We start from the raw sequence: 144,179 nt of genomic DNA on the forward strand, positions 1-144,179 counted from the left end.
AAGGGGACTTGATCAAATAGGAATATAATTATCTTTTAAATAACGAAAGGGAACAATCTATTTGACACAGCTGAAGCTCTGGCCTTCCTTAAAAACTAACTCATTTAATAAAAATCACAGTTGTATTACACACAATGCACTGTTTTTTGAGAACAAACATTGGTGAATAATGCACCATAACACATTCTGACAATTTTTTTTTTATTATGAATACAAATAAAATAAAAGAAGCCTCTCGTGAGTTACAAGCTATAAAGTAGATTTTAAAAACGTTTTATAGAATACAAGCTCAATGCTGGATAGTGATGGGAATTATGGCTCTTTGAAGGGAGCCGGATCTTATGGCTCCGTTCCTTTCAAAGAGCCGTTCAAAAGAGCCGTTCAAAAGAGCCGTTTTTTTAAGGTTACTAGGTTTATCTGCAAAATAATCACCAGGATAATGATTGCCAGACCTAATGTCAATAATCGGCATTGTAAACATGACACAAGGTGGCGCCATATCCATGTCATTCATGTCAGTGAATGTACTTTGAATTTACCCTCTGTATGTGTTAAGTAAATAAAGTTGCCTTGCCTTGAATGAAATTCATGCAACTCTTAATATTAGATACTGTGTTTTTAAGTGGCGATGGAGATTATTTGTTGACCCTGCTTTAAAGGATATTTTGCCTTTACAAATGGTGCGCTTTATCACTGCCTGGGTTTTGGTTGAAGTGCATCCAAATGCTGCTGCGTTTTCGCGTTTGGCTCATTTTCCATCCGAAAAACACGTCGTCTACCTGTCCTGTACCACTTGTTATGACTTCTCTCTCGCGCGTATTCCGTTAAGACCCACCCCATCTCACTCCTCGTGCTGAAACCTACCAATCAGAGTAGTGGCGGATCTTCACAGAATACGTTTGGGGAACAAAATCAAGCTTTTTAAAAGGCGAGTGGATTTTGGCAGGCAGTGAGTGCGGACCGTGCGGACCAACGATTGAACGATAACAAGAACGGCTCTCACCAAGTAGGACTCGGTTCCCCTCGTTCGTACCAAAGAGCCGTTCAAAAGAATCGGCTCGTTCGCGACCGACACATCACTAATGCTGGACGTTGTAGAAATGCGTGTGTGCACCACGACAAAGGAGCCTCATTCACTTTACATTGGGGTTGTTTGCGTGGTGCAGACACGTAAATGTAGCAAAGTTTGTGACTCCACCACGCAATGCGGTGTTAAGGAGTCGTGGAGGAGTCACGCATTCTGGTGAGACCTGAGGCCTGTACTACGAAGCTGGTTCAACCTAACCTGGATATGTTGGAGTTAGCCGGTTGGCCTAAGCCAAAACATACGCGCTGGCGCTAAGCTGTACTACGACGCCGGTTATCAAGTGGATCGCTCAAGCCAGCCGTGTCCTATCTAGTTAGGTGCGCGTTCACATAAAAGGGGTGGTATTTGGAGCATTCGACCAATCTCAAACACGGACAAGTGTACTGACAGCGCAGCGTCATACTTCCTGAATGAAAAGTGAACTTTAATATTAGTCAAATATGAAGAAGTTAAACTTTAAACATCCATGACTTAAACACTTTATCCAGGATAAAAGCCACATAGCTGCACCTGCAAGGTGAATACAGCTGGTAAAAGAAAAAGTGTTTGAATGCGTACATTAACAGGTTTATGAAATCACTGCCCCGTCTAAGACACGATCTGACTTTAATTACATTTGACTCGAGTGTTTCGTCAACTTAATGTGTTGCTTAAAATAATACTTCTGCATACAGTATGTGACACTGTGAGTGTTGCACGGCCAGATATGGCTCAAGAAGCTGACTCAGATAAGGAAATATATGATACATTATGATGTGATATGATATGAATGATAATGAGACACATCGACGTCTGCACTCACAGTGCCGCGGACTGTACTTAATGTTACTCTGATCCGGTTACTTATGTCGTGGCAGATATTTAAGTAAGCTTTCTTAACGCTAATATTATAATAGTCAGATTGCTCTGAAGATGGGAGGGGATATTCTATTAATTTTCACGGCCGTCTTTCCTGCAACGGCAGTTTTTCTGTATTTCCTCTTTCCTGTAATATGAATTGATAGCTTTAAACTCCGCACACGGAGCTCTGATTGGTCAGCAGGCGGTGCTTTCACTGAGTTGATCTCTTAGCCTGCCACCTAACCTGCTCCGGAGCAGGTTTGCCGCTCAGCATAAGTTACCATGGAAATCTAGCCTGTTAAAAAGAGAACCAGCGTCGTAGGACCGGAAAGCCTGAGATTTCCCTGAATTTAGCCGGCTAAGCGAAAATCCAGCTTCGTAGTACAGGCCTCAGGTTGCTCATTGCTCTGGTCCTCTGGATGCTAATACATGCACAGCAGGGAAAACATTGAGTCCTGAGGCCTGTACTACGAATCCAGTTCAACATACCCTGGATATGTTTGAGTTACCTGGCTTACCCAAAACAAACGTGCTCTCGCTAAGCGGTCCTACTACGCTGGTTATCAACTCGGTAACTCAAGCCAGGTTTGCCCTATCTAGTTATGAGCGCGTTCACATAAAAGGGGCGGTATTTGGGGCATTCGACCAACTAAGGAGTCGTGGTGGAGTCACGCATTCTGGTGGGACCAGGTTGCCCAAATACCGCCCCTTTTATGTGAACGCGCTCATAACTAGATAGGGCAAACCTGGCTTGAGTTACCGAGTTGATAACCAGCGTAGTAGGACCGCTTAGCGAGAGCACGTTTGTTTTGGGTAAGCCAGGTAACTCAAACATATCCAGGGTATGTTGCACTGGATTCGTAGTACAGGCCTCAGGACTCAATGTTTTCCCTGCTGTGCATGTATTAGCATCCAGAGGACCAGAGCAATGAGACCTTTAACTAACAGAAAACATCTCTAACATTTTGCTAAACTATTTGTTTGTAAAGAAAGGTAGGCTATTTTTCTTCAGAATTGTCTTTTTCATTTGAAGTTATATTACTAATTTACATAGGCAAATTAAGATATAATGCATCTAAATGAATGTCACTTCTTAATATGTCCTAAAAACACACAATCATGAAATGAATCACCTTTTCATTTGTTCAGACGTGGACTCCATCTTGTGCATGCTCAAAGGGGAAGCACACCTCCAAACCACTTCCTATATATGGGCTGTATGAGTAGGCGGAGTCTTGGATGTCATTGGTTGGAAAATGTGTGATGTAATGTATGCCAATTAACTTAAAAACTATCAGTTTTGAGCAGATCTGGTTTATTTTGAATGTGCAATATTTTTGTAAAATAAATTATGAATTTGCTTAGACCTTGAGGATTTTGTTACATGTAGAAAACAATGTTATTTTTGTATTTAACTGTACAGTCTATTTTCAGAGTCATGACTTGATTGGCCAGGTTGAATTGGGAAGGCGGGCAATCAGCTATAAATGTGATGTTGTGTCCTTGTTGGTGAAAGAGCAGCACCAGCAGTTTATCTTTCTGAAAAATACATGTTTTTGTTGAAGGCTATAAATAAAATGCTTGTTTTTTTTTCAAATAAAACCCTCTCTCCTTGTGATGTTGTATCACCTGCACTTCACATTACAACAGATAGAGAATAACATGTATCTCATTTTAAGTTTTGAACAGACATCTGAGAGGGAGAGAGATGATCTGCAGGGCGTACTGTGTTTTGTTTTCACTGTCGTGCTTTTGTAAACTCTCACTACTGCTACAAGGGTTTACTTTTACTAAAATGCTCTGAAAGAGTAACCAGGATAATCCTCTGACACGGGACACAAAGGCTCTTTTTGTGTGCCGAAGTGTTCTTTTCAAGTCTTTAAAAGAACATGAGGTAAAGATGAGACAGAATTACTCTTTATATTTTATGTGAGTTGAACACCTTCGTATTTAAAGTTAATTACTCCTCGGCCCATCCACACAGCGGCGTGCGTTGAAGCTTGCCGGCGGGCGTGTCTGAAACTCGACCAACATCCAATCACATGAATCTCCCGCCCCTGACACACAAGCAGCGGTTTGATTGGCTAGAGCTTGTACTGGCATATGATTCGATTGGCTGACGCTTCTGCCGAGGCTTCAAAAGTTGAACATTGCTCAACTTTTGCAGCAAGCCACGCGAGCAAAGCTCCGCTTCGCTTCCCACAATGCAGTTTGGCGGAAAGTGACGTCACCCCATTCAAAGTGAATGGTGAAGCTTTCAACGCACGCCGCTGTGTGGACGGGCCGTAGAGCCGTAAAAGAGGCATTCGCTTTAATGTCTATATTAAAAAGACAATTAAAAAAAACAGAGAGGGATGGAGGGGAGCTTCCATCACGCCATACAGAGAGAACAGATTCAAGGGAGTTTTGTGGGGGTATAGGGGGAGTGCTGGAAGTGGGAAAAGGAGAGTGGATGAGAAGTGTGGGGGAGGGAAAGGGCAGATGCACCCGTGATGAGGACAGTAGGGTGCCGAGAGGAGACCCCCCCCCTTAGACACACATCACATACACCTGCACACACCTGTACACACACACACACACACACACACACACACACACACACACACACACACACACACACACACACACACACACACACACACACACACACACACACACACACACGCTTCACCCACGCTTCACACACTCATGTGCGAGATCTGTCCTAAATGAAGGAGAGGAGACAGAAGTAATGTAATGAGTGCGTTCTCGACAGCCCCAGCACGTCTGTTCTGCTTCACTGGGCATCCCGTGGAGAAACAAGAGTGTTTGCTTTTATCCACCGATGCTCCCTCCTCCTCCTCCTCCACTCAGCTGGTTGCCATGACAACATCAAAGCTCCACCCATGACCGCGAGATGTGTGTGTGTGCTGGTAGAAAGAGGATTATTGGGGTCATCGGTCCCTGCGTGTGGGCATCTCGCGCACAAACACACGTTTTGTTTTTGTTTTGTTTGTTCACGTAACAGCACAGTCACTGGTTTACTTTGACATGAATGGAGACAGACAATTATTGTGTTTTGTTATTGATAATTTATTGGATTCTCTCCCCCTGGGAAGTTAAAAATAAATAAATAATTTTCCACTGAATGATAAGACATTTTAAATGTTTAATGGGTGTGTATTTATACTTTGTTTGGGCTTTGTATTATTTAAATGTAATTATTGTTTTTTCCAGGTCCTTTAGGGCTCTTCATTAATTACTATTGAATTTCCTTAAAGTTGGTGGACTTTCAAGCGTGAGATTAAACAATGAAGCAAAACAGAAAGAGCAGAGGCTGAGATATGCGGACATCCATTCACACAACGCTGAATCCTATTTCCCTAATGTCAGGGTTGAGCAGAGCAGGTATAGGACCCAATTGCAGGACAGACAATGGTTTAAACTGAAAATACCTTTATGTCAAGACTCAAGAACTAATCAAAGGACAAGACACAGCTGGGCAGGGCGGGGAAAACACACAGGTGAACAGAATCAGGTAATCAAACAGGAGGGAAAACACAGAGACAGGAAGCAACCACAGACAAAAGACAGGGGGTGAACACCTTTCAAAATAAAACAGGAAAACTGATTGTGACAGAAAAACACAGGCAGATTGTGACACATTCCCTGTATATACCCAGGTCTTCATACAACCAAGCCTACTATATAAATACATAACATTGCTTACTTTATGAAACATGTTGCATTTAAAATAACCATGTTTTCAGCTTTGTGTCTACACATTTTAAAACGTTTACAATGACCTTTAAGTGTGTTACACAGCATATTTTTTTAACCCATGAAAACACATCCTTTGCATTATCTGAACATTTTAAAATCACCAGCTTGTTTTGATACAGCGACTAAGCATCATATCATTACTTAGAGATTTGCTTTGAAGTAAGACGTTTTTAAGTTATGTCAAACAAACTGAATAAACTGTCTTCATCTCCCTTTAAAACCTTGGCATGCAGAGGTAACAAACACAAATGATCCTTCCACAATTAAATAATTGATGCATCTCAGATTGACAGGTATTTTCTCCTGAGCTTTTTCGCCTAATGCTTCTGTTGTGACCGGGCTGCCTAAAAAAAGGTGCCTTTATTTCCCTCCAACAGCCCGAGGTATCTCTCTGTCTGCTCGGAATAACATTGAGTCAGACAGCTGTATTGGGTCCATGTTTATATCAGCTCCGGGTCTCTTTGTCTAGATTAAACATTTGATGGGGGGGGCTCAGAGCATTTTTCCCATGAATGGCTGGGCAGATTTCTCTCTTTCAGTAGCCTACGTGTAGACATATTAAAACAACGTTCTTCTTGTAAACCACCCCCTAATAATTTCTCAGACAGTTTACTTGACTTAAAGTGGACCTATCATGCTATATTTAAATGATATATTGTGGGGCCATACCTATATAAGGTATATTTATACGTTTCTGTTTTCAAAATACCAAACAGATCATGCATTTTAGCCATGCCTCATTTCGCTCTATGTGCTGTTTGCTGTCTACGGGTCTGATTCTGCTGACCACGCCCCCCTGCAGGAGAGGGGAGACGTGCTCTGATCAGCTGCTGGGCTGTCAGAAGAGGGGGAGAAAAAGAGATCTCCGTCCTCCGTGTTTTATTATATAGAGTCGTTATTCATTTGTTTTAAAGCTCAATAAATAACAAAGAAGACCTTTGACCGGCACTTTTCTAATTTTGTCCGGAAGATTTAAACTTTAACGGACATCTTCACCGGCGAAAGAAACTGAAACTGAAACTCTGCCGCACGGTCCCCTCGTTCCTTGGAAGAGGCGGAGAGGTGGGTGTTTGTCATCTGCTGGTGGACTAACCGGAGAGAATTACAGTGCTTGCCTCGACGGGGAGGGATTGCATTGCAGCGGGAGCAAACGCTTGCCTCGGGGAGGGAGAAAAAAAGCCACAGCGGAGAATAAACAGAAGGGTAACCATGGTAACTATGGGCGGGAAGTCTTCTTCGCTGCTTTTGTGGCAGACTGCAGCGCCACTTACAAGCCTGGCATATGTACTACAGCGTCTCCAGCGCTTTCGAGCGGCAATGGCCGGGCCGTGGCCCAACCCCACATTCCCCTGATAGGTGGAGAGTTGGCCCAATAGCCGTAGCGCCACTTCTGTGACGACATAGAAGTGTTCAAATCTGGATCAGTCTGTATCAGATCCGTTGCAGCCCCTTTTTTAGAGATTTGGGTATGGAGGAAAATAGAGAGGGTTGTGTTTTCTGACACTTGGTGAGTTCCCTGGAACACCGGGGACACATATTCATGTATAAAAGACGTACAAAAGTGCATTTTGCATGATAGGTCCCCTTTAATATTTGAGGTATTTAATGTTAGCATTTTGTCTGAGTGACATCAACTGGCATTTATAAACAGTCTTGTGCACACAGAATATCATAGCTTAATGAGTGATAGAAAACTATTTTGCTGTCAAACTATGGATTGCAATGACAATTTATGTGAGAACAAGTTTTATAAAGTATGGTGATAGCATATAAATAAGGTATGTGGACTTTCTTTCATTTTGAAATGTGTTTTTTTGGCTTTAAGGGCAGAAAATAGAATATTATCACTGTAAGACAGAGCAGGTAGAGGACATTTTGCTTTTAAATCATGAAAAGAACACTTGGCAGGTTTTTATACTAACTTTATGAATCAGCTTATTGATGCCTTTTCTTTCATTCATCCAGAATGATCCACTCAAATCATTTAAAGAGACTCCACATGTTCGTTTCTCCTCTTGTGTTGATCCACTGTTTTTAATTCTCAGAACCATCCTGTCCTCCTCCAGTATTCATGGGCTGTTGTATGCTGCCATCTTGTGGTGTTTGTGCAGTATTACAGACCCGCAGCCTCCCAAATGAAAGCTAATAACATCCTCTGAAGCAGAACACACCCTTTCCCACAGTGCTGCATTTGTGATTCCATACCATGAATAATACATTAATAAGTATGAAAGTCTTAATTTATTTAATGAAAAACATCTGGCGCTATTTCCAGAGTTAATTGGATCCACCAAGCATGAGATTAAGCAGCACATGAGTGGCTGCAAAGTGATTTGAATACCAACCACTGCTGGAGTTTGATATTTGGATACTTGGTTTTCTTCACATTATACCATTTCGCAGGGGGAAATTTGGCCACCGTTTCTCAAAATACGGTTTATTTTGTACTTTTAGATTTAGCAACAGTCCTTTTTTGAGAAATGCAAATGTTATGTCCTTAAATATTATTACAAAACCCTGTTCAAGAATATTTGAGTGGATGAGCATTTTTCTAAAAGGTTAGTTTATATATGATAACTGCAGGGCTGTTAGATTTAGATAATATGCTTAATATAATTTATGAATGACCCACTAAGTTTTACAACTGTCTATTAAAGTTTAACATGATAAATCAGTAATCTATTAGTCTGCTGTTTATTTGAAAATGTCCAACTTTGATGTCATCTTTGTGGCACTAACAAAAGAGACATCAGTATTAGTTATGATTGTAAAGAGGGTTTCATTGGGCTTAACATACTCTACCCTGCCAAAAGTATAGCTTGGGCAGCAAAAATGGACAGGAGATCATAAAGGAGCCTAAATAAATAAAATTGCCGTTATCCCCTAGGCACCTGATAAACAAGGCCACAGAGAGACCACCTGGGATCCTAAAAGAGGTCACTGCTTATATGCATACATACAGTATGTTCCTTTTCCTATTCTATTCTAAGTCTTTAATGCATAAATTGACAGTAATAAGTCATTACAATTCACTGGAATTGGACCTTATGATTACAAGTGCACTTAACAAAACCTGGTAACCCATAAGTTGTCTCACTAATGTTTAGTGTCATTCAAGCATTGGTGAATTAGTAATTAAAATAAAAGCCATTAGGTCCTTAGAAACCCCTTGACAAGTAGGTCACATTATGAAGTGGTTTTGATGTTTTTTTCAGTATTTTAATCATAACGCGATGATGCATTAGAGACAGGCCGAGGGGGCATGTTCACAATAGTCAGACAATTACAGCAGATGTTGAAGGTCAAAAGGTCAGCCTCCACTGGAAGCCCGGGAGGAAGAACAGTCGGTGGCTGCGTGGAGCCGTGACCCGGTCAGCAGAGTGCAGAGAGCGCAGTGAGACATCACAGACAGACTGTAGAGGTGGAGCGGAGGTATCAGGGTCCTGTTACTCTGTCAACCTCGTGTGAGACAACCAGAGTTTATTGACACGAGAGTGCAGCGCGCAGTCGGAGGAAGGAGGTGACACAGAGCTGTCAGACCGTACACTGGCCTGGAGAGATCATGAGTTTATCTCCATTGGATAGTTTCCACTACTGTACTGAAGCATTTACATTATTTAAAGGTCTCCAATGATGCTATTTTTAGGCATATATTATGGGTCTCAAATATATAAAAACATGTCTATGATGTGTTTTGCTCAAAATACCAAACAGATCATGCATTTTAGGCATCCCTAATACCCCTCTATTTCAGCCAGAACTGCAGGTTCGGCGTCCTTAGCTTGACAACAAACAAAAAAAGAGGGGGGGGGGCTAATGCCTGCTCAGAATTCTACTGGCAGATACAGCTAAATGCTGCCGTGATTAAACGCCATATCATGTTCCAAACCATCTCAAGGATTATTTCTGAAACAGTATGGAGCTCAAATGCTTTTTTCTCTTGCGGGTTTACCACAAGGGGAGTTCCTTTTATTATTTCCTGCTTTTTTACACATACTCTCTCCAGCACAGGTTAGCTCTGAGTGTTAGCGATGCTTGCTAATGTAAACACAGACCATATTACGTCCAAAACACGTCGGGAATTGTTTCTGATAGCAACGTTTCTGATAGTGCTGTGTGCCCACATTTCCGATATTACGTCATATCGGACGCAAATCTGGATCAGCTCCGTTGAACCCCCGTTTTTTTTTTAAGATATGGGTACGGAGGAAAAGAGAGGGTTTTGTCTTTTGACACTTTGTGAGTTCCCTGACACACCGGGGACACATAATGATCTATAAAATACATCAAAAAGTGCATTTTGCATGATAGGTCCCCTTTAAATCATCTTGCTGCACACTATCTGACGGATAACGGTGCATCCAGAGGGTTTTAAAAATGGAATTGATCAGACCATTTTGCATTAAATATCACTTTCATTACTGATTAGTCCAACAACTTTCTGAGAAAGCTAATTATTGTTGCATTTATAAACACACCATTCCCAAAAACAAAAATTAAAGAGACGTTCAAAGGCTTCAAAATATTTATCAATGACTTTTTACACCAACAATACCAGCTGCAGAAGTTTTATTGCAACCACATTACTGCCTAACGCTACAACTATTCATGACAGTCGAGAAATAATTGCACACAGACAGTCTCAATATTTTTTAGGAATAATTTATTGCCAGTAGGAAAGCGTGAGCTTGTGGCAGTATTCAATAAAAACCTTAACAAGACCATAGCATTGCTCACACACACATAGACACCTGAAAAAGTCACGTGTCCATGGATAACTCTGCACTATAAATATATTGGGTCCCATTTTCTTGGTGGAAAAATAAAGAGGTTCCAAAGTCAAAATGTACAGACAAACAAAATTAAAAAACAACAAGAATATGCAGTCGTTCATTGAAGACCCTTTTTGAAATGAGCAGGACACAATAAGATTTACGAGTACACTGTGTTCGGAAAAGCCACGCTCTTTTCTTCTCACTCTTTTTTTAACTTTTCCTTTTTTGTGAATGTAAGCACAGTAAGGCTGATAATGTCACACCATTTAACTCTTTTTTGTTGAAAATAAAAGCATAGAATATCTACAAAACCTAGTAAACTTTGAAATCAAAACTGTACATTTAAATTTACATTGAAAATGAGCACTTGTAGAAAAACATTTTGCTTGGTTGAATTTATAGAAACAGAGATATTGTGAATTATTCTTTTTTATTTTTTTCTCATGATGCATATCCGGACCCTTCAGCCAATCCACTTCCTGCATGATGAAAGTTACATAAAGCATGGCACCGCCAACGTAAAAGGGCAGGAGTTGGACTGATCCGACGTTAAGATGCTACAGAGTCTCTTCGATAGCTTCATGAGATCTTCTCAGCCGATTGGCCTCACAACCAGTCTCAACAACCCCCGTGTGTAGACTCAATTCATTGTGTGTTTGAATGTATGTATGTGTGTATGTTGCGTTTTCTGTGTACACATACTGTGCATGTTTGGTGTGTGAGGGGTTAACATGAGGTGTAGCTGTGGGTTCAGGCACTTTTGTTTGGATCCAGTGTCAGACTTCAGTGTGCTGCTGGGAGTCGAGCGCCGGGATGGCCAGCCGCTCAAAGTGGCCCTCATCGCCGCTCTCGTAGTCGCTTATCATCGCCTCGGACTCCTCGCAGCACGCCGACATGTCCGAGCAGGAGGCTGTGGACGTGTACAGGGACAGGGACATGTTGTCCAGAGCTGACGAGTCAAAGTCCCGACTACACCCTAAAGGGTAGCCCCCTCTGTAGCCGCCGGGGCCCATGGTGGAGGCCGGGGTGGTGTTGCCTGAGGTGGAGGTGGCACCGTGGCCCTCGCTGTCGCCCCCCTCGCCGGGGTAGGCGTGCTGCGGCAGGTACTGGTTAAGGCTGTACAGCTGGGGCAGGGCCGGGCGCTGACGGACCCCGGCCGGGCTGCCCGGACCGCTCCCAGACGGGTCTAACTCTCTTCCCATGGGCCTCAGCGTGTCGCTGTACTCTGGCAAAGGCGGCGGCGGCAGGTCGTCGTTGGCGTTGTAGTCCTCGGGCGGCGGAGGGAAGTCGCTCTCGATGTCGAAGCCGCCGGGATAGTAGTCGGTGTCCATGGCACTCGGGTCGCTGTACAGAGGGGCGGGCGACTCCACAACCTCATACTGTGGAAACTCCTGGATTCCAGGAAGTTGGACACTTGGCATCCAATCAGATGTGTCCCAGTGATATCCTGTTGGATAAGGAAAAGCCCAAACACATGTATTAGTATTCTGCACTAAAGCTCTCAAACAGTACAATTATCACCTTATGGCATTGTGTTAATGTTAACAACCCACACCATGCAACATTTACACAATACATCACACCAACACAATGAGCTGTTCATTAATAAACACTTAACTTCACACTTTGTGAGAGCATTTTAACACAGCGCAGGCACGTTCACAGACTTCAAGCACACTGACACTATTATTGTCTCCCTGTTATTTGTTCCATTATATCTTGTTAACAGCCAAAACGTCTTTTTAAAAAAAAAGTATTTTTATAACAAAATCTCCTTCTCCTATCCCTAAAATAAACAAATAAAATGTGTTTGATAAATAACATCTCATTGGAGTACACCTTAAATATATATTAACATTGTGTCCAATAGTCCTAACTTTCTATCTACAGTTCCATATGGCAACACAATATGAGCTAAGCCACGCCCACTTCCGAACTATCCAATCATATTTTTGGATCTTTCTATCATTGGATTTAGATTCAACTGGTTGTATTAAATACGTCAAATTATTGAAGATGAAGACGAAACATTTGTCTTCCCTTCACCAGAAAGATAATATTTACTGGGACTGATTATAACTAAACCACTTTCACATACAACAAATGTATAAGAAGTGTTAAAAAATAGTTACTGTAAATGCTGTGTCAAACCATTAAAATAACTTACAAAGACAAGCAGACACAAGCGACTCCTATCCAGTCGGTTACATTTCCAGTTAGTTACTGAGCAAAATGTTAAATCATATAATGCTCGGATTAACATTTTCTCTAACGTTGTCCCGGCATCAAAGCCATGCATGGGAATGATTTTAATACTCTTACAGCGGCAGACAGTAACACCTTAAGAGGACCGAAGCAGAAAGCACTGAGTGTCGCACAGAGCGGTTAACCCTTTCCTCACTAAGCTTTGGGGGTAGTGGTTAAGAGTTAGACGAGGGGATTGGGGCAACACCAGTGAACATCAGGCAAACAAAGATGTAAAAAGTCACCTCTTGGGTTCTTGAGATCATGAGCCAAAAAAGACTCTTTATATGAGGCAAGGAGGAGGAGAAAGAGAAAAAAGAACATTAAAACCTGAGAAGAAAGAACAATGGGCTAAGAACACGAATGAAATGAGAGACATGACAATGATAAAGAGAGTGACGGGTAATTCATGGACAACAGGTTTGCCATTTTCTCAAACCGACTTCTTGAGGTGTGCAATCAAAGGTTGGCAAAGTTATTTACTGAGACTTGAAGGCAACACTTCTGTGCCTGTTTAATTAGCAGCTGGATCTAAAAACAGAACGGGTTGGATTTGGTTTGTCAGTGTAAGATAATGGCAGCTCTTTCACCTGCACTTCACATCCCAACACCAAGAATAAACTGAAGGGAGGTGGAAGCAATAAAAGAGTACCTTCTCCTTCCACCGTGTCAACAGCACAGTTGACACGGTGGATTACCGTCACTAGGGAGGCTTGTGAGAGGCAGGAGAAAGGGGAGTGGATGGGAGAGATCAAGCATAAGTACAAATGGTTTCATCATTTAAAAACAAACACATACAAATGAAGTGCATGGTGGAATTGATGCCAACACGATCAACACTTCCCACAAACGTTGCTGTCCCTGCTGAACACACTTATTTGTACTTATCCGTGGTGAGGGGGGGGGGGGGTTGGCTAGGCACAAGACAATGGTGGAAGGCAGCACAGTATGGGCGAGGGTCTGGTTTTGTTTGTGCAAGCTAACACAACAACAACATACTGAGATGCTACGGGGTGCCATTCACAGTACAGATGGAAGAATCAGTGAAATTCCCCGGAGACATGAGCACATTTCCAACCCTAACACAGAGAAGAGCCAGTGTGTGTTTAGAAAACAAACTGAGGGAAATGAAGGAAACAGAAATGGCTTGTTTAGGAAATATTCAATTTCCAAATCAATTTAGGATTCATTCGTATTTTTGGAAGGTTTTGATGACTTATGGGCAGCACAATCCCCTCCGTGATATCCCGGTAATGACAGGGTAATAAGGTAGATGTGATGAGAAAAGAACAGGAGAACATAACATATGCGTGTATACCCTTGGGATATGTTCCTGGATGTTTGCGTTACACAGCACTTTGTAGCTACATGTTGAAAACAAAAAAGAAGAGACAAAGAAAAAGGCATGCATGTAAATAATAAAAAAGAACACAAATCAAATGCGGATAAATGTCAAAATAAATGATTTTCAAACCGGTTTCTAAGTCATCAAACTCCTTTTGAACACAGGTAAACTGAGAGCGGGCGGATTAGAAAAGGGTCAGAATGTCTTTTTTGTATGTATGTATGTATACATGTAATCCCGGGAGAATTACACTGCACATGTTTTTGTGAATGCTTCCGTCTGTACCGGCAGTGATTGAGGACTTACAGGCTGGACCCCCCTATTTAAAACCTTGTTCTGGATCTGTGGACTGATTTGATCCATATGGGAGCTGAAGCCCCGCAGCAGAAGGAAAGAGAGAGAACAACATGTGACCCCAGAGCCATTTGGGCCATCCATTGTGAGCATGCAAAGAAACAAGAGTTAGCAAGACAATCATCAAGGCTCTACAAAGACACAGGTAACCGTTGCAGAACCCTGCAGGCTGATCAAACAAAGGCAATAAGAGGTTAAACTCATCACAAATGCAAAATATCATCTCATACATGTACATGTTATAAAATATGCTGTTTTTATACTATGCTATGTGGTTAGTTTTCCTTAGATGACTAAGAGAGATAGATTTAACGCGCTGAGTGGCAGCTTACCGTTGTCATCGCAGGACTCTGACTGGAAGGAGCTGAGGGACTGGACCTCAGACATGCTGCCCCGGGTGTTGTAGGGGTGACAGGCGCTGTCCTCTGCAGGCTTCTTACTCAGGCACGGGTCCAAGTCCACCACTTTAGCTGGAAGAGAAAGCACAGCCTGAATATAGTGTATGGAAGCACTTGGAAGAGATAGGAAAACTTCCTGTGTAGGGCAAAGCAATGTGTTTGAAATAGTCTATAGATGGGCAACAATAAAAAAAAAGACATAGACAGAAGTATACGTTTGTAGGATGTTGCTTTTTTTCAATTTGTATGGGAATTTTCAAAGTTTAGTATAGTTTTTTTAGTCTCAAGTATAGTTTTCCTGGTCTCAATTTGTATTTCAATATGGGCAAAATAATAAAAAGTATAAGGAAATATTTTATGAAGTGTTATTTATAATGCATTATATATGATCATATGTAAAACCACTATTTGCTTTCAATTACATTTTGTATTTACTGAATTTTGTATCAAGTTTTGCAAGTTTAATCATCGTTTGGTACAAAGTATAAAGAAAATGGAGACAACGTAAAACGAGTAACTAACTGAAAATGATTTAACCTGAGGTGTACAAATGTAGCATTGCTTCTACTTTCCCTCTTATATGTACAAAAAGGTCATCAGGGTACTTTTAGGAACATTGAGAACTTACCATCATAGTCATAGTCCCAGTTTGGCTTCTGGATGGAGTCGCTGTCTGAGATGGAGTTGGAGCCAGGGGGTGGGGGGAGGTTGGGGGCGACGCTGCACACGGCCACGGTCTTGCGGTGCCCGTGCACAGTGTCCGGGTTGAAGGTGCTGAACTCCGGGTGCTCCGGGATGGCTGAGCCCTCGAATGAATTCCTGTCCAGGTTGTTCCTCGAGTCGCTTGGAATGCTGGGAGTGTAGGAGATGGGCCTCACGGGGACCTGGGGGGGGATGTCGGAGTAGATGTTCTTGTTGAGTTTGACGTCAAAGTACGGCCTCTGTAGAAAGGAGTGAGGCGTGTTGGGACTGGCCAGATGTTTGTTGTCGTCGTTGTGCTTGGACCTTCTGCGACAGGCCTTCTTGCGGATGATGATGAAGAGGAGGACCAGGATGAAGATGCTGGACACAAACACCACGATGCCGATCACCTCCTCCAGACCGATGTTCCAGGAAGTGGAGACGAAGTCATTGCGGACCTCGGCGCGGAGTTCGCACATCTGTCCGTTGAATCCCAGCGAGCAGTTGCATTTGTACGAGCCGTATGTGTTCTGGCACTGGCCTCCGTTGGAGCAGGGGTTCTTGATGCACTCGTCAACGTCGCTCAGGCACCTGAAGAACACATCAGAGTTCAGTGCTGTGTGTTACAAACTGCTGATACAGGAGATCGGACCTGTCTAGCCGGAGATATAAATCATTTAGTGAGATCAGTTCATGGGTTTGAATTCAAAATGTACGTACCTTTCTCCCTGGAAACCGACTTCACACTCACACACTGGACCGTCCAGGCTGTCGATGCACTTCCCGCTGTTTTTACAGGGGTTATCTCTGCAGTACGGCCCCAACTGGCACCTGAATACAAAACAAGCTTACGTAAGAAACCTACAAAATATAGGAAGACGTGTTTTTTGAAAACCTACATTTTATCTTGCTGAAGGATTTACAAGGTGTAAAATAATGGATCAGACATCATTTGTAATAGCTGATCACCGGTCTATAACTTGAAATGCAGGTCTTACTCAAAGATTCAAAATGAAATGTGAGTATTAATATCCAATTAGAATTACATGATGTGTTTAAAGTATTAGCTTCATCACATGATCATCATCACCCAGGCATACATGCAAAATGATATCCATCAATCTCGCGCCATAGCATGCATGGCTGTACCTTTGTCCTGAGTACTGTCCTCTGCACTGGCAGAAGAAGTCGCCTGCTCGAGGAACACAGGTGCCCCCGTACAGGCAGGGGTTGGAGGCACAGGGGCTCAGGCCAATCTCACAGTGGGTGCCCATGAAGGAGGCAGGACACTTACAGAAGTAGCCTGTGGAATACAAATAAAAGACATATTAATTTATTGACATTGTTAAACTCCTGTAATTCATCACAACAACGCCTGTTAGGAAATAATTGCTGGGGGGACTGAATTGTACTGTTGTTTTTATTGTAATGGTTTACTTTGCATAATTTACATTAATTCCAATAGTACAATGTTGTGCTCACCACACTGTTTAGAGTTTTTTCTTTCTTTTCAAACTGAGCTGCATATTTTGCAGAAAAGCCTCGTAGGGACAGTGAGGGATTATGCCCCCTGAACCACTGGCAAGTTTTTAATGCGAAGTCATGCAGAACTGTTGAGTTTGCATTAACAGCAAACGGCACTTACTGCAAATTAACACTGCAAGCAGACGCATCAGATAACAGGGAGAGGTCGCACAAAACTATGATAGAAGATGCCTCTCTAATAGCCTGCCTTCAATATACGAACAGATTCAACTTCCCAGCTGATACACCTGTTCTCAGGCGGCAGAAAATAAGCTCTGTTATATGATCAGATGAGTAATTTAGTGATTAATTAAAACTCCTTAATCTCACGGAGAAATGTAATAATGTTCAGATAAAACTAATTGAACTAATTGCAGTCCAATACAACCACTCTAAGTCTACCTTTATCACAAACGTTGGCAAAGGGATAGTATGGCTGCATTGGTCTCTTTATCATTTTGTTTGTAGACCATCTTTTGAAAAGTTCAGTTCACAAAATGTCAAAATAGAGAAGAATATTCACACAATAATCCAGATCTTGAGATGACTTGTTGCGTCCAACCAATAATACCAAAACTTGATTTACTTGCAATAGCTCATTAAGTCAAAACATAATAATAGACTAAGTTAATAAAAGTGAGAACTGACTGATACAAATGACTGTAGTTTATAATCTCATTAACCCTTTACACAGTTTATAAATGTTTTGTGTGCATAGGTATAAATGTGTCTGTTGATTGTGTAGGATATATTTTTTATATATATTTGTATTTTCGTATTGAGGATTGTGGGAAACGGTATTTCGCTCTCTCTGTCTGTACACACAAACTGCAAGATTGACAGTAAAGTTGACTTTGACTTGACTAACTAAAGCCACCCGGGTGAGAACGTGACTGCAATGAGCTGAGCAGGACAGGATGTACCTCCGTTAGGCAGCGAGGCGCACACCCCCCCGTTGCTGCAGGGGTTGCTGGAGCAGCTCTCGGCAGGTGCGAGGGCACAGCCTGGGCTCACGTCCACGAGGTCCTCCAGCACGGCGTGGGCCCGCTGAGCCTTGGTGTTCAGAGGCAGCTCCTGGCCGTTCAGGCTGATGGCCTCCATGCAGCCGCGCAGCCCGTTGGTGACGGGCAGGCTGCGACCGTGGCGAGCCGAGGCCAGCTGGCGTACATGCCCGCCGAAATAAATGCTGTTGTCGAGGTTGAGGGTCCGCAGGGTGCCCGGTGCTGTGCCTGAGGCGGCGTGCACCCGGTCCAGCACCAGCTTGGCGTAGTTACCATCCACCTCCAGTGTGAGAGTGTGCCACTCCCCGTCGTTAATCTGAGCGCTGTGCACAGACACCAGGCCGGGGCCACTGCCGCAGTCAAACTTGTACTGCAGACGGCCGTTCACAATCTGTCAGAAATACAAAGAACATGATGAACATTCAGCATACGCTAGACATATGAAAGCTTCTAGTTTCATAATTTGTGTTCTCTGTTTCTCATCTTGATCAACACAAGATTAGAATCTGGCGGAGAAATCGTAATTAAATTATGAAGGCGCCGTTATAAATCAATATGTGAAACTGTCATAAATCACTCCCTTTCAGAAAATACAGTGTGCATCAATAATTCATTAAAATGTAATCTTTATTTAGATCAACCCAATTTCAACAAGCTGTGCAGGAAGGCATCTTTATAAAACGCTGTAAGCTTATGTCTCTAAATAAAAGAGTTAAAAGTTATTTAAAGCCTCACATGGCTAAACAATAACTGTCTCATAGCCAGCCAGGTTTTTAGTCTAAAGTCTGGCATGCAGACTGCTATAAGAGACAGACTCGGAGGAATGTGTGGAAAACAGCTTTCTGTTTCCCTCCCAGAACTAAAATAGCTCCTGTGTGTGAGGAGCTTTTTTCAACCCACCACCACATTCCCACCGTCCCTCATGTGAACGGGGGTTTAAAATGGCTTTTTGAACCCTTCAGAACAGTTGATTGGTACACATGCCTGGGTGGTCTCATGGGAGGGCGGGTCAGTTTGTGTTTATTAAGCCCTTCTGATATGGAAATGCTGCGCGGTAAAACGGAGGGACAGTCAGTCTAGACTTAATTATGATAAGGAAGGTTATCAGTTTTGAAGACTCTGAAGGAATAAATGCACGTCTGAGCAATATGGCAAGGCAAATATATTCACACACACACACACCTCGAGGATGCTGTAGTCTGTTCCTTTCGCATACATGACAGTAGCATGAGTGGAGAAGGTCCTGATCCTCAGGGAGAGTTTCATCAGCTCCTTGTTCTCATTCTCCATCAGAAGGTACTTCACATAGCCGCTGCCGCTGAACGTTAGGGAGTTGCCATCTGACAGGAAGTAAGAGACATGAATCAAGAAGATGTGGGACAGGCATGCAGCTTTTACATTATTTTCCTCATTACTCCAGGGTGAAAAGGCTTGAGATAGGTAAGAGATAACGACATCTGGAAACAGAGATTAATAGGTGGGTGGTCTTACCGGAGCATTTGCCCTTTTTGCCCTCTGGACACACACAGCTGTACACGGCTTCTTTAGGATCTGCCACACACTCCATTCCCTCAGGACAGGGGCTGTTCTCACACAGGTTGTTCACCACGGGACATGTGCCACCTAAACGACGACACACTTCCAGTCAGATCAGGCGTTTTCTGACAGACAGTGAATGTGTGAATCTGTGTGTGGTTAATGAGCCTACCTTCACACTGGCAGGTGGCGGTCCTCAGGTGTCTCGGTGAGACGAAGCTGAGACGAGCCGTGCTGTATGTGGACATCGTGCTCTTGTCCAGGGAGATGACCTCGTCGCAGAAGCTTAACGGGCAGTCCACCCCCGCGCACAGCTTCTGCACCACCCGCACGATCCGAACGCCCGTCATCTCCTCGATCACAGCCGCAGAGGAGTTCAGCTTACGGAAGACCACCTGAAAACACATGAATAATCAGCTTTCCTCTTTTTTATGTCTTTAAAAACTGAACATCTTTGTAATTTAAAGACATCATATTGGTTTCAACTGACATCTTTGAAACTTATTGGACTAGATCATTATTTGATTAATTTAACAATTCTTTACTAGGGTTGGGTTGTATAAAGAAAATCATATATCACAGTATGTATAGCCAAATAACTATGAAACAATATTGAAAGATATTTTAGCAATGAAAATGTCAGGCCTTTAAAATAGAAAATACTTAAAATGTTACGATATCAAAAATCTATGATATCTTGTCTCATGATACGATATTGTACACTACATTTCCCGGGCATATTTTGTACCATTAACTATAAATGACCATCAAATGTTAGCATAGCCGTTCTCACCTCCTGAGATTGGTAGGGGGTACCGGACCTCTCTAAAGCCAGCAGCACGTCCAGGTCTCCGTGCTCTGAAGGCTGCAGGCTCACCAGCTGCACCTCACTCCTCCGGACCCCTGCGATGTTCCTCAGTGCCCGCTGGAAGTTACGCCAGAAGTCCCCGATGAATTCCTCGGGGGCGATATTAGCAAAGCGCACGGCAATAGAGTTGTCCAGAGCCTGACGTGTTGCCTGTCTGACGTGCACGGTGACGTCAGCCGCCGTGGTGAAGCGCCCGTCGGTCACCGTCACGTTGAGAGGGTAGTGACCCACATCGAGGGGGCGCAGGGCGATGACTTTACCATCGGAGGCGGACACTGAAAACAGGGCTCCGCTGTCGTCCGATGAGGAAGAGGAAGGGGAGAGGCTGTAGGAGAGGGTGTCGTAGATGTCCTGGTCGGTGGCGTGGATCTTGCCCAGGACACCTCCGGGGTATTCATCGCCCGCGCAGGTGACAAAGATATCCAGTGGAAGGATGGCAGGAGGGTAGACGCTCTCCTCGATTATTCGCACACTGATGAAGGCGGTGGAAACGAGCTGAGGTTTGCCACTGTCTGACACCTGGATATGGAGAGAAGAAAATGATGTTCAGTGTTAGTTTTTGTCTGAAAGCTTTCTTTTTCCAACAGCAGAGGGCAATCAAGCTCTTCCACCGATAAGTTAAACCACATCTAGATACTGTCGGTGCTCTGCATTTTAAAACATCTACAGTTCATGCATTTCATCAAACACACTCTCACACGGATGGTCATCAGTTCAAAAAAACAACTATGACTCAAACGTGAGTGTGCATCTCGTGTAACAAGACATCACACTTACATTTCATATCCCATCTGCCCACTCTCTTTTTTTCTGCTAAAGTGACACATCAACACCCAGCAACACATGCGATCGTGCCAACTCAAAGCAAATGTCTTTGATTTGTTATTCTCCTTTGAGATTCACTCCCATGCAGCAGCTCTGATGTATGCCTATTCCACTTCAGCATCTTACAGACAGTTGTTTGCAAGGTTAAAAGCTTTATTTAGAACGTGTTTAAAAGATGGAGAGACGAACATTGACTAGTGTTGGGATGTAAGGAGATATCAATGAGCATGACAGAGAAAAGGGAACAGAAGAAAGACAAATAGATCAGGTTGCTATGCCTTGACGGTTAAATCAATACAACCTCTCAACTGCGGTTTCTCCTCTGCGCTGTGACTCACCTGAGCTTGCAGTAGGTAGTGTTCTGTACTTTTCCTATTCAGCGCTCCCACGGCCACTAAAGCTCCCTGCTGATTGATGTGGAAAGCATCGCCCTCATTCCCATCCACGATGGCGAAGGTGAAAGGTGGGCCGTTGTGGGAAGCGTCCCGATCGGTTACGGTGAGCTGGAGGACACTTGTGCCTTTTGGTCGGTTCTCCTGTGGGATTCAAGAGAGGCATGTGTAATGTTTGTGGAGAGAGGAGGTGGCTCACCTGATGCTCTTCATCTCTACAATGTTTTGCAAACCCACAGAACATTTCCGGTGCGAGAGGAAACGTAACAGAGACTTAGGGCTGTGCGATTATGGCAAAAATCATAATCACGATTATTTTGGTCAATAATTGATATCACGATTATTAAATACGATTATTCATTGACTTTGAAAACATCCATTTATTGAACTTTAAAACAAATACAAATAATAATTTGAACAGTGTCTTTTTAACTGTTGATTACCCTGAACGTATAATTCAACTGAAAAACCAATACAAAAATAAATGATATCAAAATAATAAATACCAATAAGTATCAAGATCAACAAATATTTTGGAGCGCACTTCAACAAGCTACTAAACATATATAAATATGATAAATAAAAATAAATTAGACTAAAATAAATTAGATCAATATGTCACAACCTAGCAAAGCAAAATAATCGTTTTTTTCGATGATGTTGTTTTCGTAATTGTGGCAGGCCAAAATGGTAATTGCGATTAAAATACGATTAATTGCACAGCCCTACAGAGACTATTAAATAACTGAATATTTGTACAGCTAAAAATTGGGAAAACGTAAGCTTCTCTCATTTGAATCAACTAAATACGACTGATCGCCACCACACAGAATAATTTAATTCACTGCCGATATCTAAACACCGATTATAATTGCTTCAAAGATTTGGGCAGGTTAACAGACGACGTTATCTTCAGAAAAGGAAGGCTTCCTCTTTCGTGTTGTGTGTCCCTGATTGGTCTTCAGATCTGTCCCTTGTAATGCAAGTCCTGAAACTCATTGTTATTCTCAAACAACTCCTAATGCTCCTGGTGTTGTGAACAGTGTGCTTTGTGTTGCTTATTTGTGCTTTTAGGAGTGCATTTGTGCTTTACTTTGATCGGGGATCCATAATAAGTCAAATAAAGCCGGTTAGGATTTTTTTTTTAGGCAAAACAATGTTTCATCAGTAAGTACTCGAGCTAAAAATGCGACGCCTCCGCACAATAAATTGCTTTTTCAGTTTTCTAAACAGAACGGAAAATTGTAAATAAATCATCTATCTTTGGAATCATGATTTCTGTCCTGAACTGTATTACAAATGCATCTAGCTTAATTATTTTCATTTCAACACTCTTTCACTTCTCTCCAGTGAACCGACTATAGCTCAGTATCTTTCCTCTCTTCAACTCTCCTGCCTCACAGCCTTCCCCATTTATTCCCGTATCTAAATTCTCATACTTAAGATGCATCCTCTGTCTTTTGATTCCCTCCTCCCTCCTCTCCCCCCTACCTCTGTTCTTGCTCCAACATCCGACTTGCTTCTTGACATTCAAGTCGCACAGTCTCCCATTATTCCTCCCTGTTAATCCATTTCTCTGTGTCCACTGCAATCCCCCCCCCCTGCTCCTCCTCCTTCTCCTCTCTTACTTCCTTTCCATCTACTTCTTTCTCATCCACTACACCTTTAATCAGCCATCTTCACTGACCTTTCCCCCCCCCTCTCACCTGGATGATGAGGCTGTAGTTGCCCTGGGAGAACAGCGGTGGGTTGTCGTTGACGTCTGAGATGTCGATGTTGATCATGGCGCTGCTGGAGAGAGGGTTGGCCCCGTTGTCTGAGGCAACCACCATCAGAGTGAACCCTGAGGTCTGAGAAACACATGGAGAATAATTACCATACATAGGCAAGGCTGCTTTTGTAAGCAATAATGCAGCGGAGATCAGTAAACAAGCTTCCCTATTAGGCCTGACATGACTTTGATTGGATTCTGCATAGAGTGCAATTAGCCCCACAGTGGATTAAACTATGTGAACACTCAGCATTGTATCTGTGGTTTCTCTTACTCGCTCTCTGTCCAGCTGGCGAGCGACTTTAAGCTCTCCTCTGACCGGATCGATGGTGAAGGGGCTGCCTTGGTTACCGTCCACGATGAAGTAGCGCACGTGATTGAAAGAAGGTCCGTCGACATCTTCTGCCATCACCTTTAAATCAATCAAAACAACAATCAATCACTGATTCTGGAAAATGGATTAACGTGACAATTCAACGTGTGAATGTTAGGTTAACATGTCTCAACCAGCTTCATACTATCATCGATTGTTCTTGCATGGACACACAATTATCTTCCAGATTAAGAAGACATCTGGTTGATTGGTGGGAGGGTACACTTGTCATTGTGTCAGTGGTCTTTATTAGTCTTAAGTGGGTGGGAATCATCTGTGAAAAACCATGATCCTATATTTAATTCCACGAACCAATCAGGATTTAACAACATTTGACAGAAAATCTGATGACTGTGGGTGTATTTATAAAAAACCCACCCACATAGTTTCTAATAGGTTGTTTACTTGTATCATTTTACAGAAATACATTTGAATTTCAAAATCTTACTTTTAAAGCACTATTTCACTGCACGAGTGGATCAACAGAAATTAATCAAATCAATAATTTGAGTAATTTTTTAAGCTAAATGCCAAAAAAATTTCCTGTCCCAGTTTCTTCAATTACTCAATTTATCTGACAGCACATTGGGCTCTGTGAATCTGCACTTTTCATAGTTATTTACAAAACAAATAATCTGTTTATTGAAAAATATAATCAGCTGAATAAATTATGACGAGAAGATTAATATTAATTAGTTGCGGCCCGGCTATCACAACATCATACAGATGTTAACAACCTTTCCTTTCTCCTGTGCATCCTCCTCCAGAACAAACACAGTTACTCACACACAGTCTTAAAACCCACCAAGCGTCACATATTGAAAGGGATCCCCGGGGAAATCAGCAGACAGGGAAGATTTACAAGTATGAGACAATAGCACGTATTAAAATCTAATTTTCAGATTTATCATTTATATTCAGGTACATTAGGCACACAGACAAATGGCCATAAGCAGGGGTCTTTTATTAAGGGAGGAGGAGTGGTGTGCTGCGGGGTTAGACAGAAATAGACGGAGAGAAAATTGAACATGCAAAAGGTGAAGACAATGCCTTATCTAGGACGGAGGCTTAATGAGTCAAATGCCTTTCAATTAAACAGTTTGAGCATGTGTGTCAGATAATGCACGAGAACAGGGGCGCAGTGAGCTTGAAGAGCAATGTTACTAATTTAGCTGTGCCACCAGATGGTGATTTGCCACAGGTGCAGATGTGTGATAGTGTAAGCAGTGAGTAATGGGCAGAGAGGAGGAAGGCTGTGAGCGAGTAAATGAACAAACTGACACAACTAGCTGGAGGAAAATTAAAAGAGACAGTGATGAAAAATGTCTTTCGCCCTGCATGCAGCGTTATAGTAATTATGGGATGCTGCTCCACAACAACCAACTATTGTATTTAAACATGTCCCTAAGGATGGGATTTATTCTCACCGCCATCACAGTCTTCCCCAGCTCGGCGTCCTCACTGACGACGGCGGTGTAGATCTCCTGGCTGAACACGGGTGTGTTGTCGTTGACATCGGTCAGGTTGATGTTCACAGTGGCCATGTCGCTGAGCGGCGGCGAGCCACCATCTGTCGCCTCTACGGTGATGTAGTATTCATGGGAGACCTCGTAGTCCAGCGGCTCGATCACAAAGACGTCACCTGAGGACAAAGAGACGGCGGAAAGTCAGAGAGGATGTCCTGTCACAAGAATTCAAACTTCAATACCACAACTTAAATAAATAAAACATCTGTGAAATCAAAAAAGGAAATCAATTTGACGACAAACAATGAGCTTCTTTGTATTTTAGTAAGTGGCTTTCATTTGAAATTCAAAAGTCAAGCATTGCTCAGCTGCTCTTACTGCATTACTGCTTGAAGCTAGAAAGAATCCTTTGTTTATTTTTTTAGAATTGAATATTACATATAATTGGATTGGAGTTAATACTACTTCTTTTTTACACACCCGATAGGCAGAGAGCTAAGAGCATAGTTAGATATCAGATTTCCACGGCATGATTATCACGGCCAAAATAATTCATGGTATTGAATCTTTAGAAAATTAGAATTAAAAAAGAATAATTATAGTAATGCTATTAGGTCAATCCTTATTTAAATTAATTTAATTGTGTGTTCTGTCTCTTTTTTGAGAGAATTACACTCAAAATGCAAGAAAGAGAGTCCATAAACAAAACTGTATATAATGGCATTATAAGGGACGACAAAAAGCAAGAACTGAAGGACAGAAATGATTCAAGAGGCCATGGATTATTTACCCGATATTAATAATTGTCTATGATTTCCATGATATCAATATTTAATCTCTCATTAAAACAGTTATCATCAATATCAGTATAGGGCCACACCCGGAGAGCACAGTAAAAGCTGAGCTAAGAGATTATGGAAAAGAAAAGCCATCTGTTTCCTGCTACCACATACCGGTGCGAGGGTCAACGCTGAACATGCCGTGCTCGTTTCCGCTGATGATGCCGTAAGAGATCTCTCCGTTAGCATCCGTGTCCCGGCTCGCTGCCTGCACTCTGAGCACCTGTGTGCCCACCGTCACGTCCTCAGACAGGGTAGCCATGTATTCACGGTGCTCAAAGACTGGCGGATTGTCGTTGATGTCCAGGACGGAGATCAGCACGTGGCACAGAGAGGACAGACGTGGGGAGCCCTGGTCACTGGCCCGGGCCTTCAGCTCGTATGTGGACTGCACCTCTCGGTCCAGGGGGCGCTCCAGGCTCATAACACCGGTGTGCTCGTCAATTGAGAAGAACCCTTCAGCGGAATCGACCAATGAGTAGAGGATGTCGCTGTTAAGATCTGAGATGGAATAGAAAAAGGAGAATTAAGGTTTTTTTTTTTTTTTTGGACAATCCTCCCTGTCCCTGTTCCCTCATCTCAGCGATTATACTGCTGAGTAAAATGTTATCTTCACCGAAAAAGATGAATAGCCACATCAACAGAAATACTCCCTTAAGTACAGGGCGTAACAAGCATATTGATTCTTATATTGATGTATTGATTCTTGAATGATTAAAACCGTCTCCCTTCATTCTCATTCCGACACATCCATCTTTCACGAAGCCTCTGATAAACAGGAGCTGTAAACGTCTAATCCATGCCATCCTCATAACTCATGTCCTCCCACTAGCAAGACGCTCCGAGCAACAAGACAGAGACGGATCACAATAATAATCATAATGCCTTTCTGCAGGTGGCCCCCATTTGGAATACGCTATTATATTCCCATTTATCAGGTAAGTGCCCCTGTCCTCCGTGGATCTCATTATCGTGCTGGAGACTACCACAAGAGCCCTGCTTATATGGTTTCCCATCACTTTTATCTGGTCTGATCACCCTTGGGACAACTACTTAATGGTGGTTAAGTAATTGTGCTGAATTTCAATCGGCTATGTCCCCTAATATGCTCACTATAATCTCAAGACTGGAATGTTTAATATGAAAGTAGAGTTGGGATGCTGAGTGGATGGATGGATAATGAATCAGCACCTTCTTTGTCATACATGATAGTAAACTTAATATCTTTGAGTTTGAGATAAGTGGTGAATAAAACAGGGATACACTTTTCATGGGCGTTCTAAAAGTTTAAAGAGAAAACTGTTATGGGCTAAATGGTTCTCAGTTGCAGCTCTATTTTAAAGACAATGCCTTGGTTATATAGCTAAAAGCAAACATGCTAGCTCTACACTGACACAACTCCTTACTGCAGTAATGTGGGTAAATAACAAACATATTCCAGCCAAATAGGCAGGTGGATTATTGAGACAGCAGCACACAGCAGCCAGTGCCAAGAATGAGTCCTTGCATAGATACCAGAGTCAAATATTGATGGAAATTAAAGCAAATATGTTCTCTTTGTAGGAGGGTTACATTAGGCTTCATATGTTGATGTTCACTGCTGAGAGTCGACTGAAGCCTGACTGAACTGGGTCAAAGCTACAATGTCTAATTCTTCTTGAATGCTTGGGACTCACCAGTTGTGCTAAATAAATACTAGAAAGACAAATAAAAAGAACTCTGATGTGTGCGATACCCACATGTGAGATAAAACTTCTCAAACTCCCTCTGCTACACTCAGTGCAACTCTAAATAATTATTGTCCCTGGCTAGGCAGGAAGCACCTTATTTTCTCAGAGCCTCCTTCAAGTACCCTTATCCTAGATATTTGAACATTTGAAGAAAATTCCATGCCAACAAAGCCTCGGGGGAGAACATTTCTTAATCCCGGCACTCTCCATTCACCATTTAAAGTTTCTCTCCAAGCAGACCCAATTCTATCATCTCGAGCTGTCAGTTCACTCAGGTTAGGAAAAAGAGGGCGTTGATTCTCTGGCAGTGTACAGGTTAGAGTGGTTCCTGCTAAACTAAAGGTTTAATCTAGAAAGACAGGTCCAATGGTTTCCTGTTAAAGTCTCCAGGAGTTTAAATTACTGTTTGACTGCATGTTAAACTTCCCAGTCTTACCCACATGTGAGCTGCTCAGCGGTTGGCAATGCTTTCTGAAAGGTAAAGACGCCGGAGACAAATATATGTGACTCTGTGGCTTCGCACCATGCAAATGGAAAATTGCATCAGCCCTTTTGAGAAATCAGCTTGAAGAAAGAGGAATTTCATTAGAGTGTAATGGAGCTTTTAATTTGGGGGGTTGATCATTCATGAAATTCCACATTTGTTATCCCTCCCTCTTGCCATTTAGTGTAATGCAGTTGTATAAAGGAAAGATAATAACCAGTCTATTGTGAGTCAGCATTTAGCCGAGAGGCAAATTCATACTATGATACAGGAAACTTTTATAAGTGTAAATTGTTGAACCCTTTTTTTTTTGCCTGAGTAATGTCTTTGTGTGCATTTTGCAATTTCAACGTTAAGGTATTTGTGACAAGCAACAGCTCACAAAACTGTATCTAAAACATAGCTTTAATATGAAATGTTGTCCAGTCATGGACCTCCCTGTAAGTAAGCACAGTAAGCCTGTCCAATTTGGATTGTTTTACATGTTGAAGTTACGTATACAGGACGACAGTTAGTGATACTCAGCATTTAAAGACTTGAGGGGGTAGTCGATACATACATACATATTTTCGGACCAATTATTGGAAAATTACAAAAGAAATGTTAGTGTTATATCTGCCTGTTATCATTGTAAGCTGCATAAAGCTGTGTAAAAAAAAGAGAGTTTGGGAGGTGGATCAACAGAAAATGGGGGGGTTGTTCTTAGCTAACGTTGGTAGGAAATGTATTCCCATGCCTTGGTGTAGATTTCATTTTTTTTGTGGTAATGGACTGATAGTTTCTCAAGTACAAAGTCATGTTTACACTGTGCAAGCAAATAAACTCACCAGTATCGATATCGTTTGCCAGCAGTTTTGCCACGAATGTGCCCGTCTCTGTGTTCTCGAAGACTGTGATGGTGTAGGTTTCAGATGAGAACTGAGGCGTGTTGTCGTTAACATCGTCCACAGTGATGTGGATGTCAGCCTCACAGTACCGCCCTCCTCCGTCCACCGCCCGCACTCTGAACCTGTGCTCGACCTGCTCCTCTCGATCCAGGGGCTGTAACGTCTTCAGCTCCCCTGAAGGTGAGACAGAACAATTTTGAGCAAAATACACAAACATGAAGACATACACTCTTTGGGGAGATCTCATTTTCCATTTAAAGAATAATGAAACATCCTTTCATGTTACAAACAGTCATAAGATGAAGACAATGAAGATGAAACTGAGTTTATGTGTAAGAAGACAAAACCATGTATACTCTTAAAGCACAATGGCCCCCTTGTATGCTGTCTACTAACCAAGCAAAACACATCCAAACAACTGATGGCTTTGAAAAGAGAGAAGAGGGGAATAAATAAGTAATTGAAGCCCGAGAAAATGGCAGAGAGAGTGGGGGGGATGGAGGAAACCATCAGAGTTGGCAGCTAAGAGCAGCTTGGAAGTATCCTGGGAGGCGAAGCAGCCAACACCTCTTTGGAAAACTCCCGAGCCTCTTGGCGGTTCTCATCTGCAATAATCCTACTTGTAAGAACTGAAGAAGAAAAAAAACATCCTCGCTCCATAAAAGTAGCACTGCTGCTAGAAACTAAATTTTGAGCGTTGCCAAAAGACAGCTGGATGGTATTGTTGCCTTGGTGTCAGTCTCTTAACATATCGAGGCTGAATTGTGCCGTTACTTAAGGATTCTACGCAGCAGCAGATGTGTTGTATAGCTGTTTAAATGTGGCTTAGTTTGTTTTGTACTCCCATGCTTTTAACTTGGCATTTCTTTTAAAAACAGGTTGGTGGTGATTAACTGGCAATGTTTTTATTTCTTTCTCCCGAGGTGCCAGATGGAATCTCTGATTTAGCGGGTCTCCCAGAAGAATTGATTTGCAGGCAAGAAGTATAGCAGTCATAAATTCAATTTAAGTGCACAATTTTGTATTCTAGTGCCACTAAGGGTCTTTCAGCTACCTTGCAAGGAAATGTTCCTGGCTGATTCAAAAATAAATAAGTAAAACAACTGGGCACAAAGAAAACACACTTGCCTCCACTATAGCTAATAATGATTCACTAGATACACAAACTTTTTTCAGAGGGATCGCAATTCTCAAATCTTAAGACTGTAGAATATGAGACTGCTGTTGCGCAGAGCTGCCTTTTTGATTTTGTGGCTTGAAGCAGAGGGCCATGAGTGTTTTAATGAGAGACTTTAACAAGAGTGCCTCACATATTGCATCCTAATATTTCAAAAACAACCTGCAACACAGCTGGAAAGCCTTCTAACTCAATGATTGTGGACAAAAAAGGCTTCAGAGAAAAAGGATGAAAGTGGTAATCCTAGAAAGAATACTATTTAAAAGTGATCTAAAAACATCACTAAATCAATACTCTTATTCATAAATATAATCATTTGCATCTATTCTTGTAAGCACACATATACACACCTGTATCAGAATCAATGTTAAACAATTCAGATCCAACTCCTTGCAGATCATAGGAGATTTGGGCGTTTGAGCGGATGTCAGCATCTGTAGCAGAGACCTGCAAGATGAGCCTGCCAGCAGGGGAGTCCTCTCTGACACTCTCACTGTATAGTGACTGAGGGATGGATAGAGAAATATAAGTGAGAACTAGGAAGACAAGGGCACATCAAACGCAAAGAAATGCTGCATTTTAACAGTCCAGAAAACTGTGTAATTTACCTTTTCGCAAACAGGACTGTTGTCATTAGCATCCAGCACCTTGACCTCTACAACGGCTTTGGCGGTAAAGATGCCATCACTGGCAGTAATGTTGAGGAGATAATTGTCCTTCTCTTCACGGTCCAAGGACTTCCTGACAGAGACCTTCCATTCATTCTGAATGTGTTCGATAGCAAATTGGCCAAGTGGGTCCCCTCCTGTTTGGTGTTAAAAAGACATATACCACTTCAGAATCATCAACAACTCAGAGGCAGGAAAGCAGCCAGAGCCATTATAAAGACACTAACAAAAGGCTCTGTCCTGAATTTAAAACTACATTCCACAATTTTTACTGGAATCATCTTTGGAGTATATCATTAAAACAGTAAATCCTTATTTCTAAATCAAATCTGTTTTATAAACAAGCAAACAAAGAAAACTGTACACAAACGAATGCCTCATTGTGATTCCTCTTGATATACCCAGACTTGGCATAGTTATTCACACTTGCTAATTAGCACCCGAGGAAGAATTGTTCCCCATTCGATTTCAAAGCATTATTTAGATAATTATACATTTCTGTATTATGATGACCCTTAATATTTGCCTTGAGCTTCGGCAGATTAAACGATTAATCGGACTCCTAACAGATAATAGTACGGTGTAATGTTTCAAAGATGAGATATTATCATCATATTAAGAGGCATAAATGGATAATCCACCCTTAGCTCTGTTAATGAAAACTGTTACACAAAGGAGTAGGGAGTAAACTCTGGGCTTACAAAAAAGCACAACCTAATAATCTCTCACCTGTAATGAAGTAGTTGACGTGTTTATTGATGTCCTCAGAATCATCGTCTGTGGTGCTGAGGATGGCGATCACTCCACTGGGAGGAGGGTCATCTTCACTGACTGTTCCTTTGTAGATCTCTGCCGTGAAGCGTGGTGGGTTGTCGTTCACATCAGCGACTGTAACCTCCACTTTGGTGCCATTAAAGTGTTGGACTTTGTCGCCTTGGTCTGTAGCTAGGACGGCAATTATGTATTTGTTCATCTTTTCACGGTCTAGCTCTTTTAAGGTGGTTACCCATCCAGTTTCACTATTTACAGCAAACAGCTCGGAGATCTCCTGCGAGTTCTGCTTTGAGTCCAGGCTGTAGACAACATGGCCGTTGGTTCCAGAGTCTTGGTCAGTGGCTTTGAGTTGGATCACTTGAGCTCCACTTGGAAGGTTTTCCACAATGACAGCCTCGTAAGGATATGCCTCAAAGACAGGTGTGTTGTCATTAAGGTCTTTCACCTGGATGTTAACATTTACAGACGACACAATCTCATAGTTCTCGTGATGGGTTTGGGAAAGCAAAGTGAGTTGGTACCATTTGGTGGTCTCATGGTCTAGGCTTTTCTGAAGCTTCAAAGCCCCACTGTCTCTGTCTACAACAAATACCTCATCTTCATTGCTCTCGGGAGTGTTACCCTTCACAAGGCTGTAAATGACTGGTTGCTTACTTTCTGCCTGAATAACATCGATCTCTGTACCGATGGGAAGGTCTTCGGCAATTGTGTATCGGTATTGTGCTTCCGAAAATTTAGGAATTTGTGTCTCTGGTGCTACAATCCTGATGTAAACCTGCACAACAGATTCTTTGGATGGATTTCCAGTGTCCTTTGCCCTCACAAAGAATGCATAGAGCTCATTTTCAAGTCCAATGAGACTCTCTTTGGTTATGATGACTCCAGAAGTTGGGTGGATTTCAAAGTTCTCCTCAACGCTTTCAACATCTGCTTCAATTGAATACTCAACGTCAGCATTGCTTCCCTCATCCATGTCTGAAGCAGCAATTTTAACCACAGAAGTTCCCCTTGGGGCATCTGATGCAATAGTGGCTTTGTAGTCAGCTGCCCTGAATTGTGGGGCATTGTCATTGACATCTGTGAGAATGACATTGACTACAGAAAAGCCCACTTTCCCACCCCCATCCTTAGCTGTGAGAGAAATAGGAATGACCTTTTCGACGGTATTCTCACGATCAAGGCTCTCAAGAGTGAAAATCTCTCCGTTTTCATTGATAGAGAACTTGTCTTTTGCAAAGTCATTGACAATCTGGTATGTTATTCGCCCATATATGCCTTCGTCGTCATCTGTTGCCTTTGCTTCTGCTACCAAGGTACCAATAGGTGAGTTTTCAACAAGCTCTACCAAATAGTCCAGCTGAGAGAAAGTGGGGTTGTGAAGGTTGGCTCCAGTAACTGTTACTAAGACCAGGGCTGAGTTTCTGAATACACCGTCTGATACTGATACATTGAGGTTGTAGAGAGGCTGCATATGTGGCCTACGGTGGTTGGAAATGAAAATGGCGCCGGTGTGTTTGTCGATGGAAAAGTTCTGATCATCATTTCCGGATAATATGGAGAACTCCAACTTATCTAAGTCGGAGCTATCAACATCAGATGCCTGGACTTGGGTGATAAAATGTCCACGTGGGGCCAATTCACTTATAGAAGTGTTATAAGTGTGCTGTGTAAATATTGGAGCATTGTCATTAAGGTCAGTAACATCTATTGTTACAATAACATCACTAGAAAGGGCTGGAACTCCGCCGTCCACAACGCGGACTCTCAACTTGTGCTGCTGGATCTCCTCATGATCGAGAACTTGAGCTGTGGAGATTATTCCTGTGTCACGGTCAATGATGAAGTCATCTGAAGTCCTCCTCTTTTCTTCAACTAGTTGAAAGAATACTTCTTGGTTACTTCCAGTATCATAATCTTTGGCATCAACTTGCAATATAGATGTTCCAATGACAGAGGCCTCTGAAATATTGGCATAGTAAGACTTCAACAGGAACACAGGGGCGTTGTCATTTACATCTTCCAGTATGATATCAACAAACACTTCAGAGTGCGCTCCAGTCAGAGAATCTGTAGCACGAACATTTAACTTATAGGCGGGATGTGTTTCAAAGTCCAGTGGCTGAATCACATGAATTACACCTGTGTTGAAATCAATGGAGAACTGTTTGAAAGGATCCCCTTCAGAAATGGTGTACACAATACGAGGGCCTTCAGAATCATTGGCCTGTACGTGAAGCACAGGTGTGTGTAATTGAATGTTTTCAGGTATTTCAATGCTGTAAAAAGGCTTCTCAAACACAGGCATTGCTTTGTTCACCACTGTTATAGGCACTTCTACTTCTGTTGAGAGTGGTACCTCTCCATTATCCTTTGCCATAACAACAACGACAAAGTCTGTGTCGAGCAAATCCTTCTCAAATTTCTTTTTGAGGGAGATTTCCCCAGATGGGGTAATTTGAAAGTGCTCTTGGTGTTCCTTCAGGTAATAATGGATAACTGCATTCGGGCCCATGTCTTTGTCTACTGCTGTGACTTGTCGGATGACCTGGCCTTCCTCTGCGTCCATCTGGACCAGGGCGTGATAGGGTCGGTTCACAAACATAGGTTTGTTGTCATTTACATCTTCCACTGTCACAGTTACTAGAACGTGAGCCCCATCTTCAGATGTGTCCTCTTTGGTGACCTCAACAACTATTTCAAATGTGTCCTGTGCCTCGCGATCAAATGGAATCCCAGTGGTTGAGAGTACCCCAGATGTGCGGCTGATTTCAAATCTGCTGTCAGGGTTCAAAATCTTGTAAAACAAGGGCTCGTTCAACTGGTTCCCAACAACAGCGATGGCTGCTAGTGTTTTCTTCTGAGAAGAGTTTTCTTGGATGTAGGCTTTGAAGGACTCCCTTGTGAACTTCAGTTTACTCTCCTTGTTTTCCTTCACATTTATCTTAACTGTAGCCACAGCAGCAAACCTACCATCGGAAACCCTAACTTTTAATTCATATCTGCTCCTGAGTTGTGTCACATTCTGAATAGAAATGATGCCTGTGATTGGATCTATCTTAAATTTATCACCAATATTTCCCTCTGAGATGGAGAAAATAAGTTTAGAGTCTGAGTCTGTGGCGTTGACTTTAATGACTTCCACCCCTTTGTAGGTTGGCACTTTGACAGTTGTCTCGTACAGTTCTTGGCTGAAAACTGGTGGACAGTCATTTATGTCAATTACTTCAATGGTTACGTTGGCTGCTGTCTCTGCAAACAGGCGTGGCATTCCTAGATCATGGACCTGGACTGTGAACTGGAAGACACTCCTCTGTTCATAATCCAAAGGTGTTGTGATTCGGACAGCTCCGGTGCTTGAGTCAATGGCAAAATAGTTGTGTGCGAAAGGTTCGACAATTTGGTAGATGAGCATGGCATTCCGGTCGCAATCAGCATCAGAAGCCCTAATCACAAAAGGCGTGTTTTCATGGGTCAGGACAACACTGTTGATGGGGGCAGACTCGCTAATTAATCCTTTGAATTCCTTCTGGACAAAGATTGGAGCATTGTCATTTTCATCCTTGAGGTGAATCAGAAGAGTTGCGTTGCTGGAAAGTCCTGCCATGTTGGTACCCTGTATGATGAGCTTGTATTGGGAAGTGGTCTCATAATCTAAAGCTTTCTGGGTCACAATCACTCCTGAGTTAGGGTTTATATCAAATGCGTTGTTGATGTTGCCACCTTTTAGTTGATAGAAAACAGAGGACTGGCTGTCGGCTGTTACCAAGCTCACAAAACTTCCTGGATTGACTGATTCACTAACTTCTGCAGAGAACTCTTTTTCGGTGAATCTTGGGGCTGCATTATCAGAAACTGTTACTGCAATGTTAACAGTGGTGGTGGTTGACAGTGAAAGGTTTCCATTATCAGATGCCTTAACGGTGAGTTCAAACTGGTTATTGCTGTTGCGATCAAGCTCTTTGGACACCTTGATTGTCCCAAGAACAGGGTCGATGGCAAATGAGTTTGCAACATTTCCTGTAAGAAAGAGAATATATAAGATGATGCTGCACTTGAAGTCATTTTTTTTTGGGCCTGGCATTTAATGCAACACATATATGGTAAATGATTTGTGTTGTATCAAAAACATTACGTTGATAAGTATCTGAAGTGTCAGAAAGGCTAACGTCCTTTCCAAGCCAATCATCCTAAGCTGTCAGTTTAACTCAAAACAAAGCAAGCTACAATTATATTACATGAAGTCATCTAAGCTATGTCAAATTTGTGTATGTATTCATATAAAAAGCTATTTCCCACATGTTTCTTGTTCTCATACAACAGTGTATTGTAGGAGAACACCATCGTGGGAAATTCAGAGGGGGGGGGGGGGATCTACCAATCTCCAACGTATTTGGAGATCGTCCTGACAAAGGCTTCAATATTCTCCTACTCTTTGTAAAGTATTCCATTCATGATCAAGATCCAGTGGGCAGCAGGACTCAAGATGACTCATACATTTTTGATGAGCTGATTTCATTTGCATTCATTTACAATGAAAGCTTTCTGCTATGAGAAGAAAAACACAAGGGAAATTGTGGCTTAACCAAGTGGCAGAGCAACTTTGTGTGTATTCACCTGATTCAATGCTGTAGATAATCTCTGCGTTATAGCCCTTGTCTTTGTCAAGAGCCGTGACCTGGAGCACAGCCGAACCTACGGCTGCAGATTCAAACACACGGCCAGTGTAAGGTGTGCCTATAAACCAGGGTGCATTGTCATTGGTGTCATCCACATTGACAATAACACGCACAAGGTTCCTCTTTACTGGGATGTCCTGGTCTCGAACCTAAATACAAGACATTTAGAAAGGGATATACAGAACATTAGGATGAGGGAGGAAGAAAAGAAAGAAAAAAAACTGATGGAAAAGGATGCTAGAGCCCTCGAGGGATTCTTCAAAAGCACAATAATAAAAGAGCAAAACATTCATATTTTTTAAATAAGCATAAAAATAAACAAGCTTATCTAGATTTCATGGATGTTTCTTTTTCAACAAAGCAAACAATTCAAACAACTCCATTAAACCATAAGTAGCAAAATAATTAATAATTTAACAAGATATTTATAACTTGTCAGAGGCTCATACCATGACGGTGAGAATGTGACGATGCATTGTCTCATGATCCAGCTCCTCAGTAGTGAAGAGGGTGCCCGTTCCTGGGTCTAGTCGGAACTTCCTCAGGCTGAAGGGGTCGGTGCTGCTGAGGAGTGTGAAGGTTAGCTTGTTCTTCTCGTCTCTGTCCACAGCGCTGACCTGCAGGACCTCAGTCCCGGCTGGTTTGTCTTCAGGGACATTCACCTCATACACCTTCTCAGAGAACTGTGGTCGGTGGTTGTTGGTGTCAATGATACGGATCAGCACCTATAGGAGACAAATACATTGTAGAGAATATAAATATAAATCATTTTAAATTGTGAAGCTATTATCTGCACCATTTCTAATTGTGTCTTTGTGTATGTAAGATGGAGTTTTTCAAAGAATAACTGGATCTTTGAGACAGTCAAAAGACAAATGCAAAGTTAAAGGGGACCTATCATGCAAAATGCACTTTTGTACGTCTTTTATACATGAATATGTGTCCCCGGTGTTCCAGGGAACTCACCAAGTGTCAGAAAACACAACCCTCTCTATTTTCCTCCATACCCAAATCTCTAAAAAAGGGGCTGCAACGGATCTGATAAAAACTGATCCAGATTTGAACACTGTCCTGACGTCAGGACAGTGGCGCTACGGCTATTGGGCCAACTCCACCAATCAGGAGGAGACAGCCACGGCCATTGCCGTTCGAAAGCGCTGGATACGCTGTAGTACATATGCCAGGCCAGTAGATGGTGCTGTTCTCACAGAATCTGCCCTTGCAAAAACAGAGCTAAAAAATGTAAAATTGAGCAAAATGAGGCATGGCTAAAATGCATGATCTGTTTGGTATTTTGAAAAAAAAAAAGTATAAATATGCCTTATATAGATATGGTCCTACACTATATTATTCAAATATAGCATGATAGGTCCACTTTAAATCTTTACTTTTGAACATTTGTTTAGAATGTAGTTCTAAAGCACGGGCCCTCATCCTGGGTTAGGATGTTGTAAGGGTTAAGGTTACATTTGCAAAAACATAATTAACACACTCCAAAAATCTAGTGTGAGCGTTAAATTACCGAGCTGGTTTTTCACAGAATAATGATTAACAAACAATAAATATTCAATAAACTCTAAATAGTCAGAAACTGGTTTATGATTATCTGTATTGTATGTGTACACTACTCTATACCAACACAGGTTCTTCCCCACCTTCAGTTATACGCAGCGTTTCTGTATATACAGACCAGATCGATGATGGCAAAAGCAATATTTTAACTGAATGGCCACTTGATGCTACCAACAGTGAAAACAAGAAATCAATGATGAAAACCCACAGTGCATCCTAATGAACTGTGAGCTACATTTCAGAGCAGGTTTTAAAGTGAGACTACTTCAGTGAAAGCCCACAAAGCTATGACTGTAAACTGTTGACGGATAGGAGTCATATCCAGGGATAACAACAATACATAATATGTCTAAAATATAGTAATATACATTTTAGGATTGTTTTGGTGTTACTGATTTGCAGATTTAATATTATCCTTATGTTTTTGCAACTGTTCGGATTGAAATTCATAAACAAATCTATACACATATTCTTCTTGCTTTGGACAGCAAAAGTGCACTGGCTGTGTTTTTTGCCCCACTCAAAACAAAGAATCTAACATCCCCAAACTGTAAAATTCCACTGGGAGCATGTTTTATCAACACCAGCCACTCGTCTACTGGACTTCCGACAGAGGATTATGGAGAGCTGCTGGAATGCCATCTCTGCTTCCCAGACCAGAGAGGGGCTTCTACCGTTGCCAAACATGGGGAACAAAGGGATCAGCCCAGATTAGACACCTGCATACCAAACACCAGGGGGTGATGTCCCGTAAGGAAAGCGGAAAAGGCGAGCTGGTGCAGGAACAGTGAAGAGGACTTTAGTCACAAAAGCTCTGACCAATTGTCAACTCACTAGCTGACCAGGATTTGTCAGATCTGTGGTCAACACTGTTGATTCCGTCATAATGCTGTTTGTTGATCGCTATGAGCCTATATCAGAGACAAATATAGACCCAACCTGACAGCACTGATAACATTTACAATCTGCTGTGTGCTGGGATGTTGGCAATGCTGCTGAAGCTCACAGATGTCATCTTGCAGGGGGAGCGCTGGGCTGCACGCTGTCTTTCGCTGCTGTGAACTGGCTGTTTTCCACGAGTCATGAGCAGCCCATGTCACACTGCTAATCAGGATGCGTGAAAAATATTTTCTAACAAGGAATTAACCCTGAAAAGGGGAATGAAATTGGGCCTCTAGTGTATGTTGCACCCACAGAGTGCTGACAAGCTATCTCATTCCAAGCATGTTTTCTCATGTCATGCCAGGCATCATATAGTTCCAGATCTGCAATGTCTCACTTCCACCTTTTACACACACAGATACACATACATGCGCCCACACACAGATACACAGGCTCATAAATTGTGCACTCCTAACATACATCCACACAAAGACGCTGTCCAATGTGTCTCAATCTGGCCAGTATCAGATAACACGTTGTGAATAGTGAGGAAGGTGGCAAGAGCTGATAGTGCGTCAAGAAGCAGAAAGGAATGGAACCTGGTCAGTAGTATCCACATATATCCACAATGTACTATTTCAGATGGTTTAGAAAGCACACAAAAGGCTATTCAGTCTCAATTTGTACACAAACTCGCCTTCCCTTTCGCAAGGAGGCTCGACAACACTTCAAAGGAACTTTGCCCTCAAATATTACAAAGCACCATGATACAGTCTGACTGCAGCAGAAATGCTGGTGAAGAGGAAAAGTCTGCAGTCTTTGTATATGGCTTGCTCTGGGAGTGCTGGAGAGGAACAAGATTGAGACTGAGACTCAAACGTAACAGATGGAGATACTAAAGAAAAAAGTGCTATGAGGGTGAGATGGGAGTATGAAAGAGAAGTGACAGTGAAAACCAGAGGAAAGCAAAAACGAATTAAAAAAAACATAGGAAGTAGGTGTATGAAAGACATACACCAAGAAAATGTGGCTTTAAATAAAATGCAACAAAAGTTCAGGGAGGAAAAAGTCCCAGATACAATAGTCAGCTTTGATACTGAGGGCAAGAAGTCTTATAAGTATGAGTGGATAAGGTGAACCTTTGAGTGAGACACAAAGAGAGTCTTTGTAATGTGGACGGAGATAACATGAGAAACAGGAGACCAGGAACAGATTGTGAGCAGAACAGCTTGAGGTACTTCTGCATGGCCATGGGAGGATGTCATATAGCTGGTGAAGGGGGAAGGGAGGCTGGGCTGCCTGCCGAGCCTGCCTTGTTGGCGCAGCTCCTGGCTATGAGGTGCCCGAGCTAGAATGCAGCACCCCTTGTTGAAATCAGCTGATCCTTCACAGACGCCTTCATAGAACTACAATGTTCGAATGGAAAGCACATAACAGTACAGCACACTGTTTCCCATAGACCTCCCACACACTACGAGCTTCATAGTGATATCACCGCTGGAGTTCCATGCAGGTTAGGCTTAACACTATTTCAAATGTTCTGATTTATTTGACTCTTTGTCACTGTCATTTTAAAAGCTTTAAAAAACAAAGGAGTGATTAAGAGATGACAAAAAAGCCTTCCGAATGATGAAACACCTTTTGTGTTTTGTGTATCCACAATAGGACGCAGGGGGGGCTTTCATTGGGCTCATTGTCGTCCTGTGCCATGCGTCGGAGAGGAAGCCCCCCTGCCAGGTAGCAGGTTCTGGGCAAAGGCAGGGGACTGGCAGCGAGCACTTTAACATGTTCCCAAAACAGGATTAACACAGCCCACTACCCACAGAGGTCCAGTGCTCGTTCGTTTTTTATTATACCCAAACAGAATAATCATCATCATGCCTGGCCAATGAATGTGGAGCTTTTTTTAAAACTCAAGAGGGAAAAAATCCTAAAGAAAGACAAAGAGAGCAAAAAGGAGAGAGAGAGAGAACAAAAAGGGGAAAGGGAAAAAAAAACATTCCAAGGAGAGAGAAAATAGGCCAGCCTGTCTGGCAGCACAGCCTCCACATGACTTTGATTTGAGGAACAGATAAGTCTAACTTTCCAGCTTTCACGAGGTGCGCTGCGTGTGTGTGATAGGGTAGATCTCATTTGCAGTGACATTCTGTATGACTTTAAAGTTAAGAAAAATGCTGCCACCAAAGAAAACCAGTTCATATTCAACAACAAACAACTATACTTTGCATATTATTTCCTAATGGAATGATCGTTTTTTTGGACTCAATAGAAAACATTTGCCTTTCATATATTGATCCATAGATGAATACATTTCATGATTAATACTTATTATGATCAATCAAGAAGTAACCATGATCGTTGTAAAACTTGCCTGCCTTGAAAGTAAATCTAACTTAAAAACTACATATTGCACTATTGGTTTCTCACTGTTAGGAAAAACATTAACTTCCCAGCAAGAGCTACATTTTTCGGTTTCTGTTAAAAAAAATCCTGCTGACAGAGCAAATACTGTCAATGCTGAACAATGTTATCGGATAAACAAGTTAGTAGCCAAAACACTCAGATGTATTTCCTGAAACAAGAGGCACTCAGTATGCTGAATCCTTTGGGCTCTCCCACAAATATGTGCAAGTCATCTGACAAGTACTGTATGTGATATATCAAATATGCAGGAATTATGATCCTGCATTAAAGACACATTTGTATCTAATTCAGATTTCCAAAAAAAAGGAATGCAGACAGGATAGGGGTTTTACCAGCTAATTTGTAGAAATTACAACAAACGATACATTTCAGCTAAAAGGGATTTTTTACTAACCTACCATATTTGGGGATTGCTACAGTCTCTGATAATGCTGTATGCCTTTTCCAGTCACCTATTTGGCTCTCAGCATGTCCCAGGCAACAGGCCCAAATCACATAACAAGTGTGGTTTATGGAGCATACAAATTCAGTAAATCCGTTCCCTCTATGGAAAACAGCTGACCCTTAGTGGTCAGCTGGGTCTACACTACACACTCATCTACTAGAGAACCTATCGGACAAACCTCTAAAATACATACGAAAATACGCACATTCGAAATATGCAAGCAAGTGCAAAACACAGCACCGTTCTTTGCAACTAGCATTCTTCAATATACTGTACAAGAGCTTATTATTGGACCTATTTCTTGTTTGCAAATGGTTCTTCAATTGAGCTGCGATGGTTTTTAAAGATACAAATTATGATTATTTTGAGGTAGTCTGTAAAGTATGATATGTAAAGTAAGATATGCTGTACATTTTGAAAATAGATTATGATCGTATGATTATGAAATCCAATTTAGGATAGGCTGCCAAAGTCACCAAGTTTTCTAATATGTTTCAACTCCACAATAAGACTTGTGCTCAAGCTTTGGTAATGTATCAATACATTGTTTACACAAACGAAATCAAGGTGAATGGCATTACCTTTGTATTGGATACTATTTCATTAACTTTGTGTGAACAAAACAAAACAGAAAAAGGGTGTGGTTTGAAATGTAATAAACAATAGCGTATTTTTATCTGAATACTGAATTAAATCATTTCCTGAGATGTGAAAGGGTTGCTTGTAAAGTCAGTCCCACAGAGAATCATGCTCCACTGAGAATGAGACCTTCTGAATAGGTTAACCTTTGAATGTGATTAATTTGACTTAAAATGTCACTGCATGCAGTATTGCTGAGAGGCTTTTGAATAAGTGTCTGTTGCCAGGGCTTTTAAGAAAGTGCTTTATGTGGTGACAAAATCACGGCTGATAAAACAGGTACTCTGAGGCTGTTTTTAAGGTTCTGCACTAAACTCAAATACGTGCCGCTTCCTCGGATGAGCTGCGAAATGCCAGTGGCTCAGTGGAGCACAGCAGCCAGATGATGAAAGGCTTTATTCATACGGAGTGACAACAAATAGATTCTTTTCCAGCTACAGTTCTCTGAAGCCCCCTTTGAGGACAAAGGACAAAACATTTTGAATGCCACCATCCCATATGACCCAAACTACCATATAAAAATCCTCAAAATCTCATGGACAAGGCATGACGATCGGAACAAAAACCAGAGACAACTTGCATGCTTAAAAGCTTTTTATCGTTGCAGCTCAGCTTCGGTATCAGCTGGGGAGCCAGATTTATGCAAGAAGGATTAAATTAGCATATTCATATATTAAAATACAAGTATGCAACTGCTTTGGAAGTTTTTGAGAAGTTTTAGTTTCATCTTCCATCAAAGCGGTTCACATAGTTCACAGAAAATAATAATTCAGCGAGAAAGCATCTTTTCATTTGATTTTGCAGTGTCTAGACTACAGCCTGAGAGTGCTTGTGTATGAATGAGTCTAATATATTTTGTTATTTAGAGTCCATTCGGAAAAGACCGTGGCAATCTGCTCCTCTAGACACAGCAGAGGGTGGAGTAGAGGGGGCTCAAGAATGTATAAAAAAACCTCTGGCTAGACGGCACCATCATCACAGCAGCTCTGCGTCAGGAATGAGACAATGGAAGATTCCTGAAGTTCAATGCTCAACTGAGATGGTAGGGAACAGAGGAGGAGGAACACTGACTACCTTATTACAAAAAAAATAGTAAAATAGTTAAATAGACTCTTATTGCACTATTTCACAATTTTTTTTGTATTTACTTGCAACAGTCTTTCTGTTTTATTGTGTTGCACTGTTGGAGGAGCCTGTGACGCAAGATTTTAATCGACATAACTACACTGTAGCCACTGGCCATCGGGACGTTCGGGACGATGTGGGCCGGTCGGATAAGTCACTAGCACCCCCCCCGTCGACAATTTACTAGCGGTATTTACTTGCAGCACCGAGGTGGGCCGGTCGATAGTCCCGGGCTGATTTGTAGTCCCAGTCCACCCCTGACTGTAGCTATGTACGTATGCCAAATAACAAGCCTTGAACCTTGAACCATATCATGGTTTGTTTAACAGGAGAGTCTTCATGAGGTCTGTTTCAGAATGTGTTTTCTTTCTAAAAACACATAAAGGATCATTTAATTTAAAAGGTACTAATATGATTTTCTTTGTGAAACTGGTGGAGTAATGTCTACGTGAACAGAGTCGTGGTCCCTCTTTGTGTTGTAATCTGAGCTTCTGAGTGTTTTGTTTGTGTAGCCGAGTGCGTGCGTGTTAAGGGTGTAAGGTAACTGTTAGCAATCGCAGAGTCGCCTTTTGTGCTGTAAGCATGTTAGCTGTTAGCCGTCCGACTTAGCAGTAGCCATCTTGAGAGCTGTGTAGAGGCAAACTCTCTGCTCCAAATGTTAAAATGAGAACCTTTAAGTCAAGTCGAGGCTTGACTTAAGGACATCAACTTATTTGCTTTATTAGATAAGTAAGATGAGATGTACAGTAACTATGATTCTACAGCCAGGAGATGTGTGGGTTAGCTAAGCATGAAGACAAGATACAAGTTGAAACAGCTAGCCAGGCTATTTCAGAAGGTAAGATATCTGCCTACTTTAGCACCTAGAAGGTGTTGGGAGTCTGTTCAATGCTAAGGCCCGGACACACCAAGCTGACACCAAAGAACTGACACAGACGGACCCCCGACTGTTGCGTCGCCTCACGTCTCCTGCGTCTTGGCCATGTGTCGCACTGGAACACACCGCAAAGACTTCAGCCGACGGCCAAGAAGCACGTTACGAACTGCGCATGCGTGAGTGGCAATAACTGTCCTTACCAGCAGGCGGCGGTAGTGTGTATTCGTCATTCAAAAGAGGCAACAACCGGAAGACAGACTGCGTGATAACCGAGAGAAGAAGAACAGACTGCGTGATATAAACAAACAACAAATAGCGTGTGCGTTCCATTTTCACTCTACAGCGAGAAGAAGCTCATGGGGCTTTCCCGAACCTGTGTCGAGAGCTGGAGTTAAATGAAATCTCAGATTTGCCTTCTTAATAGTTCGTTTGGGGTCCCTCACTTCCGTTTCGCTTCTCGTGCACTGATTCGCTAAGCTGAACAGCCAATCAGAGTGATTTCTTTTGCCGACAGCCTTTGGCCGACTGCAACATTCAACATGTCGAATCGGTGGGTTTTCGGCCGAACAGGTGTCAACATCAGACAAAATTAGAAGATTAAAAAAGCAAAGTCTTTCTGTATCCTAGCCAATATTTTTGTGTTATCCGTCCTTTTTTTTCAATAGGTCACATCATACAGTTAGAAGTCAGGTCATGTATGAAAGTAAATCTATTAACTGTCATTTCCTGGGCTAGATGAGAGCAATGATAGCATCACAACATAAACATATCAGCACAAACAGGACAGTTTGGCCAATTTTTCACTCGTTACTCGTCTCTTTCCTTTTGCTATTTGTCACAAGAGAAAAACAGAGCCATGACAACTGCCTCATCAGCTTCCAAACGTTTCATTAGGGTTTCAATTACCTGGGTGCTGACAGTTCGTGTCCCATCCGTGGCTTCCACCGTCAAGTTGTAATTTGATTTCGGCTCAGTGTCCAAGGGCCGTGCAACAATCAAGGTTCCACTGGCCTTGCCAACGTCAAAGCGGCTGTCATAATTACCACCTGTGGAATTATTTTTTTTTGTGCAAACAAAGAAAGAACAAAAGATTAGAGACAAATCCTCGCTTAGTTGTGTGCCTTTAGCAAGGTTACCCAAACACGAAACGGGGGTGCTGAGATGTGCATACAAACATCAATTTGGATCTGTGCTGATGTCTAAGATAATGAACAGATAACCTGTTGTTGATATAATTTACTAGTGGTACAAATGTGTTGTTTATCTCAAATGTATTCACATAATAGCTTGTTCATGCGTTTAACATCAACATATGAATGATGGGCACACACATGGGATGAATGTATAATACACAATGTCCTTTTATACAGTGGATGAACAGATGCTGAACTCTCAAGGTTCAACCACAACAGATGATACGAAATGGAGCTGTAATTCACACAATGTAAGGGTAAGAGGTTTTTCCTTTATCTCTTGAGACTCCTAATCAGGTCATGGGTTTAGCGGGAAAATGTGGCACAACATCAATCCAGAAGCACAACACAATTCAACCACAGCCAACATGAAGCACCAACACACAGTGTGGGATGAACTGTTAATACAGCACAGAGTGTTAGGAGATCCCAGCAGCTACCTTCTGCTGTACAGTTGTGGTCACAAGCCATCTGTAGGATGTAAAACATCTCAGTGTCCTCTATGCCGTCTTGCAAAAAAAATCCAACCAAACAGAACATTCCAGAAAAAAGAGGTAAGCAGAGCAAAGAAAGAGAGAAGAGAAGAAAAGAGACGTGTCAGTCAGACATTGATTAGAGGGAGGACAGGCTGGGAGGAAGGAAGAGGCAAGCATTTTGTGAAAGCAGTCCATTTTCAGTAAGTCTTCTCGTGCATAAAGTGCCTATCAGAGCTGCAGTTTAAAGACAACGCACATTCAAGAGAGAACAAATTCAGTTTTAACACTTCAAAACAGAGTTGCCAATTCAAATTGTTAAGAAAAATGCTGCATTGGCTCACACAAGTCAGCTAGGACACATATCAATATTTTTAGTTTGTGAGCTATTAACTCATGATTCAATTATGTTATATATTATAAGCTATACAAAAGCAACATGCAGTACCACAGGAACAGTGAAATTGAGAAAAACGGTTCAAGGTTTTGAAGATAGCTGACAAATTCCAAATAATTACAACTGGTAATTATCAGGTTAACTAATAACCTAAACTAACTGCCATTAAACCTAGATTAGTTTAGCTTTTTCCCACATCATACCTGTATTTATCTACGTCATTTGATAGTATAGAGAACAACAAACCAAATCAAATACAAATTTGGCAAGCTCTCTAATTGTCGGTAGCTCTGTGACAATACTATATACTGTTATTACAAAAAATAAACACTTCTTTGGACTGTTATATCTATGATAAAGATAAAAAACATACCATCAATTTCCCAGACTTCCTACACACAAACACTATGTTAGTCCTAAAAAGAGTTGTTCTCCATTCTACATACGACAGAGGTGAATGTTAGGGAGGAAGTACCTGTGATTTCGAACCACACCGGGACATCAGAGGACTCTGTGGCCACCACCCCCACCATGTGGGCCACGGGGTCGCTTTCCATTACGGAGAATGTGAAGGGGGACTCCTCGAAAACCAGGGGAGCTGCATCGGCGGGCAATTGTGGTTTAGGAATCCACTCGATATGCAGACGACAAGTGGACGATTTCTGAGGACGTCCATTGTCGACGGCTTTAATCTGAGGGAATGGCGGAGAATTGAAGATGTTATAGAGAGTAAAGAGTCATGCAATTTTCTCGTGGAAAATGAACATGTCCGTTTATGTCTCTGGTGGATCTAGATTCAAAATGTTTTGCAAAGTGCATTAGATACCGTTAGTTCAACCACTGATTTGATGCACAAAAAGTGGCATATAATTCATATAAATGTTCTCCCCAGAATGGGTTTCATTCGTAAAAGCTTCTCTGTACTCTGAGCTGTCAGCACGGCGAGATAACCATGCCTTTTTGAATAACAAAACACCTTTTGTGTGTTAGTCTTTTGTGATTCAACCTTTTGTGTGGACTTAAATTACTGTAAACTATGGTGAGCAGTGTCTTCTTGCAGCCGGATACACAATTGTGCATGTGTTGGGACATCAAATCTAGGTCTATATCAGTATCAACTAGGCAGTTATCACAGTCTACTGTGATGCCTGAACTACGGGTTAATTCTGCTATTTAAGCTCTTGATGATGAATGCACCACACAGTAATATGACCAGCGTAATAAAGCAAACTACTTCAGGCTCATCATTCTTTCATCAGGCTAAAGACAGGGTGAAGCCATTGGATTGGAAACTCACTGTAAGAATGTCGTATTCTCCAGCAGAAGAGAACTTCTTGGAGGAAACCGTGCCGGTCTTGGGTTCGATGAAGAACTTTCCGCTTTCGTCTCCCTCCTCGATGCTGTAAGAGATCTCGGAGTTCGGTCCCTCATCCCGGTCTGATGCAATGACCCGATACACCGGGTCTCTCTTCATGGCTCTCTCTTTCTCCGGCCTCTCTCGCTCCGGGAGCTTGATCTTATAGATCTTTTCCAAAAACATCGGCCTATTGTCATTCTCGTCCAGGACTCGGACGATGACGCGGACAGTGGTGGATCTGGCAGGAACGCCGTGGTCACTGACTGTGATCTGAGGAGAAAGGATAAAAACTTTAGAACAAGAAGTACGTACAAACAAAGAAGCAAATATTGAAGATACCATTACATGTCTTCTATGGCCCATTCGTCTTCTTAAGACAGATACAGTAACGATTTGAACGCATTGAACGTTATGTAAAACTTAGGAGATCAAAACCGCCGTGTAAGAAAGTTATACTTCCAAAGTCTAACTTAAATCAAAGCACAGATGAAAAGGGGGAAGCAAGCTTTATAACTTTATTATGCTTTCATTCCACTTCTTCTCAGAAACTTAACTAGCAGCCAAACTTAAAGGCAACTCCTTCTAAGGTTTAATGGCAGGGGCTATTTTATATTACACATTATTTTTCGTTAAAACTAAATGTTTTGTCAAATCCCCCACAGTAGTGCACCGTAGAAAGAACTGAAACTACAAATCTCTGAGTCTTGTAAATCATAATCTCTAGCAGGACAATAAAAGACCAAATTCTATGTTGTGTATTTTCATCCCTACTTTAGAGAGAATGCAGCAAAAATGTTTGGTTTCTAGGTTTTCTGATTATTTGTATTTAGTCAATTCCTATGCACATGGTGATGCAATTTACAGATCACTTAGGAAAATAAGTGTCTTGTTCTTTGAAAAATAACAGTAGACCCGCTGTTGCCCCTGGAGAGTCACTAGCAAGGGTTGGGGTATTAAGTAAACATGATTTATGTTTGTGTTAGGGTGAGCTAAAAACATTTCCCTAACTGAAATAAAGTTTATGTGAGCCTGTGATCATGATAACAGTAGCTTGTATGGCTGCAGCACGAACAACCCACCAGAGCTAATTATTTTTAATTAGCTGCACCTCTTCACTCTGATAGCAGCAGCTGCACCGACTCTGCTCTTTGTCAAACTTGCAAACAACGATTTTACACTGCTAATAAACATTAAGACTTATTGCGCTCAGCTAAAGGCCGGGGGCTTTTTTAAACCCCAGAAGAACTCAGTATAAAAGACTGTGTCACGAACCTGAATAATTAAAGAGACGATCATTTAAGTCATGACATCAAGCGTTACTGGTGGCTTGCTTATGCTTTTGTAATTAGTGACATGATTTTACACTCCGGTGTGTCCACAAACATTTGGGTGCACAGTTTGAGGAGTTTAATCAAAAGCAGGGGGCCACAGGCTGACCTAAACAAACACCATTTTCATCTTGTCCCAGAAAAATGGGCTCAAGGGCTGCCTTGAGTGTTGTCAGAGACGTGAGCATTTTGCGCTTCAAGCGGCAAAATACTGTAGAAGGGCAGAACAAATGTCACAGTCATTTGGAGCCATCTGCTAAGTGCTTCACTAAAAACCGTCCAGGGCTAGCACAACCCATTTGGTGCTATCGTTTCAATTACCAAAGTAATGTGTTTTTGTTTTTCTCGCAGTGTGTGCAGCTGTCCGTGCTATACACACGATCAGAACTTATTAAATGGGATGACAAGAAACCTTGCCTATGTTGATGCCCATCATGTGCTGTGTAACGAACCAGTGCCTACTATCACATGAGCTTTATTTGTGAAGGTATAGTGCTTCAAATCCCTGATTAAATGAAATACCTTTAAGGCTTTTTTCAACATTTTATGGATGGGAGCCTATTAAGTATTAAAATGAAATGTCCCAGCAGTACCTCATCAAACTGCTAAGTGTGTAACTGCGTGCATGAACACTATTCATCACCACGCATCTCTCTTTGGAACATTTTAATCAAAAGCCTTTGTTTGATAATTAGGCAAACTACACAAAAAGACAGAGGGAGTTACACCAGAGGGAGCGTGTCTCATTGCATCAGTATAACACTGCTGTGAAGGGAAATGCACGGAGCTGCTCCATAATGTTCTGATTATATATTGCAAAACTTCTAGTTTCATCTAACCGGCCATATGCAAATCATTTAGTTTTAATGCACTTCATCTTAATTCAAATAACCTGGAAATCAGGACAAACCAAGTAGGTTGTTTGAAGTTGTTTATCATAACAATGTGTATTGTGCTTGACCATAAAGTGTGGAGGAAAACAAGTAAAGCTTAAGTTCCACAACTAACTTTTACAGTTATAATCAAACGGGAATTTAAGAAGAGACACTAATGCTTTAATTACTGCTAAACTAGATTGAGAATATTTTTTATAAATCTCATTGTTTCAATCCTTCCAAATTTGAGGATGTGTCCTACTGCATGATTTTTTTTAAAGGAGACATAAAACCTTAAGAGCAACTCCTCTGAGTGATAAGATTGAATAAAAGGTTTTTTTGTGTTTTAGTGTTTAGTTATAGTTACCCAGATGCAATGGAAACCCTAACAAGAATACTTAAAATAGAATTTTGTTCACGTCCATTGAGTGTTGTCTCTTTGGCTCCACATTGCCTGTATGTTTGTGTTTTGGAGTGTCGGGTGGACAAAATAACCAATCAAAAGACTCCATTAGTCAACTTAATCAGGAAAATAGACTAGGATCAAATGTCTTGGTCGAGGAGGCTAAACAAGCTATTTTCCAGGTGCACTGCATCTTGTTAACTGCATAATGGGATAGGTTCCAGACAACAGATGTGAGCAGCCCATTCACCTCTGCTTTTCCATTATCATCTCTTCTCTCACAGTCCCATGTTTGAATCCTAAGCATGTCCTGGCATGTCCTGGCGTGTCCCGCTTAGCTATTTACCCAACCCCCTCCCCCCTGGGACAGAGGCCTCTCATCCTGCCGCCAGAGCCCACACTCAGACCTTCAGGAGCAGCTTCGCCTTTTCTAAAATTCCCCCACTGCCTTTCTGCCTTTAGCTCTCTTTCTCTCTTTCACACACAGGCACACGACGACTACCAACCCCCATGCTTCTCATCATTAAGCTGCAGCCCCCCCCCATGTGCTCTCTCCACCTCCTTTTGGCATTTAGTGCAAACAATGCTGACACAGCCCCCACCCTAATTGCTCCACATGTTCCACATGGCCCCACATGTTTCGTTTCTTCTCCTACAACAAGCTCGTACAAAAACTTCAACACTAGTTAGGGCATCAATTTGATTTGTTCTGCCAGCAGAGACAAAGGCATGTGCACACACATATATATTCTTCTGAGTCATGATTATGCCTCAATGAGCTGCCCTGAGGATACACTAAGGTGTGTGTGTGTGTGTGTGTGTGTGTGTGTGTGTGTGTGTGTGTGTGTGTGTGTGTGTGTGTGTGTGTGTGTGTGTGTGTGTGTGTGTGTGTGTGTGTGTGTGTGTGTGTGTGTGTGTGTGTGTGTGTGTGTGTGTGTGTGTGTGTGGGTGTGCAGAGGGCAAATTGTAGGCTTTAGGGCTGTTTGCTGCTCCATGAATGTCTGGCCCAATAAAGAGCTTCCTGCTGGATTCCCAATAATCAGTGACCAAACTTCTGAAGTTGCCATGGATACACAGCTCTTTCCAGGCTGTGTTCACTCAGCCACTTTCTACCAATTCAGGTCAAAAGTTACTTGCTTTAATTATCCCCCCATTTCATACAAAGTAGGAATTTGCAAGAAAAAGTTTTTAAAAGTAGTTTTTTTGAAAATTGGAATGTCTTTGTGCACTGGAATAACTTGATCTGATATCATTGTAAGCTTTAGTTAACAACATTATGAAAAAAGTAAGAATATAACGACATTGAGAACAGGCGTGATGAATTTTGCGTTGCATTACAGTCGACCAGAGTTGAGCTGAGTGTTTCATGTGGTTAATAAATGTCTGTCTGGAGGCATTTTGTCAAATGTGAATAATGAACTAAATGTTCACCTCAGTTTAGCTAAGGTGGGAATTAGTTCCTTTTTCTTATTACAGACACAACGACTTTGAATCAGACGCCAATTCCAACCTAGTAATTCAACAGCTTTCAACCACATGGAAGTAGCAATTGTACGTCTCTAGAGCAAACCGCTAGATGGAGGAACTTTGCATTGGAAGATTCTTTCTGAACTTTTATCCAGTAGTCTTCACATATTCAACAGGTAGAGATACCAACCTTGTTATTTTAGTACATTTATCAGCGCAATATTTCCCTATAGTAACAGAGTCTTTTGTTATTCCCTACGTTAATCCCTATACTTTTCTCAGTACCGTAATGCAATTAGTGTAGTGCGATGTACATTCAGAGTATGAAATACAACGCTGCTCTGGCACCAGATGCACCAGCATGAATCGTCAGCCAGTGATCACTGAAATGTTTAACTTCTAACAATAATTAAAAGGTGTTCAATCTGTTCTCTGTTAGCCCTGGAAACAAAATTAAAATGCTTATTATCAACCTTGGGTCTGTGGTGCGAAAGAGGGAGTGAAGCACCAGGAGAGGACAGAGCCCCGCTCAATTAAAACCCACAAGTTTAGACATTGGCCCGTTGGTTTGACAACAGTTTCCTGTCCCGACTTGCTTCATCCACTGAACGGAAGAGTGGGAAAGAACAAAGGAGCAGTCACCAGGATCTCCCCCACGCCTCCCACATCTACCCCTTCCGGAAATTACTAGGTAAATTATTCCAAAAGGACATGTCTCGCATTAAGACTGTTATTGTTGGCAACATGTGGCACTCAACCACAGCTGTCTGGAAATGCCAAACCTCATCGACAGAAAATATTATCATGTTTTTACATTTTCTTTTACATATATGAAAGAGGCTGACACTGACAGATCCATATTTCTTTCCTTTAGAGTTGAGACATTTACAAAATAAAGTGCTTACCTCAAGAATGTGCTCAACTTGCTGCTCCCTGTCCACTTTCCTTGAAGTAGTTGTAACCAGACCTGTTGGAGACAAGAATAAATTATATTTATTATAAGGATATATAGAACGAATTACATACACAAAAAAACCATGTGAATCACTTTAACTCGCTCTCTATTTTAAATGATAAAGTAGTCATACCATTCAAACTCAAAAATGGTGTTACAGGTTGCGTAAAAATGATCAGCAAGCAATGGTTTATACCAAGTTAAACAACTCTTGGCCACAATTCCCAATAAACCAAATACTATGGGACCTTGCCAGAAAGGCAGTAAGGAAAAAAACATATATATCTCCATCTTATTGTTTGTTGATAATATGGATTCTTGAACTCTCAAATATTGACATCGACATCAAACATTCAGTTTCAGTAGACTATGTAGTGGACTAACTGTAGGTTAGGGCTGTGCAATTAATCGTATTTTAATCGCAATTACGATTTTGGCCTGCCACAATTACGAAAACAACATAATCGAAAAAAACTATTATTTTGCTTTGCTAGGTTATGACTGCACTGCAACATATTTGATCTAATGAATTTTTGTCTAATTTATTTTTATTTATCATATTTATATATGTTTAGTAGCTTGTGGAAGTGCGCTCCAAAATATTTGATGATCTTGTTTATTGGTATTTATTATTTTGATATTATTTATTTAAATGTAAATATATATTTATCATTTATTTAATCATTTTTGTATTGGTTTTTCAGTTGAATTATACGTTCAGGGTAATCAACAGTTAAAAAGATACTGTTCAAATTATTATTTGTATTTGTTTTAAAGTTTAATAAATGGATGTTTTCAAAGTAAATAATCGTATTTAATAATCGTGATATCAATTATTGACCAAAATAATCGTGATTATGATTTTTGCCATAATCGCACAGCCCTACTGTAGGTGGAGTTGGTCAGAGTCAAAAGGACACCTTGAAAGAGAAAACACCTTGACAGTAAAACAGTATTGGATTTATAAAACTCCAATCCCTAGTCACTGTTGGGTGACATCATCTGAACCCTGCTGGTTATCTCATCAGTCGGCCCTGAGTTAAGAGTTTGCATCTGGAGCAGGCCCCTGTATGTCTTTCCTTTCTTTGGTCAAACCAGTCTCCAGACAGCCCACCACACTGCCGTACAACTGTGAAATATCACAAAGGCCTGCAAATAGTCTCCAAACAGCAGCCTAGCCTTGATACTCTGCTTTTAAATCCTCCACAAGCTGAATAAACAGTCAAGTCAGACAGACATCCCCCCCAGTCCTGAGCACTCTTTGAAAAAGAAAAAGGGAAGTTCAGAAAACCTCCTGCTGCTAGTTGAAGAGTTTCAAGGTTCTTTTTGAGCTTTATCGTTCATTTTAAGTAGAAGGGATTGATGTTGTGTGACACCGATCACACAGAGGGGACTTCAGCCAGGATGTGACTGAAGTGAAAATAAAAGAAGCTTAAGTTGCTGACTATTCAAACATTTATACACAAACTAAGAAAGAAAAGAAAAGAAGCGGATAAAGATACTGCTACATGGATACGCTATATTCAGCGTTCTGTTCTCACTACCAATGTAATTGCAGCGTTGCAGAGTGTAGAGTAGACATGCCAACTTCAACCGCACCAGAGCTGTCTGCTTGCCACACTGCGCATGATTAGCATAAAGCAAAGGATTTCCGAAACCCAAACCCATCAATGGCACATATGCCTGCAACGAGAATAGCAGGCCACAACTTACAGCTCCTGAAATAACCCTCCCTCTGCACTGCAATTGAGGCACACGAGCGAGGCACTTTTCTCCCCCCTTTTTTATCCTCTCCTTCTTAGGCTTAATTTAATCTTCACAGAGTGCTGCAAAGATAAAGGTATACTGATATTTAGTTGGAAAAAAAGGGAACACCAAACACTTCCTGTAGCTGCATCTTTCTCTGCTCATGCTACCTAATAGAGCTACATGTTGATGGGCTCCAAACTTAAATGTTGTTGATTTTACAAGTAATTATAAAAGCACCCATGGACAAGACAAAGAAAAACTGTGTCTTTCTAAACACTGTAACATACCCCTCCTTGTTTGTTTTTAATAAATGTATAGGACCTGCAGGAATAACTCTTTGCAGCGTTGCATGATGCCTGCAAAAAAGTTTGCAATGGATCAGCATGAGTTACGCGAGTAAGCGAGCTGTATATTATTACCATCAAAGCTAATAGTTCTACTGTGCCACATCAAAACAGACCACGCTGACTAATTATTCATGTGCTTTAGCAAGGCTGGAGCTGATGGATGATAATGTTTCCAAGCTCCCCTGTGTGCTCTGTTAGGTAACTCCTCTCTTTTGTACATGTATTATAGAGCAGAATACAGACGACAGCATTAACCACACCGACTCTAGGTCTCGGATTTATTTTTCCTCTGTAAATCAGCGGCCTAATCAAAGCTTGGCTAGGTATCATAACAGAAACCGTGCTTGTCATGTAAACAGTATACGCTCAGTATAGAATCACAGCACTGAAACAAACATAGCATTGGCAAAAACCAATGGTATCAGAAAACGACTGGCATTCATCCAAAGCCTGCACTGGAGGAAATAGTACATTTGGTTTTAGTCCTGCATTGCAAAAAAACTACAGAGAAGTTTCATTTCAAAAACACAATTTACATCTTGAGGCAGCAACAGCGGGAACACCACAAGAGGAGTTAATGACACAGGTAGCACATCACTGGATGCCTTTTGTTTATAAGTATGCTTTTTAATAAATTGTTCATAAAATCCTTAAAGTGTATATTGTTCTCCAACTGACACACCAATTAGCACTGCTACCTCTATTTGAAAAAAGGGATAGGGAATTTGGCGAGAGTGCAAGTGCAAGAAAGAAAGTAAAGCTTAACAGGAAGTGAAAAGTAATTTAGTCCTTAGTTTACTGCGGTGAGAATACAAAAGGCAAGGCAGTATTAATATACTCCTTCCAGATACCTCTGGCAACAGCGAGGTGACAAATGTTACATAGCAGGACGGCAACATTTTCTGCCAAACTGTATTTTCTTTATACACCTCTAACATCAGACAACAGACAAGCTGTCATGTAGGGAATATCTGCCAGGTTCCTCTTTTCAATCCCTAGGAATACCGGGTAACGCAAGGCTGCAACTAATGATCATTGATTTTTATTATTGACTAATATGTCACTAATTATCTCTACTAACAGATTGTTTTATCTATAATGATTTGATATATAAAACCAAGTAAGACATTTATTCATAAAACTATGACATTAAGAAAAGTTATGCAGCTTATCTTCAAATAGGAGACACTGCAACTCAGTATTGATTTGAATTTGTCTCCTTTAATCAAAGCTACTGCAGAGTATTTTTCTGATCACTTAATTAATTTACTGCTCATCTCTACAAAAATCAGTTCAGCCGCTCTGGAGCATGGTCTCTTGGTAAAATAGTTTTAAAGCACAGGCTGCTTTCGCCCATGTTTTTAAAATATTTTAGATTTCTGATTGAGCATGAAACCAGCTTCCTCCTCAATATGTAGAAATGTCTGGGAGTACACTATGAAGTGCCAGAAAATATGTTGCATCCACTGTGGATGAGCAAAGCTATTTTAAAACATGTTGTGTTGTGGCCTAAACTGCTTTTGTGTTTGCGTCGATGCCACATTTGTCTGACTTGCTGCCAGCTCGCTCAAAGTTCTCTGACCACGAGACACGCCGCCCACTCTGATATCTGAGCACGGATCTCACATTGGAAAACATCTTGTTTCCAAAAAACCTTAACTTTCAGAAATCTAAATCTATTTAACCTCTTCCCGCAACCGTCATAAAAAAACGACAAGGAATGGTCCTTTTATGTAGGACCATGCTGCAACTAGTGTTTTAGCCGATAAAGGTGCACTCGTATATCTCTACCTAAACGTTTAGGAACTATGAAATTATTGCTTGGTAAGCCAGAGCTCAACAGAGAAGTCTGAACTTCCAACCCACAGCCTTTGTAACAACACACACACACACGAGCCATCCTCAGGCGTGGGCCGAGCTGGGCCGACAGTAATTATAGCCATGCTGTTTTGAAAGGGGGAGAAAAACAACAGCAAAAGCAGCGGTGGCAGTCTCAACCATGTCCTTGAGAGCTACAACCACTGCTCCAAAATGGAGGCCTGGGGGGAGTTAAGGAGTCCAGGACATTGTTGGGCAGGTTCATACCCGGACATTGCTGATGTGATTAAGTCTTTGGAGTGACACACATATTTATGTGACAAACATTCAGCAGTAACTCCAGACAATTGGGAATGTGCTGTGTGTCTGCAGAGGCTGGACCATGTTTAAGTCCTTGAGATATTTAGTAATGTTGATGATGAACTGACAGTATTCTGTGAAAATTCATTATTACAATTCTTGTTATTTCTCACGGGTGTGGGAAATAATGAACACAGCATGCAACCTTTCGTATCCTGAAACCCACTCTTCTACTCCAGACAGTTATATCAATATTCGCCACTTTATTATGAGTTAAGTATCTGCCACTTGAGCCTAAAAAAACGCTGTGAAATGTATCTGATTGCACTGCTTGTGATGCCATCTATACTCTCAGATGAAAGCTGTGAGAGACGTACATCCAAAGGACTGTGGGAGTTTCAGAAGGGATTGGTTCATTAAAGTAGGAGCTGTTATCCTTTTAACCGAGTGTCCAAAATGCTGCTAAACAAGAGCTACTGTTTGCTTTTATTGAAAAGGAAGGCAATGCTTGGCATGCCATTTAAAACAGCCAGTGTGGTCCGACTAATGTCCTGTTCTGTCATCTGGAAGCACACAGAATTTGACAAATGCAACAAAGAGAGGTAATATAATCTTATACAAACACATTAATAAATTCATATAGTCTTTGTGAAAATCAGTAAAAGGGATTCAGCGGAGAAGCATTGTTTGCATTAGGATTGAGATACCTCAGCACCTCACAGCTGCAAGGCTTATTTGTAATCTAAAAAGGCAAGCACGTCATGGAAGACTTGGGGCTTTGGGGGATTCGGGTTCCCAAGTGCTGGTGAAAGTGAAATGTTATGGGGAGTTGTGTAAATGGATGGGATGCTTGGAAGGATTGCAGCAGCAAGGGTCCCATGGTGCTTACTGGAATATTTGACCTTTGTCAATTTGTAACTGTAAAAATGACATGTACACACTGGGTGGCATTAAAGACCAGGCATACAAGACATTAACAGTAAGAGACTGCATTGGAGAAATGTACCCATGCTGTTATTGCAGGCAGCTAGTTCAGTTTTGATACATAGTTTTACACATCTTGTTAAATGACATTCCCCTCTCTCGCTCATACACCTTGAGATCTATCATTGATGAAGTGAAGTCCTTAAGCCTTACACCCCTTGAAAAAGATCACACCAGCATTGTAAGATGAAAACATTCCACTAGAATAGTTTGAAAACAGATAGTCAATGGTACAACTACATTGTTTGAGTAAACTGTGTTGACTTACCTTCCAAGACAGAGCTGATTCTTGCTAACAGACAGTAAGCATGCTCGTTAGCTCTAAAAGCTTAACTTCCCTTTTCAATAGCACACTTATGAATGAAATGATGAACAAACCTAATGAACAAAAGGCCTTGGGGGACTAAACCACATTGTAAGGAAAATGCAAAGAAGCTTGGGAAGCTATTGTCACTGAATAACACCAGAGTGTTCCCCCCGCTCGTTAGCATGTGTCGTGGAAAACCTGTGTTTGTTCCTTGTCTTACAATGAGTTCCTAAATTCTTGGTTATATCTGTCGTAACCTTACAATGAGTTCCTGCTGTCCTCACTTGTACCTGTCTTTGACCCACAATGTGTTCCTAATTTCAACACTTCCATCTGTCTTAAACCAGTTCCTGTTTTTAGCTAATGCCGCGTTTCCACTACACGGCCTCGGTCGGCCCCGCTCGGTATGACTGGGCCTCGTTAGGACTGGCTCACTTTATGGCGCATTTCCATTACAGTTTAGGAACTGGGGCAGTATCTATAGTAACGCAGTGTAGGCGGAGCCGTGACGTGATCTTCAGAGGACCCCAGAAAAACAACACAGCCGTTAGCTGTTAGCACTCAGAGCTCACAGCTCCTCATATATGTTCAGAAACTAGACAAAAGTTAAACAAGTACAAACCACAGACTGTCTGTGTCATGGTGAATACAGTCGCTGCTTTATTTATGTCTGTATAGGCCGTTGTTGTGAGTGTGGACGGTCGGGGCATATACTGCGTTAGCTTAGCCAATCTCCATTTAGAAAACAAGCATTTTAAAAGGTTTTTCCCCTGCCGTCTGTCTGCAGACTTGACAAAGCATTAATTCATGGTTTTTACTAACCGGTATCAGTATGTTGTTACTTCGGCATCATTTTGAAACGTGTATTACAATTTAATCACGGTCAAATATGTCCATCTTGTTGTAGTTGTTGCCCCCTTGCCAGCGACGCTCTCTCTAGTTTAGCATACTCAGCCCGACTCAGCCTCGTTGTCTCTGGCCCTAGACCCACGATTTTATGAGGCCAGAAAAACTGTGAATTAGGACCCGCCGGCCGGTACTAGGCCAAGTGGAAACGCAACCAAAGACGGGCCGCTGACGTCACAGCCCTCTTAAACCGGGCTGCGGGCTGTAGTGGAAACGCGCCATAAGTTCCTGATTTACTATATTGCCAATGTATGGTTTCTGTTCCTCTGGAAAGCGGGCGTAGCTTATCTATCCATCCAGCCCTGCCACAGTGACAGGTGACGAAGTGCTGTTGAACTGTCAAGATCCTATAAAACCTATACGCACTCTTGCCCCTGTGCGCACTCTTCCAGAATACTCTGTACTCCGTGAGACCTGTGCCTTATTTGAAGCTTCAAATAAAGATCCAGAAAGACAACTCTGTTTCCACCATTTTATTGATTGATCATTCTAATTGTATATCTCCACAGTATTGACTAGGTCTAAGATTTCCAGAACACATGTTAGCTTGTCAGCTACAGCAGTTCACTAACTAGACTTGCAAGTAGTCACCAAATGTCTTTTGACCAAATATTTTAACAGGATGCACAGATGACATTTACTGTGCCAACTTATGGTGTGACCCAGTATTTGAACAAGGTATCACATATCATATGAATTGGGCCAAAATGGCAAGAACAGAAAAATAAAAATGCAGTAAAATGTAGCTCTGTAGCTTTGAACTGTTCATTTGTTCAAGGCAATTTATACACCTTCCACATTTAAAGTGCTTGTCTGTATGGTGCACTTGAGTAGGTGAGGCAATTTGATGTGCACCAACAAGAGTGACCTGGGCCTTTTAACAGAGACGTTTCTCTAAACGTCTACATTAACCTTTGAGGAGATATGAAACCTTCAAACTCAAACACTTCACACCGTAATTTTACTGTGTGGTGAAATCATAATGTTTATTCTGTAAACTTTGGTTTACCCCTCTTGACATCCACATAACAGTGACAGTGTTGGCAGTACTTCTCTCCAGACATTTGCCAATACACTGTCTTGACAGTAGCCTCATCAAACCCCCAACTGCCTTTCAAAATACAATCAAATCAATCAATCAGAATACTTTTTTAGAGATGCCACCATATCTGAGCAAAAAGCACAAAAGGGTGTCATAGTTACTAGGGCTTCTCGTTTACACAAAAAACAAGCCTACTGAGTAAGCTCCTGTCTTTTATTTGTTTTTCAGTCATGAGGGTGGTTACCATTCACATAATGTCTGAGTACACCATCGTTTTTGGGTGGTGTTCTTATAAAGGTTGAGAAGTTGGTAAATGTTAACTTTGACTTCTTCCTTTTTTTTTAAGGGGAATAAATAGCAAATCATTTTTAAAGATTAGATGCTGCACCATTGGATATGTTTTAAAGATATTGGGGTTAAACTTAATGTAAGCCACCTTAGCCACCATGACCACTCTTTGAAGTATTAGGACAATCAGGAATGTTTTATTTTTACAATAGCTCTTGGGAGCTGTAACAATTGGTTGGCCCCTAAATCACCGGAAACATCAGGAAGTTGTTGGAAGTATCCATTTCCTATCTCACTTCCCCTGATAGCTGTTGGGGCTTTGGTAAAGCACTGATAACCCCAGTGTGTGTGTTTTCACCCTCAAACATAGAAAGCGTTACTGAAAGTTAAGATGAGCACCACACAAAGTGGATGATTCGCAGCTGCAGTCCCACTGGCTGTTTTCCCTTACCTTTTCATTCAACCCCGGGGATAACAATTACACATAAAACCTGTCGAACGTATCCAACCTTGCCAAAGCATTACCCACGGCGCTCCTTTTCAACTGGTGACAATGAATTGCAGGCTGCAGGCAAAGATAAAGAATGGGCCAGAATGGTTCAATACGACTGTAAGAAATCACCTAGGTGTATCTTTCTTCATTTGGGTTTAACCACTGGAATGAAGGCTGCAATTAAGGGGCAAACACTATCAGGTAGAGACAGCCATATCCAATTGAGGCATGCTCTTGTCCTCTATGACATCATTGTCTGCTGACGAATACAGATAGGCACCATCATTATAGGGTGGAGTTTGCAACAAGCTTAAATTACTCTAAGCACACATCTCGTGTGTCAGGTCAGCACTGACTAATGATACTTTATTCTTAAAAGTCAATGAACAACCCTTGAATAATTAGCGAAGCTTTAGAAAGTACTAATACCAAACATAGAAATGGAGAAAAGGTGAAACAGGAAGTAGAATAATGAGCATTCAGCAAGATAAGATTGTTATCGTAGTGATCTTTGCTCCAGCTTTCTCTCCTTATCTTAGATTTGAGAAACATCCTGCGTGTGTTCTGATTACAATGTTCTGCTTGGTTGCCCTTTCCTAACACACGCGTGTTCGGGCACAAGGGCTCTGCTCAAAGTCCAGTAAGTCATAGCAAGAGTGATTCACCAGGTAATGAACACTGCTCACTCTTCCACAGAAAAGGTGGGCAACTAAAGTCAACAACCTCACATGAACTAGTTCAGAGCTCGACTACTTCTTTATATAGGAAATACAACATAGCAGCTGGTGGGCTGGCTGTCTTGGCTTCTGTATGCATGGAGAAACCATTCTAATTTGCACTCAAGTAATAAACAACATTTGATTACATTTACACATTCTGCATAGAGCAAACACACGATTATACCATCTGTATGTCTCACACAGCCCATATCCTGTTGTGACCCGTTGACAACACGCCTAGGAGTCCGTATCCAGGGAAAATAATTCTCCTCAGCCGCCCAAATCAAGGCTTTGGACATTAAAACAACTGTGGTAATGTCAGTGGGTGGGATTAGATCTGTGCCATCAGACAACTAGGCAATGGTTTATCTTTTACAATATCAGATCCTAACAGTATTATTCAAATTCATATCCAGCTGACTGGCATAATTTCCACCCGACACGGCTCTGCCTATTTTTCTTTCCCTTGGATCCAATCCCTTCAAAAGCAGTGCTATATCATACTGCTAAATGTTAAGCTCTCAGACGTTGGGATTGTAATAGTGTCTGCTAGAGAGAAGAGCTGGCCTTGCACTTTGCTGACAAACAAAAGTCAGAGAACAGCCAAAACAGCAGGACTTGTTTACTTGGCAGAAATAAAGTAGGCCTAAGCCTTTCATCCTGTGCTTTACTGTGCCAATGTGGCTCTGTGCGGAAAGAAGGGCAACCGACGCCACCCAAGGCGTCAAGCGAATGCCTTCATAATGTGTTTGAAGCTAGAGAGGCTGCTTGGAAAGCTACTCAAGGCTGTAGCCTACGATAGAAGGCTAGCTAGTTAGCCTGGAACACATGCACATTCTCAAACCCACACACAAAACATAGGCCTTAACGTCTTTTCCTTTTTTTCCCACCCCTTGGTAAAGCTTTGTAGCTATGCCAAGGGCCTATGCCTCCAATGCAATTTTAGAACATGTAATTACAGAGACTTACACGTTGTAAATTTAAACATTTTTCAAAAACCTGTAATATGCGGTGAGAACGCCATATTGAGTTGATAATGTGGAGAGATATCAAGCCTATTTTCATTTCCTTTAACACCACAGTTAAGGAAAATAAAATATAATTTGTAATGGTTCCTCAAGACTATCCAGCTCTAAACTAAAAACATTGGCTAGTTAAACGTGTTCCTGTCGTTGTAACTGGCACTCGGCATAAATCACTGTCTTCTCTGGTAGGCAGCTACACTGGGCTCCCTCTTTTCTCTTGTTTTCTTTTCCCACCCACATGTCTACCTCCATTCTCTGCTGCAAATCTTCAAAAACAAAGAAAAAGAATCCAAGGAACAGATCAGTGATTTAATGAAGTGTTCTTTGGTAAAACCACTCTTTGTTGAACCTGAAGCAGGGGGCTCTGGTGTCCCACTGATAAAAGTTTTAACATGCTTTGATATGCATGAATGGTTCTTATCCTTATGCCTCAGTGTCCTACATAACACCAGTTTTTTTCAAAGAGGTCTTCTGACACAAACATTTCAAAGATACAACCAATTTTATTGTAAAAAGGTTCTGCCCACCATGGACTTGACCATAAGCTTTATTAAAACGGTAATCCTATGAGAGGGAAATAAGGACTCCAGTTATGTGGCCAAGAAGATTTTCAACTGCCTAATAAGTGATTTACTTTAAAGTTTACCGTGGGCATTTACCAAAATCGCAAAACAATGCACAGTGGGCCTGGATGAAGACATTGAATTCATCCTCTACAGTGGGAAAAGAGGTCAAAGTTTAACATCAGCTGCTTCCAAGTAAACATTCCTTTCCAGTTATGGTTCCATAATGTCACAGGTTTCTAGTCCATAGAAAGGCAAAAAAGACAGAATTGATATGGAGGAAACATGATTGCAAAGATATTTTCTTCACAGCTCAAGGTCTGCCAACTTTCTTATAACAGCGCTGTGTATGACTGCTTTGTTGGAAGATAAATATTCAATTTCCTAGCACTTTCATTTTACGCCCCCCAGAGTTCTTATCAGCATGTAAGCTGATCTTGTCATGCATTCAGACGAAACACCAACCCCTATGTATCGGCATACCTAAGGTCTCCTCTATTCTTTCTCTTTTATTTTTTCTTTCATTTCCTGTCCATTGGGGAGTGCCTAGAATTACTGTGGGGCTTTTGTGGGAGGCATGCAACATGATGAATCCTTATTTGGTTGGAAAATTGACATTGCCACTTCCAACAAAAATACCTCCAGTTTGTTGATGTGACAACCTTGGGAAACAGGACCACACACGTCACGGAGGACGAAACAGAGCAACTGCTTCACTGACTGTTACTCATTTCAGTTTCATGAGCACTAACCTGTGTGTAAGGTAGGTAAGAAAGACAAACTCATTCAGTAAGAGTAAAACATTCAGAGACATGCTTATTTTGCTACTGTGAACTATGTTAGTCAAAACGAAAGTTATCTGTACACTTACTGATGGTCCTTGGTTTATTTAATATTTTTATAACCCCAAAGATTAGTGTTTTCCCTAGTTGATTGTTGGGGGAGGGGTTAAGCTTATGGCATTTTACCCTGCATACAATTAGCCTAGCAGCTAGGGACTTTCCTTGCACTGAGCTCTTCCACTCTTAAGTCACTGCAATTCCCATTTTTGAAACAGAGCAGGTATTGGTAGCGAGAGCAACAAGTGAGTGGAGCGCAGTGTTTGAATGCCGTCTTTTGAGTCGCAAAGCCCTTTGTGTGTGCAAAACCCTGCACTCGGTATAAAACAGAGATCAAATGAGAGAGTAACTAGCACAACAGTAAATGACAGCAAAACGCAGATAAGACTCACGCACTGAGATGAAGTGAAACAAGTGCACCTGAATTAAGTCATTTTTTCTTTTAGCGAGAGTGACGCATTAGTAAAGGCTAAGTAATGGCTCTGATTCGGTTTATATGCACATGTAGACCACATTTCTCAACGGAGTCAAGCATAACACAAATAAATCTGTAATCTACAGACCAGCTCTGAATGTACATGGAGCTTCACTTTGCACCTTTTACAAGTATTTGTTCTGCTACTCAACTAAACATATCCGGCTCCTGCAACTTTAAAAGATCCCAATGAAATATTAATCATCACACCATTTGCAGAGTACCATATGAGAGAACACTTTAGTGTTAGAGTGGAAAAATCCCCTCTAGGCTCAACCCACTGCTGTCCTGGGTTAAAATATTGTGTTCACACTGCTCTTCCTTTTCACAAGAACAGAAACAGGAACCTCACAGCAGCTCATCCGCTTGTCAGCCATGCAGTACAGCATATTTTAAAACCTGGCCTGTAGTCTCAAAGGATAATTTAATATGTAGCACAATTATTTATACATAGCATGTTTGCCAGATTTGTGAATTGTTACGCAGTGGCTTGCCTAGGATCAGGCAAAAGTGTTGCAGGGTATACAGTATACAAATGAATCCCTGCGTACATGCATGCTGATTTTCTATGGTTGTTTAGTTTTTATTTTAAACTAGCAGACATATTTAAGGTAGCCTTCTTTCCTAGAATTCAGTATAAACTCATATGTCAGAGAAAGGGACTTTCTACTCCCAAAAAGCAATTTATAGTGACATAGAAACAGCAATCTTACCGGTCCTGGCGTTAACGGCAAAGAAACCCTGGGGATTGCCGCTGGTGATCCTGTAGGTGAGTTTATCACTGGCCTTGGCATCTGGATCCACTGCATTTATCTGGATGATTGACACATCTTTAGGGGAGTTCTCCATGACAGACGGGTAGTAGACAGGTTCTGAGGTCTGCGGTGCATTGTCGTTGACATCTTGCACTTCGACGTACACCTCAACAAAGGTCGAGAGCGGCACCACGCCACGATCCATCGCATAGACTGTGAGCCAGTAGTGAGGTGTTGTCTCGTGATCCAGCAGTTCTTGTGTTCGGATAATACCTAGGGGATGAGAAAGACATAAACAAAGTCTTTAGCTTGTGTCATGTCAGGGAGGATTTTGATGTGCAAGACATGCCATGAGTGTCACATCACTGCCTGAACTATAAGTGATCTCTAAGATCAATTTCTAGCAATAAAGGGAACAGAGGCTGGATCACCAGCTGTCCCTGATCATGTTGACTGAAGGCACCTTGACTGAAACATGTCAAGGAGGTATATCAACAACAACCAATCAGTGCTCTCCTGTTTACATTCTCTGGCAGGGAAGTTTTTTCACTGCCATGTGGGGGCTGTAGCCGTCAGCTGTGCAAACAAAAGAGCTTTCAGAGGCCTGTGAGTTGTATAAGTTGACAATGGTTAAAGAGTGGAGGATGGGAAGGCTTGCAAACTGAAAGAACTAAGTGCTGGATATAAAATGATAGGACTGACTGACAATACAAAAATAACTTTGGTGCAAATAGGTCTCAATGCACCAAGTAAAAAAAGGTACACATTTTGTAACATCAAGGTATATTTTAATGTTAGAAGTAGAACAATGCATTTCTATTGGGCACCGATACATGCTTGAGTTGTAAATGTAACTTCTGCCAACACACATTCAGATGTTTGAATGGTTGAAACTGGCAGGAAGTGTGAATGTTCTTTCTGAGGCTTTAGTGCTTTCAATCCCCCACCCAAGCCCACTTACGGCACTCACCAGGTGCTCAGTAAGTACATTTGAACTTTAGGAAAGGGATAAGTGTGTGTGTGAGAGAATGTGTGTGTGTATGTGTAAATAGACATAGGGGAGTTTCAGTTTAAAGGAGAGGGTGTGCACATGTCTATATGTTAATTTACTTGGGAGGAGTATTAATAAATGTGTGAACATGAACACTAATAATCCAATAATAAACAGACTAAGACTTCTGTTTTTAATTCAATGCAAGCACGGAACATGTTGCAACGTGAACCTCATGCAAAGCAGTTACCTTGATTGGTTATTCACTGCAATCACTGTAAACTGGTTTATGCTCAATGCATAACAATAAATTGGGGAGAAAAACAAAAAGCAAAACCTTCAGGAGGCAAAAACTGAAGAAATAGCAGCTGAAAAACCACCATATTAATTGGGTAACTTGCACTTATAAGGTCTCATTATTTCAGCAAGGACAAAATATAAGGCAGGAAAGGGCAAAAATAAAAACACAAATATCTTCCAGACAATGGAATCCTTGACAACCTTAAAAATAACAACCATTTATATGTTTGTGTTATTTGTGATATCTCTATAACCTTGATGAGAGATATAGCTATATTTGATTGTTTTATTATCTGAAAACCAATAAAAGTGAATAACGATATAGGCACACCCATATCATTACCGGGTGTGGTTGTGTCCATTTTGTAGTCTGAGTGTATAAGACACTTACTGGTGGCCCAGATAAGAGCGCTTCCACAAAGCCATACTAATAAGGACATATTTAAGGTTCAAATAGTTTACACAGACAATCTCTCTTTCTGCTGCTGCCTTTGTTCACCCACTGTAACGTGATGAACTGTGGTGAATGACTGCAACTGAGAGCAGCCAAACCTTGTCCCTTGGGTAAAGACACATTTCTTAGAAAAGAGATACAAAATACTTCTCACAAAATTCACAATTTTAACACGGAAGGGGAGTTTGGGGCTACAGCTCATTTATTCTGTCGCCCTGCTTTACTTTACCGTCCCTTTATTTTCAACCTGGGATCCTATCTTGTCATTAGTCATCATTATAGCTCTCTCAACTTGGCTTGAGGCTTGTAATAAGAGGGGTAGTCAGGCAAGGGGAGAATAGGTAGCTCGCTTTAAATGTATCCTAAAGCCAAGAGCCCCATGACAAAAACAACACGGCCAGTATATCAAGAATGCACATTAGACGACTCTGTATAATCAAAGTAATGGTTTCTCTCTGACACACAGAGAGAAACACAACCAAGCATTAGAAAACTCAAAAAATAAGTCAAACTAACAACAGTTTGATTGTAAACATTTAGATACAAATAACGCATTATTGCCTAATTTATAATCTTATTTAAGATGACAACTTGGGAGTGGATCCCAACTGGAAGAAAACATGTGCAGAGATTTGCAAATGTTAAACATAAATAAGAGATGCAGATGCTTATGTGAGGGATAAATGTTTCAGTCACCGGTAGAAAGTGGAGAAAGGGGACTTTTACTAGGGAAGTTAAAGATACGAACAAAAGTGAAGACAGTATGAGGTGCGGGTGTGAGGAGAGGAGGAAGGCCTAGAAGCAAACAGGAAAATATGAGGCATTTTCTGAGCCTGTGCCAGGAAGATGCCCATGCTTGAGTGCTCATGTGTTTGACCGGCAGACACCAGGGTATCAGACTTATTCTACTTTCTTCAGGGTCATGCTCACATTCCTTCCGCTTGTATCTATCAGCATACCTGAGATACATTCATATGTTGCAGATGAAAAACGTGCAAAATGAATACAACTGCAGCTGCAAGAATAATAATGCTATCTACAATTCAGCCTTTTCACACCAAACGTCAATGCAAACGTGCAGAAAGAAGAACATATTTTTCTGTTCATATTTACCTCAGAACAAAACTAAACAAACAACTTCACCAGAAATGTGTAAAGGTAAACAGCATAAGAAAATATATCTGCCAGTCTTTGGCTGACTAGTTAAAAACAAAGCACATGAAAGACGAATCTGAAGAATTTAGTGGCCACACCCATCCCATCCCATATACCTAGCCTAAGCCTACCCACTTAGGCAAAGGCAAAACCTGCCCGTAGGCCGCAGAAAAAAGAAAAACAGGCCGTGCAGCAGCCTCTGCCAGTTTGCTTTCCGCTTTTTTTTGCTCTTTTCTTTTCCCTCTGGCTTTGTTCTTCAAAGTTACTTTAGCACAGTGGCAGTGTGGTGAAGCCTTCAGACAGCCAAAGGATTTCAAATGATCAGGAGTAGCAGGTATTTGATGTCTTTAAATCACAGATACACAAAGAGCGTATTTTAAAACAACTCACAGTAACAATGTAGCCAGAGTTTAAAGAGAGGGACATTTGCTTTTCAAGAGCTGTTTGAAACCATTGACTTCATGTCACTATTTGTTGAAGCGTACTAAATATTGTACATGTTGTCCATGAACTATTATAACTTTTTTTTTTTTTAAAGGATTGTCACTTGTGCTGATTTTGTCACTTCTGCCCTGACTCTGGAAACTGAGTTAGGATCGTTCACCCAAAATGCTGTGATAAGGTGCTGCCGGTTCAACATACTTTAGGTTGTCCTTTTTCATTCTGCAGTTAAAAAAAAATGGGGTCTTCCTTTGAACTACCTCCGGTAATTCCGCTCACCCCTACCCCACATTCCTCCGCCTTCTCAGGCCTCTCGCTCACATGCTTACATAAACTTTCTCAGTGCTTTCAGCCTCCTTCTCTTTCCACGGCCCTGGCAAAATGCTTCAGATTCCACTACCACGTTGTAGGGCCTGTTGTAATAGAAAAAGTCCTTAAGTAAGCTTTCTGTTACCCAGCAACTCAATATCACATCATCCCAAAGTTCCCAGACATCTGTAGCCAAGATCCCTCCTTCAAAGACTTCAAGCCAGTTGGAATGAATGCTTAAAACCAAAACATTTGAAGTATGGTCCAAAGCAAAAATATGTTCTGTCGTTATACATTCAAAGCATTGCTTATTGCATTGATTTGATCATTTCTGTGCAATATGATGAACCGGTTATTAGTCAAAGTTAAAAGCTTTAGTCACTGTTAGTCCAAAAGATGTGTGTGGACTGGATTGCAGGGGCTTTTCAGTTGACTTGTAATGGTTTTGATGAATCGGCATAGTTTCAAAATTGTTTTTAACTATTGGCTAGTTCTAAGCTAAAGATTGTGAAATATTTTTCCAAATGTGTAGTATCTACACAGTAACTTTGCTTTTCAGAAGTTTATATTGGAATTCAATGTTTAATCATCTTAAGAGATCATGGTCAGATTTGTATGTTAAAATAAATCTTCCATATTTTTCAAGTTAAACTTGCATTCATACATATAAATAAATGCACTGTACATTTATACTGCTATTACTAGGTTTACAGTAAATGATATCATGGCTCTCTGACTTGTGTTAAATCCTCTGTTTTGTTGGAAAGGCATCAAGGGGTCATAATACATTAGGATAGGTCTAGGAGATAATCATATTGGGGATACAGTATCACCCAAAACCCATGTCTATCTTATCCCTTTCAATGTCCCGGCCTATTGAGCCAGTAAGCCATTTCCACTTCATGCATCACTGGGCACGCGGTATACTGTCAGTACTGGCAGAGAAATGGCTGACAGCAGCTGGCTAAAGGGAACATGGTACTTAAGATCAGCTCCATCAATTTACCAGCATAACAATAGAGGACACTGATTGTGTTTGTTTTTTATATTTACGGCCACTACAAAGGTTGTTTTAGCTTTTAATGTAAAAGAGTTTGTGATAAAAACTAGAAAATCATATATTTGTACACTGACTTCGAGCCTGGGAAAGAGACTGAAAAAATACTTTGGTAAACTTGCTACATCTCTGAATAGGTTTTCCTTTCCTCATTTTAAAAAGAATGCCTATTAATTCCAGTTGAGATAGCTTTTTGGGACTGACGATACAAAGCATCCATTGTTACTGGGAGCAGCGTTTTCAAAGGCCTTTGAAGAGGCCAGAGCAATACTTCTTGATTCAATATATCGCAGTATTATTTAGAAGCAGTTATTATGCCTCACAGAGCTCTCTCCCTGTGCCTAACAATGAGAGAAACACATCTTTCTACACTATAGCTCTCTCTATATTCCCATTGTACATTGTAACCCCAGCTGGCCCAAGAAAGATGTAGACTTTGAGCTGACAGCAAACAATTTCCCTTTCACATAGGTAGAGATTCATGCTACTGCCCCAGGTACGACTCCACAGACCATGAAACGATCTCCTGTTGGCTTCCCATCCATGAGGCAAACCCAATCATCGTAGAACATGACTAAAGATCAATACCTCTTGAACAGTCGCAACAAAGGTTTTAAAAACAAAAAAAACACAACAAACTAAACACGTTTGGGTTATAAATTAGAAAATGGGGAAACCACTAAGATAGGCAAGATAGAAAAATCACTGAAGGTTACTATCAGTCTTAAACCTTCGTACATTTGGGGAAACTAAATGTGGTTTCAAAGTACTTCTCTCATGGGAGCTTTGCGGTGGCCAAATGGTTAACACCATACATGATATACTGTGATTGCATAGTCTCCAAATAGACCCCTCCTCCAACTATATAGTAGTCAACATTGTTGACTCAGAAATGATTTGTTGACAGATTTTAAATATTTAGTTAACACACTTTAATGCACCTCAGTGTATTTAGGGTCAGGCCTGTCACTTATCAGGTATCAGATTGCATGAAATTGGCTCTAAATGCTTGAAATAGTAGCTGATAGTAGCTTGATAAGAATCAAAAGGATAAAATCATGTCTGTATCTCTTATATCTCTGGGACGAAGATGTGCACGTTTTCAATGTATCACTGCTTTTCGTAGTACAATGCTATAAACTGCTGATTGTGGCCGTTTTTCTGTGCAGCACCAGTGGCTTGAAGTATTAAATAACTACAAACTGTTTAATTAAACTGTTTTGTATGTTACTATATTAAATAAGCATATGTACATAACATCAATATAGCTTTCTAAATGTTCCCTGTGGTCCACTGTGTAAGACACTGCTCTAAAAGTGTAAACTCTGCAGACCTACTGTAAATCAACAGAAATATATAAATCTAACTGACAAGAGTCTTAGCATGACAAAAATAAACACACAATGGAGCACATCCTCTGCACAAATCAGCCTTACGTTTCTTTAAAAAGATTTAATGGACTGAAAGGACAACATACTTTTAACTAGGGAAAGTGTGTTTTTCATTTAGCAACCTACAATCAACTTTGTCCCGCTGCACATTCCTGGTCCCGTCTCCACGGTAACAGCACTCAAGCAAAGACTACATGGAGTCATGCGCCACTTTGCTGTCCCACTTTTATCTCAAACATATAGGAACTGAAAGGAAAATTAGCTTTGGCAAACTGTACTTAATGGCAAACGTTTGACCATGAACAAATACAAGCAAATGCCTTTTTTGTTTAAGAATCTAAAAAATAAATAAAAGACAGGCATTTCTGTTGTGGAAATGGAAAACACTAATAGGACAGTGTCATTACGCATCAAACAGTTTAATTTGCTTTCACAAAGAAGAACACATTTACAGCACAGGCTGCAAAAAGCTTCCGTTGAAAGGGCAATGCATATATTATCCACCAAGAAAGGGCAATGCATACATTATACAATCAGCATCTGTGTCTCATCTAGACTGAACCCTCTGCCTTGGTCACCTTGTGCACTGGATAATTTCCCTTCAAACTCAGACACAACTTGCTTTGAACACAAGTAAGCTTTTGTCTAGCTCCATGCCATCATCTCCACAGCAACAAAGCCTTGAGTTACCATTTACATTCAAGTGGAAACTCACAAATGGATTGTCCTGTGGTCTACTTCTGTGGATATTAACTCAATGATTGGGTGATAAAATGTATATCTGCCTTTATATATCGATGTTGCCCATAAAGTTGGAATAGTTTTGTTTTCAGACACATTTCTCTTTTTAATCTTATTTTCAGACACAATAATGTCATGAGAAGAGGTAACAAATATGTTATTCAAACTTTTTGGGCAACAGTGTATATATACATTAGATCTTAGATCCAGTTAGTCGTCTACTTAGCTACTTAGTTACTCCATCCTGCAGCCTTAGATGAAGTTGTGCAATTGTTTTCTAAAAAAGGCTGAAAATGGCCTCCTATGAAATTGATTATTTCCCTTTCCCTTTGACTTATACATATTCTTGCAATTGTCTACCTGAACTTTTATCAGTAAGGGCTAAGCAACTAGATTTGAACATAGTCACTTCCCTTAGTCATCCCATCATAGGGAAATAAAAAGACTGTTACTCATTGGCAATCAAAACCCTTGCCATTTTATCTGATGGTTGTTATCCGGTGTCTGAAGGTGTGTAAGGCTGAGTCAGTTATAATTAGAGGAGTGGAGACTTGCTTATGTTCATAATGATAAGAATTGTTTTATTGCTAGTCTGTTTCAACTGGCACTGAAAGCTAAAGGTATGTCTTCACCTTAATACCAGTGCAACTGTTGGTAGCGTTTGTATGACTTTCTTTGATTTCAACTGATCACAACTTTTTATGTTTAATTCATAGTTGGGCTCTGCACACGAACCTAAAACCCTCACAACTGTCTTCCGTATTGGCCCATGTACAATATGGAGAGCTCTTTTGATTACTCTGTAGCCGTAGTTTCATCTGAGGGCGTGTCAAGCTCAGGGGTCCAAACATCTTTTAAATAGTTCTCGATGGTTTAACAGCGCTAGTTGCAAAGCCTTTCTGAAGATGAGGCCTTTAAGATCATGAATGGTTGACATGAAGGGCACAAGCAAAATCAAAGCCAGACCTCACTAGTATTCTTCAACCCCTGCTCATAATGGTGGAGAAACAAAGTACAATTGTGTTCCGAAATAAAAATGTCAATGAAATTGGTTGAATAAACCATGATTTAAAGTTAATCTTTTTTTTATATTCAACACAAAAATTGCCATCTTGCTTTATTTCTGCTGAATCTGCAGGTTGGAGAATGTTAAGAAATAAGCACATGGAAAGCTTTCAGTTTACCAAAGTTTAGTTTTGGTCCCTGTCAGTCAGAAATCCCCTGACTATTAGCAATTGTTCCGATTAAAACAAGGAATGGTAATTTTGGTCTACAGCATGGAAAGGGGCCCAGAAAAGAGTCTTGATAAGAGTAGGTTTAAATTAAGATGGCACCAAGCCAGTGAGTACAAAGCTTTTAATAACACAGAGAATGTCTGGGCAAACAGTTGCCATGGACTCCCTGAGCTGTCCCACAGAATAGGAACCATATCTAGGGAAGAAGCTTGCATATTAAGGGTTTCCTTGATTTGAACTTGATGTAAATGAGAACATGATGGCATGCTATGAACAGCATCACAGATACCCCTTTTAAATGTAACCTTGTGTGGTTTGGGAATGTCAGTCAAGTGGGTTGTTTGCCTGTTCAAAACACAACCTTTGTTGAGATTTTTTAGATACACCTACTCTAGGAGAATCACTCACTGTTTCCTCGCATCACCCACCACAGTGCAATGTTTCAGCAGCTGATACTTTTATTGAGTATGCCGCAGAAAGAATAGTGATTTATACTGTGGTGTTAGAACAAACAAAAAAAACACTACAACATATATGAGACCAGGCAACAAACTGATATACTCTTAACAAACAAAACGGCCTGGGTTTAGAATTACGTGGGTCTAGTAAAACAGGAAAAGACTTGAACCGTATTCCCTCACTCCTTCCCACCCGTAAAAAGCTAATTCCATGACTGAAGGTGGCTTCTGGAATTTTTCCTCACGCCACTTTTTCATTTGTTTTCCATTTTTAACACATTCTGGTTAAGATTCACAACATGCAGCTGCAGCATTGAATACATAGCAGGCATGCACCCATGCTTATATTTTCCTTTTAGAAGCAAAAATATTTTAAATGCATATAGTAAAAACCGCACCCTTCGTCTAGTGCGATGAAGGAGGGGCATTACCACCTTGGCTGTATTTAGTTGTCTACGGACCTCAGATGTAATCCATAATAACAGAACCCCACCCAGCACAATCCTATCATTGCACCTCCTGATAATCACTTAGTATGGGCCTCTGGGATTAAGTACAAGATCAGACTAGGCTCCATGAATCTGTACACTACATAGGAATTTGAGTTAGACTAGCTGCTGGCATCCATGTTGCCTTATCCTACATATTATCCTTTGCAAAAGTCAACTTCAAATATGGTCAATATAGTACATAAATAGGATGAAACTGACCTAAAACAAAAATAGAACAGCATATATAGTGACTGGTTCAAGCTTGCAGCATAACTGTTCATTAAACAAAATCTATCTATCTATCAAAATCCAACTACTACCACAGAACAATCATAAACACACAACAGCTGACACACAGTCCTGCAGGACAGACCCTTCATAAAGTCTCATCTCCTCATGCTAAATGTACTAAGCAGAAGGAAGTCATTCCCTGCAGGATCACAGAGGAAAGCTCCTGTCAACTTAGTGAATATGTCACATATTTCTGATTCTTAATAAACATTACTGTACAAATATAAACGTCTTTGTACGACAGTAAATCTCAGCAGGACAATTATACATTTCAAGCTGTATTATGCAGATATGAACCTTTAAGGTTAACATGTGCCAAGAGAAATCAATGTATTATGCATTAAGTTTCACTGCCTCATTTAGACATTAAATGTGTATGATGCAGAGAGGAATTTAATTTCAAACAGTGGAAAAAAGTCCCATTGAGCTGCACAAGAATGTGGTTAGCAAGTTTTAAAAGGAAGGCAGCAAGCCAAGTCTAAAACATCCAAATCAGGTGATTGCTAGGTTTTGGGAAGGAACTCCTGGAATTCCAGACTGCTTATTTTTAGCTAATTTGAGTCAGCTGATAAAATCATTCTGGGCAGCTGAGCAAGTATTGACATATTTCTGCCACATAATAAGAAACCTGCAAGCAAAATCTGCCTTCAGTACGATAATGAATATATTCTGTTATAAAATGCATTTATTTCTAAAATGCTACTAGAGTATTTTGACCTTAAGTCCAACATATATGACCATTTTCCAAATTGATATTATTTTAAAAAGTAGTATGTATTCACAGAGCGACACCATGACTGTGGAAAGAGGTGAAATGACCTAGAATCTTCGTAATACCACAGCAACTACTCAGGAATGTCCACAGAGGTCTGAGAGACAGCTGGTCCGTCTGTTCGTGCCGTTCTCCCAAAGAGGAAAAATGACTGGAATTAGGAACCTTTCCCGTCTGCTGGAAGACTCCCTTACCTCATTGTTCTATACATTGACATGAACTGAATAAACTCAGGCTGCATAAAACATTTCTCATGCAAATTATTTCAGAAATGATCACCAGTATTATTCAGTTCTATAGTAACACTGAGAAAAGAGACTCACCAGTTTCCTCATCGATGGTAAATATCCCCAGGCCGGATCCATCTCGTATGGAGTATCGAATCTCTCCGTCTCTTTCTTTGTCTTCATCTTCAGCTGAAACAGTCATTACTGATGTCCCAACAAGTGCATCCTCCTTTATATATCCCTTTTCCGTAAACAATTGGAACAGAGGCCTGTAGAGATTCTCATTCACATCCACTACGTCCACCTCAATGAAACAGGTGGAGGACAAGGACATGGGCTTCCCTTTGTCTTTAGCTTTTGCCGTCAGGTTGTACACCTGTTTTGTCTCATAATCTAGATTCTGCACGATCCGTACAGCCCCACTGAGTTTGTCTACTTCAAAATACCCGTCTCCGTTGTCAATAAGGCTGTATCGTACCTGACTGGAAGGTCCAGTATCAGGATCGTGAGCCTCCAGCCACATAATAACGGTGCCGATAGGAAGATCTTCCCTCACCTTCACGCGATAGTTAGGGGGAACAAATCTCGGTGGATTATCATTCACATCTTCCAAGGTGATTTTAAGTGGCACGGTAGAAACTAACTGAGGCTCGTTCGTTGCCAGGTCACGGGCCGCGACCTTTAAGACATAAACTGGATGGAGCTCACGATCAAGCGGCTTTGTCACAGTCACTACACCAGTGTCTTCATGGATGGCAAAATGATCTGTGCCTCCCAAAATTGAATACTTCACGACTCCATTATCTCCTTGATCCTTGTCTGTTGAATCCACCTGGATGATTTCTGTGCCAACAGGTATACTCTCACTTATTTCAACTGAATACGAATCTTGCAAAAATGTAGGTCTATTATCATTGGCATCTAGGACCTTAACCCCCAAGAGGCGTGATGAGGATTTCTGTGGTATTCCAAGATCATAAACTGTAATGTTGAGGGTGTACTGGTCTGTTGTTTCCCTGTCAAGAGGGGAATAAACCAAAAGCCAGCCAGTTTCCATATCAACTACAAAGCGGCTTTCTGTGTCACCTCCTGAAATAACGTATACTAGTTTTCCATTGAAACCGCTATCAGCGTCTGTGGCACTTAAATGCACAATCCGGGCCCCAACTGGCAGGTCCTCTTTAACCTCAATAACACTAGGGAAGGACTCGTCAAACAGAGGAGGGTACCGGTTGACTGAGTGAAAGTCCATGAAGTTGTCATCCAGCTCAGTATGCATGTGGATTTTGCTGCCCTGAAGTAGCTTTTCCGCCAACATGGTAGCGACACCAGTTTCAACACATTTTAACTGGACAGGCTTGCGTGCTGTGATGACAGTTATGTTCATGAACATTGGCTGAGTCTCGTGTTCGCCATCGGTCGCAATGACATGTAAACTATGAAAGGACACTTTAGCTGCCTCTCCCTCACTCAGCGTGTGCCTCAATGAGAGCACGCCAGAGTTTGGGTTCAGTTCAAACAGATCGAGATCATTCCCGGCTTTAATATAGTACCGTACTAGCTGCAGCTCATCCGCATCTATGGCAGACACGGTTGTTATCTGCTCTCCCTCGCCGTGATCTCTTGGCACAGTAACTTCACAGTCTACATTTTCAAACAAGGGCTTATTGTCATTCAGGTTATTTAATGTAACGGTGACTGATGCCTCCACCTCTCTCCGGTAAGGAGATCCCCAATCTGACGCCCTGACTTTGAGACTATAAATCCTTGGCATGAGCTCATAATCCAGGACCTCTGAGGTACTGATGACACCAGAGAAGTAGTCGATGACAAATGGTTGAGGGCTCATATTGGTAATGCTGTAGGTCACATAGCCGTTTTCCCCTCTGTCTAAATCAGTGGCTTTAACAGTTATCACACTGGTCCCTGTGGGCACATTCTCATCAACACTGGCCTTGTAAGATGTCTGCTGGAACTCAGGTGCATTGTTATTCACATCAATCACTTCAACGATCACTTTTGTTGCCGCTTTTTTGTCACTGGTGATCACATCTAGCTCAAATCGAGAAGCAGAATCAGCATTGATTGGTCCTGCAGTGCTGATTAAGCCAGTATCTGGATTGATAGTAAATCTGTTCTTGTCAGATTTGTGTTTAAAGGCATACTTTAGCTGTGGATACTTTGGCAAAGCTGTTACCATAGTGACAGGTGTAAGAAGAGGGGCGAATTCACTAAGATTGACTCTGTAAACGGCCTTTTCAAATATTGGAGGGCCCACTTTGAACTGGGCAGAAGTGACATGTACCAATTTAGCAGATGAAAATTGAGGGGGGCTGCCTTTGTCCTTCGCCTGTAAAGTGAGGTTATATCCGAAAGGCTGGCTGTCCCAGTCCACATCTTTGACTGCTTTTATTTTATACTCCTTGCTCCCAGGGCTGCTTCTCACAGCCTTGAACTGCTGAAGAGGGTCACCAGCCACTATACTCAATGATGCTATTTCTCCATTTGGTCCCTGGTCACTGTCCTCCACTGTCACAATAGCATAGGTGGGGTCATGGTCTGCATCCGAGGGGGCCAGGGTTACAGCAGTGATTACAGGTGCATGCTCATTGGCCTGCTCCACCCTCACTGTGAGTTTGGCCATGCTACTGAAGCCGCTGCTGCCGTACAGCTTCATTCCTCTATCCACCGCAAGGATCTCCAACTCGTACAGCTTCTTATCAGAGTAGTCTAGTTTTCCAGTCAGTGTCACCACACCACTTGTTGGATGAACTGCAAACATGTCCGTCCACTCCCTGAAGCTATAGTAGTATTCTCCGTTAGTACCGATATCTGCATCTGTTGCCGTGACCTTGGCCACACTCATGCGTATGGCCGTGTTCTCTGGTAGAGAGATGCTATAGGATGTTGGTGAGAAAAGAGGCCTCAGATCGTTGGTGTCCAGTACCTGCACCTTCACTCTAGTGCGACACTCAAAATTAGTGCTCCTTTCTGAAGCTTTAACAGTTAGCATGTAGTGGTCTTCAACCTCCCGGTTCAGAATGGAAGTGCTGCCTCCTTTGGTCCTTATTCGCATAAAACTGAAATCTCCCAGCAGGTAGTCCTCTGCTTTGAATAGGTTCTCATTATCTCCAGAGATGATTTTGTACCGTATCTCCCAGGATGGGTCTGTGATGTAGACCCCCATCTTAGCGTGACTCTCTAAGTAAGTCTTAGCAGCAGAGTTCTCATATATTGTGGCATTGTAAACAGACTGGGTGAATTGCATGGAGGCAGCCCTCGCCATCCTTTGGTTCCCTGCGCAGCCACAGAGGAGCTGCATGAGCAGCACAAGCAGTGAAACCAAGCGCGTCCCCATCATTGTACCGTGATCTTCACAGAACCACCTGGAAACACAAAAAATACAATTGTTAGTATGACAACATACAAAAAACAGTCAAATCTGAATAATATAAATAAAACACATTATTCATCATGGAAAAAAAGTCTTAATGCTGAATTCCGTATTCCTTTTTTAACTGTGCACTTTCCCAGACTCCTTTGAATGTCATGACAAGTGGCGACCGGGCTGATAAATAGCTAAATAGGTTCCATGTGGAAATAAGATAAAGCAGTGCAGTCAGTCAAGTGACAAGATCTTAGCCTCAACTGCTCCTACGTCTGCACAATGCCAGATGCCAAATAATCTGTGTGCAATTCATAACAGAAGAAAATACTGTAATTTATCCAAAAATCAGCTTAAAAAGATAAAAATAAATAACTTGCAAAGAACATCCTTAATTTTCTTGCCGATGGAAAAATGTATTCAACGTTTGACTGCTAATTTATCAGCCAGTTGCCCTTTTTTTTCCTTATGTATAGAAATGCAATCTGGTCACCCAATAACGATTTGAAAATGTAATTTAAACTGCAAGCAGCAGCAACTATGTAATAGCATCATATAACTTACAAGGAAACTGGACTTCTCTGGCAGTAAAGATAAATTAGAAACCATGCCGTGGTAAATCAAATACAAGGGTGCTCTTTTATATCACATCAAGCTATAATCACTGGAAAAGAACTCGGAAGAAAATGGTTTAAAGGTTGCTTTAAAATTGCAGATTCATTCGTTTACAGCCGCTTTACAACCACTCGGCTGCGTGGGAGTCCGTACAAAGACAAATAAAAGCAAGACGTTGCCATGTCTGCGCAGGAGTGCTGTGTATAAAACCTAACCTACATTATTTACTTTTGGCGTGTCAAAATGACCCGAACATGGTTTACTTATTAATGCTTTATGCTGGGTTAATAAGTGACAGAGTTTTAACTAAGAACACCTTACATTTGAAACTATAGCCTGCAGGTACAAAAGAACCATCTGCTACCATTGTAAAAATTCCAACTAACGTTACAACTAAAACTTCTAGTTTTACACATAACGTACAACAAAACAGTTTACCTTCAATCGCAACCTTTAACCAATGAAGTGTTTCCATTAAGACAAAATTAAATCTTTGAAGAAAGTAAGTTAGGTGTCTGCAGACTGTTTCATTTCCAGCCCCATCCCCCAACTAAAGCCATTCACTTCATGAAACGATGGTAGCCGTGCATGCGCTCTGCGAGATTTGCTTGTGAAAAAGCACTATACTTTTCAAACGCAACGACATAACCTAAAGTACATCTCGGGTGAATAACGAACGACAGAAAGCCTGGTGTAATAACAAACAACACTACTCCAATAGTTTTTCTGAGACTAAACTTCCCCCGAAGAGGCAGAGAAAGCAGCAGCGGCTCTCTCACAGCCCGCAGCTCACAATAGCAGACCTAACCGATCTCAACTTTCTTTACTCGTTACACAAATGCCAAAGATAAACGCTAAACGAGCCAAAGAACCACCGCGTTTACAAACAACGATTCACGTACCTCTTCTATTATTAATCTCATATGTTTGGAGGTTTTGCAGGTAGTTTATGCAGTCCAAATCTCGGCATGGTAATACGTGGACTTGTCTCCTCTCCGTTACTCCATCCACCACCAGCAGTAGCCGCTCTCTCTCCCCTCACCGCTTCCCTTTCTCTCCCTCCCTCTCTCGAGTTGCCCGGTATCTCTCCGCGCTGCGCACGTCCGGATCTACTTACCGGCTGGCAGCAGGATAAAACCTTTCCGCTGTGAACCCAGGACCAAGGTAGCATACTTTGATTTACCGTAGCTGACATTATATTTGTAGTTAAAAATATTAAATTGGCTAACTAAATCTTAACTTGAGTCTCCTTAATCTCCAAACCACCACTTTGACTTAAATGGCCCAGCCTGTTCTTTAGCCATTTATTCCTTTTACTGAAAATATTTTACTAAAACTTTGAAACACCATTATCCATGTGTGCAGATGTTGATTATACATGTATTTGATGATATATAGCTTTAATTATTATTAATTATGTGTCTTACATGGATCATTTAAAAAAATGTAATTAAGAAATATGTGGCATAGCCTGTATTTTCTTATTCTTTCCAATGGATTTAAAAATGACCAAAAGCAAGTGCTCTTGAGGTAAGGTCAGTGGGCTAACCTAAGAAAGTATTATAAAGGGCTAAACCCTATCTGCTCAAATGGGACTAACGTTAATCCAATATGCACCTCTTCAGCTGCAGTCCAAACCACTTATGTGCCGTTACGAGGCTCTTTTGTGACAAATTAAAGAGAGGTGAGCTCAGTATGACCAAAAGCTGGAGAAAGCAAACAAACACCAAAGACATGTCAATTACACAATAATTTATGCTCTCTGTGCTGAAAAATGCACAGTGAATTCACATCATAATTTAGCATAAAACAGGTGGATAAACTGTATTTTCCAAATAAAATCGCAGTTCATGGCATCCCTGATGATGACAAATAGGCTAATAAAACTTGAAAATGCAAAGTTTCCCGGGCGTGTGGTTGCAATTTTTGTGTTTTAACATATATTCTGGATATTATCATGCTTCTCATTATTCCTACTAATGTTATTGTCTTTTAATCGCCTGCATATGTAGTGTCCAGCGGTGCGTCCCAGGGTCTGTGTTTTGGCATTAGAGCAGTGTGACTGATGGTGGAGGAACATCCCACCAACCAACCCCCCTTCTCCCCACACATCCGTCCTGACTGCTACCCAGACCAAAAACTGCACTACATTCCCTCCACAGGCACTCAGGAGTGTGGCTGCTATGCGATTGATGGCGCTGTCTCACTGCGCTTGCCCGGACTGCAGTGATCCAGCTGGTGCGCCTGCAGAAACCCTGTGCTGCATGCAGCTAGACAACTTGTCAACTTGTACTGCTCCTGCCTGTGTAGGTGTGTGAGTGCAGGTGTGTGAGTGCAGGTGCGTGTGAGTGCGCAAAGCGTGCGTATTTGTGCATTTGGTTCTTTGGCACAAGTCAGAACGAAACAATCATTCTTCCTCGACGCTTTTAAAAATATGCTTCGAGTTGAAGCGAAAGTTTTAAGAGTCTTTTTAACCTGCTTTAAATCAAGAACCCAAGTCTGTAATTGTATTAAAGCTACTCACCAGACCAGCTGATCGCCGCTCCAAACTTCACTTCACATAGATCCTGGCTGTTTTTGCTGAATCTTTTTTTGCGAGCATCTCTCAGATGAGTGGGGCTTCTGTTTGTGAGAATCCGTCACTTTATTCCTCTTCAGTCCCTCACAGTTTTCGGAGCTTTCTGTTCCAATCCGATCACAGCCATTTCACTTGGTGGCTTGATACAGTTAAGCTTGAGGCTATGCTTCGCCTCGCTCCTCTCCCATAAAACGGTTCAGGTGGAGATTCATGCTGTTGCTGCCTTCAGGTGATATCGGAAATGTCGTAAGCCTGATAGGAATGCAAAAAGAAGACCCCAATAGTTAAGAAATGGCAACGTCGAGATGTTGCATGCAGTTCTCCCGTTCGGAAAGTGACAGAGCTACGGAGGAGGCGGAGAGACAGGAAGTCACATTATCAACTGATGAAGAAAGTGATGTCTTTGATTATCAGCCATTAGGTTTTTCACTTTCTGCTTTTCTGATTATATGTTTAACACATAAATCCCACTTATAATGAATTAATTAAAAAGTTAATTGTGAATATTATAACCTTCAGGAAAGAACATTTCATAAATAAACAGTAATAAAAAACACATTTTGTTACAGGCTCATTTTTATTGGTATTTACCATACCAAAAGCACTTGAAATTCATTTAAAAATCCACAAAGTTTGAAGGAATATCAGATCTCCTCGAAGGCATCCATGATGTTACACCTTCAGCTCTGACATCATGCGTCTCTCATTCCTGGCATGCACGGTTCAGCGTGTTGCCTGCAGTTTAGCTGTGTTTATTCATCTCCAAAATCAAAGCAACAAACCCCACAGCATTTTTTTTTATTGCTTTTCTCAATTCATTCTGTTTAGGGATGGTGTACTTGTGCCCTCTAAGAAACCACCATAGCTGTAATAATGATCAGTGCATGCACTTGGAGAAGCAAAAGCTCCTCGAACATGTGGTTAACAACTGAACCCGACACGGTGCTGTGAAGTGGCTGCCAAAAAATGCCAGAGCCGAGAGGGGCTGTTGGGGCCGGCGGTCCAGCGTGAGAATCTCTGCCTAATGTCCATTCAGCACTGGCTCATTAAAGTCACATTTGCCCACAGGCTGAGTAAACGAACTAGACCTATGGGTTTGGTGTTTGGTGTTTGGGGGGGTGTGTGTGTGTGTGTGTGTGTGTGTGTGTCTGTGCGCGTGCGTGCGTGCGTGCGTGCGTGTGTAAAAGACAGAAAGAGAAGGAAGGAGGGTGGGAGAGGAAGGTTGAGATTGTGTGTAAGAGTGCAAGTGTGTAATGTTTAATCTCTCTCTTCTCTCTCGGACTCCCCTCTATCTCGCTCCTACTTTTGTCCCAGACAATGTTAGGTATCTGAAACAGCTTTTTTCTTCTCTCTCCCTCCCTCTGATCTGCCTGTAAAGCTTTAATTGAATTCAGGTCAGGTGATGCCCAGGGCTGGTTCCACTGCTTTGATCTCACCAAGTGTTTGCAGTCCTGGCTGCTGGGGGTCAGGTCTCGCCTTATATACCCTACATGTATGGGGGAGGTGTTTGCATTAGGAAGTCCTGCAGTTCCTTAAAAAATAATACATTAACAAAGAGATAGATACACATTAACTCAAAAACATAGGGAATAACATCCAGGAGGCTTTTTGTTGGACATTAATATTTAAGTCACTGTATACATGTATATGTGTGATAGCTTGACTAATCTTTTATGTTTCCTGTGCCATACAGGTGTAAAAGAAACTCCCATCTTGAGTTTCAAAGCCTCATTATGACAGTATACTGATATTTCCTCTCTTGTAACACGACAGGCTAAATGTCTTCTTAAAATCATACTAATCTGCCACAGATTGTCCTTGTGTTTCTGAGAGATGTTAGGAACAGGCATGGACCGGCGTGCTGAGTGAGTGACTTCTCCTTTCCCCTGTGACTAATGTCTTAAGCTGTAGGTTCCCCTGCAACTTGAAACTGGAGAGAGATCAGGAAAGATACAGATGATTTGTAGTGTGCCTGCAGCTATTGAGCACCCAGGTATCTGTTTCTCCCACCAACCAATCTGTGTAGGATCTGAATCCCGAGGCAAAGCTTAACTGTACGAGAGATTAGAATAATTCAATATCCACACTGCTGTAGTGTCCTCAAGTAAAGACACTGACCCTCACAGAGCTGGTGCCACTGTTTAAGATTAGTCTCTGGGCCAAAGAGACAACTATCCAAAGAACGGATATTTTCAGTTTAAGAAATTGTTTAGTCACACTATGTACCTAACACTATTTAAATGAGGGGATTTTTTTCTCTTAAATAACAAGAAATGTAAGGGTAATAAACAATTGACATTGCCCCTGCAGCTGGAGACAAACTGCTGTGCTCTGAATATGTGTCGTCACGCTGTCTCAAGCAAAGCAGGAGATTATCTAAGCAAAGCCCCTTGGTTGTAGAAGCTTCCGTAATAACCTAAAACAAAAATGACACGAGAATACACTGTGCTATATCTGGAGCAACCGGTTTGGAGAGTTAACATTACTGCATTATTTATTTGGTGGTGTTACTTTAAGAGAGCATGCCAGGGAAAGATAACATGTGTGAAATAGATTAGTGCACTTCCCTCTGCATGCAAGGTTATCATGAAAACCGGCATCGTGTCCTTCTGGAAATCAATAGCACCCTTTCTCCCTGCTTATAAACTCTACATTTGACTCAAATTGGGTTGCATTTCTTTGTTATTAACTGATTCATAAGTTAAATGAGATGGCCTTCTCTGGAGATGTGCCCAGGTGGACCGCAGAAGTGCATTTCAAATGTGCTGTAAACAAACTGTGAGCCTTATTAGCCTTGAGAAGAAAGTCCTTCTAGTCAGCCTATAAAGAAAGGGCAATAATGAAAATTTTGTCTGTTAAACATTTTAACTTATTGCATTTTCTTCACTGTATTTTTCTATACCGTTTGACACAATACAAACTGCTTATACTACTGAAATGTACACTGTCGCTCCACGAGTTACATGCAATTTTCATTAAAATGTTTACATTAAAAGGAACATTTTGACATTTTAGGAAACATGCTTATTCACTTTATTGATGAGTGTTTGATGAGAAGATTGATACCATTCTCTTATGTATGTTTGCTTAATATGAAACTGCAGCCAGTTAGCTTAGCTTAGCATAAAGACAGGAGAGAGGGAAAACCCTTGCTCTATCCTGACGTAACAAAATATGCTTATTAGAAGCAGATGGCGAGTGATTACAAGTATTTTCCCACATGGCAAACTCTTCTGGGGAATGTGCAATAAGTGTGAGTTAGATGAAAATATTTATACCACTTTTGTGCAAAAGAGTGGTATTGATTTTCACATCTTACTCTCAACCAGAATGTGAATTAGTGTAATTTCTAAAACTGTTGAATCATTCTGGTGCCTTTCGTCTGCTCAAAATGTGACTGTGGCTGCTGTTTTTGGGGGTAAAACTGAATCTGTATCCTAAGGTTTTGTCATCATCAGCTGTCAAAATCTTGTTTACTTACCAATCCTCCTTTACATTTATAAATAGCGTGACGTTATAGGGGTGAATCGGTCTTGTTTAATCATGTATATCAGATGCATTGAAACAATTTTTCTTCTCGCTTCTTATCATGTCACATTTCCTCCTCTCCTCCCCAGAGACTCTGGAGTGCTGATTGACTGGCTGGTAGAGTAGGTGGCTTGGGGAGATAATATATCCAAGAGAGTGTGCTTAACATATCATGACTGCTGACCATATGCAGGATGCTAATGCAAGCAGAAAGCTGAACTGAAGTAGAATATGTTGTGATGATGATTAAGGACACATTCATTTTATCTGCTTTTGTGAGCGCACTAACTCTCTGGTTTTGTGTACATTATTGTCACACATAAGCAGCACTCCTAAAGCACACCTCCCTCCTTCAGCATTTTCTCGTGAGAGACCAGCTCTTTGATGTGATGTAATATATAAAGGCACCGGGGGAATACAAGACAAATTGAACACAATACTGACTGATATTTTTGATTTACTGTATGTCTGCAGCCATTTTTGTCCTTACTAAATCCTAATCCCACAGAAATTGTTTCGGGATTATACACAAAAGGCGCATTTTGGACATGGATTTGCATGGATGGATTAGTAAAGCCTTGTAATGGAGGCTCGTGTTTGAGGAGAAACCTCCATCCTCTTGTTGTTGCACATTAAAACGATGCGGCTACACTTCATGTTGACACACACTACTCATCTCCCACCCTGGGAGAACAGATAATTTTCCGAAAGCTGTAAAAGTCGTGAATTTGTATATATCAGCAAGAAACAGATGCCCAAGTCAAAACGTTTTACAAGGACAGTTTCAAATGTTGACAAGCCACTCAGAACGGCAGACACCCAATGCTGAATGTTCATTTGCAGCTTAGAGCTTTAAGACAGTGATACGGAGGATTGGGAGTGCTTTGAAGCCCTGAGGATGATGTTGCCTTTCACTCTCACCCAGCCCACACTTTCCCTTGAACAAACTGGTGCTCAGGAAACAGAAAATTGCAAATAAAATGAAACCATTAAGTCCTTTACAGTGCATTTACTCAGGCTCCACAAGACACTGCCTCGCTCTTCAATCGCATTCTTTGTATACAAAAAAAGCCAATCATATTCCTCTGGCAGTCATGTATTATGTATTTTCACACACACACACACACACACACACACACACACACACACACACACACACACACACCACACACACACACACACACACACACACACACACACACACACACACACACACACACACACACACACACGTTTGTTTATCTAACAGGAGCCATATCGCGCCTCAGATTTAGACAGTTTAGGCCTTTAGGGAATGCCCAGAGGCCTTCACGATGCTTCCTAATCCTCAGATCTTTAGGATGTCATATCTCTTCGGGGAGTGAATGCAAAGACCTAAAAGGACCAATGTTTGCCTTGTTCCCTTTCTCTCTCCATCTTGTGTACAAAACAGAGAGCATTTGTGATGCTAAGTGATGAAATAATGTGTCCTTGGCACAGTCACAGCAGAAGATGTGAACTTCTTCCTTGCCTGCAGACATTATTTTGTGTAATCTGATGTGCTGCAAACAGACAGGCCACCACGCTCAGACGGTATCCTTTTACACAGCAGGTGCATATTACACTTGTTTGTAATTGCAGGTGTCTTGTTCCTTTAGTCTGTAAATCACAAGTTCTTTGCCACAAGAAACCCAAAACTATGGATCACAGTTATGCCAAATTACCGTTCACTAAACCCCTCCCCCAAACATCTACCATCCAATCATAGTTTAGCAACTGTAACTATGCATAGAGGTTCAGACCATGGTTTATTTTCTAGCAATTTCAATACCGTGAAGTATTACATGGAATGAAAACAGACTTCCAGAGCTATGTTTACCTTCCTATATTATTCAGAAGGATTAAGTGAAGTTATAAAATTGAATCAGGACATTCACTCAATGGCTGGACACTTTATGTAAGCCAGGTCAGGATGTTGTCATAGTTTAGCATCGAAGTTGAGGCAAGATTGCCCTCCAAAAATATAATTTCATCTTTCCTTCTTTCTCCCTAGAGTTACTTGCATAGAACATGAAGGATGTATTCTCATGGTGCATTATGTGCATGAAACTGACATTGTGAGATGGGCATCAGCCCTGTCTCCTCTCCTCTCAGACTCCCAGCTGGAAAAGTGCTTCGGTGGAAAATAATCTACCCTGAGGACATGTTCGGAGAGGGCTGCGCTGGTGGCCCTAACAGCGTTGTCATTGTAATAAGGCAATATGTTCCACTGTGTGTGTGCAAATGTGTGCTGTTTGTGTGTTTTTAAATATTTAACACTCTACATTGATGAACTGGCTCTCAGATAGCAACTGTAATTGCAGAGAATGTGTGCATTAAAGTGTCCTCTGCAAGACCCAGAGCTGGAAATCAGTGCCAGGACAGAGATGCAAATCAGTGGAGCAGCAGGTGAAGAGTGGCATTCATCAATGTTTGATGGGCTTCTTCCTTTCTAAGGATGGCAAACTCACAACAGCACAAAGAGATAAGCGAGAGACACAAACAGCCAAACCACAGCCAACCACCATTTTATCATGTCACATCTTTTCAAAATCATTATACCATACGTATATATTTAAAAAAATAAAAAGACCTTGACAGAATAACTCATACCATTTTCATCGACTTTCCCGTCTCCCTGGGAGCTCGTCATTCCGTCTATGAGTGAAAGCCCTTTCTTCTCTGTCTGTCATTCAATTAGATATAATGGTGTAAAATGTGCCCACTCACAGTGCTCAGGATTATTTTTAATAAATCAGTTTCCATCCTTCACTCCTCAAAGAACGACATCACACACAATACTTGCTGACATGTTGACACTTGTTGCAGAATAGAACTGTCGCCTTTGGAGCAATACAATTGTGAAGATTTGGATTTGTTGCCATAAAATAACTTGGAACGGGTAATGCTGCCATATTATTACGTGTATTTGGAAGTAGAAGTTTAGGCAGTTGCACAAAGCAGCCAAGTCGGTCATCCAATTATAGAAATATCCGCATAACAAAGAGTCCTAGGTGCTGCTCATTTTTTAACATAGCGTGGCTTTTAAACTGAATTAGCCTTGTGGGTACGGGTGTAACTCATGATCATTATTGAACATGAAGTTAGACAGGAGTCTTGGGATTAAAGGACTTTTACCATGTATCCAGGTTATGTTTATATCCAGTTTAGAGGGACAGCTGTTCACATCCATTATCAGAAAAAGCCTCATGTTTACACCATAAGGAAAATAGGGATCTTACGTCTTCCATATTACCTAAGAATTGCTAACAGCTGTTTTAAGTCTGGAGTTGAGTTTGATTTGTTTGCTGTCATCTTGGCAGTTGAACACTAAACATTTCAACTTATAAAAGATGGACAGGAAACCAACAATCACCAGTTAAGAGTGACGCCTAAGACACCTTTCAGTCATACCAACCCACATGCACACACACCCTTAATATGCTCTTATTGAATCAATAATTGTCATAATCACCATGATAGGAGTTGAATGAGCTATTAGGTGCCTTCATTAATTGGATCCATATTGAATTACATCCAAATGTGTTCCACATGTTTTGTCGTCGGGGTCCCAGCAGCTTTGTTAATGTTATGTGTATTCACTTGTGATTGTCTCACCCACACATTTTAAAAGAAAAATAGAACAGGCCCCCTGCTGAGAACAGACAAAAATATTATGATGTATTTATGTTTTGAGCTCCAGATCTAGAGAGTTACTTTAAATGCACCTCATGGAGACTGCTGAGACTACATGTATCCCTTTTCTGGCTGCCTTCTCTTACACTCCGGTTAATAGCTATTTAGCAGACATTACACTGACCCTCCTTAGCTAATGACCTGACGCACACAACTCTACTGCTGATTCAGCACAGATGTCCGGCCAAAAATGCAAGCTAAAGAGCTGTAAATAACACAACAATGTGCATGAAAGGAATATGAACATTCAGCACTGAAATAATACTAAGCTATTACAATTAAATGTCGTTGTCTGCCTTGCCGTTCGAAAAACTGAAAAGTTCACGGTCAGTTTTTTGCTTATCTAATAACAATCACCTTTCAAGTGCATGGCCTTTTCTGAAAACGGGGATCAATACAGCTTGCCATGATGCTGCAAACAAACCACTGTTTACTTTACCTTAGCGTATCTTTCACTCATTTAAAAAGGTCAACAGACTCTGTTATTCTGATGGGGCGAGAACCCTGCCCTTTCGCTTTTGGATTGATCTGAAGGTTGCTGCAAAATGGACTGAACTCGCCACTGATATCCGTCTTTTCCCTGTGTCATTTTGTATGTATGCCCCTGTGTGTGTCAGCGTGAGTGTGGGTGAGAGTGTTTAAACAGCGTATGTTTGCTCAGGCTTTTGGTACAGTTCATGTATTGTAACAGTCTTCAAAGAGATGGGTCAAAACAGTGTTTTATGATCAAGCAGGTTCGGCTCGCCTTTGAAGGTCTAACGAATGTTTCTTGCGGCACGGGCCCTCTTTGGGTTTGTGTGCAAAACATTACAGAGGCAGTTGTTGTGAGGGAAGTGGTAACAGCGGCAGCTATTGAAGTTTTTGAAGAATGAAGGCTGAGGATTAGGGCGTTCAAACATCGCTGTCCTGTGCAAGTCTTGATATGACTGCACCTGGGAACAGGCTGTTCTGAGCAGTGGCAGTTTCCCAGAGTCCAAGAGCCGCACTGTCAGAAGAACAAAGAAGCCTCAAAAGAGTTCAAGGAAGGAGCACAAGCCCCAATCTGTAAAACAATTATTGTGGACAAGTGTGTAGCCATGACCCTCTTTTAACCACATAATATGTAATTGTGATATAATCTTAAACAACTATGTATGTAAAGTTCAGGTTTATAAAGAAAGAAAACTGGCGGTTTTTATGCAAGCTCAAATAATCCATCGGTCACCCTGACATCTGAAATGCAGAGGCAGAAAGTAAAGCCGCAGTGTCAAGCTATTGCCTTTTTCTAGGTGCACAGCTGCAATCTAATCCTTTTGGGATTGAAAACTGTAATTCTTTCAGTTGTCTTGCACAGCGGAGGTTATCACTTTAAGAAATTGTGCTAATTTTATGAAAATGCTGGAGAACAGGCTGGTGTTTATGGTGTTATGGGGCTGAAAGATGCTAGAAATGTGTCAGCAAGTTGAAACTCGGCCTAACAATATAATAGGAACTGTTAAACATAAATGTGTTAAATAAAGAATAAAGAAATGTGGGTTGGGATTGTGAGAATATGTGTGCCTTAATTCGTTTTACAAATGTAATTAAATATATAATCAAGAACTCATTGCATATCATTTATTGGTGAAATAATAGACCATACAAATGACTAAACTACTCTCTCCTTATTTTCATTACTCAACATATGGCCTTAAACAACTCCAAAGTGTTCACATTCACAAGTTACATCATTATTCACAGTATGAAAATATATAAATAAAAAACTTAACATTGTGGTTCAAGTAGCCAGTTCAACAGGTAACATTAGCTTGGCCCTGGTCACTGACAGATGACCAGAATGCAGAAGAATGCACATGCAGAATAATTATTTAATGAAGGTTAACCATCCGAATAAGGGGCTAAGTTACCGGGAGCTAACTAGCTGCTAAGAGTGGAAAAACTACTGTTGAGCTACAAGATAGTGCTTTTATTTTTTTTTGGTTAGATCCAACAGCCTCCCATGCCCCTGTATAAAGCATGTGCGATAAGACCATCTTCTAAAAACACATACATTGCTACACTTCAAAGACATTTTAAGGATTACTGACTGTAATGTTATTTCTGAATTAAAATGTGTAGTCACTTAAAGTACTTGGAAGGAGGGAAGTCAGGTACATTAGAGGTCAAAGTCCTGTGGTGATCTGAATAACTGCATCACAACCTTCAGAGTGGCAGAGATCTAATTTCTTATTTAAAAAGCCTTGCAACATGTTGTACATTATTACATACTGTACCATCCCTCTGTGATCCTGCTGTGTGAATGTCGTAATATGGGATACATTATGGAACAAAAAGAGAGAGCAAAGCCCCCGCTCAGTCAGATTACTTTTACTCCAATTAATTTCTGCTGCACATACTGGGTAATGTATGACACAAAACACTCTTAAAGTAATTTAAATGTATATGGATTCCTCTCCTTGGAATACACACTCACTGCGATACCAAAACGTCCTTAATGTCTTACAAATGAAAATGAGTTGTGGACCTGTTTAGACACTTTAAATATAATGCTTGCAGTGCATGATCGTGGTTTTATTATATATTTATTTGAGAGAAGCAGCAAAGTCTCAGGAGTTTTAGTGTAGAAAAGTTTTAAGCTTCGTAGTTAAACTTAGATGTTCGAAGGGAAATGTAAAACCATTTTCACAAAGCCATTAAAAAACCCATCAGTCTTGGAGCTACTGTACGTAAATGAAATTTGTCCCTCTGAGATAGCATTATTTAATATTTTCACAAGACATTATGTTTTATGATCAGGGAGAATACCAGCTGAGTGAGAAACTGATAAGGTAACATAAGTACAATTGACAGACTGCTGTGAATAACCTCCTGGAAAGCTTTCATTTACTTTTGTGGGCTTGCAGCATTTTCCAGGTGAATACATGCAAGAGGGGGAAATTTGACTATGTTATTACATCTATGTAGACTATGTTTCATTTTTAAGTCGCAACAATTCAGGGTATACATCTTCCATTAAAAGGAGTTCATTTATTAAGGGAATTTCTCAAAATATCCAAGATTTCACTTAGAACACGTCTTCTATTATACACTGATATGGATAACCAAACACAAGCTAACTGAACAGACTGAGTTTTCCCATGAGACTCAATAAGCCTGCATGTTTAGTCTCTGAGCATAATTGATGAAGTGCTGTCGTTCTTGTGGATCCAACAGTTTGTTATGGTTCTCTGTAATGCTGCCTGTAACAAAATGCTGTTACAGCCGACTCCCCGCAGAGAGAGGCCGCCTCGTATTTCTGTCAATGTAATTTTTTTTCTCCTGTTCTCGCTGGCTGGAAATAACAAGGGGAATATTCCTGCGCTTGTCACATTTTGCTGGCATGCCCCCTTCTCTACACCGACAGGAAAGTGCCAATAGGAGAATATTGAACCAGATAACAGACTATGACAGTGTTGCTTTAGTGAGGTGTCAGTGACATTACGGAGGATTGCTCCTGAAAGTGGAAAATCCAATCAGGCTGTGACTCTCCCTGGAGCTAAAGGCCCACAGACTACAGAATGATTCATTCAAATTCTTTGATCAGACCGAGTTATCCCCCAACTCCTCTGGGATGGAAGACAAACTGAGGAAATCCGGATCTAAAGGTGGGAGACAAGAAGTCGTCTTATACTGGGATAATGTGCTGCGAATGAATGTAGTCCTGCACCCAGTCATTTGTGTTATATAAAATGAAAGTGTCAGAATAATAAAATGGGTTTTATTTCATCCACATGGTCATTAGTAGACAATACCGCAATGTTTATGTGCTAAGCTTAAAAGAAAAGCATTATTTTAATAATGTGTTCAGCATGTGAATCATTATCTTTTGTGAGAAGCATTAAAAACGTCAGAATAGAAGTTGAATTATTAATAAGGAATAATGACTATTTTATCATAAGCAGAGAATAAATTGTGAAAATTGCCGTGCCTTTGCAAAGTTAGGGAAACTGAATGGAATATTTAATCCTTTCATTTCATCACAGGCTGAATAAAAAAGCAAACTGGGCGCCATTTACTGGAAGAGCCTTCGGACAGGACTGATGTTGGAGAATCTAAAATACGATAAAACAGAAATAATTCACAATACCGCAGGGGTGACCCGAGATGGTATTATCATCATCATTCATTTAGTTCCACCCTGAAACTGCCCTTGGCTAGAGACACATGCAGTCCAATCTTCAGCATCTGACTTTAAGTCCTCAAAGGGTCATGAGCACAGGACCAAGGCTTGTGGGTTCATGATATGACACAAAGCAAATTGCAAATACATTTATTCATTTGACAGATGCTCATGTTGTGACCTACAAGTCAAGAGGAGGGCAACGCTTCCGTGGTGACATCTGGGCATTATACATACGCCATATGTTATTGTTCTTTTATTTAGAGTCATTCTAAAAATATCACATTTAAATGCTGGGCATACTGTCCTTTAGAGACCATTTTATGACCTCTTAATAAAATGTATTTTTTAAAGGAGCAGGCAGACATTAAGCTCACTTCTGTCTGACACCACAACCACACATTTTGTTTTTGCGAAGCTCCATCTGGATCGTCAAAAGGCTTTATATATTTGTTCCATATAGTACTCCGGAAGACTTGTGAACAGACTTTGATGTGTGAAACCTGAGTTACACTTTAAGATTTCAGTCCTGGCTGATATAGTGATAGCCATGGTTACTGGGGGTGACAACATGTTTGTAAACAAGCTGTTGTTATGCAGATACTTTATCAGAAACACAGAAGATAAACTAATGTATCTGTGTACAGTGTAGCCAAAATAACTCAAATAATTTGATTAAGAAGTCAGCCAATAATCTGCCCTTTTCCATCATGCCAATGTTTAAATTGATCTTCTGGCAAAAAAGCAAATGTGTGGATGCATTTTTTATGGAAATCACTTTTCGTGCAAACCTGTTTTGCATTTACACCTTTGTTTCACAAGTTGAACACCTCTTATGTAAACTATCGGCAGTCGGAAATGTTTGGTTGTAATTAGCAATACACTGTCATACAGAAAGAATGTAAACAGTAACAATTGTATAGATGAATTTAATCAACACACAGCAATGCTAGGTTGCAAACATGCATAGTTTCCTTTAAATCCCTTTTGAGTAGAATTGTCAGACTTTGCCACTAACAATAAAAACTCCTATTTTGAATGAAAGGTAATTGCAGAATGTAAATTAATTTAATAGCTATTGCAGACCCTAAATAACACAAAAGAGGCTCTGATTTGATTAAGATCATACGGAGTAAAACATACATAACACATTTTAGAGGTAACTTCTCCCCTTCAACAAAATATATCACAAACCCCTGGGAAAGCATTCCTTTAGGCTATTTATGTTTGAGAAATGTGAAAATGTCCTGAAACTAGATTTTTCTTTGCCTCTATTCATTTATCTGTGAGCTGGCCCATATTATAGGAAATCATAGTAAGCTATACAAGGTGAGGGAATCTGCTGTTCCATCAGTAATATACATGTATGTATCCACTGGCTGCTAAAGGAGTAGCAATACTGAATCATGATGTGCTTCTCACCTGTAACATGCTTTTTGCACAAACTATTTATTGCAAAAAAATTGAATTCTTTGTTAAGGTTTATCCAGATTTAATCAGCTAAATGGTTTCTGAGCTTTATCTACAGAGGGAAACAAAACCAAACAATTAGAGTCTCCAATTCAACCATATCTACGATGAGAATCGGAAAAAAAAACTGCTTTCTATTTCCGCTCAGACAAGAAAAATTGGTGCCGTTTGCCTGCAGTCGAGAATTGCCACAACACAATTATAGTGTCACCAACATCTTATATATTTCCCATGTATCGACCTCATTCTTTGGACAACAGGTACATGCTTGCTTTTTCCTCCATCTCATTTATTCTTAAGATGGTGCATCCACCATATATCTTTGTCAGGCTTTTATTTTCTATTGATCGCTGAAGTTGCTAAGTAGCATGTTGGTGCCGGGGCCATTCTGGAAGGAGACGCTGCTCCTAAACGCTGCTAGATAAATGCCTTAATCTAAGCTAGATGCTAGATTCTAGCATCTAGCTTTTATCGAGCAATGGATGCAATTTTCCATCAGTGTATCATGTTGCCACTGATATCAGCAATGGTGGTCATATACTGACCAACTCGTGGTTAAAAAATAAATACAAAACATTTATACAGAGGGACTATCAGAAACTGGTTTATTGCCAGATAGGTTCACACATACGAGGAATTTGACTTGATGTCATGGTGCATACATAAAATATAAAACAAGAAATCTAATACAAAACTAAAAATCTTTAAGGATACTGTAATAAAATATAGTTAAATAGCAATAAAATAAAGAAGTAATTTACAGTGAAATAGAGTGCAGTGAATTATAGAATATAGAATATGAAATATGAAACAAGAATATGTGCAGTAAGCAGTATTTGAGCATTGTGTGCATTAATGTAATGCATATAGAGTCTATGATGTGGCTGAGGTAAAATGTTGTCTGCCATTTGGTTTTGCAAGTCAGATAAGGAAGATTCAGTTTAACTAATTGTTTGTTGGAAGCAGATGCTGATTAGTTGAAGAGTTAATATGACCCACACATACTGCAGCAAAAGCTAAGTATGTGGTTAAAGGTGGGGTAGGTACGTTTGAGAAACCGGCTCGAAATCGCTAGAATTTGAAAATACACAACCGGAGAAAATCTGCCACTTCCTTACAGAGCCTCTCCTCCAACACACACGAACGCGCACATGACCAACGAGGGCACGAGATGAGTTTGTGCACAGATGGAAGGCTGACAGGCAGGTAGGCCATCCAGTTATTTTAGCCGGGCCGGCTCAGATGATTGGTCGTACTTTTTACAGTACTACGGCTTCCACAGATGACATTTTTTTATGGATTTTTTGTCAAAGCACTTAAGATATTCATTGCTATCGGGATGTTAAGAGCATTCCATGGAATATAACAAAAAGTGTATCTCGAGCCGGTTTCTCAAACTTACCTACCCCACCTTTAAAGGTGAAAGCACCACACATCTTTGCAGTTTATATACTGTAGATGTTTCAGAGCGACCCCTATAATATCATCCAGTATATTATATCAAATATATTGAATCCATGAGCTTTAAATCATGAGCAAAATATAACATAAAGGTTGAATGTGACTGGGGTCCCTGGTGGCTACTGCACTCTGAGCAACCACTCGGTTTGCTAATGCCTCAGCAGCCATGTTTAATGATGAAAGAAAAGTTGAAATTGCCCTTTTTCCTGTCATTGCATTTAGTTCATTAAGCTTCCACTACAACTAAATAGAAATGCCCTTCAGTTGAGGCAGCAGACCACCCAATCTGGCCCCTGGAGAATTTATGACAGCTTCCTCCCCCTACACTTCCGAACAGTTGTACCCCGAGGTGACAGGCACGTCACCATTATTTACCCTCATGCCGCCACCAGCAGAATCAGCAACTGGCTCAAAGGTCAGCAGGCCGTGTCTGTCTGCGCCTCCGCCACCAGACGCCCGCTCTTTTCTCAGCCCGCCAGAGTCTCACGGACACTCCGGGGAAATCTGATACCCCCACAGCTGCAGCAGCCAGAATCAACAAGTACAGATTCTGTGCAGTCCCACAGCACATTCATGGCAATGACGGATAGACCTAATTAATTAACAATTCATTCTAATGGGATCTTTGCTCTCTGGATCCCTTGATCAACTGCTGTAATCCTCTGGAGAATACAGTGACATTAACTCACTTGGCTTGTTAGTTAACATTAACAACTACACTATTAGCAAACATACTAATGGTACACATCCATAGAGGTCATCATTGTACTAGAGTGTGCTGTATTAAAAATAACAGACTGTGTCTTACAATCGGACTTCTACTACATATATCAATTTGAATAGAAGGGTATTAATGTATCGTCAATTACAATATGCTTCTACTAGTTATTCAATATCACATACTATAAAATGTGAATTCTTTACAGTTGAATTAATAAAGGTTTTATGTTCTGTCATTAATTGAATGCTTGCTAAGACCCTACCTAGGACAGCCATTTTCTAATGATATTTAAGCAACAATAACTAGCATGGCAGGCCTGTCAAGCTTTGGATTTTTTCCAATGATGTCACCTAGGTAGTCTTTAAAAAATAGCAACATTAAGAATGGATCTAACACTTTCTTTGAGGCCCTATTATGCTTTGGGGATTTTCCATTTCTTGCAGTGTGTTATTTAGATTTGTGTGCATGTAAATGGTCTGCAAAGGCTACAATCCCAAACGTCATGCCAGAGGGAGTTTCTCTCCCCTGCCTGAAATGCCTTTTTTCCTCCGTCACTATGAAACACTGGCGCTTCTATTGGCTAGCGCTCCAACACATTGTAAGTGATTGGCTAATGGGCGAGACATCACAACAGAGACGGCCAGCTAACCAATCAGAGCAGACTGTGCTCTGATTTCAGACAGAGGGTGAAAAGAGGTGCTGCAGCACAGGCAGTTTGAGAGAAATATAATAGGTTTTGAACATTAAAGCATGTAAACATGTCACAGTAGAGGCACAAAGTAAGAATGTGAACCTGAAAAAGAGCATAATATTGTCTTCTACTTACAGTAAAATTATACTATAAAATTATATGTTAAGTGATATAAAGCCCGATGAACATGACTCCATGTATCACTTTTAAACAATGAAATATGTGTTTGTTTTATAGCCATGAACTGAGGACATGTTTTGAAGAAATTGAAAGTCTCTTCTGTCAAATTCATGCATTTGCATCTGCTTGGTATGAGGTTTTAAATGTTATTTTCTTTGGTTATGGAAATTAGAACTCATAGTGAAATTGTGTTTGATAGATGAAAAGATAGAGAGGAGCTGATTGTAGATTGACAGATAGATGAACTAAAGATAGTGTTGAGCTTCTCCAGAAATATGTAAAACCACATTGATTTTGTTTTGACAGTTTTTGTAATGTGTCTTCAAAGAGATGCTGACATCATATTCAAAAACATTGAAAGGTTTGAGTTAAGAGAGTGAAATGCCAGCTTTTCCATCTAGAGAATGCTATTTGCTTTTTAAATAAGGTTAAATTCTGCTCACATCCATCATCAACAAGCCTGGAGGGAGTGAGAAACTGTGAGACAGCTGTTCAGTATGTATGTGTGATGACTGTATTTGAATGTGCATGTGTATGTGTATGTGTATGTGTATGTGTATGTGTATGTGTGTGTGTGTGTCTGTGTGTCTGTGTGTGTGTGTGTGTGTGTGTGTGTGTGTGTGTGTGTGTGTGTGTGTGTGTGTGTGTGTGTGTGTGTGTGTGTGTGTGTGTGTGTGTGTGTGTGTGTGTGTGTGTGTGTCAGACACTGGCTGGTCAGTGATATGACACGAATGCTGGAAGCTATAGGAGAGAAAATGAAGCATTGGCCATCGGTAACTCCCACATAAAAACTGTATTACACAGTGGTATGGTAAGGGCAGTGGTGTTGCACCCCATTGCACTTGATAACAGCTTTAACAGAGTAGCTCAAGGCCGCCTACATGTGTATGTGATGACTGTAATCTTGTAGAGTATATCCCACAGTTATACTTTTATATCAACGCAGGCATTCAAACTTTTGCCCGCCTCCAGAGCTGGACTTTGCCTTGAGACATTATTCTACAATCTAGCCCAATAGGATTCAACTTAAAGGGGGAAGCAGACACAGAAAATCAGCCACGGTTTTTTAAGCCCGAAGGCAGGTAACCAGAACTGCAGAGTAGAAGTTTGAAATGGAAGTGACAGTGGATGATGGCAAGAAATACTGATTCCAAATCTGCAGTCAATCACAGTTTTCACTGCCTGAATAATATATATCATGGCCATCATTCAGCTTTGCAAGTTTTTCAATGTTTTTACATTATTGCTTGGTGAAAATAAATACTATTGTACACAGAAACGAAGCATATATCTGGCAAAGGTACAACGCTGTCTGAAGTAATAATTATGATAAGATAATTGAAAATAATCTACATCTTGTTCGGATATGCATACAAAACATAACTCTTGACAAACATGGATACTTGTGCAAAGACCAAAACCGCCAATGTTATAGTCGAAAATAGTGTCACCAAATTCCGACTTCTAAACATAAACCCTGTGGCAATCAGCCCCAAGCCTATTGGTTTCCACTGAAGATATAAAACTTTAAAAACAAGTCACAAATATATAGTTTCACTGTTAAAAAAAGCTCTCGTAATTGCCTTACACAGCTGGGAACCATATTTAGAAAATGTAACTCAAACAAGAGGAAAAAAGTATGTCTGTGGGAACTATTTTCAGTTGTGGATAAATACAAACTAGCAATTATTCAGGGCATCCAGAGGTTGTATAAATGGCATTTAGTCAAAATCTAACCACAAACCGCAGTACCTACTTTCATTGTGCATGTCACGAGTGAACACTGTGGTTCGTTGGGGTGATTTTAGTCAAGGCCTATGGCACAGAGGAATGAGATACTATCAAGAAATTATTTTAAGCTTTTGCTACACAGACAATACTTCTTTAGCAGGATCATTGTTTTGTTGGCTCTGGTCTTTTAATTGTATTTGTTGCCAACAAGAAAACTATTGGTTAGAGTAACTGTCAGAAAAAAATAACTGGAGAGGTACAAATATATTGTGTTGCTGTACTTAAACTAAATAGGTGATACAGAAACAAAATAGTTGTTACCCAAAGGATCACATTATGTTTAGCTTTCCCAATAGCGAAGTTCACAAGAAATAAGTTTAAATGTATCAAAAAGCTGTGTATGTTCCTGAAATAAACATCTAGTGAATTTCAGTGCTAGTTCAGCCATGAAAATCATAAAGTCACAGCTGTAAGGCACCACATCAAAGGACAGCTCTTACATGTAAGCTGACAATTTGGAGATACACAAGAGCAGCTTGATTTCTGAATCAATCCCAGAACTGTCCAGATGCTTTGGGACATTCAGAAGAAAGTTGTTGCCATTAGTGTAATAACATCCTTTTTTCTAGTTAAAAAAAATACTAGAAACTTAGACAAGAAAAGTACAAAGCAAGAGTCAATATTGTTGTACGACATCAAACATGCAGTGACTTTGTTGAAGTTTTGCCAATAGCACACTAAAGTACCCAATTTTCTTTTGTACAGAAATTGGACAAGTTGAATTATTTGTTCCTCCAGCAATTGCACACAAACACAGCTACCAAAGATTTTAGGAAACCAAAGACTCAGGCTGATAACCTGTACTCTTATGGATTGTAAATGCTTTAATGCATGTAATGTTATACATTTCATAGTATTGAGATATGGTTGTTTACCTCTATATGTTTATTTGATCCCATCACACATGCAATGCACACACACAGGAGGAGTCATGGCGGTGGCAGATAACAACTGGCAGGGCTTGTAGGCATGCGTGTGAAGCAAAAGAGAGCGAAAAACAATCGGAGGGCATTGCCGGTGACCTCTCTGCATCTGCACTTCCAATGGACCATTAAACACACAGCTTCCACATCACACTAGTTAGTGTGGAGCATTAGACACAAATAGACACTTTCTACTACTGAAAGAAGTTCAAAGCATGGACAATGAAACACTGCAAATATCATTCTGGGAGTATTTGCATGAAAATGATAGATTGGGTATTTGAATCGCTACCCATGATATGCCAAACATAAATAAATGCCTCATTTTGCAAGAGTGGGTATTAACTACAGAAAAGGAACCTCTGAATGCATGCAGAAATGTGCCTGCGTACTGAAATTAATGATATCGAAGAAATGCATGTGGACGTCCTCTCAGAGCTGGTAGGTTGCTTTATGTACAGAAAGCCTTCTCACATTTACCCGTGTGTTTGTCCTGACACCAGAACGCTGTGTGGTGAGACACATCCTCAGAGACTCTTCTTCATCCTGCCTGGGAGCTTAGTTAGCTGCATAATCACTAGCTTGCCGCTGTAGACGAGAAAGGAGGTTGGTGAAGATACAATGGCACTCCTGGGGCAGCAGCCTTACACACAAGTGGACATTTGTCCCTGATGCTTTGAACATGACTCTGTCCCTGTTACTGATACTCATCTCTTACTGAAACAAAGAGGATTACCGCATCCATCTTTCTGTTCATCCTATCATTAACCGTACACCCAACAATATGTCCAACAATCAGTCCATTCTTTCTTTTCGTCACTCAGTCATCAGTATATCAATCTACCCATCCAACTGTTTGAAGGTCTTTCCTTTTATCCACCCATCCACTCCTCCATTTAGTCACATGTCCACCCATCTCGCCGTCTGTGCATCTATCTAACCATTCACTCATCCATCTCTTAGTCCACCCTTCCGATGATAAAACAGTCTGTCCATCTATCTGATCATCCATTCTTCCTTTCACTCATTCATTTATTCGTCAGTCCATCTTTTTGTCTATTTCACCCCGTGTCCATCTATCTCTGCATCCATCCATTCACGTTTCTAACCATCCGTCCATCCATCAGTGTATCTCTCCATTTATCTACTTTTTGTCCATCTGTCCATCCATCTAATTCATTCATTCGTCTTTCCATTCATTCATTAACTAAATTATTAATTGTACATTCTATTCTACCATCTGTCTGTATGTTAATCATTGTATCCATTCATCCATATATATATATACACCTATATATTCATCTCATCGCGTCCTCATGTCTTACAAATCTTACATGGTACTGTTAGTCTTGTGTGCATAAGGACTGCATCATATATTTGTATTTATGTTTGGAGCCACTGCAATAGAAATCTGTTTGGTTGTAGTAAACTATGTTCTCATGTGGTTGCAGCCTTGCAGCTACCAGTACAGCGTCCCTGTGTGCAGGATGATGGAATAATCTATTTCCTTGCTGTTTCTTGCTTGTAGGGACAGATTTGTGGTTAGCAACATCTGAGAAGAATCTCAGAGCAGCATGCTGTTCCACCTGCTAAGGGACTGTCAGCCCTCGACTGCACTACATAGCTGCAGATAGACAGGGAAATAGGAAAACACTCAGACATAAACTCATATTCAAAGAGAATATGGATTTTAGAAAACAAACAACAGTACTGCGAGCATATAATGTTATTTGCTTGCTTCTAAACGAAAAGAAGAATCCTTTAGATCACATAGGAGCTACAACAGACTGTCAAATCAAATGGCACAGTCTGACATAATTTACTGTTGGAAATAGGCTGCCAGTCCTCCACACTATAGTCTGAATTGTCTGTGCTCTAAACAAGGCTTGTTTCTTCCTCGAATAATGAAATCTCCATCTGTTTGTAAGGAGTGTGTGTGTTTGTGTGTGTGTATTGTGTGGACTACCCAGCTGCTGACTTATGTAAGGGGGTTAAGTGTAAACACATTTCCATGGTCAGAAAGGTGTCAATCCCTCTCGTTTTCTTGCCTCACCTTCACAGCTCATTTACTCCTTCCCCAGGAGCAAACAACAGTACAAGTTACCTGAAAGAAAAGCTTCAGAGTTGCCTCTCTTCTCTGATAACCATCACGCCTCGCCTTTGGGCAGGGATGTTTGGAGAAGGTGAGGCAATTACTCACTGAGGAAATGGTCTTTTATCTCTTTGCCATTTGATATGTTACTCACAGAACATCCAGACAGCCATACATGCCATGTCTCCTACTGTAAAATGTCCCGACACCACAGATATAATGACTTCTACATTTTAATTTGCATGTCAAATGATGTTCTTCAATCTTTTAACCCTGTAAAGTTACCCAGTTAGTATGCAGGAAGTGTGTTTATGGTGAATGATTTATGATACTGCCACTACAGGCTTGATTAATGACCATGGATGAATTGCATGTTTTGTTTGTACAGCAGCAGTGACCACAGCTGTTTCCGCACCAGGGGAAGGGTTCAAACTTAACGAGACAAAATACTCTGTAGAAATACAGATTACATAATACTAAAATAAAAAATAGACCTACTGCTGGCTCATTTAAAACCACTTCGACTTATTTGACCTACTCGTTGTTGGTGTTGTGTATGTCAAGTTTTAGTATGGTCCAGTAGTATACTTGTTTGTTATGTTCATTCACATCACGTATTTGCTCATGGCTTGTTTACTAATGTTCCCAACTTGTGTTATTATGCATAACGCTGCAAGCAGTATTATAACAAGAGACGCTCAGTTTCTAGTAAAAGTGTTTTCTAGATAAAGTAAAAATGTCCCACTGTGTGTTTAGCACCTGACTGAAATGGCCAAAAGGTTTTCCACAGTGTTGTTTGATATTGTGTTGCATTTTTTTTAATTGTATTTTACTTGGTTTGGTTACTGTCTTTAAATGAGTCAACACAGCTTGTCTGAAGTAATGCTGCACTACAATATCATGTAAAAACAGTAGTACAATAATGTTTTTCAATTTATTTTATAAAAAGTAATTAATTAATTGCTCGTCTGCAGGGAGGAAAATGTGACTTTGTGGTTGAATATAATTTTACGATGATATGTCTACTGTGCTACAATTTACCTAGCAGGCAAATGAATTCTCACAAGATCATACGAGGGTCCTATTAAGAAGATAACCCATCCTGTCAGGCTTTAAAAATGCATTTTTGTCATGTTTGGTCTAATAAGTGTCACGAGCAGCTACTGGCAGATATGTTATTCTAACTATAGTATTCAATACTTCAAATGTATTTTACATGTATCTAAAACAAAAGTAATCTCCTTCATGCAATTCAAGAATGTAACGATTACATTTGCTATGTTAGGTTTAAAGGTTGTGCAGCTGGCACATTTTAAATAAAGAGAAAACATTGAGACTGGATTGTGAGGTAAAAAACCTGATATTTTATGAATTTACATTTTGTGTATTATCCAAAGTGAAGCAGGTGATCAAAGAGTAGGAAGAAGAAAACCTTGGTTGACAAAGACAATAGACTGTTGTGGTACCTGATGTCTTTTAGTCAGGTTTTAGGCTTTGTCAGGGCAGCTAAGGCAAAGTTAGCATGGCTCTGTTGAACTCTAAAGCTTTATGGAGCCACAGTACCATGCGGCTATAAAACATTAAGGCTTTAATGGACCATCAGCTGAAGAGTGAGACCAGCATTCAGCCGGGAATGCTAGACACAGGAGGTAGTTCATTGAAAAGCAACGGTGCTCTGGAGTTTTTCTTGAGAATAAACAATATCCCTCAGTGTTACTCTCAAAAGCGCATTGTATGTATCTTTAAAGCTCTAAGGAAAAGAGCACTACAAGAGCTCTGAAACTCATGTCAAGAAGTGATTGTTATTATAAATAAAAATGCAAATAAAACCGGATTCAATATTTTACATATTTTAGTTGCACATATTGTCAACAATGTCGAAGCACTGTCACTAGGATAAATATTAGTTGCAGTGTTTAAAACATTGCTTAAATGTAGTATATCATATGTTTTCTATACAGAACTACAGAAAATCAACCACAAAAAGAAGGTAGTTAGAATGAAAAACATGACCGCCTTACAGCAATAAACCTAGTAGTTATGTTACGGTCGGATGGATCAGTATTACTATATTGCATTGCTTTTAGGTCCATTACCTTTGAATTGCAAGTGGACAGCCCATATTCTGTACCTCATCAGTATTTTACTGACTCGTACTACTGACTAATAAGTACACTACAAATTGAATGAATTTGTTACAAGTACAAACGTTCAGTGAATAAATTAAAAGAAGTGCTTATAAAAATGACACCAGTGAAACAGGAATGTGAAGTGAGCAATCCATTCATACACTCCGAGTCTGCCAGGTCATTTTAATACGAGGAACATTTAGAGCCACTCTGTTAATAAAGGCTTTATCCAGCACATCAGACCCAAAGTGCTTCCATTAATCCCTTAACTTTGAAACGTTTAGTGTTATTCAGTTGCTGTGATAACATTTGCTTATAATATTACATGACATAAAAGGTGTTCTATCACAAAACAAGTCTGAGATTATAACATAATACATCTGCGCTTTCTTCTGAACTATTTTAGATTATTGAATAAGGCAGTGCACTTATGTTGACTGAGTAAATTATTAGTTTTGCCCGTCCCAAAATAAACACAAGTCAGACCTGAACATGACTCCTGTGTGGACATTACAGAGTAAGTGTGCTCGGTTTCTATTTATCCTGAGTGCTGCACACGGCCCACTCCCTCTGTCGTACTGAGCACACTGATTTATCTCTGACAAATAAATCGGGAAGTGGAATGATGGACTCTGACTTAGTCATGACTTGTAGCCTGCCTTTCCCACTTGTCGGCCAGCAATTGGCGTATCTGTCAATCAATTGGCCCCCATGATTTTCATGTGCCTCAGATTATGTATCGTTTATCATCTCAGCTCATCCAACCCCTGCAGCTGTCTATCATTTAACATAATCATCTCTCTCCCCCCAGGAAGTGTGCCCGTCTCCTTCTCTATCCACTCTCCCTCTTGGATCATTTTTTCCTGTCATGGGCCAACTATAAAGTCTACCCCTCCCATCCCCCCTCCACTTTCCTCATCTTCCCTCCATTGCTCCCTGCCATGGATTTAAACCTAATGAGTCCTATGCATTTTTCTTTTTCCTCCAATAATATTCAGGCTCCTAACAGGCACATCAAATGGGCAATTTAAAAACTGCCTCCTAATTAGGCCATTGGCCCAAAACTGCAGTTTCATATGTCATGATAGAAGACAAATCAGGCAAAAGACCCATTGAAACTCCATTATTCAGCTTCAATTGTTTTTCTTAGGTATAATCTCAAATCTAAAAAGGAAATCATATGAAATCTTACGCACCTGCAAAACAAAGGAAATGCTTTGTTGTTTTTATAAAGGGCAGCAGAGTGAGACCAAACAAATGCAAAGCTGTGTTTATCCTGATGGAAATTGCAAAAGACTTCAAAAATACACCTAGATTTTCATATAATGCCTATTTCAGTAGTTTTTTGCAAACAGACCAATGAGACACAATATCCTCCCAAACACTAGACTCTTCAGTGACAGTTCCCTTTCAACTAAGTCCTTGACCCACATAAGACATGAGGCCACCATTAGTGGGATAATGTTGTGGATTGTATAGCAACCCGTGATGACCCTCGTTGAGAACAACGTCCAAACACTGTGATACGGGTCACTTGATGGGAAAAAGGATTGATGTGAAACAAGAAATGAATTGATGATTTATGCAGCGCATGTGCTTGCTCATACATAAGATGAGCCTCAGGAAAAAGACCAAGTCATTTTGGATGAAAACACTACTTATCATTAAGCTGACTACTTTATAATCTCTAATGTTGAACATTTATCACAGTCGACCTGTGATTCTCTGCACATCGCTGCCTAAATGGGAAAGAAGCCTAAGGGAATCATTCCACACCATCTTCACCACGTGGGGCTTTAATCTTTCTGCAGTCATGAACTCTGTTCGGATTTGATGTGGTTTTCGTATATAACCCCTATTCCTATTCCTCCAACTAAACAAATCACAATTGTACTCCCCAGCCTTGTTAAAGCCAACACCTTATTACTTGTGATGCGTTGTCAATTGCACAAATATATATATATTTGTTACCTTCATTGTTAAGCTTCGAGGTGACAAATCAGAATTTATCCTCATGTAAATTGGAATTATTTTCATGATCTTTGCAGTGAGGTCAAAATGAACAATTGTTACTGTTAACTGTGAACGCGTTATTTGTGATTTTTGAGACAATAGGTAGGGCTAGTTAAAAATAATGAGCTGTTTGCCTTCATTGGAGCCTTGTTAGCAGAAGCACCCATCATAATGCTCAACACAGGGTCTTTAAAGTATGGCAGCATCCCCTTAGTGGGGCACAGAGACATGAGAGGTGGGGCGGCATGACCTGGGGGGAAATCTTTCTTACTCTAAAGTTGGGAATGACAGAAAAAGTTTGAGAACGACTGGTTTAAGCATATGTTTAATTTACTCTTGTCAGTATTTTTACATTGGTTATAGAGCAAATTAACCTTAAGAGCTGTGTAAGAGGGCATTATTGACTAACCCATAGGGAATTATCACTCTACAGTTCCTATCAGCTCTGTGGTCATTTAAGACTTTTAGCACTGTCTTGGTTTTAAGGCCAACTTTACTGTTGTGAGTAACTCTCAGTTCAATGTAGCATCTAGCTGTTTGACAAAAAATGGTCTAAAAACTGCCTGCAAGTTTACCTTCCAGCACAACATGGTTCACAGGACTGACTATAGATGATGAATGTAGGGAAGTATTTAGTAAAAGAGACAGATATTTAAAGATAAACATAGCTAGAAAAGGAGGTAAAGGAGAGCGAATGTACAGAAACACAATTCTGTAGCTCGGTAACTGTATCAAAATCAACCTGAAAGATATCCATATTGGATTTATTAGATGATAATGTGTCAGAGTTGAGTTAACGCCATGTTGTGCTGCTCCCAAGTGCCCCAATATCAATACATGTCGGTTTTGCCATGGTCGTGATCTTTTCCTAACCTACTACATTAGTGGCTGGACCCCAAATGGGATGTGGTTCAGGTAAAGTATAAACGGCTTGACATGGGATTATGAGGCTTATGAGTTTTAATCAGGAATCACACACGGGTCAGCCCAGTAGGGAAACGTAGAAAATGTGTCAGGTAAGAGAGAGAGCATGCATTTCTTACTTTAGTCAGTCAGTTTTATCCTAAGAAGATTTTTTTTTCTTTCAGCTATCTCACTCCCACCTCTCTCCTCCTGCCTGGCCTGTCAGGAGTAATACATGTATGACCTAATGGGCTGCTGTGGTTAAACTTGAAAACAGAACCACTGCAGAGTCTCTGGCATCAGCCCAGGCTCAGAGAAAATATCCTCGCTGCCAGCCAGTGACTACTAGAATCAAAGAAAGACAGAGCAGGCTGATATTCAGGATGAGGGGGTGCAGAGAGCCTCTTGTAAGTGATCTACGGATCTCATCACTGATGGAGAAAAGAGTGTGTGGGTGTGAGCACATGAAAATGGTTAGGGGAGGGGCATATGAGCAGACGGATTGATTTGAAACATTCCTTCTGACAGCAGAGCAAAGACATAGTGAGGCATGAAGGCCCTGTAAATATCTAAAATATTCCCTGTGAGAGAAAAAAATTGAATTTCTAATTTTAGAAAGTGCCACATTTTGTCAATACAGATTTCACATGTGAAGCCGAGACATTTCATTGTATAGTTGTCAAAGGTTCCTATACACACATTTTAAAGGGGACCTATCATGCAAAATGCACTTTGTGATGTCTTTTATACATACATATGTGTCCCCGGTGCGTCGGGGAACTCACGCAGCATCAGCAAATAAAACCCTCTCTCTTTTCCTCCGTGCCCACATCTTTTAAAAAACGGGTGTACAACGAGCGAATACAGATTCCATCCGAACTGACGTCGAATCGGCGGCGGACCCACAGAAAGTTGCTATCAGAAACAATGCCTGACGTGTTTTGGACGTAATCTCGTCTTTGTTTACATTAGCAAGCCTCGCTAACACTCAGAGCTAACCTGTACTGAAGAGCACATGTGTTTAAAAAGCAGGAAATTAAAAAAGAACTCACCTTGTGATAAACCTGCAAGAGAAAAAGCATTTGAGCTCCATACTGTTTCAGAAATAATAATTGACGTGGTTTAGAACAGGATGGCGTTTTATCACAACCGAATTTCAGTTTATCTCAGGTAGAATTCTGATCAGGCATTAGCTCTGCCTCCTCTTCTTTCTTTTTTTTCAAGCTAAGGACCCAAGATCCGCGTTTCTCTATCAGGGCTTCAAAAGAGGGGTTTAAGCAGTATGAGGCATGGCTACAATGGGTGATCTGTTTGGTATTTTGAAAAAAAAACTTCACAGACATGTTTTGTATAGGTATGGCCCTACAATATATGTTTCAAATATAGCATGATAGGTCCACTTTAAATATCAGCTTAAAACTGTTTAATTAGAGACCTAAATCCTAGTTTTTCATTCAGTGACCCCCCCCCATGTTTTCTTTAATAATGTAGAAGAACATCTGTGCAAAATATGGTCTGCAAATGTATTTAAACTAAAGGATCTGCAGTGGATAAACAGTGACTCTTCATCAAAGTCAGATTACCATCACTCCTGAGTCATTGAAGACTCATTACAGATGGATACATCATCTGTGCCTAGAACATTCAACCATGATCATGTTTAGAAAAAAACAACAACATGTTGTTATCCTCGAGAGGACAGTTTCCAACATTCAGTGCCAATGCAGGGCACGTCCTCCATGTGGTGTGGCAAAAAGTGAGGGAGTAGAGATTATCTAATAATAGTTCATATGCCATTACTGTATTCTTTTCCTGACCATTACGCAGTTTAAGGAGGCTCATATGGCTTTTCTATTGATATTTTCTCGTGTGCCAATTCTGTGTGTTGATTAGTTTTCACATAACCAGTTTTACTGCACCAAGTTGTGCCAAGTCGTGCCCAATATGGATATCTCAGGAGTCAGGCCAAAAAAAGTTTATCACTAAACTACATGAGATTTGTTAGTGGCTATATTGATTTTTAACAAGTCTGCTAGTAATGAAGAGAGTCGAATAAGCAGCAAAAATAATAAATGGTGCTTTTATTGTGAAAAATATATAGCAAACTGTTGGGAACATACTGGATGTATTCTTCCAATATCAGAGTAGCACATGATAACAAAGGCCCTACGTACAGTAGCTGTGTACGTAACAGGATGTATGATTACCTAGATGTGCGTCAGGACACACTGTTTTAGACATATGATTGCTATGTGATTAACATGATGATTCAGCCACTAGGGAGATGTAGGCATATGACTGTCATGTCTATTGCTTACTTGGGCCTTAGCTAATCTGAACTAAGCATAGAATACTGCTTTGAACCGGTATACATGTATCTTGTGACTGAATAACACCCTCTCTTGTATATAAAGCATGATCTGAAGGACACTGTTCGGGGAACTAGTTGTCCCATATGCTCTGTATGTGATGACTACTTCCATTCTAGAGAGGATAATAAATACATGTATCATCCTGATATTGAAGCTCAAGCCGGTGACGAGTGATACAAACAAAAAATGTTTGTTTGGTTTATTCACCACTTTACAGCTGCTTCTCTGACCACTAGTCACAGCCAATGTTCAAGAAGGTAGCCTTGTTGTAATGGAGATGCAAATCCCTGTGCTAAGTCAAACCAAGTCAAGTCAAGCCGGCACATGCATATGAGAAAAGGGGCTTCAGGTTGCCAAAGGGAAGCTACATTCGAAAGTTAAAGGCATTTTATTTCTAGCAAGTGTAATTTCTTTGTGAGTTTGGGAGCTAGGGTGCTGACTCGATGTTGCCGCCACAGCAGACTCTCAACCTCCCTAAAGAAATGAGATAAAACAGCAACACCACTGCAATGATCCCCCACCACCGCTTTTTCATAGCAATGGTGTCAATGCGCAAAAGAGTTGGTCAACATAAATGTAAAAATACCACTGGACTCTTTACTTTTATGAAAAGTCGTGATGCAGGACTGCCAGAACTTAATAAAGACAAACTGAAAAGTATTCACAGCTTGTCTAATGTTACAGTTGCCCATAACTGACAAACAATTGTTACTGCACAACCCACATGTCACTAAGTTACCAGCAACTTATTTTGTACGGATGTATGAATACATGTTGCTCTGCCAAGTTTTGAGTCGCCTACAACACTGCATATGAAGATGGTAAAATGCTGATGTTGGATTCTTCAATTATTGGTAGCCTCATGTTCATCAGCTGATCTATAATATGATCATTACCCACACAAGTTTAAATCAGGAACCGCAGCTTAGTCCATAGTTACTGCAGGGGAGTGAAACTCAGATGCATATGGCCCTCTGATCAATAAATCAATTCCAATTTCATCACCCAGCGTGCAGCAAAAAGTGCAAGGTCAGTTTTTAAGACTGTCTATGTAAATAAAAGAAAATAGACTGAAGCAGAATAATAAAGTTTCACGGATGAGAGTTAAAACTTTAAATAGTTACCAACTGGGATTTTTTGCAGTGTCAGACTTGTGGTGCAAGTACCCTTGACCGCAGAGAGATAAGGTATTATCTGGCCCTCTTGTTCACTGCTCCTCCTGTCTTTGCTCTTCTTTATCATTTATTTCTCTCAGTCAGTCCAAGTATTGGTATTTTGTTCCTCCCTCGTCCTACTCTATTTTTCACTCCAGCATCTAGCTAATATAAAAATGGGTAACCTTGTTAGAAAGCAGACACTGTCCTGACTCCCTCACAGATAGCTGGTTGTCTCCTGCCAAGAACTTTACTTTTTAAGTTTTACTGTTTGTTAAATGTCAAAAACACAGGCATTTCCCCCTACATTTTAAGACCACTGTTGTCCACATGCTGTCAATGTAACAATCTCGAACTTGTTACATGATCAATATGGAATTTATTTCAGGTATTTGGAAATGATAAAATGTCAAACATGGAAAATATACTGCTGTAGTGGCACTAAGAATTCAAAACCATAACATACAGAACACATACTCACTATAATAGACACATATGCAATTTCTTTAAATGACGTTGACTTAATTGAAAGAGAAAATAGGTAGAGTTTAGTTAAAAGGCAAAAAGAAAATATATTATAGTGAATCAAACTCTTAGTTTGTCACTATACATTTTAGTTTTAACAGTCTTACTCAGCCCCACATCAAGGCAAGGCAAGGCAAGTTTATTTGTATAGCACTTTTCTGTATGCGACAATTCAAAGTGCTTTACAAAACAAATTAAAAGACTTTATGAATAAATACAGTAAAAACACATTATATAATGGCATTTTACAACAGGCATTTCAAAGCAAAGATAATAAAATAATAAAAATAAACACCACAGGTATACAATGCATGTTTAAAAGGCATACTGTATGTAGTTCGAATATGAGCATCTCAATTAAAAGCAGCAAGTAACACTTCTTACCTTACTGTGAGGTTTTACTGTTTAACACCAATTACTTTGTGGATTTGGTGTTGAAAACAAAACCAGTACAAAAGAAGCTCTTAAAATGCCATTAATTTGAGCTCAGCTCAATGTAACACTGCCACACCAAAATGCATCCCCTAACATCCTCCTTTTCCATCTTCCATGTTTTGTTCCTTGGATGCTGCACTCACAATGATGCAATGTGCTCATGTCTGAATGACAAAATGAAGCCTGCTGTCTTCATGGCATTATAAAAACACCAAGCTGATTACAATGTAGATCAAATGTGACTGGTGGATACACTGTGGACATATTTAGTTGAATAATGAGCCTTAAAAGGCCACGCTTGAAGCACATCAATATCATGAACAGTGGCTTTGTCATGATATAAATCTCGTTTAGAGAGCAAGAAGAAAACACAACAATGCTGCAGAAATACTCAAGGTTACTACGAGGAAATGCGTCTTAAAGGTGACATATGATCACTTCTTCTGCTTTATTGTTATCATACGTAGGTTGAGAGACTCGGATGGGGGGTGATATATTCTAATGAGCCGGCATGAGGCGCAGGAATGGGAGCCACCTGGATGGATTGTTGAATCCCATGTTTTCAGAATGAGGCAACCCACGAAAAAAAAAAACTGTACAGTAAGGAAGTGTATGTTTTTTGTCTTTGCATTTTCTTTTCCACCGACTGTCTATCAGTAGAATAGTGTTAACATGGGCTGTGAATCTCATCTCCTGTGCTTGGACATATGCTTGTGCAAACAACAATACATACAAGGCAGAGAACTACTGGTAAAACTGTTCCACTGGTAGTCAAAAACTCCCAAATGTACCTTTAATAGATGGATGCTACAAGGACCAGTAACGTACCTTTGCCAGGCATCAATGCCAGCAGAAATCTAAATTATATAACACTAAGTAAGTCGTTTTATTGTTCAAATCTGTGTAACCTTGTGAGACTGTAGATAATGTGTTATTTTCCTGCCCCCCTTAAGGATGTAATAACAAACAATGTCTATTTAATTACTCAAACATCTCCATGAAACTAACAGACATTAGAGTGATTTCCTTTAAATCATGGAGCAACCTAGTTTGAGTAAAGCTATGGTTGGTTTGCTGATTGCAACCGAGTTGTTATTTTTGCTGTGGAATTAGTACAACAAATTGTTAAATTCTTCGGGTTAGCTCTATGTTTTTTGGTCCACTGATTATTAGCCTCACAGTGGAGGGCTACTGCTGTAACGGAAATACTGTGAGGACTAAAAGACAAGCATAAAGGAAATACAATAACTCAGGCTTAATTAAATCCGCAATTGTTGGGCTTGAAAGCGGTGGTTCTGTAAAAAAGGCGAGAAAAAGCATGATTGATAGAAATGTGTTATTATTGCAATGACAAAAGTGAGTGACAGACGCATTGAAGCATCACCCATTTAAAGAAAATAGTTCAGTAATTCATTGATGCGTGCATAAATTAGATGGGGCTAACAAACACAAATCCAAATGTTTTGAAATGTTCTTTATATCTTTAAGGAATGGCCTATTTTGCATCCCATTGTAATTCAAATACATTTGAATTTGAATACAAAGAAAAAAGATAATATTATTCCACCACTATCTGTTATCACTGGAGAACAGCCCACATCTTTGAATATGGATACAATAATTACCGGATAACTGGCTTATTTTCTTTATTACAATGAATTGGTTCTGCTACATTTGCTATTGTGTTGGCTCTACATATTAGAAAGAAAAGGAGAATTTAATTACATATTAGCACCTGTAACTATATCATCCGTCATAACTAATGACAATAGAAAAACATTTTCGATGGGATTTTTAGGAAACCAATAAACTGTCAGAGTTAAGAAAAAATAATTAATTAAAAGAGTTTTTCCAGTCTGCTCTGAACAGCTGCCTAAATATCACTTTGTGAGAAGGGTCACTGTCACTGATGAGAAGCCGTTAGAGTCTACCGCTTTCACAGATTTGCTCTCACTTCAGCGAAAGTGAGTTCCTGCAGTAAAGAAACTAAAAGGAATTTTGGCTGTGGGAATTATTATAGAGAAGAGAGAAATACCACAGGCCAACATTCTTCAAAAACCATACGCATGTTATGAATTGAAGTACAAAAGTGTAAACACTACATCCCTTTTTCGTGAAATATGTTACCTTATATTTACTGATAACATTTTGAGAAAATATGTATACTGCAATATTTCTTAACAGTCAGAAGTGAAGGCACCATATTGCTGTACCTTAAGGGGCGTACAGTATATATATATATATATATATATATATATATATATACTTTGTGACTGACAAAGTTGGTTCTTTTATTTGTTGTGCAATATCTGAATTGATAGGCACTTAAAAAAGGTGTTAAGCTCAGTATTCAAAGTGTTGCTATATCACATCTGTGATTTGAGCACTTCATACAGGGACAGAGTGTTGAGGTGAAAGATCAACTCGTTATTGTGACATTTAACAGTCTCATACATTTCCATCACCACATCTTAACCCATTAAAGAAAGTTGACCTGACTTATATTCCCTACATCAGTGCTGCCAATGACTCAGTATATATATAAAGCGTCAATATATATAACATTAATAAAAGGTAAAATCTTGTAGGAATCAATGCTTATGTTAGCAAGCTTGCTAGCATCCATTATATAAAGGGAATACAAACTGCATGGTTGGTGTTGAATATTTTGAAAAAGATCACGTTCAATCAATCAATCAATCAATGTTTATTTATATAGCCCAATATCACAAATGTTACATTTGTCTCAGTGGACTTCACAGTTTGTACAGAATATCAGTATGACAATACGACACCCTCTGTCCTTAGACCCTCACATCGTACAAGGAAAAACTTCCAGAGAAAACCCACAGTTTAAAGGGGAACATGGGAGAAACCTCAGGGAGAGCAACAGAGGAGGGATCCCAATTCAATGTCAATGTAGACCGTTTAAAAGTGGGAAAAAACATAACCTGTCGCACCATATGGTTTGATTATAGAACACCATCTGACATGCTGTCATTGGAAACTGGTTGATTGGGCTTTAAAGAAAAAAAAGACTTGTCAGGTGATTGGATAGACCATTTGTCTATCGAAGTCTGAAAACATGTGAAAAACATTAACAAAAGTAAATCCTTTTGTGCCGTCATTTCCTTTTTCTTTCAATTAATATATATTAATGTTCTGATAAAAATGATGCTATTGTCACATCTACAATAACCTATTTCATCACACACACCTAAACTACATCCTGTAATCCCAAGATGCTTTCATGATCTTTGGTTATCTGGAACATCCAGCTGCCGTGCAAGGTAAGGAAAAAACGCATTATATCAACGATCGCAAAGTGCTTCATCATTGTCTAGTAGCACCAGTACAGTGCTTTACCAAGCTAAGCCAGCTCTCAAATGTCAGTCACCTGCTTTTGGAATGCCCACCCGAGGAAGTTTCCTTTAAAAAAAGTTTTAAAGTAGTTTAATCCACACAATAGCTGCTTATCTTAACACTAGATACTGTTTACAGCTGTTCAAAAAAGCAATTCTATCGCCTTTTGAGAGCAGTAGTTGTCTCTTGTCAGTCAGGGCTGTAAGGTTTCTTTTACTTAGAATAAGCTCAGTCCTTATCAGGTTGCTGCTCGGTGCTGAGAGTTGACCTTGAGACATTATCTCCCCCCCACTCTCCTCTCATCAAAGAGAGAACCGATAAGACCTGACGGTGCAGTGATAGAAACCCTCCATGGCTGCTGCTCCACTCCTCCTTACAGCCCACTCTCTTGTGGGGGGACTCCCACAGCAAGAGATTTACTGCATCTGTGATCATCATGGGAGTGAGGTGAAGAGGGGGGTCATTGTTCATAGTACCACATCAAAAATGAGGCACGACCTTGAGGTCAAACACACAGGAGACAGACAAGGTTCAGTAGATCTTCAGAAGAGGTAATACTGATGCAAAACCAGTTTTCCATCATACATTCTTTTTTTTGTTGAGAAAAATAAAATCCAATAAATGCAAGACTGAATAGGGCTGAAATTGCTTTTGTTTGAGCAGTAGCCTCACCTCAGCAGTTCTCCTGGCATCCCGTCAAGCAACAATTTCTCTTGATACAAAAAGAGTGACAAATGATTATGACCGAGACCACATTTGAATTTTGGGGTGACGCCAGGCTGTGAGATGGCGTTCAACCACCCATCTGGTTGCAGCACCTGGTGTTGGTATGTTCTGTTCGAGTGGGATGCAATTAATGTAACCTACAAAGGCAGGATTTGTTGCTGCTCATTGGTTGGCCCACCTGCAGCTGCTTTTGGCAGGAGACTATTCTGAGAGTGGCAGTCAGGGGAGATGGCCCCTTCTCCATGTGTTAATTGACCTGGAGGTAAGTGTACAAAGAGGTGTTTTTGGATGCGTTCTGATGTGAGGACATTACCAGAATCCAACAAGCTCTATTGTGTAATTGTTTTCTTATGCCAACTATTGAATATGAAACAGTTGGAAAAGGCAGTTTTTTTGTACTTTGTCACTTTGAATAAGAGACATACAGGTAATCAATTCTATCAAGATGAGTCACTTTGTACGAAAATGTACTAAAACTGCAAATTATCTAGTGGATAAGCTAATAGTGATAACAAAGAGCCTTTAATAATCCAAGCCAAAGCTCTGTGTGCCAAGAAAAATCTTATTTTAGATTAACATGTTAGCAATTGATGCCAAGAGACGGGATGTGTCTAAATGTATTAACACTTTGGCATTAACATCAAGACTCATTAGTTCTCTTTTCTATTTGAAAGTATATATAAAACAGAGCTGTTGACCCAGAAGAAAAATAAAGTATCACACTTTCTTACACTTAAATGCTTCAGAAGCAATTAGCAGAAGGTCATTTTTAACCTTGAAATAGTAGTTTTTTTATAATGTCATGGCCACTCATTGGGTTACAGATTGTGTTGTTAAAAACTGGGAGAAAATTTGCATTACATTTGTTTATTTAATGAACAGTTCACCACATTATCCTTTGTACACAATGGTTTGCTTCTGAAAATATTCAGCCCACATATTGTTCCTGTTTGATCTGATGACATTAAAGCTTGTGTAGGTTCCTATTTCATATAGGTTTTCATTGTCATATAGGTCCTACCAAACTGCATAAGCCCAGTATTTTATTATAATTTCAACAACATAGAAAATGTAGTCAAGTGATTTAAAAAAATGTATAAATATGCTGTTATTAGTTGTTTATGAAATGAAGCAAGTTATGGCATTCAAAGAAGAAAACAGTTTTGATGTCAGTGCCATTGTGGTGCATCTGTTTAATGTTCCATTGCAGGTAGAGATTGTGAGTGGGAGCTCTGTGGGGAAGAGAGAGTGGGCCGGTGAACAGCGACCGCCACTCTTATTTAAACCCAGGTGGGTCGTTCTCTGAGAAATGTGTAACACAGATGACTCACGTCCACTTTAGTTTGTTTTAATGCTAGATACCATGAGAGTCCTTCATAGGGGTACTGTACATCTTTGTAATAAAACAAAGAATTGCTATGTTTATTCAAATATCCTTCTGGGTTAAACGGTAGCATTTCAGCATCACCTGCTGAACTTGAAAGCTCTCTGTAGCAGTAACCTGCTTACTTTTAACTAGGTTCTAAAGCTTATAACTTACAACTTTTTGTTTCTGCACGTCTTGTTTTTTTCTTGTTGAGAAATATAGATCAATGTGTATGTATGTCAATGTGTATGTTCATTGATCTCACATTGGCTGCAATGCTCATATAATTGTGAATTACAGCTGTGTCTAGTGACATTAAGTTTCATGAAAAGATACCATTGGTTTACATGTTCAAACGCAGTTTTTTTGAAGTGTTACTTCAAATAAGACAATTATTTATTAATGCCGATATATCAGCTGCAGCATGAATATACACGGCATCAATGAGTAAATACAAATGAATGTTTGCTCTGTTTAAGAGATACCAAGGCTGGGAATTCGACATAACTGCCCAGCAAATTGGGATAGTGGCACTGTGTGAAGTGAGATAATTATTAATGCATTAACGATGGGCATTCGCATGGTCTGAATACCTCAAATGAACTTTGGGTGTCTCAGATTTAAGCAGTCGCATTAGTTGTTTTGCTGGAACAATTACCTCCTAAAAGGCCTCTCCAAACAAGCCATGCAATATTCATCATATTCTTCTGGCTAACATGGCCGTTTGAAATTGCTTGTTTTGTGTCGAGGCACACGAATACTACAGATTATGAAACAAGGACATCATTATTGTCCAAGCTTATTTAGGTCTTTAAGAAACCGTACTGCCCTCAGGAAAAGCAAAAGAGGTGCAGCATTTTGTAATCACTGAGAACAACAGCAAAGGAAATTCAGCGTGTCTGATTAATGGAAATGACTGCAAAGCGAGATAGCTTCATGTTGACTCACCCCCTGCTCTTCACAGCTGGTTTCTGCAGCATTCCTGTGGTTTTCAGGTGTCTGAGTTTAGCAGTTCTGCTTGTTCACATAAATTCTGACTTTCTACAATCACACACAGGAGCATACTTTAGAGTAAGGCCATACACATGCAGTAATCAGCACCCGAGAGAACACACAACTGCTACATTTCCCCTTTCTGCCTTTTTGTCTGCTCATTATCTCTCTTTTTTACTGTACAGTATGTCATAAATGCACCACTGGCAACATTTTCCTAAACTGATAGGAGAGATAGGATTCACATGAGAGACAGCTTTGAAAAGGAAAGGCTAGCAAGGCAGATGTACTGTATAAAACCACGGTTAATGTAAATTAAGAAGACTGTAAAAAAAACACCTGAGTGGGTGAGGAAAAACTAAAGATAAGTATCAACTCTGCAAAAGTACTTCATTTGTGTTGAGGCAGAAGTTCTTTAATTCAATTGTTTCAAAAAATGCATGTGAAATAACATGGTAGTTGATCAGAAGGCTAAAAGTCCAGGTCACTTTCCAGCTACTTTAAGAGGAATGTATATATTGACTTATGTGGGTTGACTAACATTATAAACAACATTCCATTATAGTAACATTTAATGAGTAATATTGTTGGAGTTTCTTTAACCACAAATGCTAATTTCCATGTACGAGCATGCATATTTCTTCTCCATCATTGTGAGCATTTTGACCATAGAAACGTCTATAACTGTGTCTAATGCATGTCTAAATGTCAGTATCTAGAAATAGGGTGTTGAGGATTAGATGAGAACAACTAATTGAACCGTGAAGAACGGTGTATTTTCTGTCAGGCAGACAAGTGTATTTAATAGAATAATTGAAAAGGGAAGAAAATACTTATTTTCAGCTGCAAGTCTTGATTTCAGCTCTTTTTTCTGGACTCTCCATTCAATATTAAGAACACAGCATATACAGAATGGATTAAAATGTGATTTCATCCATGGAGAATAAATTCATAGGTGGCAAACAAATATAGATTGCAAAGCAGCTTGTTGGTGATGAATGATGATAGTGAGGCCATCTCACCAACATCCCTCACCTCTGCTGAATGTAGATAGTTCACCAGAGCCCAATGACAGTTTATCAGAGAGACATGTTCAGGTCACAAAACACCCAGAAGGTCCCGCCCCTCCCTCCCAAGCCACAAAACATTACATCACCATCATGGATCACCGCTTGAAGAACTGTCATCCTACAAGACTGACTCCAGAGTTAAGGGCCCAATGTAGTATATTACCTTCTTTTGATGATGGTATCGAGCATTTTTCCTATGCATTTTCCCCATTGACAAAACAGTATCCGTTTTAGCACTTGTTTGTTGTACCAGATGATTCACACTATTGGTCTAAATTGAAAAATCTCAACAACAATGATATGTTTTTGCAGTAGCATTTTGTACAAACGTTCATGGGACTCAAAAAATAAACCCTAAGACTTTGTTGAGCCCTTGACTTTGCTTCTAGACCATCTCTAAGATGACTTTGATGGTTTTGAATACAAGTAAAAGATAAAAGTTCAGTGAAATGCAATCTCCAAAGCCCCATTGCTTGGGATAGCAGTTGGTGCCAATCTTCTTCACCTTCTCCTGTTGTTTCCCAGATGTTTCCATTTTAAAACATAACATGCTTAGGTAGCAGAGTCAGCAGGAGGAGCCCTAAAAGTGGAGAGATGATTTCCCTATCCTGATGAGTGACCCTGCGCCACATGTTATCAAATATCACTTTTCACCTTGGAAACAGCAGTTGACAAAACTGTCTCGCCACAGGGCCCTCTCAGTAGCTATTATTCGTCTCTTTTGTCATGGTATATGTTTCAAATTATATGTTTCTCTCCGAGCTATTTTTGGTCCATGAGCTTCTCTTGACCATGAAAACAGCAGTTAAAGCAAACATATATATTTTTTTTCTTATGTTATTGTAGTGTGCTTTTATTACAACACTTTGGCTCGACCAAAAATCGTTTTTAAATGTGCTTTATGAATAAAACTTGATTTGATGTTTCCCACAAGTTAAATTGTTAGTCTTTCCTGGCCTTCAGTAAAAAGAAGCAGTTCCCGTCACCTTACAGTCGCTGCCGCTTGACTGCTGCTGCAGACGAGGGAATGATTAATATGCAGCTTGTGGGCTGCTAGTTTGCAAACAATCTTGACATCAACCAATCATCATTATTTAGATGGATTATTTCCCTTGAAGCACTTTGAACAGATTATTATTATGATGGCAGACATCCCTCCTGCTATAATTCTCATATAAACAAAGTTCTTCAATATCACCTGGCCTGCATGAGACGTGCTCTGATCCTGCATTCATTTTATATGAGATTGTCCATAAATAATATATAGTCAGTTTATAAATAATAAACATTTCATTGAGTTTATAAATACTATTTCAATGCACTTCTTCCACTTGTGTAAAGGGTTTGGAACTTCATCAGTTTTTTAAAGTATAGTCAATTAAACTTGCCAGGAGGTAAGTGTGTTTTTCGACTGCCAGAATTGCACTACAGAGCCCAGTTTGTGTCAACTTCCATCTAGTTCACTTATTGCCAATTGTGTTGTCAGTGATGTCATTTAAGTGTCTTAATTGACACAGAATGCTAACAAATTTTACCAAAACATTACTGTGTGAAGTTTCCAAATCTATCGAGTCATTAAAAAAGGCTGATGTTATAGAATATAAGATTTTAAAACTCAATTTGCATTAGTGTTGTTGATGTTACAGTTGTCTTCAGCAATTTAACCTTTTCAAAGATGGTTGTCTTGCTGCAAAACAACATAAATAGCGCCTACATTCTTGTTAAGTTACTGAACAGGTGAATGGCTACAGAAATCCATCTGAATGGTTTCATGTGTTTGAATGCCCATGGTTTAAAAATGCGGCTAGAGAAAGTGTTTTTTCAGCAAAACTCCTGCTTGGACCTTTTTTTGTATCTTAGTTCTTGGACAAAGACGAGTGTGAAGAGAAAAGCACAGCATCACCCGTGGAACAGACCCAGAGCCTCGCACTGGGGGAGGCGAGAGTGAACAACAATGCCGCCTTTCTGCTCTCCAAAGCACCAGAGACAATTTGGCTCTGTGTCCAATTGGCTTCTGCTCGGGCCATCCATCCATTCCTGAGTACAGAGCCCTCATCTAAGAAGTGTATTATTGTCAACATAATGGTTCAAATATAGAGCCACTTCAGAAGAAATTCAGCATTTTAGTTGGTTTTTTTTCAGGTCCTTTTGCCAACCAGGTGTGGTGTAGCGGGGTTTGAAAGAAAAATGTGTTACAGAACTCAATTTTGCACTGTGAAATATATAAAAAATATTAAATGTGTACATTTTTCGTTCAAAAGGCAGGCAGTTATTTCTGAAAAGTAGCAGCATATTTTAATCAGAATCAGAATACCTTTATTAGTATTTATTAATCACTTTCACATCAGTTTGCACATCTCCACTTATTTATCTATATGCGCCCACACAAACAAATCCAGGCAAAATAGATAAATATATGATAAACTAAAATGCATTCATCAAAGATGTAATTACTTTAACACTTATTATAAAATGCCTCACTACAGTTTTACTTTTTTCTGTTGTGCAACACTTAACTAGAATACATTCTTTCTTAATATAATTTGCATGACAAAAATACTTGCTAATAGAAATTGTCCTCAGATGTGCATGACAGTTTGGAAACAAGCTAGTGAGGTTTGTGACCCACTACCATGAATCTGGTGACAACCTCCACTGAGACTGGAATAAAGTGGACAATGAATGACTGAACACACGTTTGAGTGTGCCCAGGGGAGGTGAACCAACCACCTTTTCACTTCTTGCCTTGTGAAATGACCGCATACAAGCTGAAGCATGGGCTGTTAACTTAAATGTTATCCCAGGGTCAGACTTTGAATTCTCCGTGTATTTCTCAAAGCACTGCACTACATTGAATACAGTGTGACCTAGTCTAAGGTTTAAATAGGGAAAACATCATGTGGTGCCATGTTATAGTCCAGTCTCTAGTTGTGTTTTAACAGGAATGGCATAGGGACATTCAAACATGTCTTCCACATCCTGGTAATACTGACTGCTAAAAGGGTTAGTTGAATAGTTACTAAAGCTGGTGAGCCAAAATCTTGCACGTGTCCCTGAACGTCACCCCGTTTATGAATTGTTCTAAGGTTGTGGTGTCTTGTTGACTACATTTGGATTCATTTCATGTCCTCTGATTAATACTTCATAAACCTTTGGGGACATGTGTAAGAAGTGGAAGTGGTTTATGGTGCAATAAAGCCCAGGAATGTCATCATCGCCTGCCGACACCAAGGTAAAATGCCCAAAGGGATTCAAGGAATGGACTCAGTGACGTCAAGGTCAGATGGACATGTTTCATCATACGGTCAATGCCGAGGGCTTCAATATGTTGTAATACTCCTTAGGTTTTAAGCAAAACTAATTTGAAACTACTTAAATCAATCCATCAACAGTATAATTGTCCTGCATAATACATATGAGATCTTAACATAGATTGCAAGTAGAATCACAGTTAATACAACTGAAAATACACGAAGGCATGTCTCTTTTTTTCTTCGTGCAAGTACTGCAAAGTTTTTGTCACCTTCCTACTTTGCCAAGGACTGCAGAAACGAACCATAATTCTGTTGCAAACTGTCTGCAGGACACTGTACATGTAAGGTAATAGGAACTTTGCCTACAGCAATGTAAAGACCTCTCACGGCAGCCCATGAAATGTCCTCAAATTCCTGACATCCTGGATTCTCATGGGTGGTGGTTACATTGTTAAAAGTGAAAGAAAAAAATATGTCACCAAAAATCCTGTTACACCATCCTCAGCTGTATTATTAGAGATTCATTTCGTCTTCCTCCTCTTTTGTTTGACCTGGATTATGTTCTGTCTGCAGGCACATACCAGTCTGACGTCTGAAAAGGTAACGGGACTCCGGAACAAACAGCTTTTTTGTCCAAACGTATCTGAGGCCACAATTGCTCTGTTATACAGGTAATTGGATATTGCATTATAATATCATATCATGCTTTTTCTTTTTTTATTATTATATATTTATGTTTTTTATGTAGAACATGTGTAATATTGCACTTCAAAATGTATGTATACATTCAAAAAGTACAGACTACTTCATAGTCATATTTTAAACTACAGAGCAACTGTTTCATAATTTAATTCATAAACGTACTGTATAGACTATAGATGCATACTAATCTACACTACAATGAAACATAAAAAATACCCACAATTATAAATGTTATCCAACAGAAGGCTTTTGACCGCAGTGCTGTCTCACTTCACACACCTACACTTTTTATTTGGAAGGCATAAGGGAGAAAAAGTATGGATAAATTCGGTGGGTCAACAGTTTTGTTGAATGCTGGTTCCTAGTCATCCTCTATGGTCGCCATCTTGGCAACTGAGGAGGATCTTTTGATTCAAAGGAAGCGGCAGCTCTGGATCAATCATCACTGGAATAAATGAATACAAGCCGGCAGATATTTTGGTTGGAAACAATTGTAATCCGGTTTCAATTTACCATTAAAAACAGAAGAATAAAAGAGTGGCAAAAATGTTCAATCATCATTTCTGCTAAGTGCACAAAGCTATGTGTGATTTGGGACACACTGCCCTGTTGTAATTCATGCACTGAGCAAGTAAGTACATCGTGTACACAGTGTACTACAAAGAAGCCTACTAACAAAAGTATCCAAATTAACTCACTGCACAGGTGCAGCATTTTACTGCAGCTAACCAAACCCAGATTCACTCAAAACAGATCTTAAGAGTAAATGTGTCTCTCAAACATTCCCTCATTAGTGTCATTGCCAGTGGAAGCAGTTTTTTCAAAGTCGAACATCTTACATTCATTTTTTCTCCTCAGAATATACAGATTGTGTTTTATGTCTAAATTACAAGTATATTGGGCAAAAGAGGAAATGTGGCAGCTATTCTCAGAAGAGCTACAAACAGCACTTCAGCAGAAGAATGTCTCATAACTTCAGGGAGTCCCTGTCCTTGAGTCCGTTGACATCTGAAGGATTTATTCAGTAAGGATAAATATGTTGCTCCCAACATCAGTCTCTAAATGTGACACATTGGTTTAGAAGAGGTAAGTATATTTCACAGGGGATGTTTTCTCGGCACCAGGAAGTGATTGATGTTCTTAAAAAGGTCAGTGTTCAACTCAAGCCACAACAGAAACAGCTCACTCAAAACAACCTGTCCAAAGAACACTAGACTGGAAAGATGAATGTAGACAGAAAATACTAACTTTAGTTTACTTTATTTTCCCGACTTTTGTCGAGTCAATGTTTTTAATATTTGAATGGTCTTTCCTAAACAAAGTGCAATAGTTGCCTTGCCTCAACCATTTTGTTGAATAACTGATAATAACTTTGTTCAACATCAACTATCTATAGGTCATTTAAAGCCACAGCTGCACAGCAAAGCTTTGAGATAAATGCTCATGTTACGATTGCAAAATATTTTCACCAAAAACATCAGAGATTCATAGAAAAAAGATTGATAGGAAAAAGGAGTGGGGCCGTTTAAGCCCATTATCCCACCAACACTAATCCGTGTAGTGTTTGTTGCTTTAAAGAAAACCACAGATCATTTACAAAGTTAATCTACAAATGGTATTTTTGTGTCTAATATTCACTATTTTGATATAAATAAGTTATTTTCAAAAGAATCAAACCTGCAAGCTAGGCTTCAGGAAAATATTTTTGTGACTAGTTCTTCACTTTTGTAACCTTTTCAAGCATGCAAGCATAAATGCATTTATGCAGAAACACACACTGGCTAGTATATGGTCCATTTGGCACATGTTTCTTTCCTGTGTGGGGAAAATGAAGTTGAAGGGGGATTTGTCCACTGAGAGCTGGCTTACTATGCAGAGGAGAAGGAGGAGGAGGCAGAGTAGCATGGCCATATACCACACCGCAGCCCACGGCACTAAAGCACAGAAAGAAGCCGTTTCCATCACCATACTCCATCTGCGGAGGAGACAAATGAACTGCAGTTTTATAGCTTATCCTGCTGAGCTGGAACCTAAGAATGTGCTCGAGGTTTTTAGAGAACCAATTGGAAGGAAAAATGGTGAGGCAAATGCTGACTGAAGGAAACTAAATACAAAATACCAAACAAACTTTGCTCAATAAAGAATGGTTGGCTAGTTAAAAGGCTATAATGTATTTATGAGAAAACAGTGAGTAAGTTATTTTACTGTGATGTTCAGAGAGGCATTTGGATTTAAACCGAGATTACAGACAAAGGAGTATGTGAAGCAGGTGACCTACATGAAGCTGTTCCAAGCAGCTGCTTTAAAATATTCCATTTACCTCACCACATTTACATCGTGTAATGCTTTTAATCTGGCAACAACCACATTTGTATAACATTGCCAACTATACCATCTAGGACGTTAAGTGCTACAAAGACGAAATGCTGGCTTCTCTTCACTGGTTACCTGTTCAGTCATTATTCTAAGATGATGGCTACTTTTAAAACATGATCTTGTGGCCCGAAGCTATATTTTTTAATTCTCTTTGAGCCGGAGTACAGCCTCAGATCCTCAGCTCAGCTTTAAACTAACGGTGTTGAAAGGCTTAGAACAAGTTGACTAAGTAGCATATGATTGGGTCGCAAAAATAGTATCGTATAACACATGAGGCCCTTTTAAAGTAAGTAAAGAGGCTCCATTATGCTTTTGGGGTTTTGCCTGTTATATAGGTTTTGTGCATGTAAATGGTCTGCAAAGGCTTAAATCTCAAAGTTTCTCTCCAACACAATCCCCCCCTCCAGCAGGAAAACGCCTGGGGCCTCATTTATAAAACCTTGCGTAGGATTCATGTGGGAAGGTTGCTTATGTAGGACAAAGCAAATAAATACGCACAGACATTTTCCGATTCACAAAACACTGCGGCCTAGGACTTGCGTGCGGCACGTCCTACGCCGGTTTCCCTTTAGAAATCACAATCAACTCGAAATGCGGCGCAGCTTTTGTGGGCTTCACGTAACGCCCATATTTGCCTATAAATAGTCACAGAAACGCCCCGTATTAATATTCATTTTGACTGACTGCATGAAGAAGATCGCAGGAAATGACGACAGAACAGCTAAAAAATACATTTCACACCGTGTCAGATGTTGGTTCTTTTGGGAAGGTGGAGACAAATCACATTGTTTGGTGGATGCAGTTTGAACCTGAGTAGCAGCATGGAGGTCGGATCGTCACCAAAATAAATAAATAAGTGGTCCGAAAAAAGTTAATGACAAAATACACATAACCTTCCTCAGGCAGTGTGTCAGTGTGTTTGTGCCGGGGACAGGAGACCCCCCCCCCCATGATGAGAAACTGTAAGAAAGTATCGGGGGATCCCTGCGGTGTGGAATCAATTAATGTTTATTTTTTTATTTGGTGGTTTGTGTTCCAGCTGTCGATCAGCTGTGCGCAGCGTCTCCACTGCAGCCTGTGCGTCTCAACCCCCCCGCAGCAACTCTATATCCACCAGTTAAAGGAAATAAAACTAATGTGTTGAGTTATATCAGCTGCCAAATCTACCAAACATATGGTGTTCTTAGTTTCCATACCTCCTGTGTTTTATGAGCGACTTATCAAGTCTTAGCAAACTGCATAGTAAATAAAACCATGCTCATATCTATACAACCTATTGAAATACGAAACGGCCTCAGTTTAGACGTAATTCTGTCCTTCTGCATACCGCATCATTTATGAGAATACATGTCATACATTAAGACAACATATTCGAGGTGGTTTTCAATAACATATCCGTATATATTTATTTCTCCAAGTTATGTTTTTGTGTGCACTGAGGAGTCGCAAACAGGCGTTTGTTTAATCATTTAAAGATTGGCTTTAATCAATGTTTGCAAATGAATTCTTCATATTTGATAAATGAGGTAACATTTTATTTATGGTATTATTTTCACATATTTCTCTCCATTCTTCCTTCTGCCAATGGTGTCGCAGTTTCTCGTCCCTCCCGTTTTTGTGCTTAGTGCGTACGCATGGGTCAGAGTTTGCGTGGAGGACCGCACATTTTCCCGTCAAGTTTGTTTTTTATAAATCGCAAACATTGCTTAGAAACTGGCGTACGCCATCTTTTGAGCGTACGCACCGTTTATAAATGAGGCCCCTGGATTGGACTCCTTTGTTTACTTCAGTAACAGAATGACATCACTTTGTTACACTCGTGCGTCTATTGGCTAGTGCATCCATACATTGTACATGATAGGCTAAGGCAGGGGTGGGGAACCTCCGGGCCGTATACGGTCCGCGAGACCATTTGATACGGCCCTCGAGGTAATTTATAAACACACGCAAAAAAATGTATTAAAGAAATCTAGACCGCAAAATAATTAAACAAGCGAGTGCCTGTTTTTCCTGGCCACGGTCAGGGTCCTTGAACACAACACGAGCCTAGAGTCATCAGGTGGACGGAGAGCACCAGAACGCCGCTCCGGCACTTCAAAAATTGCAATACGCATAAGGAGCCGTACACATGCCGCAGTTTTTGCGTGGCTGTGTCTTTAGTTGTAAGCCCAGTGGCGATCTGTCATACTGATCATACAGTCAATAACTTTGTTGTTATTAGCATCCGACATTATTCAATTAAAATAAAGAAGTAAACACAATAAGTGTGGCTTGATATTGAGTTAGAAAAAGGTTGATAAACACTGTGAGAATGGATCTGCGGAGAGCATTTCGCCGCGATCCCAACTAGTCTATTACCAACGTTCAGGGAGCTCTATGCAAGTCAATGGGACTCCCTGATAGTTGAAACTCGACGCTAAAGGGCGCCCCCTTGCGTTGGAAAGTGACGACAGGGACCCTGACATAACGTCAACATAGGCCGAGTTGGGAGTGAGAATGTGTTGCATAAACACCATATCCCAACGTGCATTGCGGCTAAAACATCCAATCACCGAGCTGAGGATGTTGCCTACTTCTGTTTCCGGTATTGTTTATGACGGATGTATTTTGTTATACACACATTCCTTCACATTTTAATTTTAATTTACATTAAAGTATTTCGTGAGGCCTTCTAAAATGTTTTTAAATATAACTAGGGTTGTAGTTGAAGAGTTTGTAAATTAACATGAACCCAAGCTGTTGCCTGGCAACGCAATCGCACAACGTCACATCCGTTAATTCCACAACCACACACACATGGATTAACATCGATTTAATACATTAATGTAGCCTTTGTTTCTGCTAAAAGAGGTGTCAACCAGCTGGGGCAACAAGAAAATCGGCGAAATCGAGTGTGACTATTAAAAAATAAATAATTATTATATTAATATTGACAATAACAACCGACCGTCGGGGTAGAGCATTTGCTTGGCATTTCCGGGTATTTCTCCACTGGTTGGGCCATGTTAACAATACTGTGTAACTGTCACTTTTGAAGGGACGAAATCGTGACATCTTCACGTCTCCCAGCATGGTAAATCGTCACATGTTCACGTCTTGCCGTGATACCGGGTTGGTTAAATTAGGATAACCTGCAGCTTAACAATATTTATTTGTACATGATCTGTGTCCCAATTCAATTGTTATTGGTCCATTTTTGGGCTTCTGTTGATTAATGCCAACTTTAATATCCTAATAAAACAGTAAACAATGTTAGACAATGCAACGCTCAAAATAAAGAATATTTTTGAACGTATACTACTGACTGCATATTCAAGAAACTCCATAACAGCGAGTGTATACAATTTACATCCTGCAATGCTCCTACTGTATAGCTCTGCTGACTTTGGGTAAGTGTCATGGTAGACCTGAGCAGAAGACTAATCAGCTAAAATAAAAAACACTGTGCTTGCAGGTCCTCCAGACACTCCACCCACAATAAATCCACCAGAATGAAAAACAATTCCTATTGACTTGAGACCAAAATATATCTAACTACTACTACACTACTTTCATGGCAATCCTCAAGCACAACCTTGTCAAGTTAAAAAAGGACAAGTACAAATCTATCAATCCAATATAAATGCATCTCAGACAGTCATGTAAATCTTTTGCCAACATAATATACTGAGTTAGCTCTAAATGGCTCAGCTTTTCAGAAGTTGTACAAAATCTGAGATAAATATTTTCATAGAACAATTAGAAAGTGCTTAATATTGCTCAGTAAAGTATAATTTGTATATAGAATACATATATATTGAAGCTCATAGCTAATATGCTAAATAGTTTACATTTCTGAATCTTCGTTCAAATACATAGACACAAAAATGAATTCTTCAATGGGTTTTAAATCATGACAAAGTGCTGAACTCATCTGTGTAAAGTTGTGTGTTTGTGTGCAACAAAATGTTCCTGTTGGCACGATACCAACCAGCGGAGAGTAAATCTTTGCAGAGGTTCTTGGCTCACCTTGGTGGTGCTAACTGCACACCTGCAGAGCATAGATTAAACCTGAATTATCTGAGGAGCGAGCCTCTGCTGCTGACTCTCCTTCCCTAATCTCAGCTTTCATCTGTGGCTTGTTATTGCCGTTTTTCTCCTACTGAAGGAGCCACTTCAGGACTCGGTGTCTCTAGGTCTAGGAACACCTTGGATGTGATGGCATGTTAACTGTTCTTACTTTTGTGTTACAACTGAAACTGCATTACAGAAAACCGTGTTATTAGAGTACTACATACATGTCTGTGCACCTCCAGATGATACGGTGTTTTTATATGTTTTGTTGCAGAGTCATCAACAGAAAATACATGCAATGAATTCTGGGTTATTGGTTACATTTTGGATATGGAGAGAATAACTAAATGGTTTGATGCAACACTGCTCGCTAAACATGGACACAGTTAAAGAGAAACTGTCAACTAAAGGTCATAGCGCTGATAAAACTGAATGCTTTAAATGTTATCCGTACAAAGACTCTAGACAAGAAAATGAGAAATGAGACCAGACGGTGATTATAAAACTCACTGGATACCTGATGATAGACAAGCAGCATTGCTTTTATTGTGATGAGTGAAACATCTACCTCTTCTCAACATGATTTATATAAATGAAAAGTTATCTTATCTTCAAATAAAAGAATGCTAATCCAAGGAATTACCTTTGAGCAACGTAAACTGTGATAATAATATGTGTAACAAGCAGCAAACACCAGGGCTCAATGAAAACGATGCAAAGATAATTGAAGCACGAATAAAGTTCAGGCACATAACAGTTACTGGAATGGGTGAATGGATATTCAGTAGCTATATAAAGAGGTTGAGAAATGTCACATTAAACTGCTAGTGACTGATCATTAGATCCAACGCTTGTGAGGAAACTGTTCAGTGAAGCTAATGATACAGAACAGATAACAAAATCACAGTTAGTTTTGCAAAACTGCCATTTCGAGGTCACCTCAAGACATCTAATTGTTCACAAAGGACGCCTTTGGGACTCAAGGCTTTTGTTTAAAAGCAGTTCAGCCATTCAGTCTGCAACTGGCAGGCAGGACAAAATCAAACAGTGAATCAGCATCAAAGAGTGCAGTCAAACTCAGGCAAGGGATTTCAGGCAGAGAACAGGAAACAGGAAACAGAATTGGCTACACTACTAAAGGTACTAAAGAAAACATTGATTATCAGGCAGAGACGGAGCGTTTCACTATATTCAGCGTACTGAGGATAACTCATTGGGAGCAGCTGGGCAGGCGGAGAACTCTGTCACTGCAGGAGCAGCTAGTGGACAGGTGAGGAACAGCAGAGTGTCTCAGAGACTTCACTTGCCCTAGGAAAATTACCTATTGGAAAAAGCACAAGTGTTTCCAATAAGATTAGCAATGGCTTTGTTTTAGTCAAGTTTCCCAGTTAGCCATGACAGTGACTGTGGGCCAGCTTACACCATATTAGGACCCTGGAACTAAAGCAGCTTAATGCAACTAATCATTGATTTTATAATTAACATCAGTACAATATATTTTGTTTGGTATCATGTCTAGCCGTTTCCTGAAAGGTTTGTTGGTCACTTTGGGTTTTCTCATGCAAATTAGCAACAAAGATGGGAATTGAGTTTGCTACATTTTAAAGATTACATCTAGCAAAGCCATTTCGAGGAATACTGCTGACGTGATTGAGCTCTCTGTGGGAGTTTCAACCAAAGAACGTAAACAAGGCAATTGTGGCTTCTTCAGTTGTTTATAATTATGTACGTAGACTCGTAACAAACAATGGAAATGTTTAAAGAAGTTACAGTGACTCCGATCAATAAAAGTAAAGTGTGATACAGCCTGACAGCCGTCCACCGTCACTAGTGTGCTGGTCTCCTGCTGCAGTGTGGAACATCAGGGCGAAGGGCCAGAGAGATCTGCAATAGGTTGTAAATGCAGCTCAGAGAGTCTTTGTGACCACACAACCACCTCTAAGAAGAACAATAACACGACCAGACTACAAAAGAAAGCCAACTGTATCACAGATTACTCATCCCGCCATAGACACAGTCCGTTTGCACTCCTCCCCTCTGGAAGAAGATAAAAAAAGCACCAAAAACAGGTTGAAAAACAGCTTCAATCCAAGAGCTGTAACCTCTGTTCACCCCCATTGCTGAGGACTGACTGCTGTGAGCAATTACCCAACCGATCCAAGACACACAACACTTTACTCTATTATTGGACTTATTTACTTTCACCACTGAAGGACTGCTAAACTGATTTTCATTGTACTAAACAACAATACAGAACTATTCTACTCACCTAAAACATGTCTTGTTTTTCTATTAGAACACAGCAATCGATGAGCTGGAAATAACTGGAAAGAAATAGCAGATATAGGCCTCTAATAACTGGAAAGAAATAGCAGATATAGGCCTCAATTCTGTAGTCAGACGTTATCCTTCACTTGCAGTGTGGCATAAAATGGAGCATGTAAATGTGGCGCAGGGTTTACTACATAGTAGATTTACACAGCTGCAATCCATGATAGGCGGCTCATTTTATGTTAAGTTACGTTCACGTTACATTTTATGTCAAGCCATCTGTCTAAGATCGATACATCCCTACATCTGAATGACTTTCAGAAGGGAAATGCAAGAGGGTCATGCAATAGACAGGTTACATTTTGTCAACACAACAATGTTCCCCAAGGGGTTTTATCCTAAACCAACCCAGTCTATCTTTTGTTTATATATCCTTGTGGTGTTCCCTTACTACTATCAATCAAGCCATTAACTTATCTCTGCTTGAGGATGCGTAAAAAAGGTATAGGTTGGTTAGAATGAGACTGTGCCTCTCTAAATAATCCCCCCACCTCTCAAGTGCAATGGAGCATTTGAAGACACAGCAGGGAGCTGCTGGCCATAATATGAGGATTTCAGTTGGCAGTCAGGTGTGAAGTGTCTGACAGACAGAGGGGTCATCTGAAACTGCAGGGAACCAATATCACTGCCCAGTTTTTCACTAAACACAGCAGGGGGGGGGGGGACACAGCTGCAACAACCACCAGGAAAAGAAAGGGGTGAGTAGAGAGAAAAGGAAGTCACCGTTCATCAAGGTGTTAAAAAAACACGTGTTGGATTTTCTTTGTAATCAAAGGAGAAATGACAGAAAATAATGAAGTATTTTAGATTTTTTTTTTCTTTCAGAGGATATGCATCACAAAAATAGGAGAACCGTATATAATATTTACTATAATAGTACACATTGTGTAGTTAGCAGTCTATTTAGGATATCTTATCATTATAAAATGTTTTTGCAATGACCACATTCATCAAAATCTCTTCATCAATAACAACCCCATCGTCCACACGTACAAGACTGACAAGATCTTAACAGCACTTCATGATTTACTACATCTATTAGTTGCGTGTTGTACACACAACAGAGCTCAGTAATTCAGTTTTCAGGTCTTCATCTTTTTACTTGAAACCAGATTTATTACTTAAGGGTCCAGTGGAGGAAGCATAGCGTCTTTTTTTCCATACGCAATAGAAATCAATGCATTTTAAAATAGAGCTTTGTATACGTGTATGGGTACCTCTGATAAAGGACAGTTATTCTGCCATGTCCATGACCAGCCTGTTCAGGAGCCATTTAGAGGGAGAATATTGTAATGAGAGTCATTTATCAGCCCTGAAGGCTCCTCAGACAAATGAATGTGATTTTGGGACCCCACTGACACAAGAAGCTCTCGCAGCCTTTTCTCGCTACAGGAAACACATCCAGAGAGGATGTTCAGCCTCTGTTCTTTGCTCCTCTTCTCTAAAACAAACTACAGCACTGCATTCTCCTCCTAATTAGAAGGTAGAAAGGATCAAATGGATGTTGACAAATTAATCTCCAAGCGGCTGTCGCTGGAGATAGAGCACCTTTGGTGGAGCCTCCCTGCTGCAAGCATTCCAGCTGTTAACAAGCTTCAAGACATATTTTTTTTTTAATAGCCACCGTTTTCATCCAGAGCTGTGAGCTCATGAAGAAGAAGGGTTTTTGCTCAATAGTGTGCAAGCTGCCAATGTATTAGACACATACATTGCGATGTATATTAGTTTGTTAAGTACATTGTAAAGTGATAGTTTGAATGTATTTAACCCAAAAACAAAGCAACAACGCACTGTCCAACTTTGATATAAATATATTTCTTGCTGACATATGACACATGGTAAATTGGTTGTTCTTTAAACTCTGCTCTGGAATTATTTCTATCGTACCTTGATTTAAGACAGTAGCTAACAAAGGAACAGCATCTATGTTACCAGGGTCTTATGTTCATAAGCTCAATATCCTCTTAACATGACTCATTAAGGAAGTATCAAAGGGTTTTATATTTTCTGCAATGCTTATTTGCCCCCTGGGTCAAATGTTCAATACATGTTTCCCTTGATAAGGTATGTCACAATCAACAAACCAATAGCTGATGGTATACTCTTTGAAAACCTACACCTATAGATTTACTGGCAATACTTTTTTCCTCACTTTAGACATTGATATCCCCAAAGTAGCTTCATACATTTCAACTGTGAACATAGCCCCTTACCAATCTCTTACAATGAGGACCATGGGAACATAGGGATTAGCACCCTAACCTAACCTAACCTAACGGGCTTGTTAAACTAACGTTACTCCCTGAGTTTGTTGAAAATGTATCTCTTGCTGAGATTTGAAAGATCCCAGCCAACTAAAAAAACCGTAGTCTTCACTTTCAACATTCCAAAAGACGATTTAACAATGTGTTTGAGACTGTAATGTTATCTCCGACGTAATAAATCTTGCCAAAATTCTATAAAGAGCAGAACCGAGCCGATAACAATATCCTGATATAGGTTGCCTCAAGAAACAGCTTTCACAGGGTAGGGCAAAAGGGCTATTTTGAATCAGACAGTTATTATATTTAACCAAAGAAAATGGTTAGCTAATGAAAGGCAGCTTGGCATTGAAAGTGACATTTAGGATAATAGTGAAGATAGTTAGCTAGTTAACAGGGCATGCTACCATGTGCAGGTTATATGGAGCAGAACAGATTCAGTCCAAGGACGACAATTGAAAATATTTTATTTCATAATAACCACTCAGTGTAAGGTTTTTGTGACAGTGTCAATGCATCTGGGCTGTTAAAATAAATCACAAAACACTCACCTAACTGCAGGAGATGTCACCGTTTTTCTGCTGGAGGACCAACAATGTAAAACATTTACAAGTGAAAACCAGGATAAATAAAGGGACAAACATTGAAGGACTGACCACAGGAAGAGACATCGTGCACAAAGTGAAATGGAACAAGGAGAAAGAGGCAGGTATATACACACAGTGGGTGTTTCTCAATCGCGAGTACGCTTGCTTGGTAGCACATGTCTGCCGAGCATCTTGCTTCAGAAGCGAGTCAAGAATACTTCCTGGCATTCGGAAAACGAAGTGTGGAACACGCTAGCAAGTGTGCAGGTGTGCGTCATATGAGAGGCCCCGCCTTATATCTTCCGCCACAGATTTGGGGAAATTGGTCCGTGCGCAAAGCATTGTGGGGATTTTAAGACCGCGGAGTTTACTCATGTGCAGCCTCGATATTTCTCCAAACGGAGTACGCCGGGCTCGGTAGATTTCCAAGTATGCTGGAGATTGGAACAGTACTTCGGCGGCACTCGATGACGTAGTATGCTTGAAATAGTGGCTCTGCAGCAGCTTTACTCGCGATTGAGAAACACCCAGAGAACTAATTACTGAAACAAGCTGAATTGGGAAGGCAAAAACACAAGCACAGTGATTGGACACAGGTGGATCAAATCAGGAAGTCAGGGAGGGGCAAACACAGGAAGTGAAACAAGACATAAAAGTGAGTGGGTGTTTCTCAATCGCCAGTACGCTTGCTTGGTAGCACATGTCTGCCGAGCATCTTGCTTCAGAAGCGAGTCAAGAATACTTCCTGGCATTCGGAAAACGAAGAGTGGAACACGCTAGCAAGTGTGCAGGTGTGCGTCATATGAGAGGCCCCGCCTTACATCTTCCGCCACAGATTTGGGGAAATTGGTCCCTGCGCAAAGCATTGTGGGGATTTTAAGACCGCGGAGTCTACTCATGTGCACACTCGATATTTCTCCAAACGGAGTACGCCGGGCTCGGTAGATTTCCAAGTATGCTGGAGATTGGAACAGTACTTCGGCGGCACTCGATGACGTAGTATGCTTGAAATAGTGGCTCTGAAGCAGCTTTACTCGCGATTGAGAAACACCCAGTGTTTTAAAAAATAAATAAAACAGGAAACAAAAACAAAACAAAAAAAAAAGCTAAATACAGTACCAATCGATTACAATTATTCCAGATTAGGAAAATAATTAACAACCTCAATGAATAACCCAAATAAGATAAGAATAAAAAAACTTAAATGTGGCCCTATTTCTCCTAGCTTGTCTGATAATATGGCATGCTTCAAAGAAGAAAACAAGATTTGCCCACACACTCAGGACGGCTCCCATACTGTTTTAGCTCTAATCCGATTTCATATTTCTGCCTGTGACCATGTTGAGGATCAAACTCCCAAATCTCACCCTCCACGCTGACAGGCCTGTGGTGGATGCCATGATCTCTGCGGGATTGAACACTGCCCCACTTCTCTGAGGAGGTGTTCCGAGAAAATATGACCTTTTCTGACATCTTCTGCTGTGTCATGACCAGGCAATAGCTGGAATTCTGCCAGGATGATTTTATCAGGAATTGATATCACTGACAATGTACAAGGGGGGTTTAAAACCTTTTAAAGGCTTATACCAAATAGATATTTTTTTGAATGTCATAAAATGATAAAGGCAGCAGGAGAAAAGTCGTGCCGGATCAGGCACACTTTCGTTTGTTTCACAACACGTCTGTGGTGCTAGTGTGCACAGACACTCAGAGGCTGTAGATATAACGTCTTGCAGGGCTGAAGAATCTGTCAACTCTGCTTACAGGTGAATCATTTAATACTTTCCCCATCAGCTGACAGACGATAATCGAATGCAACCTCAGCGAACACATTTTCACTTCACATTGTTCAAGTTACTGATTAATTACTTGGGCTGACCTTGAACCGAGACTCACTCCAGTTATTCAGTATATTCCTAACGTAGTAAATACTGTGTGTTGTTGATAATAGGCTACAACCAGTTGACCTACTGATCTAATATTTACCTTATTCCTCTGATTTACTTAAAGGACACACAGAGTCCACCTTATACTGCCGCACATGAGGAAACTTGTTGGGTGGCTCAGAGGACTTTCCTGATGATTAGCTTATATATTTAGTGTACCTGTGAATAGATTAACCCGAACCAGATCCTATTAAATCCTCTTTGGATTCCCCACTTTGTGGATTTGCTGGTGAAGAACGGCGGACACAGGCCTCAGATGCATCAGCTGATAGGGCTTATGGGAGGTAATCAGGGCTGAGCTTGGCACTGAGCTCCCAATCCATTTGTTTAGCAAGATTTGCACCTGTCGCTCTCTCGCTTCTGACAAACTGAATATAAACAATGTACAACTCAACTACATTCTGCAAAAATTATTTTAAAAACTCTTTATTGAAATAGATCAACCAACAGACACTCAAGCAAAGGGTTTGTTAAGGACAAACAATTTAATATTTGGTAAAGTTTTCATTGAAGTTTGCAGTGATAATCATGTTTAATAAAAAAATACCTAATATCTGTAGGAAGATTCACCGAGGAGCGGTCCAAAAGCAATGTGTACCTTCTCATGACAACCAAGCACATGCATGACTTTAAAAGAGAAAATGTTTTCAGGTCTTTCTAAAATCAACTTTATCATGTTGACATCCTCGTTGAAAACCCACCGTATGCTCCCACCTCTTGTGATGCTGGCTTATTGACAGCGACTGCCTTTCCTTACAAGGCAGATATCACTGTCTGCATCTTGAGTCCTGACTTTGGATGAAACTGAACCGCTAGCATTTTGCCAAACATGTATTGTCAGCCAAACAGCTTTATCAGTGTCTAGGTTCTTTTAAATGTGTTTTTCTTTTACTGCACTTACACAATTAAATCAATTTTCCTTTTTACATCAAGTGATTACAAAGGTTTGTCCATAGTTTGTTACCTATGTTATGCTGAGTTGTTTCAATTTCAAGTCAATAAAGTAAATGTATTTTTATTTTACTGCACTTACACAATTAAATACATTTTCCTTTTTACATCAAGTGATTACAAAGGTTTGTCCATAGTTTGTTACCTATGTTATGCTGAGTTGTTTCAATTTCAAGTCAATGTCAAAAACAGCTTTAATACTGTTTTGACGGTTGTGCTTCCATTATAAATACAAAGCAGCTTTATTTTCCACCCAGTATGTATACCAGAGTGATTGATTCCAATGACCTGTTTAATTGTAGTCTTTTTTCCATTTTCTGCTGATGTTTTGATGTGGTTTGACAAGGCTTATTGCACATGGAAAGAAAGATAATCACCTTTAAAGTGTGATTGAGTGTGGCAACTTGTGCACAGGGATCAAAACTAAACGCCAGCTTTATGCCTGTTATGAGGTAAACATTAGCAGTGACAATACAGACCATACTGAAGCTGGTACATATTTAATCAATGATGAATGTCTGACAAATGTGGTTTTCTGTCTTAATTTAAAACGGTGTTACTGACACTTATGAGGACGCTTCAATGCGTTTCGGAAAAAAAAGAATAAAAATGACTTGAAATAATGACTATAAAGAAATTAAAGGCTTTCTGCAGAGTTTCTTTGATCTCTCTGCTGATAACAAGTGTACTAATACCAAACAGCTGGAGGAAAATGACAAATGAACTGCTCAGGGAAACCCTGCTGCTTTCAGAGTCTCTCTCTGATTGGATGGGGGCTCGACAACGCAGTGGTCTCTGTTCAGCACTGAGAGGACTTCTAAAGCCTGATTAATGTAGTGACAGGATACAAGAGAAATTGATTGCATTCAATAGGATTGTAGTCATCAGCAATTTACGAAAACATTGACAACTGTGATTCATTAACACAGATTAAAGATTATTTGAAGAGGTAGGTTGATTGAGCTGTTATGTGGTAGCATTTCAAATGATTTTATGGATAAGAGCTAATTATAAACCGCGTCACAACAGTAAACTGACCAAAGATTTGGATGCTGTTTTGGTTTTAAGTTATCTTTGCTGAATTAAAGGCAATATATACCTACTTTTGTTCAGTCTTGTTAACAAACTCAAATGATTGAAAAATAATTGACTATATTCTGATTAAATTAAACCTCATTTGTGTTGTTATTTATGGTCTGTCTTTTTTTTGGAAAGGTTTTTCATTAGCACTTTTCTTTCATTGTATTTACATTCTGTAATTACTTCTCTATATTGAAGTTGTATTGTAAGCAGTGCAATTCCCACTCTACATTACATTCAAATTGCCTTCACCAGCATGAGGGATTCAGAGATAACAATGCATGCATCTCATTGTTATCACCTTTACTGTTTGATGTTCACTTTCATTACATGATGTCAGAAATGTACAGAGTTATTGCTAATGCCATATGAAGATGTTCTAATGCTGCTGCCTCACATTGAAGAGTTTACCTGGCAAAGGACATGGTGGTTTTGTGAAACAAGCACAGAAAAATGGATGTATTTGTGACTTGGATCTGAGCTGATAAAAGAGAGTTTGCTATGAAACCACACGTGTTGTAGCGAACGTTTTTGTCATGCAGCACTGAAATCTTAAGGATTACAACTTTAAAGAAACATTTTATTCAAACCAAGATTGAAAAAAGCCGTTAGCTACAGATAGCGAGATACAAATGTTAAGATGTATTGTGTCTTGACTTTATATGTTAACCACTTTGAAGATTATTTAAGAAGAAAACAGTGATAACAGTTTGACAGCGCTCACAGATCTTTGCTTGCTTGTGGGCCATACGTCACTGGATCAGTAAATAGAGACAGAAATAACCCGTGGAAACCACTGAACCACTTGACCGTATAATCACAGGCTAATAATGCCTTAATCTGCACGATTAGTATAACACATGTTAATCTTTTAACATACAACGCTTTTATACTCATATTCAACCCCAAATTACATTTCATCTGTGATAGGAAGTTAAACCTACACATGAGATCTTAAATGTTTACCAAGAGGATGTTTAATCTAATATGTAAAATGTGTTTGCCGGAGTGACATAATATTATGATAAAACCCTGATAAACATCAGCAGCCATTTCATATTCTAGAGCTGTTTTAAAGATTGACAATAATTGTTTTTCTCTGATTTAAAAAGGATCATTATAATGTTTTGAATTATGGTTTAACCTTAGGAAAACTTCTGCACTGTAATGACATCTCAGTGTAATTTTCTGTTTATCACAGATTTTGTATCAATCTACTCTGCATGTCGAGCCAACACACTCAACACTGGTAGCATTTTAAATGTTATATTCAGTAATACTTTTTTTATTTTCTTAAGATAATACAGTTTATTGATGAATGTATTATATTGGAGCCGAATAGTCTAATTTATTTCTAACACCACATGAGTGTTAATGATTGTTTGTATTCGTGAAATTGTTAAAGAAATACATATTTTGGCGGTTTTGAAAACTGCCAAAACTGTCTGAAAGTGTTAAAAAAAAACTGTTGGTGTAGATTAATACTAACACTGACATGGTATTAAATTAACATGGGCGGTAGTTGTTTCTCATCCAATCAGTTCACTTCCATCTCCTCCCAAATCATTTACCAGTCTGTTCATTTCCCTCTCCGCCTCATTTATCACATTGCTGTCAAATATGCATGCATATCAAGATATCCCAACACTTATCTGGCCTGTGAATATTTTCAGTATCACAGTCCCAGTGACTCCAGCAATTACAAAGTTGTGAAGGTGTTGTTTTGGAAATGTCTGTAATTCTGTTAACTGTAATGCATCAAGTCAGCTACAAATAGACTTGAAGATGACAATGTCCTTGTCCACATATAAGACATATGTATCATTTCCCATAAAAAAAACAGCAGACAGCATATTATATCAAGTACAGTGTGGATGCTCCTTCCGCAGATAGGTCTGCTCTCAGATACAAATCTGTTATTTTCTTAGAGTGGTTCCTTTTTCTGATTCTATTTTGGTCTTGGCCGATGGTCACGAGTACCGAGGCTAATGTGTTTTCTAAGAGAAGTTATAGCAGTAACTAGTTGAGAAGGTGAGAGAATTTTTTTCGTGTGTTTGTGTGTGTGCTAGAAGATGATTGTTTGTGATACAAAAGAGATGACACAGAAGGTGCTTGACGCCCTCTGGCAACAGTCATGTTTGATCTCCTTTACCAGTGTTGTCTGATCCTATATGGCGATGACCATAGATGCTCGAGAGCAGATAAGCTTATTTTATTTATTAAATGTTTTCCTTGTGTGTTATGCAATCTGATTGCCCCATTTCTTATAATACATAGATATAGCTATATTATATAAACTCATATAACTATGCTGAAGTGCCAACACTGCAGTTCATCAAATGTCCACTTTAGGCTGGCTCCAACAGAGTTTATCTCTACTGATCCCCATGTGAAAATGCCCAACTTTACAGCAGAAATAAACCTGACTACAGTTACAAAATCATAATTGTATTTCTATATCTACTAAAACGAAACATTTGGGAGATGTAGTTGAACACATAGGTGAACCCTGCCATGCATTATTTTGATCAATAATTAAAGTTGGACATAACAATACTGCACATTGAGGAAGTGGAGGGTTTATACATTGAGGCGATTGGTCAAAAACTAACATGACACCTGAAGTTTCTCTTCAGTTCTTTCTCTCATAGGAGAAAGTGGAGCTGTGCCATCACAACATGGGATTGATTGCTTTAGTATGATTTTTAGTTGTCCATATATTGTGGTAAATAGACAAATTGTTTAGCTTCAGCTTTAGTTATTTACGAATTATCAAAGTATCAACAGAAAGCATAATTTAGGAATAAAAAGGTTCAAGCTTAAATAAACGGTATCTTTCAACACTGTTTATTTTAGAACGGTCACTGCAAGAAAACATGTTATTGGTTTATGTTACATAATGTGTATTTGGATTGGTTTCTGATAAGCCTTGCTTTCACTTGCCAATTTAAATTAAACACAAACAAACTCTGATAGCATGCTTTGTCAGCTCTGTCAGGAACACAACAAGCAAACTTACAAGTGTTAGTTTTCTGAATGAACACATTGGACAGTTACCACACTTAATAAAAATGTCTTGTCTACAGAGACGCACTAAAAAAGAAAAGTGGGCAACTCTGGGTACTTGTTTCAATCTCTAATTCCAGAGCGAATTGGATAATATGTAGGCTCATGCAGCTACAGTATAATGAAAGCAAGAAAAGTGTACTTAAACGGTATTCATGAGAAGTTGGGAAAAGCTACTATTTGCATTTGAATGGCCTTAGTGAAGAACTCATACGTGTACCAGGGTCAAAAACGCATAACAGTTTGGTTTCAAAGGGTTGAAATCTGTTAAGGGATCTAATAGTTTACTGAATAAAATGAACATAATTGTTGCCATGACTGAAAGCTCATAGGGGAGACGTTTGAATTGTACCACATACATTTTACAGCTGATATTGACATATTCACCTACACTATCAATATCAAGGCATACTGTAGCACCATCGTTTTTTACGTTATAGATTGATTGTAATGAGCCATTGTAAAGTTATTCACGGAAGATGTTTTTTTGGTAGGCCAACCCTAGAAGTTAGTGTTACAATAGCACGCTGTATTTTGGATTATAGCTGAAAATAAGCTCTGCCGCTAATAAATGTTTATGATTCTTAAATGTTTTTACAACACAACAATCCTCACAAATGAACACCCCTTTTCTGAGGTGCTGCAATTGCTCTACAGTAAGTGATAACCAAATGTTACGCTATAAATGTAATACAGTACATTTGTATAACTCACATTTCCACAACTAATCCAAAGGTGAACTAGAGATTGTCGTAATGGCCACAGTATTGACATTTAGCCACTTGTTAGCAGCCTTTTCTTTTGTTAAGTAATTTCCTGCAGCACTCTATTAAATTAATTAAATTATTAATTATAAATTACATTAAAACCTGGAGTTACAGTCACCATGGTTACTGCCGGCAAACTGTAATTTCACTTTTAGATTGTTAATGAATAAATTAAGTCATAATTATGACACCTCTTCATAACTTACAAATCCTGGCTATTTTATTTTGCATGTTTAATAATTGTTTTACTTCGTTATAACCTGTTCAGTAAACAGTTTATGTATATACTGAGAAAAAATGTTGTCTCCCAAGCATGGTTTTGTTATTAAGGCAGATCCTCCTGAGCACACATTAGATTTTATTAATGATTCACTTATACTTGAGTAAAAAATGATCAGCTGTTTGTTATATCGAGTTCAGTGGTGATGAATGAGGCATGTCAATTATAGGAACATTTCCAACCTTTCTATTAGGTCGACATGTCAGCATATATTACTGTTTCTGTTTGACGCTCTCAGTTCCCGTACTGAGATATTTCCTTCATGTGGTTTTACGCCAGATGGATCTCTTGAGTCTTCAGACAGGCATTCATCTGGATCGGTTCCTCAAATACTATTTCATAATGGCTCCAATGATCAAAAGACAAACAAAGACAAT

At 40.2% G+C, this 144,179-nt stretch overlaps 1 protein-coding gene across 5 annotated transcripts; it reads right to left on the reverse strand.

Moving 5' to 3' along the window:
- Positions 1-10,200: 10,200 nt before the first annotated feature.
- Positions 10,201-82,683, reverse strand: fat1a (FAT atypical cadherin 1a). 5 transcript variants are annotated; one of them, XM_034129227.1, is made up of 30 exons: positions 82,337-82,683; positions 75,909-79,198; positions 65,458-65,772; positions 52,840-52,901; positions 47,802-48,131; positions 46,980-47,196; positions 45,348-45,487; positions 36,927-37,202; positions 36,416-36,626; positions 31,757-35,818; positions 30,968-31,164; positions 30,710-30,863; positions 29,123-29,356; positions 26,196-26,582; positions 25,204-25,418; positions 23,678-23,815; positions 23,339-23,482; positions 21,579-21,776; positions 20,341-20,934; positions 19,720-19,942; positions 19,503-19,634; positions 19,194-19,351; positions 17,934-18,402; positions 16,636-16,789; positions 16,207-16,317; positions 15,434-16,077; positions 14,740-14,877; positions 13,361-13,420; positions 12,954-12,989; positions 10,201-11,911 (listed from the first exon to the last, which is right to left on the reverse strand). In XM_034129227.1, the coding sequence occupies exons 2-30, from the start codon at positions 79,171-79,173 to the stop codon at positions 11,241-11,243; spliced, it is 13,935 nt and encodes a 4,644-aa protein (XP_033985118.1). In that variant the 5' UTR covers positions 79,174-79,198; positions 82,337-82,683; the 3' UTR covers positions 10,201-11,240. The 5 variants fall into 5 exon arrangements, with proteins under 5 accessions (XP_033985118.1, XP_033985117.1, XP_033985119.1 ...); XM_034129226.1 differs by lacking the exon at positions 82,337-82,683 and adding an exon at positions 80,715-80,857; XM_034129228.1 differs by lacking the exons at positions 12,954-12,989; positions 82,337-82,683 and adding an exon at positions 80,715-80,857.
- Between the last annotated feature and the right edge of the window lie 61,496 nt (positions 82,684-144,179).

The sequence above is a fragment of the Trematomus bernacchii genome, unplaced genomic scaffold (assembly GCF_902827165.1).
Source record: "Trematomus bernacchii unplaced genomic scaffold, fTreBer1.1, whole genome shotgun sequence".
Classification (NCBI taxonomy): Eukaryota; Metazoa; Chordata; class Actinopteri; order Perciformes; family Nototheniidae; genus Trematomus; species Trematomus bernacchii.

Bases quoted from the DNA above. Each gene is read 5' to 3' on its own strand.
- fat1a (XM_034129227.1), bottom strand. From the start codon at position 79,173: ATGATGGGGACGCGCTTGGTTTCACTGCTTGTGCTGCTCATGCAGCTC. The intron at 48,132-52,839 runs GTAAGCACTTTA...CTTTCTCCTCAG, and splicing joins AAGTTGAGCACATTCTTGAG to ATCACAGTCAGTGACCACGG. The intron at 20,935-21,578 runs GTGAGTCACAGC...CTCCATATCCAG, and splicing joins ACTACCTACTGCAAGCTCAG to GTGTCAGACAGTGGCAAACC.